This window comes from Erythrolamprus reginae, chromosome 1, assembly GCF_031021105.1.
Source record: "Erythrolamprus reginae isolate rEryReg1 chromosome 1, rEryReg1.hap1, whole genome shotgun sequence".
Lineage (NCBI taxonomy): Eukaryota > Metazoa > Chordata > Lepidosauria > Squamata > Dipsadidae > Erythrolamprus > Erythrolamprus reginae.
In genome coordinates this window covers 229783004-229927182 of record NC_091950.1, presented here as the reverse complement: position 1 = coordinate 229927182, position 144179 = coordinate 229783004, and the positions used below count along the sequence as shown (strand labels likewise).

Genomic DNA, 144179 nt, shown 5'->3' with positions numbered 1-144179 from the left:
CATCCAGTCCCACCTGGATTAACGTCTCGTCCTGGCTTACTACAACATTTTGTGAACTCTGGGAGCACCACAGTAGTCTGCATCAACACCTTTGTCACAGGAAGTGTAGGCATGTCATCTATTTTGCAGACTCAGTCCCATTGGGCAATAGACGGAGTTAACCCTTTCTTGGATACTGTCTCCACGGCTACAGAAAGGAGCTTATCAGGTAAAACCAATGCCCCTTTTCTGTGTTTATCATACCAGCATGAACCATGGGAGTTGTAGAAAGAAGCAGTGATATGAGCTGTGAATTAATTTGAAAAATGAAACTCTATCTGCATATCCATATGCAGTTTCCCATATTAGCAGGAAGCATAATGAAAATAGTCCAACATACATAAAAGACTAGAGGTTGGAAAAGCTTCTGTTGCTACCTTAGAAAGGAAAACTGTTGAAAATTGAAAATTGCTTTTATAGGTTGCCCTTGAGTAGCATTTTGACTTGGTAATGCAGGTTGTAGCAGCAATGTGATCTAGTGATGTTCCATTTTATTTTCTGTATCTGTTTAATCTCAGGTTCTGGGGAGGGATTATCCCCAATGAAATATGAATCAGGCCAGGCCAGACTCCTCCCCTCCAAGGTTTCTGCTCTAGAACATCATGTCTACCCAACCCCCCTCAATTTGAGACCTGTACCCACCCTTTTGACCTTCTGAAAGCTTGAAAACCTGGCTGTGCCAATTGGCCTGGGGCAAGGGTAGACAAAGTTGACTCTACTATGGGATGTGGACTTCAACTCCCAGAATTCCTGAACTAGCATGATTGGCTCAGGAATTCTGGGAGTTGAAGTCTACAAGTCATAGAAGAGCCAACTTTGCCTACCCCCTGGCCTGGGGCTCCAGTGGGGATATACTATCCTGGAAGGGCTGAGGTAAGACTCCACCCCGTGTACATCTTGCTCCCTTCCCATCTTTGATGATTTCTAGTTAATTTTAACATACTTTTTATTATTTTAATGTTTTAACTTGTTACTTGGTTGTAAGTCATTTCCTCTTGGAGGTGGGCAGCACACTAAATACATGCATATATAATACATACATGCATACATACATACAAAAATACACACACACACACACACACAAAAATCAGCCCTTTTATAGTATTGTATTATTCTTACCTTGTTGATTGTTTAAATTGTTTAAAGACGCCCTTCAAACCCCAAGGGTTGTGCCTCTCTGAAACAGCTTAGAGTAGAATAGACAGCTGCCTTTTTATAAATGAACTAGAATATACTGGATTCTCATTGCAGAGATTGTCAAACTCATACTGCTTTCATTATTATTGTTATTTTTCTCTGAGGGGGGGATTTGTTCCTGCTTCTGTTCCCTGCTCTTCAATATATTCAATCACTCTTGCTGAAGTTTGTATGGTTTCTCTCTGTCCTAGCAATTGTCCCAGCAATTCTGAACTGTTTTAGCTTGGCTTGCCATTTAGCACATGGTGTTCCTGATAGCTATCATTTATTACGGTTCATTGGATTGAAAATTTCTCACAGTTTGTGTTGTATATATATTTTGAAAGTTTAACTAATTCAGATTTGAGCCAGAAACTTCACTGTTTTGTTTGGTTGTGAACTTTCACAAGGGTTTTAAAGGATTTTAAAGCACCTTGGAAAATTCATTTGTTGAAGAAAATATTTCATTTCTTCCTCAACACCAGAAACCAAACCATTTCCATCTAGATCTTAATGCATGGGTAGGGATCAAGGTGGAGAACAGTTCAGAAATGAATGATATGTGATAAAACAAGATCTTAACTTATGAAGCCAAATATCTGAATTGATAATATTGCACTTGAACTAAAGGTTCATCTAATTAGTTCATCCAAGTGCCTTGTATGACAGCACACTCAGATTTTTTTATCAGATTCATACCATTTGTGATGATCACAATCACAAAATTGGCTGTTTCAGGCAATTTCCAGAGTAAATAAACCACCTTGGTTTACCTCAGTAAAGTTGCAATAGCCAGGGAGATTGGCAGACAACTAATGGGCTGCAGTACATTGCTGAAATTTTCAGTTGGGGTTAATGGAGTCAAACCATGTTACGTAAACCTGATGTACATGCAGAAATTTTCTGAGCTTATATTCAGATAAAACTTTTGTGCCCAATGAAACTATTGTGGAACCACTTAAGCTAAGAACAAGCCTGCATGGCATAAATTTGACAGTGTTCGTATCTTACCAATTAATAATTGTGTTGGGTTATTCATTGACGTGGTTAGGTCAGAGGTCCCCAACCACCGGAATACGGACTACTACTGGACCTGGAGCCGTTTGGAATCAGTCCATGGAGGTGGCAGGCAAATGTGAGCACATGCATCCCCACTTGGGCAAACACATGTGTCCCGTTTGCATGGGTGGTATGCATGCTTGTGCAAATGGAAATGCACATGTGCTTGCCCACTGCTCATGTAGAACCAACCCCATGTCCCCACGCTGTTCAACAAGGCCGGAAAGGTTGGGAAACTCTGGGTTAGGTATCACCAGTATGGTAATGATATTCAGCTATATACCACTGCCCTCAGCAATTCAGTACCTTCCCAGTTCTTTTCCAGGGCCTGTGGGTTTTGGAAATCTGGATGACGAACTGAACCCTTGCAAAACGGAGTGGTTCTGAGTTTTAGGCCTCCTACTAATTTTCTGACTGGGATAATTGTATTCCCCCCATAAACCTGGTAATAATATTGCTTTTTATTAAGGAGCAGGTGGCAGCTATGGCTATGTATAAATCTACCTTATATGCTAATTATGCCCAGTTCTGGATTGGGAGGTTCTGCTTGTGGTCAGTCCTACTTAGTCACTTCCTGGCTGGACTATTATACAGTAATGTGTTCTACATGGGGCTGCCTTTGAGTATTCAGAAGAAGCAGTTGGTCTAGAATTCAGTGGTGCAAGCAGGTTTAAGGTGCACCATATAATGTCATTACAGATTGTATTACAAGCTGCGCTGGCTTTCACTAGATTCTGGGTGCAATTTAAAATATTACCTCCGGAACTGCCTTCTACTGCACGAATCCCAGTGGTCGATAAGGTCCCACAGAGTTGGCCTTCTCCGGGTCCCGTCGACCAAACAATGTCGTTTGGTGGGCCCCAGGGGAAGAGCTTTCCCTGTGGCGACCCCGGCCCTCTGGAATCAACTCCCCCTGGAGATTAGAACAGCCCCCACCCTCCTTGTCTTTCGTAAGTTACTCAAGACCCACCTATATCGCCAAGCATGGGGGAATTAAGACATCTCCCCCAGACTTTCTTATATTTTATGTTTGGTATGTATGTGCTGTATGGTTTTTAAATTGTTGGGTTTTTTTAAATACAGTATAATTTTATTATTAGATTTGTTCCATTGTTATACTGTTTTTATTACTGTTGTGAGCCGCCCCGAGTCTTCGGAGAGGGGCGGCATACAAATCTAATAAATTGAATTGAATTGAATTGAATTACTTGTCGTCTATAAATCCCTGCACAGCACAAGGTCATCTCATTTATAGGACTTCTGTCTCTAATTCAGTGGTTCTTAATCTTTCTAATGCCGTGACCCCTTAAGGCAGTTCCTTATGTTGTGGTGACCCCCAACCATAAGTCTAGCGCCAATTCTCCCAATAGAGCTTTAAATTGATTGGCAGGAAGATCAGAGGGACACCCCCACTGTAAATGCCTCATTGGTCAGATTGTAAAAATATGTTCCAAAGCACCAAAATAGACACTTTAGTTCCTAACACCATGGGAAATTTGTCTTTTCCCATGGTCTTCTTAGGTGACTCCTTTGAAACGGTCATCTGACCCCCAAAGGGGTCTTGACCCCCAGGTTGAGAACCACTGATCTAATTGTTTCTGCCTGTCCCATCAGATCCAGTGGGAGGGGCATGACCCATTTCATTCTGTGAGACAATGTCATTTAGTGGGATCCTGAAGATGTTCCTTCTTTGTCACCAAACTACCTTAATCTTTTGAAGAGCTTCTCTTTTGAGATTCAGATGGCTTTCAGCCTGCTAACCTCTTAGAATTGAAGTCTTGGATTTGTCTTCACGATAGGACTATATACGAATCCCAGTAAGTTTTGGATTATGATGTTTTGCTTCAACTTAACATAGAATATTATGCAGAACCACAAGATGGATATCTGTGTAGGGAAAAGAGTGTATAACTCTTGTTCCATGTATAGCTCTCCCACCTCCTGTTTTGCAGGTTTTTAAATTCCATTGATGGAAAAGACAGAATAAAATAGACAAAATTTTCCAGGAGTTATCAGTGGAAAACTAAAGACAATTAGTTACAGTAAATATTATATACCTAACTTAGACTGACATCCCCAACTGTCTCACAATGGGAAAAAACCCAGAATTTCAGAACTCAAGTCTCCCCCTACTTTTTATGAAATGAATGAAATCACTGCCATACCTCTTGCAGCCTTTGACCATTGAAGATGACTAGGGTAAAAAAATACATTGTATAATTACAAAAAATTGTCCAGACTCTATGACCTTTTTTGGACACATGATAATCTTGTGGGGTGAGATCTAGGACCTTCTAGAACAGGGGTAGGCAAACTTGGTTCTTTTCTGACTTGTGGACTTCAACTCCTAGAATTCCTGAGCCAATCATGCTAGCTCAGGAATTCTGGGAGTTGAGGTCCACATGTCATAAAAGAACCAACTTTGCCTACCCCTGTCCTAGACAATTCCATATCTGTTGCTCTTTGTTTTATAGACCTTGCCATTGACATATCTTTGATCGGTGTAACACTTTTGAGCCAAACCTTTACTAATATCAGAATAATTTCCAGATGGAGAAATGCTTAAAATGTCAACGAGGGCTTTCCTAAACTTGAAATTGTTCTTTTTTTACGTGACATATTTATTAGTGTGGCATAAACAATACAAAAACTAGCATCTGGAAATCTGAGATGGAAGGAAAGCTTCCTCCACTGCATTTCCTTTTACAAACCCTGTATAAGAAACTGTAATGTATACTGGCAGGCAGGTGGCCATGTTACAGAGCTAAGTGAGGAGCCCAATTTTATAATAGCTGCCATGGGATAATCTGACAGCTTGTACCTGGCACAGAGCAGTATTTAATTGCATTCTCATTCTTAAGAGCACTTCAAAGCTAAGTTCTTTTTTTCCCCTCCATTTATCCTTCCACCACACCCTTCAGTATTGCCATAACCTGTACACAATTTACACTAAAGTTGGACTATTAACCTTACTACATTTGTTCCTCCTCCTAAGAGTTTAAATAAACAGGACTCCAGTGCTGCTTACACATTAGCCATTTATTATCCATTTTCTTCAGGAAGTATAGTACTACGGTTGGTGTCCTTTTTAAAAGAAAATGTCATGGGGAAATGCTTGCTGATTTTATGTGAGCTATAACTTTCCTATTTTATTTGCCCGTTTATTTTCATTGTGTTAAGTGTGTAACTGAATAATATCTAAGGGGGAACTGAGGGATGCTTAAATTATAGTGGAGAGATGATAAATGATGTGGGGTGTTTCCACACTAACTTCCTGGTTTCTGGGTGATTTGTTTTGCAGTGTGCAATCTATTACACTGGCCGTTCCTTTAAGAGAAATTGAATGGGATGGAGGGAGGGAGGAAACAGACAAAGCATCTAGATACAACATGGATATTATCACATTCCATTGCATTTTTCTGAGGTGGACTTATCTGTTGTGCAGGATTGGTCATTTAATCATTGTTTGTACAGTAAAGTGAGCCTGAGAAAGGACTTGTGCCAAATTCCTGGTCTTTTTCATTCTGGGTGGGATTGCGGTCATTAAGTATGGGGTGGATTTTTCTTTTTCATGAACTTTCCTTCAGCAAATTAACAAAGAATTTTTCTTCCAGGACAGCATACTGTAATGAATTGCTGATATGACTTAACAGTCTATCAAGGGCCTATTTAAACATTTAGCTTTTTTCCTGGTACCTGTTTAACTGTGATCCTTGAACAGGCAGTTATTCTCATGGCAATCCAGTTAAAATATGATTTTCAGACTGTATGTAAGGGAATGATTGGATGGTCTCCCAGAGAGGAAAATGTTTGCAAATAAAAAATGTTAATGTTATTGGAGAGAAAACTAATGAGATCTAAAATTGCCAACTGATCTTTGGGGTAGGGCAACATGAATGGCTGCATCCTGGGAACATTAACCTGTGATGAGCTGCATAAGGTTTTATGTTTGGTGCACAGTGCGTGTGCCCATCACCCGACTGATAATAACCATCACCACCACCACCAATTGCGTGGGATTCAAATATTTACTAGTTTATATATATATATATTTCCTTGGCTCTACTTTGCATTTATTATTATTGGAACAGTGATTGGAGTTTATTTTTCACCTTTACGTCACAGATTCTACTCAGCATATAACCTTTCACCTTATTCCATCGTGCCATCAGCTTCTCCAATTTATTTTCATCAAAGTTATTTAATCTTATTTCCATGATTTCAAAATGAATGTGATCCACCATGTACCAGTACCAGTTCTGTAGTGTCCATTTTATAGACTCTTTCTAACCCAATACCACTGCCGCTTGAGCACTTTCCAGTGCTGCAGTTTTTATTTCTTTAAAATCTCTTCGTTCTTTTTATTTAATTAATATTGCTTTTTCTTTTGTAATTATCCAATTAATATTTAACATTTTATTTATTTCATTCTGCACTTCCTTCCAAAATTTCTGAATTTCTACACATTCCCAGAACATATGCATGAAAATTCCTTTCTTTTGGCAACCATGCCAACATTTACCTTTCTCTTTCCCCTGGAAGTGTGCAAGTTGTGCTGGTGTACCATTTATGTAAAATTTTTCTTCTCATCTCTTTAACTCTTGTGTTCTTAATCTTATGTATATTTTCTACTATTTCTTTCATTTCACTTTCATCTATTTGTAAATCATTTTGCCAGAATCTTGTCAAACCTTTTATTACTTCCTCTTCTGCTTGCGATAACATTCTATGTATATTACTAGCTAGTGCTTTTGTATCATTGATCTTTTCTTTTAATATTTTCTCTAAGCAATTTTCTTCTCTCAAGAAAGTTTCTTTATTCTCACTTTTATTTAAATATTTACTTATTGCATTAATCTGCAGCCATTTCTGTTGACCCAGCCACCATTCCAGCCGAGTTCTGCTAACTCTCCCGTCCTTCTCATATAATTGTTCAATTCTCATTATCCTTTTACTATTTAACTCTTTTATAATTCTGCTTAAGTTAACATCACTACCTGTATTCAATAAACATCACTACCTGTATTCAACAACCAAAAAAAATGGTTTTATGTTTGGTTTTGGAGGCTGCATTACGATCCTGGCATTCTTCAGGACTGACTTTTGCCAGTAGAACTTTTAAATTGATTTTGTTTCTGTTATTTGATTTTAATTTGATTCATGCTTGCCCTATCATATTGGCTGTGTTCAGAATACAGAAATTATTCTTAAATGCAGTATATACTTGTGCCACAGAGCAAGTTTAAGATGGACAAGGAAAAATGATAGCATCCATTCAGACTAAGTTTAATTTTTCTATATCCTTGTTTTCTATTCTTTAATTTTATTTATTTATTTATTTATTAATTGGACTTTTATGCCGCCCCTCTCCGAGGAATTTATGATTCTCCCCATATTCCTTATTTTATAGCTCTCTTGAAGATTATGTCCTCTGCTCTAATTTTTCCACTGGTTCCCACTTTTGAAAAAAACCCCACACCCAACAATATGATCTTACTTGTGTTAAGATATTTCTAATTCCTCTTGTGGTCCAAGCTATGCACTCCAGGAGATGCATGAGAAAGAAATTAAAACAAATTCAGAGACCACATTACTAGCAAAAGCAACCTGCCTGGCCTGTTTTTTTAATGGAGCACAATACAGGACTTCTGAAAGAGATAATAAACTATTAGGAGATTCCTATGGAAAAAAAGTCAGTCATTCGAATAGGATGTTATACTGTATTTTTCAGAGTACAAGATGCACTGGAGTGTAAGAAGCACCTTAGTTTTGGGGGAGGAAAATAGGGAAAAAATAATCTGCCTACCAGGTATTCATCTGGCTAGTCCTTAGTCTGGTCAGCTTCAGCACATTCATTTGCTGGCTTTGAGCTCATGAGCTTGCTTTTTATCCCCTAGCTGGGAATTAAAAACAGTTTCTCCGTACTGAAGGAGTGGGTCCAGCAGTCACGTGGGTTGCTCCTGTCCAATCCGTTGGAACTGAGCCTAGTATTAAAAAAGACTGCTGGATCTGCCCTTTCCCCAGAATTCGCTCAGTTCGCATCCTCGGATGTGTGTGAATGCTCGTTCCTCTCGATAAAACACCTTCCCTTCGATCTCTCTCCTAAAAACAGTAAGAACCGGTTCATAAAATATAGGAAATTCAAAATGCATTCCTTATCTTCCATTTTAACAGCTCTACATCGGGGAGACTTTATGGTGTCCCTGGATCTCACGGAGGCCTACCTCCATATCCCCATTGCCAAGGTCCATAGGAAATTTCTGCGCTTTGCCTTTCAAGGCAGGCACTTTCAGTATAGGGCTATGCCATTTGGGCTCTCCTCAGCTCCCAGAGTTTTCACTAAACTCTTGGGATCCTTGGCGGCTCATATCCGGGCCTCTCCCATTCATATTTTATGTTATTTAGATGACATTTTAATTCATGGAAATTCCAGAACTGGTGTGGCTGCAGACCTCTCTTTTACCATGTCGGTTCTACAGAATCATGGTTTCTCCATAAATCTTAAAAAGAGCCACCTTGATCCATCCACTTCCATTCTGCATCTGGGAACTATCATTAATTCTGAGATATCCCAGGTTTTCCTCTCCACTGAGAGAAAACGCAGCATTTTGGATCTCATTGCTCGCATCCTGCCCCAGCAATCTGCCTCCATTGCCACCCTATCTTCCCTTTTGGGTAAAATGGTGTCATGTATTGGTATTGTCCCCTGGGCCCGTCTTCGCGCCAGGGAACTACAGTGGCTTCTATTACCATTCCAGAGATCGGGCCACAGCAACTCGAATCGTCGCATCACCATCCCACCGACGGTTCGCAGATCCCTCAAGTGGTGGACTTCTCCAGCCCTAGACAAGGGATCTCCCTTCCGGTGCCCCGACCAGTTTGTAGTCACCACAGATGCCAGCCTCTCGGGCTGGGGAGCCCACGCCCAAGGTCTTTTAGCTCAGGGCACATGGTCACCGGAGGAGGCTTCCAGGCCCATCAATTGGCTAGAATTAAGAGCCGTGTCTCTAGCTCTAAAACAATTCCAATCTCACATCTCCAACCAGCATGTGTTGATTCTCACCGACAATATAGCCACCAAAAGCCATATTTGCAGACAGGGAGGCACAAGATCCAAGGCTCTCATGAGGGAGGCCCTGAAGTTAGGCCTTTGGGCAGAGAAGAATCTCCAGTCGCTTCTAGCCGACCACATCTCGGGGAGCCTCAACGTCCAAGCGGACTGGCTCTCGCGAGCGACCATAGATCCAGGCGAGTGGAACCTCCATCAGTCACTGTTCCACCAAATCTGCCTCAGGTTCGGCCATCCAGTGTTGGATCTATTTGCGACCAAGGCCAATGCCCAGCTCCCTCGCTTCATCTCCAGGTTCCCGTCTCCGGGAGCAGAGGCAATCAATGCTCTCAGGAGTCCTTGGCCTCCAGGTCTATTGTATGCCTTCCCTCCAATTCCAATTCTGCCAGACGTGATCAACAAAATCCTCCTGGAGAAGGCCCGAGTAATTCTGATTGCCCCTCACTGGCCTCGCAGGCCCTGGTTCGCGGACCTCCAACAACTGTCCGTCCAGGACCCCTGGCGACTCCCCGTTTCGGAGGATATGTTGCGACAGGGGGCCTCCTTCCATCCGGATCCAGAGTGGTTCCACCTCACCGCCTGGCTATTATCCGGAGGGACTTAGACCTGCGAGGGTATGACCCGGACACAGTGGAAATCATCCTGAAGTCTAGAAGAGGGTCTACCAACTGGATCTACGACCATACTTGGTCCAAATTCCATCAGTGGTGCTCGCAGGAGGGCTTATCCCCCCTGTGTCTTCCCATCCACAGGATAATCACCTTCCTCATGAAAGGTTTCCACCAAGGCCTCTCTACCAGCACCATCCGCCGACACCTGGCCGCCATTTCTTCCGTCTTGGCGGGGCCTCGCAGGCAGCCCCTCCGCTCTTTTCCAGAAATCCAAGAATTTCTAAGAGGAGTGGCCAACCTCAGGCCTTCTAAAATCCACAGATATCCTACCTGGGACTTGCCACGGGTTCTCCACTCTCTTACTCAGGCACCTTACGAACCCCTGAACTCTGCGTCCCTCAGGTACCTATCCTTCAAGGTAGCATTCCTGGTGGCGATTACATCCGCCCGACACATATCTGAGTTGGCAGCCCTTTCTATCAGACAGGACCTCTGTCAGTTTCACCAGGACAAGGTGGTTCTGCGACTGGACCCCACCTTTCTACCAAAGGTCAGTTCCATGTTCCACAGATCTCAGGATATCATATTACCTTCCTTCTGCCTCCAACGAGAGCATCCCCTGGCAACTAGATGGCACACTCTGGATCTCACTAGAGCGCTAAAGGTTTATATCCAACGCACGAGATCCATCCGGAGGTCTGAAGCACTCTTCATAGCCTACCATCCCAGATCCTTGGGATCCAGAGTGTCTTCTACAGTAATAGGTCGTTGGATCAGAGGGACCATCTCTAAGGCCTACGAGACAGCTTCCCTATCCATTCCAAGGAATATTACAGCGCATTCCACCAGAAGTGCTGCCACATCTGCCGCTTGGGCGACTCAGGCTCCGTTGGAAGAAGTCTGCAAAGCAGCCACTTGGGCCTCGCCAAATTCCTTCATAAAGCACTACAAAATCGATTCGTACGCATCAGCGGACGCTGCCTTCGGCAGAAGAGTACTCCAATCCGTTATCTCTCACGATAGCAATGTACTCCCACCCTAGGGACCTATCTCTTGGGTATGTCCCACGTGACTGCTGGACCCACTCCTTCAGTATGGAGAATAGGCGTTGATTGCTTACCTGAACGCCTCTTCTCGTACGGTGAGTGGGTACAGCAGTCACTTCCCTCCCTTTGTGTGGTCTTCTTTACCTTCTATTCTATTTTCTTATAACACATGAGAGTTGAACATTAAAGAGCTTCACTACTGAGCCTAGTCTACGGATTCGCGAATTCTGGGGAAAGGGCGGATCCAGCAGTCTTTTTTAATACTAGGCTCAGTTCCAACGGATTGGACAGGAGCAACCCACGTGACTGCTGTACCCACTCACCGTACGAGAAGAGGCGTTCAGGTAAGCAATCAACGCCTATTCTAAAACACATCACTTCTCTCTTATCTCTCTCTGGTAAAAAGTGTATCAAAATACCTGGTTTTGTAGTAGATGCACTAATTGCATCTAAGAGCCGAGGTGGCGCAGCAGGTAGAGTGCAGTACTGCAGGTCACTAAAGCTGACTGTAGATCTGTAGGTCAGCAGTTCAAATCTCATCACCGGCTCGAAGTTGACTCAGCCTTCCATCCTTCTGAGGTGGGTAAAATGAGGACCTGGATTGTGGAGACAAGATGCTGGCTCTGTTAAAAAAGTGCTATTCCTAACATGTTGTAAGCCGCCCTGAGTCTAAGGAGAAGGGCGACATAAACATTGGATAGATAGATAGATAGATAGATAGATAGATAGATAGATAGATAGATAGATAGATAGGATTTTCCAAACATTCTTCAATGAGTGATTACATCACTTTATTTATTTAGTACACTTATAAACTTGCAGTGATCTAAGTAGAAGTAATTAAAGGATGGGCCATGACAAGTGCATCCATCAGTTCCAAGGAGAGATGGAGACGATATATCAACTGATGCCAAGTACCCATAAGCAGGCCAACCATCTGGCCATCCAGGATTTCTAATGCATCCAGCAACATGCCCAAGCTACAATCTGACCTCTGAAAGGTGAAAAATGATCCAAGGTACTAATTGTCCAGTCTTGGGAACACTCAACCAAATCAACTAGAACCAAGCAACATGTTGTTTTAAGATTTCATATTAGCCAAATATTCAAGAAGAAATTCATAATTAGGCTGGAATGTTCCTGAGAAGAAGGTCTACCTTTGTTACAGCCCAGGTATTTGTTAGATGTTACTAAAGATATTTGCATCTTCAGTAACTGCTTTCTTCTGGTTATGCTCTAACACAGGGATTTTCAACCTTGGCAATTTTAAGCCTGGAGGACTTCAGTTCCCAGAATTCCTCAGCTGGCTGGGGAATTCTCTGAATTGAAGTCCACCAGGCTTAAAGTTGTCAAGGCTGGAGACCCCAGCTCTATCAACAATGGGGGTTTTTTAGGACAGAGGGTCCTCGGATCCTCCCACAAATGGCTTAGAGGAAGGTTTTAAACATGCTTGTAAAGGTTTTGGTAATATGTAAATGGTTTCCAGGAGATCTGGCAAAACTGTGACAGGTCTGAATGTTTAATTGCTCATAAGATGTGCAATTCCTGACCAAACAAGATTTTGGTATTTTTAAAATTGTTTTGTTTGGCTTCATTGACATGAATAATTTTAGGCAGGGTTTACACAACTATATACTACGGGTTTTGTCCTTTGTAGAAAATGGCCAGTTCCATAACAAAGATAACATACTTCAAAGACAGGTTAAATGAGCTCAGTATATCACAGCTGTTTTAACTCTGGTTTAAACACAGACTAACTCTAGAAATCTGATAATTAACAAGGCCCTATCTGCTGTGTGTGCATTGCTTTCAAAACCTGAACATTTTTGGTGTGCAGGTTTTCAAAACCTGCATATTTTTACCATTATATTTTTCAGTCTCTGAATAGAGCCAGCTGTGATTACTCAGTGAAAAATAACAAACCAGCATGCTGGTTCTAGTTAGCAAACATCACATTCATCTTGCAAGTTCCTTTTGGATTTCCTTCCAATACTTCACCTGGGGGTGTTATTTCACAGGCTGACACCCTGTGAATTTGGGTTTGAAATATGAATTTATGGTCTCTGCAAAATTAATCAGTAGCTCTAAGGAGGATCTGGGCATGCAATGTAGAAAGGACTTTGAAGACTGAAACATGAGGGAAAAATATTCTTCTTTTTCGTACAGGGGACATTTGGAAGTTACTTATTTGGTTCATGATTGTATAAGATACCGTAAAGTACATGTATTCTATATTTTTTTTTAAATTTATCATTTTTTTCACTTACCAGATTTTTTAAATACAATTTTTCAGACAAAGAATGTATACAAAAGACTTACACTAAAGAACTTAATTTACTAATGTGTACAGTATATGTTAGAAGAAATATATATTGTGCACAATAATAAATTGTGCACATCCAATATGCCGCTGATGAAGGCTGCCTCAGTGAAAATGCTCTCAAATCACTGAGAGCATATGTACCAAAGACAAATCCCTTGTGTGTCTAATCCAGTGTTTCCCAACCTTGGCAACCTGAAGATATTTGGACTTCAACTCCCAAAATTCCCCAGCGCTGGCTGGGGAATTCTGGGAGTTGAAGTCCAAATATCTTCAAGTTGCCAAGGTTGGGAAACACTGGTCTAATCACACTTGGCAGTAAAGAATTCTGTTCTATTCTATTCTATTCTATTCTGTTCTATTCTATTCTATTCTATTTGAAGTAGGGTGCATATGGAAGTTTCCATGCAGACTGTATAGGAGAATGTTTGCTAATGAGATGGAAACAGGACAGAATGAATTTGAGAGAAAAAATAGAGACACTATAGAAAGACCAGGCGTATTCGTCCATTTATATTTAAGATATTTATTTCTAGCATAAAGTACTGAGTAGGGAAAACAAAGTACATAGTAAAAGTATGACATCAAATCAACTGAATTAATACTGTACAATTGGAAATAGAAAGTGCGTTCTGGTGGCAAAAAGAAATGGGAAATAAGCCCACAGGCAGCTTTGGGTTTTAAGTGATGCCAAAGTCTTAGATGCTGCAAACAGTTCTTTCTTTTCTAAAGGAGAACTGCGTTTCCTGTTCTTTCACTGAAAGTTCCAAAGCACCAAGTAGATTGTTGTCAGATCAAATTAAAAATATCTTAACTAATATCAAATCTCATCCCCACCACCACCACGTAGTTCTCTAATCTTATGTCTCTCATCAGTTCCACCTTCTCTTTGGCACCTAGAAGTCAGAAAAACAGGTGTGAACTTGTCTTGTTTCTAGGACAGTATTCTACATTCTGCTGACCTCCGTTTACATTCAGGCTACAAATTCCAGTATTCCCAGCCAGCTGGAGAGCATCCAGTTAGGGGGAACATCGATCTATAAGATAAGCAGGTGGTGAGAAAAATGGAGTGGCAAAAATGTGGAACAGCTGTTGAGAACATGATTTTTCCCCCCACTGTGCCTTTTTTGTATATCCATGGCTGTTCTTAGCATGATCGCTCTCCATCAGCTGCAGTGATTGTGATGAAACATTCAAAGTGCTGTTTTTGTGCTCTTGTGCGTCAAAGCTTTGAGCATTCTGTGCCATAAGAATTTTACTTTGCAAGCCTTTTGATCATGGAAATAAAGCATTTTTGAATTTTCCCCCTCTTTTTTTTTACAATAAAATGATGATGAGCCTTGCACCCTGAATACATCAAACTTTAGTCATCCTTGCAGTTTCAACAGTTCCATCATTTTTCCCACTTTGTACTATGGTACTTCTAGTCGTAAGAGCAAGACTCACTGTTATATTGTTTTTGTATTACTGTTGTGAGCTGCCCCGAGTCTTCGGAGAGGGGCGGCATACAAATCTAATAAATAATAATAATAATAATAATAATAATAATAATAATAATAATAATAATAATAATGACAAGTATACCTCTAGTACAGCAATGGCAAACCATTTGGGCTCAGCATGTCAATTCAGAAAATGCAATATTACAGGCTAACTCTGTTGACTTCCAGGATATTTGTTCTGTGGTGTGTTTGTTTGTTTGTTTGTTTGTTTGAGTGATTGATTGATTTCTATGCCACCCTTCTCCTGAGACTTGGCACCTCACAATATGTAGAAATATAAATAAAATTTACAGATTAAAATCCCCATGATTAAAAGTTAACAACAAATTCATCCATCATCCATCACACATTCATTCACTGGGTGGGGCAAGGTAATAAAATTTCAGTGGCCCCAGTCCTGTCTGCAGAGGTGGGTCTTTAAAAGTTTACGGAAGGCAGGGAGAGTGGGGGGCAGTACAGATCTCCAAGGGGAGCTCATTCCAGAGGGCAGGGTCTGCTATAGAGAAGGTCCCGTCAGACAACATTGTCTGGCTGATGGGACCGGGAGAAGGCCGACTGTGGGACCTGACCAGCCGCTGGGATGTATGAAGCAGAAGACAGTCCAGTCCATTCATTTATTCATTTATTTGATTTTTATGCTGCCCTTCTCCTTAGACTTAGGGCAGCTTACAACATGTTAGCAATAGCACTTTTTAACAGAGCCAGCATATTGCCCCCGCAATCTGGGTCCTCATTTTACCCACCTTGGAAGGATGAGTCAACCTTGAGCCGGTGATGAGATTTGAACCACTGACCTACAGATCTACAGTCAGTTTCAGTGGCCTGCACTACTGCACTCTACCCATTGCGCCACCTTTGCTCTTTTTTTCTCTTTACCAGGTAATTAGCAATACCCATGACATTCAGAACCCTCAAAATGCTAGAGGCCAAAAATGTTGGAGACCTTTACGTAGCTAAATATATGAATATTAATAGGTGGGACTGACAGATGTCAGTTATGATGAAGTGAGCTTCAGACAGAAGTGAGCCATTTCCTGGCAACCTAGAACTAAAAATTTCCTGACAATTGGACCAATTAATAAGTGGAACAACTTTCCTCCAGAAGTTGTAAATGCTCCAACACTGGAAGTTTTTAAGAAGAGATCTGACAACCATTTGTCTCAAATGGAATAGGATTTCCTGCCTGAGTAGTGGAGGGGACTAGAAGACCTTCAAGGTCCCTTCCAACTCTTATTCAGTAATTTAGCCTGAAGGATATGGACAATTGATTGGCTGGTTAGAATAGCAGTTTCTTATATTGTGATTAAAAGAGCTATTTAGCAGTGAAAGAGCGGGACCGCTTACTTTTCAAGCAAAGGTGGGAAGATCATTTATCTAGGATAGTTCAGGTGATCCTTGACTTAACAATAATTAGTTTAGTGACTGTTCAAAGTTACAACTGCATTGAAAACTGACTTATGACCACTTTTCACACTTATAACCTAAGGTAGTGACGGCGAACCCTTTTCCCTCAGGTGCTGAAAGTGTGTGTGTGTGTGCGTGCTATCACTCACCCATAATTTAATGCCTGGGAAGAGCAAAAACCACTTCTCTGACCCTGGAGACCCTCTGGAGGCCAGAAACGGTCTGTTTCCCAACTTCTGGTTGGACCAGTAGGCTCATTTTTCACCCTCCCCAGGTTTGAAAGGCTTCCCTGGAGGTGGGGGAGGGGAAAAACACCCTCTCCCCCCCCGGGGGGGGGGGGCTCTATGGAAGCCAAAAATGCCCTCCCAGAGCTTCAGTGTGAGCCAAAAATAAGCTGGCCAGTATACACATGCATTGGTGCCATAGGTTTGCCATCACTGACCTAAGGTATCTTAAGCTTTCTCCAACACTATAATTCCAGTCTAGTTTTTTTTTAAACAAAACAAAACACGACTTCTTCTCTTATACATAATAATCTTACATGGCTCTGAATAATATTCAGAGTTAATTAAACTGATCAAACCCAATGACAACATGCTAGACACAGTGCCCTAGTGTCCCACAAATTCTACGTTTATGCTTGGCATTTGCAGAGTTCAGATCTTTTCAATACCTTTACCAAAGATGTGTAGGGCAAGGGCCCTCTGAATTTCAGGGGAGAGGCTGTTCTATAGAATTGGAGCAGCCATAGGAAAAGGCAGCACTCTGAGGTCCTTCCAGATAGCAACAGTTAAGGAAAGGGATTTGGAGCATGCCTACCCTGTCTATAAACTGGTAGGACAGGTAGGCAGGTAGGTAGGTATCCTATGCCCATGGAGGCAAACCTATGGTTACGCATGCCAGAGGTGGGGTGCAGGCTCACATGCCGTTGCCACAGGTCAGCTCTCTGTGGTGTTTCTTTTGTGAGCTGTTTCCCTGCAAATGACAAAGCAGTTGCTCACGAAAGAAAAAGATCTTAGTTCTTGCTGTGCTACCGGTGTTGGGATGCCTCGCTTCCAGTAATGGGCTGCAGCCAGAAGGGTCAGGTACGCAATCCCGGTTGGAAAAATGGAGCTGTGTGTGTAGCTCCAGCTAACTGGCAGGTGCCTCCGCACGAGATTCAGCTTCTGCACGTGCACCGGAAGCCAAATCTCACGCAAAGGGGCTCACATGTGCGATATTTTGCCATTTTTAATGGGTTGTTTGCTTTCGCGCATGTGCGGAAGCAAAGAAATAGCCAAAAATTGGTGAAATGTCATGCGCGTGCACTTTATCACACAAGATTCAGCCAACGCGCCCACTTGCTGCCGGAAACATACTAGGAGTGCTGCCGATGGGCAGCCCTTCCTTGCCCGCCCAGCTGGTCTTTGGGCCTCTGCTGCGCATGTGTGCATGTCCTTTCAGTTTGGGTATGTGCATGCGCACAATTTAGGCACCATCACTGCCTTGCCCTATTTAAATCTTTAAAGGTGATAGAACAGTGAGAGAACATGGACAAAATGTGAGGTGCCCAAAACTGTACATGACCCCACAGGATAGACCCAGTTATAACTTCTGGGTTGTCTTCAAGGGCAGCCTGACATATCTTGCATTGCAGTAATTCAACTGGAAGGTGACTAAGTGATGGTGAGCAAAATCCCCTGGTTCAGGAAAGAACACAATTGGCCCGCCAACCCAACCTGTTCATAGGCCCCACCTTAACCACAACAAGTCCAGGATTCTCTAGCTTTCTTTTATGACCTCCATCTTTGACTTTAGTATCTAATCCTAATATTCTATTTATTACCCGCAACATGGTCGTTAAAGCAGTCACTAACTGAAACCACAGTTGTGCTTATGATCTTTCTTTAGCTTTTTGGGGGATCAGCGTCCGAGGTAATCACTAAATCTGGGATCGACAAACCCAGGCGCCTGGTCGCCAGTGGCGCCTAGAAAATGTTGTCTGGCGCCTAGAAAATGTTGCCTGGTGCTTGAGGAGTTGAGAAGAAAAAATATTACTCTCAATCCAATCCCACCTCCTGCACGGAGTCATCCAATCGGAGGAAGCAGGGACAGTATCGCTCAGGCCGCCTTCCCCACTTTGCTCCGCCCCCCTTATGCTCCGGGACTGGACAGGGAGAGTTGGGTTACGGGGGAAGGATCGCTGTGGCCGGGGGCCCGTTCTCATCTCCCGCTACCTGTGTAAGTACATACAAAGGCCGTGCTCCCCGGGGAGACGCCGTGTGTGAGGGGGTCTATATGTACATACAGTGTGTGCCCCACCATCCCCCTCCCCGGCCGCGTTCAATGAGGCCGCAGTACTGTTTTGGGGGGATCTACTGCACGGATTTTCCTAGGACTAGCGTGTTAGTGATGCATAGCGCATCACTAACACGCTACTGCACCCACTTTAACATGATTTTTGCAGGTGACAGGTTCCCTTTAAGCACTGTGTGGAACGGTCATGCGCGCCTAGCGCGCATGACCGCAGCTGTTCCCTGCCCCCTGCACTGACATCATCTTTCCAGAGCAGATAAGCGCCGGAAAGATTGCGACCGCAGCCTCTGCACCCTACTGCGCATGCGCGGCTTCTGTGAGCGCGCATCGCAGGCAGTTCATTCATTCACCTCCCGGAGCTGAACCAGGACGTGCAGGGAATCTTGCAAGACGTCGCTGGACATCGCAGCTCACCGCTGAGTAGGTGAGTATGTTGTTTCATTGATTTAGAAAAGTGTTGTTCCTACAAAAAAGGATTTGAAACTTCTTATGGTTAGAAAATAAAATACATGGATAATAAGGCAGATTGATTTTTAATCTTCTCTAGAAGTGCTGAGAGACCCTATCCTGCTGGACCACCACTGAATGGAGTTTCCTACATTGCTAAATCTTTTTGTAAGTAGGGTATAGCAGTATATACACAGTATATGCTGTAATTATATGGTTACTATATGGCAGTATATTCACAGTGTATCCCATTACCAGTACTATACGGCGGACTGCGGAGTGCTGCTGGAAGAACAAAGTCGGGTGCCGCCAGGAGAATGAAGCCGGAGTACTGCCTCGTCCACTCGGACAAAGAAGGGTAAAGAGTTCATGTGTAAGTTATAATTGGCATAGCAGAGCAAAGTGCACATTTTTTTTTCTTTTCTGGGTTCAGGAAAAAAATGAAGCGCAGAGCAACAGAGAGAATACCAGAAAATGAAAAGCAACTGAAAATGACACAGTTCTTTACAAAGACCTCTCTTGAAAGCGCAGTGCAACAGGTAGAAAGTGCCGGGCAACAGGTAACTGAAGAAACAAGAGAAGACCCACCAGCAGAGGAGTCCCCATCAACAAGCCGTTGTCAAACTGCTGGACCCAGGAGATTTAGGCAAGAGTGGTGTAAAGAACTCGCATGGCTTAAATTTGACCATACAACTGGTATAGCTATATGCGAGATTTGTGCTTCCTTCCCTGGCATTGCTGACCAAGCATCTAGGATCGTAAAAGGATTTTCAGGACCCTTTAAACTTGAAACCTTCAAAAAGCACGCAAAGTCTCTCCAGCATCTAAATTGTGTGGAGGCTATACATGCAGCGTTGGCTCCAGAAGCTACTCCATTGGCTGCTTGTATAAGGAAAATGGATGAAGACATGTTTAAACATATGACCATTCTATTTAATGTGGCCTATTATATTGCCAAAAACAACAGACCTTTCACAGATTTTGAAGGGTTGCTAGAGTTGACGGAGAAATTAGGGAGTGCTGTGCGACAGGAATATGCAAACGATAAAAGATGCAAAGAATTAATTTCCCATATTGCAGAAATAATCAGGAAAAACCTAATCAGTGAGCTCAAAGAGGCAAAATATGTCAGCTTGATGCTAGATGGCTCAACTGACAAAGCAGGGGTTGAACAACTGATTCTGTATGTCAGGTACATCAAGGACAACAGGGTCAAAGAAGTATTTCTTTCTGTTTCTCCTCTTGAAATGGCTACTGCAGATGGATATTTAGAAGCGCTCACAGAAGAACTTAGAACACTTGGTCTTGTAGGCTGGCTTTCTTCAAGTCACTTGATTGCCATTGGTACAGATGGTGCTGCCAGCATGATTGGGACCGAAAATGGCTTGGTGCAGAAAATACGCCAAAACATCAGTCATTTAATTGGCATTCACTGTGTTGCACACCGATTGAACTTAAGTGTATTAAGTTCAGTAAAACAAGCTAAATTAATTGATGACCTTGACTCTATTTTAAAGAAACTCTACCAATTTTATCAATACTCACCTAAGAGAATGCGACAGCTGAAGCAAGTAGCAGAAAACCTGCAGCTTACAATTCTGAAATTCCAATACTTGCATAATGTCAGATGGGTAGCAAGCAAAGTCGGTGCTCTGTCTGCACTTGTCAAAGACTGGAAATGCGTGACAATCCACCTAGAAAGTGTGGCTGCGGAAAAAGACAGTGCCTCTGCAGCTGCCCATGGTTTACTGAGAAAGCTCACAGATTTTAAATTTGTTCACATGCTCCATTTTCTACTGGACTATCTGGAAATTCTTAAAAACTTGTCACTTATATTTCAAAGGGAAGAGCTTTTTTTAAGCACAATTGAGTTGCATGTGAAAAGCACAATTTCAACAATCAATTCACTTAGAGATGCACCAAAACAACATGAGGCCAGATTTGTCTCAGGAACATCTCTTCAAGGACTGTTTCAAAATGTACAGCTACATGGACTGAGCAACACTGTAGCTGCATCAATTCAGCAGGAAAAAGCTAATTTAATTAATCATGCAGTTAAATACTTGACAGTGCGATTTCTAAGTGATATAAATATTGAAAGATCCACCGCAGTGTTTGACACCTTTGCCTGGCCAGCAGGAACAACATTGCAAGACTACGGTGTGGTTGAGATTACTGCATTGGCTCATCATTTTCGTAAACAGCTATCTCCACCTGAAAGTGATGACCAATGCATTCACTCACTCCTCAATGAGTGGTATGAGTTTAAGGTCCTTGGAAAAGGAAAGAAACTGTGTGAGCTTCTGGATTTGGCACTCTCCAACACCGAGAGATTTCCAGTTCTGGGAAACCTGTTGTCGATTGTAGCGGTGCTCCCTGTCTCAACCTCATGTTGTGAAAGAGGATTTAGTTTGATGAACATGGTCAAAAATAAATTCAGATCAAGGATGCAAGAAGAAAGTTTAAGTGACTTGTTTATGATCACCATGAATGGGCCATCTGTGAAGGCGTTTGATCCTGCCAAGGCTGTGGACCACTGGTACTTCAGCTCTAAAATCACAAGGCATGTTCATGGCCACAAAACGCAAAGTGAAAAACACTAGAATGTTGCCTAAAATCTAAAATATCAAAATATAATATTTATTATCTTTAAAAGTAAAATGTTGTTTATAACGTTTGTAATGTTTTTTTTGTTAAATTAAAAACCAAGTTTGCTTAAAAAAAATTCTGGCTCCTAAATTTTTTGGCTGGCTCCTAGATTCTGAACAACTTTGTCGACCCCTGCACTAAATGAGGACTATCTGTACTTCTCTACATTTTAGGAGATAATTTTTGGAAATGCTAACTGCAGAAAGTGTAGGGCTTCTGGAACATGCAATGAGATTGGGCAAAGGCAGTACAGTAGTACCTCTATCAAAGAACACCTCTATTTAAGAACTTTCCTAGATAAGAACCGGCTGTTGAAGATTTTTTTGCCTCTTCTCAAGAACCATTTTCTACTTAAGAACCTGAGCCCGGAAAAATTTCCTGGGAAATTTGAGAGCAGCACAAAGGCCCGGCCAGTTTCCTGCCATTCCCCCTTTAATCCTGGCCATCTCGAGCTTTTCTGGGTTGCCAGAGGAGCCTTTCGGTGGCGCTTAAGAAGGTTTTGGCAGTCCAGAGCGAACAAAGCATTTTCCTTTCTCTGGGTGCTTGGAGAGGGAATAAACCTCTGCCAGCACCCAGAGAAAAGAAACGCTCCCTTCGCTCTGGGCAGCAACTCCTCCTCCTCCTCTCTCCTCCTCCTCCTCTTCCCACCCAAATTCTGAGCTTTTATTTCTTTCCTAATGGGTTTGCACGCATTATTTGCTTTTACATTGATTCCTATGGGAAAAATTGCTTCTAGTTAAGAACGTTTCTACTTAAGAACCTGGTCACGGAACGAATTAAGTTCTTAAGTAGAGGTACCACTGTACTTCTTGCTTTCCTTTCCAGCTTCTTTTTGCTTTGGTTGCATGTCTAACTCACAAAGAGGTTGTGCACTTCCGGGTCTTCCTTTTGCCTTACAGGGTATATAAACAAGAACCCACACACAATTTCACAATAAGGAAGCAAAAACATTCCCTGTTTTTTGTTGTTTACAGTTTCTGAGATACTAAAGCAGGTTGCCTGGGCTTTTGTTTTTTTTTACGGTCTTCTTCGCATTGTTCTTTAGGAACATTGCCCAGATGAGAGTCAGCATGTCCAGATAGAGTTAGGATTCCAGTTTTGTTTTCAGATCTGGAATAAGCACAGTTAACTGGCCTGACTGCAAAAAGGATGGGTTGGGACTGCTGAAATAAAAATAAACAAATATTTGTCCAGATCTAATTTCTGGTTTTGAATGCCAGGCCCTGCCTGTTGTAATCCTTTAGGGTGCCAAGTGCACATAGAATTCCAGGCCAACTTAAAGGCGAGATAGGAATAAACTAACTTAATATTATATATTTTTGTTAGATTCAGCATTCTCCTTTCTTCTAGGAGTGCAAGACAGGGGATGGGGATATTTATTTATCTACAATAATTTGAACATTGCTTCCTCTCCAATGTTGCCCTTTGAAGAAGGTTGGATTAAGACAGGGGTCAACAAAGTTGTTCAGAATCTAGGAGCCAGCCAAAAAATTTAGGAGCCAGAAAAATATACTGTACAAAATATTAAAATATTATTTTTTTAAAAAAAATATTAAAAAATAAATTTTTTTTTATTCTGTTCCCTGAATGGAGACCGCCGGCCGCTCAATCGGGCCGGCAGGGAACAGAATGGAGCCTTCCGCGGCGGGGCTGGTAAGGGGGGGAGCCGAGGGGGGAGCCGAGCCCAGCCCCGTGGCATTCGCTTTCCTCCCGCCGGCAGCCGACTGATCGTGGGCTCCTTCGCAACCTCGGAGAGCTTCCTGGTTTTCGTGAGCTTTCATGCCCCGGAAGCTCTCCGAGGTTGCGAAGGAGCCCACAATCAGTCTCGGCTGCGGGTGGGAGGAAGGCGAATCCCCCGTGGGCTCCGTTACATTTTCCGCTGCCAGCCAGGCCATGCTGGCGGCAGCGGAACAATCGCTGGGTGGAAGGCGTGCTCGGCTCTGCCGCTCCAGCCGCTTTCGGCCGAGCCTCCCCGGCCAAGCAGCCAGGGAAGTCGAGCCAGGCGTGGCGGCGGCAGCGCTGCTTCTCCGGTCGCCCGGTCCTCTCCTGCCTCCTGCGCCGATGTTCCCCGCTGCGACGGAAGGCAGTCGCTTGGCTAGGGAGGCTCGGCCGAAAGCGGCTGGAGCGGCAGAGCCGAGCACGCCTTCCACCCAGGGAGTCCTGCCCTTTCATCCCCGCCGACCACAGGGGCGAGGGGTGGGGATGAAGGGGCAGGACTTCCCGGGCGGAAGGTGTGCTCGGCTCTGCCGCTCCAGCCGCTTTCGGCCGAGCCTCCCTAGCCAAGCGACTGCCTTCCGTCGCAGCGGGGAACATTGGCGCAGGAGGCAGGAGAGGACCGGGCGACCGGAGAAGCAGCGCTGCCGCCGCCACGCCTGGCTCGACTTCCCTGGCTGCTCGGCCGAAAGGGGCTGGAGCGGCAGAGCCGAGCATGCCTTCCGCCCGGGAAGTCCTGCCCCTTCATCCCCACCCCTCGCCCCTGTGGCCGGCTCATCCAGGGGGGCCTGTGTGGACTGGCAAGCGGCAAGACCAAGGGAAGGTTCCTTCAGCCGCCCAACACCTGATCCGCTCCGCAGCGCGGCAGCAGCGAGGAGCCGAAGATGGGGTTTCCCCTTTGCCTTTACCCCATCTTCGGCTCCTCGCTGCTTCCGCGCTGCGGAGCAGATCAGCTGTTGGGCGGCTGAAGGAATCTTCCCTTGGTCTTCCCCGCCGCCCACACGCAAACTCCACCATCTGCGCATGTGCGGCCATGAAAAAAATGGCGCACATGCGCAGATGGTGGTTTTACTTCCGCATCCAATATGACGCGGAAATCGGTTAGCGCGGGAGGTCTTGGAACGTAACCCCCGCGCTAACCGAGAGATCACTGTATACATACAGTACAGCAGGCAACATTTTCTAGGCGCCAGACAACATTTTCTAGGCGCCACTGGCGACCAGGCGCCTGGGTTTGTCGAACACTGAGATAGAGGGTGACCCAAAGTTAGCAATTTACTGTGCCCTCCATATTGATTTCTTGATTTCCACATCTCTATTCAAGCACTTTGACTGCTATTCAAGGCTACCTCTTTATAAAGGCTATGTTGATGGAGAATTATGAGATGTTCGTTATACTTGGAAGGCTCCATATTTACTAGAGGAGGCTGAACAAGTTAATGTTCAGAAACCTGACTGGGGTGAACTTTGGCGTGATTGTTTTTGCCTTTGGGCCAATCACACTGTCAGCCAAACCTTATTTCACAGGAGCTACTGGAAAATGGAAGGAGGAAGCTCCATGTATCCTGCTTTGAGGCTTTGAATGAAAGGAAACCATCTAAATAAAACTTCAAAAGCTGGACTTGATCCCAAAGTGTCTGCTTTATTATTATTATCATCATCATCATCATCATCATCATCATCATCATCATTTTATTATGAGTTCATTATAATCTTCATCAATTTAATGTCCTGCAAATGTTGTGGAACATACCCCTGTAATTCTGGCTGGGAATTAAGATACCTGTTATCCAAAGCCATTATCATATTTTTATTTATTTAAAACACTATTTATTTTTTTAAAATCATGTGAAATGTTAGTAACACTTTATAATGTCTTAATAAGACCACACTTGGAATATTGCATCCAGTTTTGGTTGCTACAGTATAAGAAAGATGTTGAAACTCTAGAAAGAGTGCAAAAAAGAGGAACAAGTCCTTGGAGAGGGGCAGCATATAAATCCAATCAATAAATACATGAAATAAACAAAGATGATTAGGGAACTGGAGGCTAAAACATGAAGAATGTTGCAGGAATTGGCTGTGTCTAGCGTAGTGTAAAGAAGAATTGGGGTGACTTGATAGCAATGTTCCAATATCTAAGGAGTTGCTCCAAAGAAAAGAGGAGTAACTCCAAAGCGTCTGAAGGCAGAACAAGAAGCAATGAAATTAATCAAGGAGAGAAACAACCTAGAACTAAGGAGAAATTTCCTGACAATTAGGACAATTAATCAGTGGGATGACTTGCCTCCAGAAGTGTGGGTGCTCCATCTCTAGAGGCTTTTAAGAAGAGATTGTACAACCATTCATCTGAAATGTTGCAGAATCTTCTGCTTGAGCAGGGAGTTGGAATAGAAGACCTCCAACATCCCTTACAACTCTGTTATTCTGTTAACATTTATATAGCTGCCTATCTTCTAACCAACTCTGAGTGGCTTCCAATCAACCATGAAGGGATGCTATCTGTTATAAGACTTGAGTTTCATGGATAAATTGTCTTACTTTGTACAAGAAAAATCCCTGTATTGTAGTAAGATTTTTTTTACACTTACCTCTTTTGTTGATATTTTGTTCAAATGCTACGTATTTTGATAGGCTCCGGGATTCCTCTCCTTGGTAGTTTTGAATTGAGGCTGTGTAGGATATGTCCGATATTAAGCATACTGTTTATGTCTTTATCAATGTGTCTTTAATCTTAGCTAGGATCAATGTGGTACCTTGCAGATACGTTGTAGATGAAAGGCCAGGCTGCTTGAAAACCACCAAGTTAAAGAAGCCACCTTGATTTACTTGACATTGTCATTTTCCGTGTCCTCCAGAGAATTTAGTCACATTGTTCCCTCTGCCACCTCCCTTACTGCATTTGTTCTCCTCCCCTGTAACTATGCTATGGTTCTTTTTATCAATTTAAAAAGTTCACTGTCTGCTAATTGCCTCTAACTTCATCCCTTCCCTATTTGCTTTTCAGAAATGCCCTTCAAAGGATTATATAAAACACTGCTGGTGCTGTGATGTCTGAAACTGCGCAGAGGGACTGCTTTCTGAAGGTAGTCCATAAATTTGTCCCCCAAAATGTGTCTGCGAGCAGTTCAAATTAATTTCTTATTGCTTTCTTGGGGTTGGAGAACAAAATCTGCCCTGGCCTGTACAGTGATTCCTCCAAAACTGGAAATGGGCTACATCATAATGTGATCCATTTCTTTGTTTAATTTCCCCCTCCACAAACTTTGCATCCATACATATACCATAATATCAAAACATGACATACTTATACATTTTATCATCAACAAATATCCTACATTTGCACCTTACACACTTTTATTTACATTCTGTTTCCTTCTATATTTCATATTAATCCCCTCCCTCTATCTCCCTCTCTTCCCTCCACCTTCTTTCTCCCTTTCTCTTATTTCCCTCCTGCCTCTGAGCAATCTAAAACTCTGACTTCATTCCAACATTGGTGCTATTCTTAAAATTACAGCTTCCCTTTATCCAGATTTAAATATATAATATATTATTCTAGGTATATCTCCTATTATCCAATGTTGCCTCCTTACCTTCTATTTTTGTAGCCTGGATCTACCACCTTTAATTTTCAATTTTCTTTCTAATTGCTTATCTTCCAAACTTATTTATTATAACTTGTATCACTTAAGTTTAGGATACACTCCTCCCTTTCCTCAATTTATATCTAACTTTTTTTAAAAAAAATAATTATGCCTTTTCTGAGTGCCCTAAATTTTTAATATCTTTCCCCATTTTGTATCTCCTTTCTAACTTTATTTTCTTTAAAGAAATTCTAGTCTTATCTCTACACTTCCATCCACTGGTTAATAAATTCCAGAATCTCCACAGCAAAAATTCCCATTTCTTATGATGTAAAAAGATCTAATGAATAAGCCATGGTTTGTTTTAGGGCAGTAAACACCACAATTTGCTGCACTTTTGTCTTAGCATGATGTGGAGAAGGAATGCAGGGTTTGACAAATATATGCAAGACAAATATAGTTTAGAAAGTAGAGAAGTCAAGGCATGGTCAAGCAAATGCTTATTATCTGTAAGACTATTAGAGCAGGAGTTACACTGGAATCACTTTTATGTGTGACAGGGTGCTATTAAGAGGGAGCGCATCTCATAATTGCGGGAGAAGTAGGAATTGCTAGGAAGGCCATATAGAACAGATAACAGAGTTGGGACCTTGTAGGTCACCTAGTCCAACCCTACCACCCCCACCCCCGGTTCAAGCAGGAGTCCGTACACCATTTCCGACAAATGGCAGTCCAGTTTTCTCTTGAAAGTCTCAATTGTTGGAATTCTCACAACCTCCGAAGGGAAGCTGTTCCACTGGTTCATTGCTCTCACTGTCAGAAATTTTCTCCTTATTTCTAGGTTGAATCTCTCCTTGGTCAGTGTCCATCCATTATTACTTGACTGACTTTCTGATCCATTATTCCTTCTATGACCTTGTCTGATATGCTTGGCAGTCAATAATACTGCTCTTCCAGAAAACCTGCAGCAAGTTTTAAGACAGCGGTCCCCAAACTATGGCCCGCGGGCCGGATGCGGCCCACTGAGGCGATTTATCCGGCCCGCAGGGAGCACACGAGATTTTATCAATAGATATAATAAGCTCTCGAATCTCCCATCCATTCACCGTGGAGGATGAGGTGAGGAGGAGACGGTGCAGAGGCAAGGGGTGGGGAGGAAAGCGGGCCTGCAATTGGCCCCTTGCAGGCCCGCTTTCCTCCTCGCCCCTTGCCTCTGCACCGTCTCCTCCTCACCTCATCCTCCGCGGTGAATGGACGGGAGATTCAGGAACCCCCCTGAATTTGCCCGAATGGAGGCAGCGGCGGCTTCAAGGGACCTGGTCCTTCTCGGCGGTGCGTTGCTGCAGCCTCCGAGCTCCGCTGTTGTCCCCGGGCACTGTTACCTCAGCTGCGCTGAGAGAGAAAGAGAGAGAGCGTGGAGGGCGGCTTGCCGGTCCACGGCCCCCTGGATGAGCGGCCCCGCATGGCCCCAGCACCGGAGTTCGCCGTCGCCTCTGCCCCCGTCTGGCTCTCCAGCAAAGAGTCCACCCCTTTGCCCTCCATGGCGCCCAGCGCCCGGCCCCAGGCCACCGCCACCTCCTCCTCCTGGTAGCGCGCCAACCTCTTCCTGCAGGAAAGGGTGGTGGGGTGGAAGTGATTGGACGTATGTACACGCGCGCCTGCTGATTGGGAAGAGGGGGGAAAATATCTGCGCCTCCAAAGAGGGGAGGGGAGGGGAAGAAAGAAAAAAAGAGTTCCAACTTGGCGGAAGGCGGAGGGGAGAACCGAGCGTGCTGCAGCAAGTTTGCGTGGCTTTCTGGGGCTTTTTTTCTCCCCTTCCACCACCCCTGTCTGAATGTCGTTTGCCGCTTAGGAGTGACTCTCTCTCGGGCTTGTTGTGGATGCGGCGCGGATGAGGGGGAAAGCCGTAAGTGCGAATTAGCAAAACCAGTTCAACCTCTTCTTCGCCTCCTTACCGACTACTGAAGAAAAAAGAAGCTTCGTTGGGATTTTGGCTCTCCACAGAGACTTTCCAAATGTGCTTTTCCGGGCAGTCGGGCTTTCCCCCTCATCCACGCCACATCCACAACAAGCCCGAGAGAGGGTCACTCCTAAGCGGCAAAGGACATTCAGACAGGGGTGGTGGAAGGGGAGAAAAAAAAAGCCCCAGAAAGCCAAGCAAACTAGCTGCAGCACGCTCGGTTCTCCCCTCCGTCTTCCGCCAAGTTGGAACTCTTTTTTTCTTTCTTCCCCCTCTCCCCTCTTTGGAGGCGCAGATTTTTTCCCCTCTCTTCCCAATCAGCAGGCGCGCGTGTAGATAAGTCCAACCACTTCCACCCCACCACCCGTTCCTGCAGGAAGAGCTTGGGCGCGCTACCCGGAGGCGGAGGCGGTGTGGGGCTGGGCACTGGGCACCGTGGAGGGCAAAGGGGTGGAAGTGATTGCTGCCTCTTAGCTGGAGAGCCGGGTGGGGGCGGAGGCGACGGTGAAGTCCGGTACTCTCCGCTCTCTCTCTCTCTCTCAGCGCAGCTTAGAAGTAACAATGCCCAAGGACAGCAGCGGAGTTTGGAGGCTTTAGCAACGCAGCACCATGAAGGACCGTATGTTGGTCCTTTGAAACCGCCACCGCCTCCGTTCGGGTGAATTCAGGGGGTTAGCTGGAGAGACGGACGGGGGCGGAGGCGACGGCGAAGTCCAGTGCTGGGGCCATGCAGAGCTGCTCATTCAGGGGGCCGTGGACTGGCAAGCTGCCCTCCGCTCTCTCTTTCTCTCTCTGTTGCCAGCGTGGTGTATGAGAGAGAGAGAGAAAGGAAGAGAGAGAAAGAGGGAGAGATAGAGAGTGAGAGAGAAAGAAGGATAGAAATATAGTGAGAAAGAAAGAGGGAGAGATAGAGAGGGAGAGAGAAAGAGGGAGAGATAGAAATAGAGTGAGAGAGAAAGAAAGAGGGAGAGAGGGAGAGATAGAAATAGAGTGAGAGAGAAAGAAAGCAAGAGAAAGGGCGAAAGAGGGAGAGAGAAAGGAAGAGGGAGAGATACAAAGAGAGAGAGAGAAAGAGTGAGTGAAAGAGACAGAGAAAGAAAGAAAGAGAAGAGAGAGAAAGAGAGAGGGACAGAGAGAGAAAGAGGGAGCGATAGAGAGGAAGACAGAAAGGGGGATAGATGGAAAGAGTGAGAGAGAGAGAAAAAGAGAAAGAGAGAAATGAGAAAACGAGGGAGAGGAAAATGAAACAAATGAGAGAGAAGGAAGAAAAGAGAGGGAAGAGAGAAGTAGAGAGGAAGGAGGGAGGGAAGGAAGGAAGGAGAAATGGAGGGAGTTTCTTGATTTAAGTTTAAATTTACTTGTTAATAAAAATGTATAAATTACTTTATTACTTAATTACTTCTTATTTTAAATATTGTATTTGTTCCCATTTTGTTTTTTACTTTAAATAAGATATGTGCAGTGTGCATAGGGATTTGTTCATAGGGTTTTTTTAATAGTCCGGCCCTCCAACAGTCTGAGGGACAGTAAACTGGCCCCCTGTGTAAAAAGTTTGGGGACCCCTGTTTTAAGAGATGGCTAAACACATCTCTAGCTGTCAAAATCAGCTACCAAATATAGCAGATATTTTCCGTGTGTATATATGTGTGTGTACATATGGTTCTCTTGATAAGGGCCATCACAGAAATGTATGAATAACTTGATTTAGGATAGTGCATGAACTGAGTAAGCATTTAGGATGGTGCATGAAGAGTAAGCGAGTGTTGTATTGCCTCTGTAAAAATCGATGTTGAGACCACACTTGGAGACCACACTTGTATAGTTCTGGTCACCGCACCTCAAGAAGGATATAATGGAACTGGAAAAGGTGCAAAAAAGGGCAACAAGAATGATCAAGGGAATGGAGCACCTCCCTTATGAAGCCAGGTTGCAATGCCTTGGTCTCTTCAGCCTTGAAAGAGGGCATTTAACAGGTGACTTGATTGAAGTGTATAAAATCATGCATGGGATAGAAAAGGTGAATAGAGAAAAAATCTTTTCTCTATCACACAATACTAGGACGAGGGGGCACTCCCTAAAGCTCATAGGTAAGAAAGCGAAGACTAATAAAGGGAAATATTTCTTCATGCAGAGGGCCGTTGGTTTATAGAATTCACTTCCAAAAGAGGTTGTGACAGCTGTCAGCCTGGATAGCTTCAAGGCAGGATTAGACAGATTCATGGATGCCAAGTGTATCGGTGGTTATTGAAACGGGATGTCCAAGTGCTGCCTCTATGTTGGTTGAGGCAGGCAGGATTCCCTTGAGTACCATTTGTTGGGGGTCAAGGGAAAGGGAGGGTTTTGCCTTCGCCTTCTGCTCAGGATCCCCATGGACAATTGGTGGGCCACTGTGTGACACAGAATGGTGGACTCAGTGGGCTTTGCCCCGATTCAGCATGGCTCTTCTTATCTTCTAAGCATTGCATTTTCTCCACTGTTATCCAGTTTTGGTATTAAAATAAAAAAATCTTATTTGTGGTTACATTTGCATTTGCTTAAAAAAATAATGAAGGAAAACCAGCAATTATTGAGGAAGTGGTGGCTCAGAGGTATTCTAAGCATTTTGCTAGAGATCTGAACAGGGTTACTGCTGTGAGAAATAAATGAAACAACTGAAGTCTCCTGAGAGACCAACGGTGTGCACATACATAGCAGGTATTCATCACATGTCTGCAGGATTTTCTTGCACTGACTTTCTCAACCTTTAATCAGTCTGCTAACTGTGAATGAATGAATGAATGAATCTCTGCTCCTCCAAATGCTCTTAGTGCAAAGGTTAGTTTCAATGCTTAGTTTCTCTGTAATTATGGTCTTAGTGGAACTTAGGAGAAACTGACCTCAAAGAGATTCATTTACTGGTTAAACAAAGGCTCCCTTTCTCTACCATTGCTTGTTCTCTGCTGATGTTGCCAGGTGATCAGAAGGAGATGTTTGAACTGTTCCATATTTTATGCAAGAAAGTTGCTCTGTAACTTGTTGGAATTAAGAGGTGTTGATGTCTTGAACACACCTGACAGCTATTAGTAAGCAGTGGCATTGATTATCCGTACAAGCAAGTTTATGTTAATTGCTTGGTTACTGGCTTTCGTGAACTTAGAATCTCATCTGGCATACCAAGGAGAGCATCTGTAAACCAGATGAAAGTTTAACGTTTTTGTCTCCTGGCGTGTTAACAAGTTGTTGTAGTTTATTTTTGGACCGCTGATGCGCCCCACAGATTATGGGTAGGCAGCTGGGGGAAGTAAATTGGCAAAGTTATTCTGAGTGTGAACAAGGGAGAAAGTAGTTGGGCACGTCTGCCCTAAATTCATGTATCATGTATTTCCTTACTCAAGAAAGATGAAATATGGAATGTATTAAAAAAGGGGTAGTGGATCTGTAGCTATCCAGATAGTGTTACACTGCAAATGCTACCATCTCTCACAGTTGTTGGGGCTGCTGATAGCTGTTGTGTAAAAGTCTCAGTAAGGCCATAGATTTCTCACCTGTTACAACTATGCAAGTGTCTGCCTCCAAACAACTATGCATTATTTGAGCTTTTCTCTTTATTGGTGACGAAAGCAAACCTGAAGCTGAGGTGCCACAGAGCAATCCCAGCCCGAGAAAAGATGATTCTTCTGCATCAGGAGTGAGGCTTTTTCATTGATTCCCATCACTAAAAAGCCCCATGGTTGTGTGCTGGAAATGGAGGTTGATTGTAAGGGAATAAAGCCAGGCTCTGTTTCTTTGCTGCATGGGTGCCTCAGACTCTCTTAGGGTCTTTTTATTTTGCTCAGTTTTCCAAGCTTCACAATACATTTTAGTAAATTATTCCATTCAGATTCCCAGTGTATCTATCCAAAGGATTGATTGATTAGGGATAAATAACTGGCGGCCGTAGCAGGGGGGAGGGGACTTTTTCAGAATAACAAAAATTAGCAAAATGTAGATTTAACTTATTTATTTATTAGATTTGTATGCCGCCCCTCTCCGTAGACTCGGGGTAACTTGGTGTAATAGAAATGGGCAGCCCAAAAGGTCCTTGCAGTACGAGTCTCATATTTGTGGCTTCTAAGCATATACATCCCCACAGTTTACAAAGTCAAAATTAGTGACAAAAATCATTTTATAGGCTAAAATAATGGGTAACAGAGCCATACCTTTATACCTTTGTGTATGTGTGTGTGTAGTTTTATTATTTTAATGTTATAAGCTGCCCTGAGTCCCCCTGGGGCAAGATGGGTGAAAAATACATTTAATAAACCAATAAAATCAATGAATAATAATAATAATAATAATATAATAGCTTTTTGAAGACCACAGGGAAAGGAGAGAATAAGCAGTGAATCATCACGCTTGATTATAAAACTGAGCGCTCAGCCATCTTTTTTTCTGCCCTCAAGGGGGAAAAAAACCCAATGCCACATTTTTATAGACAATGCATTGAGTCATCGGGGCCAACACTCCCCACCCAACCCCAAGAGCTGTGGGTCACATGTGGCTCTTAGGCTGCAGGTTGACGCTGTCTATAATGCAACTTTAAAAACTTGGGAGACACCCAGCCCAATGCCACATTATGTCCATGGATTTGTAAAGAGTAATTCTCCAATGCACTGCTGCGGAGAGTCCAACATGGGTGATACTTCAGCCTGATTGGTTAGGGACTGAGTTAGATTAGCATAATAATTAGCTCCGCCCTGTAGCCACCCCCCTATAGCTCAGTCTTAAAAACTCAGTCGTAGTGATAGGGACTAGAGTTTATTTCTCTGTTAAATTTGTATATATGTTTAATAAGTATTTTAAATGTATTAAATGTATTAAATGCATTAATTTCTCCTATTTGTTTTTCCCCCTCTTTTTTTCTTTCTTACAGAAACAGAAGAGGACAAGAGGATTCAGGTGTCTACCCTCCGTGGGTATAACCTGCAACTCATTACCTCCTCAGGGCTCGTACCCTCCGTGGGAGCAGCCCAGAGGTACGGCTCTCCCTGGGCTGGGTCCCTGACCTCCGTGGCCAAACCCCACCATCATGCCCAGTGGTTAATCCCAGAGTTGTCGCAATGGATTGAGGTCCCTAGCCTCCGAGGCCAAACCTCACCGAGCTCGGAGGGGCGAAGGTACAGCTGCCCCAGAGGCACCCCACCCCCCTCCCTTACTCTTTGGAGCTCACCGCTGGCGCCCTCCAAGCCGAAAAGGGGGACATTCCCGAGGCTTTTTTCTCACGTGCCAGCGAAGGAGCTGCCGATTTCGGCGGCAGATTCAAAAGACCGACTAACAGCTGTTTGTCGGCTTTTGGGAGCGGCGCCGCCCAGCGGCTTCGGCAGCGAGGGAAACGGCCGCGAAACGACACAGCGGAGGCTATTAAGGGCCGGCGAAGTCAGGACTGCCTTCGGAGAGGAGGCTAGGCATAGAGGCTGGCGGTCATCAAGACGTGCGTAGACATTAACGCCTGCCTCGGATCCCGCTTGGCCGCGCCCGCCATTCTCCGTACTGAAGGAGCGGGTCCAGCAGTCACATGGGTTGCTCATGTCCAATCCGGTGGAACTGAGCCTAGTATTAAAAAAGCTTGCCGGATCCGCCCCTTCCCCAGAATTCGCTCAGTTCGCATATCCTGCGGTTGTATTGTGATAGCTCGTTCAACATTCTAACACCTTCCCTTCGATCTTTCCTTCAAAAAGTAGTAAGATTTATTGTCTTTATTCATTTACTTGCACTAATTGCGCCAGCCGTTTAAAAGAAAAAATAAAAAAATAAAGCGGCTCGGCTTTTTTCCTTGGGAGAAGTTGCGGTTTCGTTTTCCCCCGGCGGTTTTTGCCGGTTACGATTCCTGCGGCCGCTTGTGGATTCTTCTAATCCTTTGGCCTGGAGGTCCTGGTGCAAGTATTTATATATTGAATTATTGATTATTTATTGTATACAAAATATTTAAGGGCTTAAGAAATACCTCCTGCGGAGTGAGACGCCTTCTAGTCTCCTGGACTTAGTCGATCGCTTCCCCTTTAAGTATTTACGGGGCGATTTTTTCGGCGCGAAGGCCTTCGCGCCCTTTTTAAATCTAGGCCTCTCGTGTTGGCCTCCTGCCAGCCCCGTAGGCCTCAGTCCACCGCGTGGATCCCGGAGCGGGCCTTGGGGGTCCCAGGCTAAATTCTCCACCGGCTAAGCCTCCAACCAGAGTGCCTTGGTTTACTTAATTACAAAGTTTAGGGAGGCTGGCCCCGCTGGATTTGGGGGCACGAACTCTGGGTTTGCCCAGATTGTCCTCAAGTTTCAGCAGCTTCGAGGCCTCGAAGCAGGATCCTTTCCTCTTGGGAAGTCCTTGAAATTCTTCTCCTTATTATTCAGTTATTGGCTCAGCCTTGTCTTCTGTTAATTGTCAGACTATGGCTACTTTTCCCAAGAGAGGCACAACTAAAGGTCCCAGAGAGGCCAGGCCTACAGGCGATGAAATTACTAGTATCCCCCAGGCCTCTTCCTCCTCTTCTCCAGGGGCCCGCCCCTCGACCAAGGTCACCAGGGCCGAGAAGAGAAGGGACCTAGCCCTACAAAAAATCCATGACAAATCAGCAAAACGTTTGAAAGTGCAGGCCCAAGTAATCAGTAGTCAAGACCCCCCAGAGGCTTCTAGTCTACCTCCTTCTGGGGTCCCTGTGTTATCTCTGGATGAGCCAAACCTAGACAGACCCCAACCTAACCTATGGGGCATAGGTCCAGAGGAACCAGATATTATTGAAGATTCCCCCCAGCCAGGATCATCCCAGGCCTTTAGGAATTCTTCTGCCATTTCTGCTGATATTTCCAGTTTACCTCCTGAGTTCCAGTCTATATTTGCTGTGCTGTCCAAAGCCATTGATGCCAAACTCTCCACCATCAATGAGCCTCCCTTACCTCTTCCTCCTTCTCGCTCCTCCCGCCCCTTGGGTTCTTCCCCAGCGGTCAGAGCTCCTATTCAGGATGATTCAGATTCCTCCCAGGATGAATATGAGGATATAGAGGATGATGAGGATGCTTTTCAGGGCTTATCAGATGATGAGGAATCCCAAATAAAGGTTCCTCCTCCAATTACTATTTTTCCCTCTCAATTATTCAAATCTCTCCTCCTCAAAGCTAGAATTTCTACGGGATTAGCGGCCCAGGAGAAACAATCCTCCACTTCCACTGATCCCCCAGAGGAGAATTTACCTTACTTCACAGAGGAACAGGAGGATAACGAGGTAATTCCTATGCCTAAATTGTTTAAAGATGCCTTACTCAAACAGTGGGAATTTCCAGCATCTGGCCTTAATCCCTCCACCAAGGATAGAAAGTTGTACAAACTTTCCTCTTCCTATGAAGAGCTTCTATCCTTTCCCAAACCAGATGAACCTGTCAAGATTCTTCACTCGGCAGCGGCTGTGCCAGGCGAGGCGGAGGAAGTCCTCCGCCCAGAGGACAAGCGCATTGAGCAAATGCTCAAAAGAGGATTCACCGCTGATTCCTGGGCCATTAAAAGTTCTGCAGCGGCTTCCTTTTTCTCCAGAGCCACGCTGCTGTGGCTTCGCCAACTTCAACAGCATATTCCTCCCGATGACTTGAGAGGTCAACAAGACTTCAACAAGGTCTTTGAAGCTGCTCAGTACGTGGCTGATGCCACCTTGCAATCTACTAGGTTTTCTGCTAAGTCTATTGCAGCTTCTACAACGGCAAGAAGACTCCTATGGATTCGCCCTTGGCAAGCGGGAGTTCGCCAAAAGTGGCAGTTATCCCAGGGCCCCTTAAAGCGCGACCTTCTCTTCGGTGATCTTCTGGATCCACTCCTCACGGAGACCACGGACAAGAAGAAAGTTTTGGGTCCAACCACAAAAAAGGCTACCAAAACGCAGTCCTTTCGTCGCCCAGGGCGCCAGCAAGATCAAGCGGCTTCCTATCAGAGATCTCCAGGTCAGTATTCCCCCCGCTTTTGTTCCCAAGGTAGGAACTCCAGGGGTAGAGGGTTTCGCTTCCAAAGGGGAGCTTCCTCTAACAGGGCTTCAAAAAAACCTAGAGGGTAATCTTACCTCCATTCCCATAGGGGGTCGCCTAGCTCATTTCGCCTCTAATTGGCGTCTCACCTCCAAGGACCCTTGGGTCATTGACACTGTTCAATCAGGCCTTCTTTTAGAATTTATTTCTCCTCCCCCTAAACGTTTTATTTCCTGCCCTTCTCCCAGGTCATCCTCAGATTGTAACCGTATGGAGGAGGCCATTTCTCATCTATTGTCCATCAGAGCCATTCAACCGGTCCCTTCCGATCAGAAGGGCCTAGGTTTTTACTCCATCCTATTTATGGTTCCAAAGTCCTCCGGAGGTTGGAGAGCTAGTTTGGATTTAAAGAAACTAAACCTATTCATCAAATATAGGAAGTTTAAGATGCACTCCTTGTCTTCTATTTTGGCCGCCATTCACTCGGGAGATTTCATGGTCTCCTTAGACCTCACTGAGGCCTACCTTCACATTCCTATAGCCAAATGCCACAGAAAATTTTTACGTTTTTCCTTTCAAGGCAGGCATTTCCAGTATAGGGCGATGCCTTTTGGCCTTTCCTCGGCCCCTCGAGTCTTTACAAAGCTCTTGGGGTCCCTGGCGGCCTATATCCGGGCGTCTCCCATCCACATTTTATGTTATCTTGATGATATTTTGATTCATGGGAACTCCCTAGAGAGAGTGAAAACAGACCTTTCGGTCACCATGTCAGTCCTTCAGGACCATGGATTTTCCATCAACTTTGATAAAAGTCACCTCCAACCTTCCACATCCATTTCTCACCTGGGATCCATTATTGATTCAGAATCCTCCCAGGTTTTTCTCTCTCCCGAGAGAAAACTCAGTATAGTGGAGTTAATTTCTAGCATTTTATCTAATGCTTCAGTATCCATAGTTACTCTATCTTCCCTTTTGGGGAAGATGGTGTCATGCATAGGCATCATTCCCTGGGCTCGCCTTCATGCTAGGGAACTCCAGTGGCTCCTGTTGCCTTTTCAGAGATCGGGGCACAGCAACTCAAATCGACGCATTGTCATCCCACTGAGTGTTCGCAGATCCTTCAAGTGGTGGAAGTCTCCGGCCATGGACAAAGGATCCCCGTTCAGGTGCCCGGATCAATTTGTCATCACCACAGATGCCAGTCTATCGGGATGGGGCGCCCACGCCCAGGGGATGATAGCCCAGGGCACGTGGTCCCCGGAGGAAGCTTCCAGGCCAATCAATTGGCTAGAGTTAAGAGCCGTTTCCCTGGCTCTGAAGCATTTCTCTCCTCGCATCCCCAACCGGCACGTTCTCATTCTCACCGACAACATTGCCACAAAAAGCCATATCTGCAGACAGGGAGGCACGAGATCCAAGGCTCTCATGAGGGAGGCCCTCAAGTTGGGCCTTTGGGCGGAAAAACATCTGCAGTCGCTCCTAGCCGATCACATCTCGGGGAGTCTCAACGTCCAGGCGGATTGGCTATCCCGAGCAACGATAGACCCAGGAGAGTGGAACCTCCATCAAGACCTGTTCCATCAAATCACCCTCAGATTCGGCCTACCAATCCTGGATCTCTTCGCGACCAATGCGAACGCCCAACTCCCTCGCTTCTATTCCAGATTTCCATCCCCGGGAGCGGAAGCAATCAATGCCCTCCGGAGTCCATGGCCTCCAGGCCTACTCTACGCATTTCCTCCAATTCCAATCCTCCCGGACGTGATTCACAAGGTCCTCACCGAGAGGGCCCGAGTAATCATAATCGCCCCTCATTGGCCCCGCCGGCCCTGGTTCGCGGATCTCCAACAGCTGTCCGTCCAGGACCCTTGGCGACTCCCCGTTTCGGGGGATATGCTGCGGCAGGGGGCCTCTTTCCATCCAGACCCGGAGTGGTTCCACCTCACCGCCTGGCTGTTATCAGGAGAGATCTAGAACTGCGTGGTCATGACCCCGATTCAGTGGAGGTCATTTTAAAGGCCAGAAGGGGTTCGACCAATCGAATCTACGACCACACGTGGTCCAAGTTTCACCAGTGGTGTCTACAGGAAGGTCTCTCCCCTCTGTGCATCCCCATACACAGAATTATTTCCTTCCTTATGCAAGGCTTCCATAAAGGACTTTCCACCAGCACCCTCCGGCGTCATCTGGCAGCCATTTCATCTGTCCTAGGGGGTCCCCGCAGACAGCCTCTCCGATCCTTCCCTGAAGTTCAGGAATTCCTCAAGGGCATAGCCAATCTCAGACCTTCCAAGGTCCACAGGTATCCTTCCTGGGATTTGCCACGGGTTCTCCATTCCCTCACGCAGGCACCATACGAACCCCTAAAATCGGCGTCCCTCAGGTACCTATCCTTTAAGGTAGCATTCCTGGTGGCTATTACCTCTGCCCGACGCATTTCGGAGCTGGCTGCCCTCTCAATCAGGCAGGACCTTTGTCAATTCCATCAGGACAAGGTAGTCTTGCGACTGGACCCCACCTTCTTACCCAAGGTCAGTTCCATGTTCCACAGATCTCAGGATATTGTCCTACCTTCCTTCTGCCTCCAACGAGACCATCCCTTGGCAATTAGATGGCACACCCTGGATCTAACCAGAGCGCTGAGAATATATATCCAACGCACAGGACCCTTTCGGAGGTCAGAAGCACTCTTTGTAGCCTATCATCCCAGAGTCATGGGGGCCAAAGTGTCTTCAACAGTAATAGGCCGTTGGATCAGAGGGACTATATCTAAGGCCTATGAGTCGGCCTCCCTCTCAGTTCCAAGGAACATCACAGCGCATTCCACCAGGAGCGCAGCCACCTCGGCCGCTTGGGCGTCTCAAGCCCCGTTGGAGGAGGTCTGCAAAGCAGCCACTTGGGCCTCGCCAAATTCCTTCATCAGGCACTACAAAATTGATTCTTACGCTTCAGCGGACGCTGCCTTCGGCAGAAGGGTACTCCAATCCGTTATCTCACACGATAGCAAGCTAATCCCACCCTAGGGACCATCTATTGGGTATGTCCCATGTGACTGCTGGACCCGCTCCTTCAGTACGGAGAATAGGCGTTGATTGCTTACCTGAACGCCTCTTCTCGTACGGTGAGCGGGTACAGCAGTCACTTCCCGCCCTTATATGTGTCTTCTTTACCTTTCTATATCTTTCTTCCTCTAACAATGAGAGTTGAACACTAAAGAGCTTCACAGCTGAGCCTAGTCTATGGATTCGCGAATTCTGGGGAAGGGGCGGATCCGGCAAGCTTTTTTAATACTAGGCTCAGTTCCACCGGATTGGACATGAGCAACCCATGTGACTGCTGTACCCGCTCACCGTACGAGAAGAGGCGTTCAGGTAAGCAATCAACGCCTATTTTGAGGGCTTGGCGTTGAAGCAACAATGCCCACCTCGAATTTCCCGCGCTTGGCTGCGCCCGCCATTTTGAATGCGGAACCACGCAGCTTATTTCAAGCCTTCCCAGCAGCCCTAGAAGGTGACCACACCCATTGCCGAGCTCCTTAGCGCCATTTTGTTGCGAATACGGAGCTCGGTCGGTCATCATTTCTTCTATCTCTGAACAAGTGAGAGAGTGTATATTTTTCATCTTGCTTACTGTGAGTAACGTTACAATTTGGGATGGCTGAACAAGCATCCAGCGCCACCAACGAGGCTGTAGCTGGGAGGGAGGAGGCCCCGAAGTCAAGCACCAAGGCCCATTCCTCTAGAGCCAAGACCAAAGCTTCCTCATCTTTAAAGGAAGCAGAGAAGAAGATTAAAGCCCTAAAGGCGCAGCTGGAGGCCGCTCAAAAGCAGGCCTCGCTGAACCCTTCGCCTCTTGCACTGTCCACTTGCCCAGCACAGACAACATTGCCACAATGGCTTCCTAGCTGCTCCCCAGGGGCACATAGAGATTCAGTGGCTTCAGTGCACAGCGCAGAATTATCCCCGGAGAGACAGGCCCCTCAACTGCTGTCTGAACCACAGAGGTCTGACTTTTTGATGCCTCAGACTCAATCATGGTATCAGCCTCCTCAACCACGTTATGCGCCCCCATCTGCAACATTCACCCCTTTAGCAGCGGGGCTCAGGGCTAATGAGACTTGGCAGTCTATGCCACCTGCCTTGCAAGAAATGTTAACCAATACATACACGCACGGCTTGTCCATTGGCTCCCAATAGGTGGCTGGATCGCAGAACAGGCCACCTAGAAGGGACCTTTGGTCTGTACCACATACCTCCGCATTTCCACAGGAGTCTGAAATGGAGGAGGAGGAGGAGGTGGACACAGATCACGAATGCGAGCTGTCGGAGGATGCAGCCCCTCCACCAGACCAGCCCGTTTCTGCGATGCTATTCAAACCAGCCCTTTACGATGTCCTCTTAAGAAAGGCAAAACTAGTAGCCACTGTGACAGACGCTTCCAAGCCTCCCGTGGCAGCAGCAGGATTACAACCAGCTGCAATGAACCACAAAAAGAGTCCCACCACATTCCATCTTCACAGATTTTTGTGGAAAGCGTCAAACGCCCATGGGAACACCCAGCGGCAGCACAGGGGCCTTCTATGATGGATCGTAGATTCTACACTTTCGATCCGGAAATTGAGGACTTACTATCCTTCCCGACCATTGATCAACCAGTTGCGAGTTTGGTCTCCAACGCGATGGTCCCGTCGGATCTGGCTGAAGGGTTGAAGCCGGAGGATAAAAGGGCAGAGACACTCATTCGCAAGACCCACCAGATGGCTTCATGGGCCTTGAGGGCGACTGCAGCCGCCTCATTCTTCAACAGAACCAGTATACTCTGGCTACAGGAAATGCAAGCCAGAGTGGGGCCAGAAGAGGGGCGGCTTAGACAGGACCTAAGCAAGCTGATCCTGGCATCCGAATTCTCAGCGGATGCCACCTTAAACGCAGCCAAATTCGCTTTTAGAGCAATGGCAGCAACTCTGTCATCTAGGAGATTGCTTTGGCTATGATCCTGGCAAGCCGACGCTAAGTCTAAATGGCGCCTGGCTTCGGCACCCTTCTCCGGGTCAGAGCTTTTTGGTCAGTCATTGGACAAGGTCCTTATCGAAGATAAGGACAAGAAAAAGGTGTTACCAAAATCAGCCAGGCGAGCGGACCGAGGTCAGACTCCCTTCTACCGCCGCCAGCCCTTTCGCCAGGAGCCTGCCACGGCGGGCACACAAAATCAGAGGCCTTACTCTAGTGGATACAACCAGAACACGTTCAGGAGTAACAGAAGTGGATACGGCAATAGAGGTAGGCAGTATAAGCAATCCAGGAAGCCCTTCGGAAACACTAACCAGAGGGGATTCCGTGGACAAAAATGACTGGGCTATGGAAATCCCTATTGGAGGCCGCCTCCAGGCATTTGCCACAGCATGGAGCGGTACAACTACAGATGCGTGGGCCCTCAATACAGTTTCCCAGGGCCTCAAACTCAAGTTTCTTTATCCACCACATCAACGATTTATCCAATGCCCCTGGACCAGCTGCTCCCACAAGAGGGCTCTCTTGCAGCAGGAGGTGCTTCACCTGTTGGACATTGGAGCAATAAAGCCGGTCCCCCCAGATCAACGGGGGACGGGGTACTATTCGATAGTTTTTGTAGTACCAAAGACCTCGGGGGGATGCAGGCTGATCTTGAACCTGAAGCAGCTCAACCTGTATATCAAGTATGTCAGGTTCAAAATGCATTCGCTCCACACTATTCTTGCCTGCATAAGGAGGGGCGAATGGATGACCTCCATAGATTTGAAGGAGGCATACCTCCACGTACCAGTGCATGCATACCACCGCAAATACCTCAGGTTCTGCATCAACGACAATCACTACCAGTCCAGGGCAATGCCATTCGGTCTGTCATCCGCACCGCGAACTTTCACGAAGCTCTTGGACATTTTAACGGCATCCCTCCAATCCAGTTCAGTGCGCCTGATGGCGTATCTGGACGATATCGTCATATTATCGAGGGATCCAGAGAGAGCACAGTCAGATCTACAGGTGACCACTCAAACCCTAAGGGACCATGGCTTCACAGTCAACTTCCGCAAAAGCCATCTGACTCCCACTACGTGTCTCCCTCACTTGGGGACAGTTATAGACTCCCAAATAGGCAAGGTCTTTCTATCACAAGAACGTCGACAGAAATTCTGGGAGATGGTGAATCTTCTTTGTCAACAAAAACAGGCATCCTTGGCCTTCCTATCGCAGGTGCTCGGGACCTTTGTTTCCTGCATCGAGATTGTTCCTTGGGCCCGACTCCACATCAGGCCCCTACAGTGGTTTCTTCTTCCTTACCAACGAAGTTGATCCAGCCATTCCCATCGTCTGGTGTCTATACCGAGAGCGGTCAGACGCTCCCTCCCATGGTGGCGCTCGTCGGCCCTACTTCAGGGTTCCACCTTCCTGAGGACAAAGGAAGTGGTCATCACCACAGACGCGAGCCTCACAGGCTGGGGGGCACACTCGGAGACACAAGTGGCACAGGGGCTGTGGACTACAGCGGATCTAGAAGACACCAACATCAATCTTCTAGAGCTGAGAGCGGTCTTCCTAGCTCTTCAGGCCTTCCACAACAAGTATCAGGACAGTCATATACTGATACTCATGGACAATATGGCCACCCGTTCCCACATAAATCATCAGGGGGGAACGAGGTCGAGCAGGCTAATGCAGGAGGCCAACGCCCTCATGTCCTGGGCAGAGTCAAACCTACTATCCCTCAGAGCGGAGCATATCTCGGGAGTGGACAATGTGCAGGCGGACTGGCTCAGCAGGTCCACCCTACACCCGGGAGAGTGGCGCCTGGGGGGGAAGGCATTCCAGGCCGTGGTAAGGAGATATGGAAAGCCACTAGTAGACCTGTTTGCCACGTCGGACAACACTCACCTGCAGCGCTTTTTCTCCCGCTTCCCGTCACCGAGAGCCGAGAGGGTCAACGCCCTCAGGAGCCCATGGCCGGAGGGCCTATTGTACGCCTTTCCACCAGTATGTCTTATCCATCGGACAATTGCCAAACTGATAGCGGAGAGAGCCGAGATAATATTAATCGCTCCTTACTGGCCATGCCGTCCATGGTTTGCGGACCTGATGGACCTGTCAATATCACCACCATGGCGGCTTCCGATCAGCCTTGTCTCTCTCAGCCTGGGGTCAGTCTCCCATCCAGACCCCCAGTGGTGGAAGCTTGCCGCGTGGCACTTGAGGGGAACAGGATGAAGGCAGCGTCACTCCCGGAAGACGTGATAGCTACAATTCAGGCAGCCTGGAGGCCTTCCACCACAAGGATATACCAGGCCACCTGGTCAGCCTTCTACCAATTTTGCATGGCTAGGGGAGTGGATCCACAATCAGCTTCAGTGGACCACGTTCTGTCTTTCTTACAAGCAGGCCTTGATAAAGGGCTTGCCCCTAATACCCTTCGCAGACAGGTGGCAGCCATCTCCACCATAGTCAAACTTACTGACTGGAGATCCATCTCCCATCATCCCTGGGTGAGAGATTTTCTCAAGGGAGCCTCCAATCTTCGGCCTCCAACAGTACACAGATTTCCATCATGGGACCTTTCCTTTGTCCTGGACACTTTAACAGCTCCCCCTTTCGAGCCGCTCCGTAATATCCCGCTTCGGCTATTGTCTTTCAAGACGGCCTTCTTAGTGGCCATCACATCGGCCAGAAGAGTATCCGAGCTTACGGCCCTTTCGGTCAGACTGGACTTATGTCGCTTCCACCCAAATAGGGTGGTTTTACTCCTTGACCCAACCTTCCTGACAAAGGTGAACACCTTGTTTCATAGGTCCAACGACATTGTTCTCCCTGACTTCTGCACACAGGGGAACCACCCGCTGGAACTACGCTGGCACAAGCTAGACATGCGTAGAGCGGTGAAGATCTACATTCGCCGGACGGCCACATTCCGAAGGACGGAGGCTCTTTTCGTGTCCTTTGCAGCATCTACGATGGGAGCCAAAATATCTCCTACTACGTTTAGTCGCTGGGTGACGTCCTGTATAACTACTGCTTATACTTCAAGATCAAGGACAGTACCGGAACATGTCACGGCACATTCCACTAGGAGTGCGGCAACTTCTGTGGCGTGGTCCACGCAGGCTCCCTTGGAAGACATCTGCCGAGCTGCAACTTGGACCACCCCAAACACTTTCATTGGACACTACAAAGTGGACTCATTTGGGTCCTCTGAGGCGGCATTTGGCCGGAGAGTGCTGCAGAGGGTGTGTGAATCGCATGCGCCCCTGGTCCAGCCTTCTCCCGCCCTGTTATCTTAATCTTGGGTATATTCCATGTTGGACTCTCCGCAGCAGTGCATTGGAGAAGGACCGTTGAACTTACCTGAACGGTCTTCTCGATGCACTGTGAGGAGAGTCCAAACCCATCCCGGCCATTTGGCCCAGGGGCTCAGTCTAGTTATCTTGTTGAGTTAATAAAGTTGTGTTGATTGCACTACTCCTTCGTTTTTTTTGACTGAGCTATAGGGGGGTGGCTACAGGGCGGAGCTAATTATTATGCTAATCTAACTCAGTCCCTAACCAATCAGGCTGAAGTATCACCCATGTTGGACTCTCCTCGCAGTGCATCGAGAAGACCATTCAGGTAAGTTCAACGGTCCTTCGTGGGTGTATGTGAGGGCTCTGTGTTGCTTTCAAGAAGAAAGTCTTGTATATTATATAATTGATGGTAGTCGGGTGCATTGCTTTCTCTGTTGAACTTCTCTGAGTTCTTCCAGGTGAGAGTGTTTTTAAAAGAGTGTTTTTAATAGGAAAGTGAACACAAGAACAAGGGGACACAATCTGAGGTTAGTTGGGGGAAAGATCAGAAGCAGCGTGAGAAAATATTATTTTACTGAAAGAGTAGTAGATGCTTGGAACAAACTTCCAGCAGACATGGTTGGTAAATCCACAATAACTGAATTTAAACATGCCTGGGATAAATAAAAGATAAAATACAGGAAATAGTATAAGGGCAGACTTGTTGGACCATGAGGTCTTTTTCTGCTGTCAATCTTCTACATTTCTATGATGTGAGTCCATTGGCATCCCAAGTTTCTTGCAGCCCTGGTCTGATACTTGTGGCTTCTAAGTACACCCCCCACCAGTTTCCAAAGTTAGAATTTAGTGGTAAAAATACTTATTTTGTGTTGATGCATATTTTTGCCCCCTTTGACAAAATAAGGGTTAGATGTCTATGGGGGTTCTCAATCATCCAGAGACATGGATTGTTCCAAAGGAAGCTTCTTAGGTGAGAAGCGAAACGTTTTCAAAGAAAAACAAAACCAAGGCTGTCCAGAAGAGATGTTTTAAACCAAAATCTTCCCTAAACAAACCCAAAAGAAAACTGAACCTTTCAGAGCTATCCACATCAGAGACGTCAGTTAGTAGAGATCCTCTGCGGCTCTTGGGCCTGAAAAAAGGCAGAGATCAATGGTTGACATGGTTATGAAACGATGCTTCTAAGTCAGTGATGGTGAATCTTTTTTTTTTTGCTCGGGTGCCAAAAGTGTGTACGCATGTGCGACATAATTCAATGTCCTCCCACGTACCCCACCCCCTGTGAATGTGCACATGACCACCTCACGTGCTGCCCTGCCCCCCCCCATTCACACCCCACGCATGGGTGCATGATCCTCTCCCCACCCCACTTTGGGTCTAGCAGGTCTCTCTAAAGCCTCCAGAGGCCAGAAGTGGACCCATTTTCCCACTTCTGGTGGGCCCGGTAGACTCATTTTTTTCCCAACCCAGGCTTCAGAGGCTTTCTTGGCACTTGAGCGGGCCTCCGTGGTGCAGCAGAGGCTGTTTTCACCCTCCTCAAGTTATTATTATTTATTATTATTTATTAAATTTGTATGCTGCCTCGAGTCTACGGAGAGGGATGGCATACAAATTTAATAAATAATAATAATAAATAATAATAATAATAACTTGAGGAGGGTGAAAACAGCCTCTGCTGCACCCTGGAGGCCCACCGGAGGCCAAAAACGCCCTCGCTGAGCCTCTGTGTGAGCCCTCTACTTACCGGGCATCCAAAACAGGCCTTATGAAGACTTCTGGGAGGGAAGGGATGTGTGAGCAGGGCCAGCTGAAAATTTGTCCAGCAAGGGTATGTGCGCTGTAGCTGAGCTAGAGCAGCGGCTCGCGAACCCTCAAATACAGCTCTGTGTGCCACCTGTGGCACCCATGCTATAGGTTCTCCATCACAGCTCTAAGTGTTGGACAAAGGCATTGGGGCTAGGACCGGCCTTTGGCCCATTCTGTTTGGTCCATATCCATGTCATGCAGGGTGCATAACAGAAATATAGCTAGTCCCAGGTTAAGAATGAATTCCATTCCTAACTCAATCTTTACTCAAATTTGTATACAAGTCAGAATTCATACTTGCGAATGGACAGCCTATTACCAAAAATGGGAGTTAACACTGTCCTCGAGCCGTTGAAGCACTGAAGCAGCAGAATGCTTCTAAGAATTGCTGAAAACAGGCTGTATATTAAAAACATGTGGCTTCAGCAGTTCCTGAAAAGATTGCATGGCTTCAGCGCTTTGTCAGCATAAGGAAGAACGTGCCATTTGCCATTTTTAGTAATGGGCAGCCTTTTTGTACTACAGATTGTCCATAAGTTGGATGTTCTTAACCCTGGGGAGTCCCTGTAGAGAAAACATAATCTATGTTCACTATTCCTATATATTCCTATATTCACTATAGCAGTATTTAAAGGATGGCTAATTCTGTATTCTGGAAAACAATCAGTCAACCTCTGCTGAATTGCATCTGCTATTTTGATACTGGACGGCAGCTGTAAATGGTCTGCACCCCCCCCCCAAGTCATGAGCTCCTCCTCCCATATAGGGGGACGCCATCCGGGTAGCAGAAAATTGCCTGTGCCTGTGCCTGTGCATGCGCGGAAGCAAAAATATCCACGAAAACAGCCAAAATCTTACACTCACAAGTTTTCATCAATTTTTGCCATTTTTTGCTTCTGCGCATGCATGGAAGCAAAAATACCCACAAAAATAGCCGAAATACTGGTTAAGGTGCTGACCCAGAAACCGAGAGACTGAATTCTAGCCCTCCTTTAAGTGCAAGGGTGAAATCCAGCAGGTTCTGACAGGTTCTGGAGAACCGGTAGCGTAAATTTTGAGTAGTTTGGAGAACCGGCAATTGCCACCAGTGGCTGGCCCCAGAATGGGGTGAGAATGGAGATTTTGGAATATCCTTCCCCTGCCATGCCCACCAAGTCATGCCCACAGAACCGGTAGGGGGAAAAAGTTGAACTTCACCTCTGCTTAGGCATGAAAGTCTGTTGGGTGATATCAAGCCAGTCACTGTTTCTCAGCCAACCTCACAGGGTTGTTGTGGGGAAAATAGGAGGAGGAAGGACTATTATGTATGTTTGTCATCTTGAGTTACTTATGAATTAATAAAGGGGTGATAGAAATCTAATAAAATTATTCCTTTTTTAAAAATATTTTTTTTATTAATTTTAAATGTTAAAACATACAAACTACATACATACAACATAAAAACAGTGTCCTGTGAAGGTGCACCCATCACCTGACAACATACATATATACCCCACCACCAATTGGAGGGTCTGTACTAACATCTTTAATATTCTTCTAAGCTGGAATCTGCGTTCTGTTTACATATCAAAGAGTGATTCTAATTTATTCTTTATGGCTAGATCACAAATTCTACTTGTCATATAACCTCTCACCATTTCCCATCTTTCCATCAGTTTTTTTCAATTTATTTTCATTATACATATTTATCTTTACCTCCGAGTCTTCGAAGAGGGGCGGCATACAAATCCAACTAACTAACTAACTAACTAACTAACTAACTAACTAACTAACTAACTAACTAACTACGGTAACTAACTAACTAACAAACAAACAAACAAACAAACAAATAAATAAATAAATAAATAAATTCAAAGCAAATGTGGTCCACCATGTACCGATACCAATTCTGCATCGTCCATTTTGCTGCTTCTTTCCAACCCAATACAATTACTGCTTGGGCGCTTTCCAATGCTGCTACTTTTATTTCTTTAAATTCTCTTAAGTCTCCTTTTTTTTGCCAGTACTGCCATTTCCTTTGTAATTGTCCAATTAATATTTAACATCCTGTTCATTTCATCTTGCACTACTGTCCAAAATTTCTGTACTACTGAGCACTCCCAGAACATATGCATAAAAACTCCTCTCTCTCCTTTTAAAAAAAATTATTAATTTTTTATACATACATAAACATTACAATGACAAACAAAACAAAAGAAAACATGAAACAAACATTTGGGAAATTGCTTTCCCTGCTCTTTTGGAATTTTCAGTCGGAGAATTTTCCATTTTCTTTCTTTCTTTCTTTTTAATTATTATATTAACGTACTGCTTTGCATTTTTACATTTTTAGATATTTTTCCTTGAGTTTTATTTATTTTATTTCTTTCCTCTAGCCAATAAATCTAATAAATTTTTCACTGTAGCAAAGAAAAAGTATTTGCATTTAACCACCTTTGCGATTAGAATATCCTTGTAATTTCAGTTTGCTTGCTTGGGACTAAAATATGACAGTGAACCAGCTACTTGGAGATTTGTCTTTCTTGTTGTACTTCCAGGGAAAGTACAACTCTCTTCCCATGGACCAGAAACCTTCAAAACTATGAATATGCTTAAAGAGATGTCCCAAACATCGGATATATCTCTGAACTAGATTAGAGCATATCAGGCTCCAGATCTGTTGCCTTCTGCAGCTGAAGTACCTCAGTGTGGACCTTTTCCAGTATTTTCCAGAAGGCTTTGCTTTGATGAGACCATTTGGTTGGCTCCCAGCGAAAATGCTTCCACCTCACATAACATCATTCTTGTAGCTTGGTGGTGCTGGACTTTTGACCAGACGATCTGGTCTCCTAGGTTTCAGGCTTAATTGTGGATTCTGTCTTATCAAACATTTTCATTCATAAGCATAAAGTCCACAAGCTATTTTCCAGATTCAAGATGTTTCTCAAAATGACAGATGTCACTCTGTCTACAATTCAGAAGCATTCAGGATTTCCCTCTCTGGGGTCAAAGACCAACATGTTATATGGAGTCTGAATCATTTTGAGTCAGGGCGCCATAAACAATTTTCTTTGACATACCCATACTTGGATTTTGATACTCGTTGCGACATTGAATCTGAATTGGTATCTGGTGAAAATATTGTGTAATAATAACTTCCTGTAATATGCCTGCTTTTCATTTGCAATACACTGTGGTGGCTGGCATATATTTTTGTCATTAATCTGGTAGGCCCAACACCTCAGAAAAATACTGGATTTGGGAAGACTTGCTAACCATCAAACATGTTGGATTGGGTGAGCCAACTGAAAGCAAAGGAAAATAAATGTTTAGGAAATATGGTAGAATTAATGCTCTAGAGCTCACGTGACAAATTGACTAAGATCTAGAGCAGTGTTTCACAACCTTGGCAACTTGAAGATATTTGGACTTCAACTCCATGCTGGCTGGGGAATTCTGGGAGCTGAAGTCCAAATATCTTCAAGTTGCCAAGGTTGGGAAATAGTGATCTAGAGGTTGTATATGTCATAACCACAAGGTTCCATGTATTGTCATAATAATAACATGACAACTCTCCGAAAACTCGGGGCGTCATCTTTGTGTCAAAGCAAGGCCTTATTTATTTACTTATTTCCCACCTTTATTATTTTTGCAAATAACTCAAGGCAGCGAACATATCCAGCATACCGTCTTCCTCCTATTTTCCCCACAACAATAACCCTATAAGATGATTGAGCTGAGAGAATAACCAGCCCAAAGTCACCCAGCTAAGGGTCATGGCTAAGGCAGAACTTGAACTCATAGTCTCTCAGTTCCTAGCTTGGTGCCTTAACCCAAACCAAATAGTGCTAGAAATGGTAAGTGGTTTGGACATTGGATTCATATTTTCTCTCATTCCAAAAGAGCAATTAAGGTGAATCTCTTTTACCAAATTTTAAATGGTTATGCTGGTATTTGTTTTGTATGTCTTGACTTTTTATTTTGTTTTGATGTTTTATTTTTTGTCTTTTTAACTACCTTGAGTACCTAATTGAATAGATAGATAGAAACAAATAATTTTATATATTTTTTCCTCTTAACACCATTTTCATCCATGGTTTAACAAGATATTAATTTGAATTAATTTGAATCTTTAGGCTATGAATTGAAATCCTTTAGTGGAAAGAATGGTGCATTTATGTATATTTGCCCTGGCAATAAATGCAAAAGACCAGCTACATTTTAAATTGGGATTCATTCTAGAATGGACTGATGAAGGATACATAATTTTATGCCGCTGTCTTTCCTTCCTTTATTTTCTATTCTCATCCAAAAAAATCTTCCTTGTTAACATTTTATCACTAGCACTCTCATGGCATCTAAATGTATTTGCTGTTTTTGCAAAGTCTGAGTTATATTAAATCTCTGGGCAATGCAAAGCAAATCTTAAAAATAGTTATTTAAAACCACAATTCCTTAAACCGCAGCGCTCAACCCTCCCTACCCTAACTTCTCTTCCCCCACTGGTATAAATCCCCAGTTGACGAGGACTGCTTGACAGCATCAACTCACGAATGTTCCTCCTCCAGTGTACAGTATTTGGTTTTGATGTAAAACAGGGATTGTGTGAAAACAGACCTTTTTTTGTTCAATATGGCATCCTTAAAATATTAGCTTTTCATTTGTGGTGGTGGGGGGAAATGAATAACCACCACTAACTTTCAGGGCTGTTAATATTTGTGTTACTTGTCAAGGAGGAACCTGGGTAACATTTCCAGAGCTTGGTGAAAAAAGTGAACACAAGAATAGGGGGGCACAATTTGAGGTTACTTGGGGGAAAGATTAGAAGTAACGTGAGAAAATATTATTTTACTGAAAGAATAGTAGATCCTTGGAACAAACTTCCAGCAGACGTGGTTGGTAAATCCACAGTAACTGAATTTAAACATGCCTGGGATAAGCATATATCCAACCTAAGATAAAATACAGGAAATAGTATAAGGGCAGACTAGATGGACCATGAGGTCTTTTTCTGCCACCAATCTCTCTATGTTTCTATGTTTGGTGCATTGAGGCTTTCTAAGCCTTAATTTTCTTTTCTAATTATAGTTTATAGCCTTTATTTAACTCCCCATCTTGGGAATGATGGTGCTCCTCAATCTAGCTGAACAAGCACCTGAAGCATCTGTTGTAAACTGACTCAGATAGCTTGACTAGCCATCTCAAGCCTATTGTTCCCACCCACAACAGCACTCGGCAAAATGTCAGTTTTGCAGTGCTGGTTAGTCAATGCTGGTGTGATTCTACCGTTTGATTGAGTAATGCATAGGATTTTTAGCTATAGTTTTAAAAAATGCATTAGATTTGTACTGTACGCTGTGTTTTTATATTTACTCTGAGCCGCCCCGAGTTTTCAGAGAAGGGTGGCATACAAATATAGTAGTAATAATAATAATAATAATAATAATAATAATAATAATAATAATAATGCTCCCGGTTGAACCTGGGAATTTCTGTATGCCCAGTATATTAACTGCTTTGCTGCTCATCTTAGGTCCTTGTTGTACATTTAAATTGCCGTATCCTCTACCCCACCACCCACCCCAACGTGGCTTTTCTTCAAGGACAGGTTTTTTTGCCTTAAGAGCGTAAGAGAGAAAATCTGGACCGTGTTGTGCGTTGGGAAAAAAGCAGGCTCCGCTGATTGATCCTGCAGCAGTTCTGTAACGCTGGGTTCTCAACGTCCTCCTCATTCCCATGGTAACGGACTGATGTCACAGCCTGAAGGACGTGATTTCAGTGCCTGGATGGTGCCTGGGTTTTGTTTCAGGTGAAGAGCAGGTGGACTGCTTGACAGGACTGAAACTCCAGGGATGTGATGGGAGTGGAGCGGGACAATTCGCCTCATGGGTGTCAGCCTGCTTGTATAAACAGAAGGGAAGTGTGATGAATGAATCGGCCGCTTCTTTTGCCTGCCTGCTGACCGACCTTGAAGGGGGAATGACCTGCTGCAGGCATTTCTAGTTTGGATGACTGTTTTGTTCTGGCATCACAGGGTAAAGGGAAGGCAGCGAGGTTTCAAACCTTGGCTTTAGCTTTCCCCAGCTTGGTGCTCTCCAGGTGGTGGAATCAATGCTCCCGTCATCCCAAGCCATGAGATGGAAGAAGGCTGTTCTAGCACGGTACATATCCCCCCCCCTTGCTTTGGTATTGTTTTCCAGTGTTGTGGCCTCATTTATATCCCCTCTGAATTGGATTTTTTGTGTTTACTGAGCCATGCTCTTCCCAGCTCCCCTCCTCCTTTCCCTCCCCCCATCCCCTTTTATTCATTGTGTGTGGGGGGGAACTCTGGTCATATTTTCCTATATCCTATGAGCAGATTCCAAGGTTGTGGAACGGCGTCTCCACCCATTTAATTTGGCTGCAACCTTTTGCTTGTGCTGATTGTTTGAAATCTCACGGCACATATGTGCTTTGGCATGCCCTGAAGGGGGAACCTATAATCACGCTGCCCATTTGCTGGCTTCAGAAGTGGCTGCAAATAAATAGGCTGTGCAGCCCTAAGGCCGCTGAAATAATAGTGAGGTACTATTTCCACCTCCCCCCCTTAAAAAACCCCTCTGAAATACAATTTCCCATAAGCCATCCCATTTAAGGGATTTATTTTTAACTGAGAAATATTAGAGCTTTAGTCTCCAGCTTGAAACACGTGTTTCCTTCCCTGTGAGGTTTTGCAATTTTGCTCCGTCCTTCATTTCTTTGCTCCTGTGTCCAGGAGAGTTCATGGGTGTTTCCCCGTCCTTTAATTTGCATGCTTTCAAAGAGCACCCAAATCTTAATTGTTTCATTGTTGTTTGCACTGATGGCTTCTTGTTGCAAACAAGCACATTCTAAGATTAAAATAGCTTAGTGGTGGTAGAACCTTTTAAAAAAAAAATATTGGAGTTCAGCCCAGAAGATCTCTGAGAATTTTGCCGCCATGTATCTCCTTGCTTTCTCTTAAGTGCTTGCTTGAATACCTGGCAGTTTTATCAAAACTGATATAAGGAAATGTTGTGCTCTTGCAGAGCCTACAAAAATGGCTGTTTTGGGTCCTCTTCCTTGAACAAACAAGCCTTGTTCTTAGTTGGACAGGTTTTTATGATTCTAGATACAAGGGTGTCCAATCTTGTCCATTTTTAAACTCATGGACTTCAACTCCCAGATTTCCTCCTGCCAGCATGTGCTGGCTGTGAGAATTCTGGGAGTTGAAGTCCACAAGCCTTAAAGTTGACAAGGTTGGGTCCCAGTTCTAGAAAACTAGAACAAAGGTAGCATTGAGCCCTGGTTGGGAGTAATTGCCTGTTTCACTGATCAGTCAATGAACTAGTACAGTAATTCAATAGGCTAATGTGTGGTGTTTTGGCAATTTTCTATTACCCAAGCTAAATACTGTATTTTCCCGAAAACAAGTCCTTCCCTGAAAATACCTTTTCCTCTGGTTAAGGTTAGGGAGACAGAGCTGGAAATCAGGTAAGACGGCAAGAGGAGCCCTGTTTTCTTCCATGCACCCCCAAATAATAAGACCTCTCTGAAAATAAGGCCAAGTGCTTATTTCGTGGTTCAAAAAAATATAAGTCAGGGTCTTGTTTTTAGAGAAACATAGGGATGGATTTTCTGAAGAAAGGCCTCTAGGTTTTTAACGCTTCAAAGTATTGAATGATTTGAGGAAAAAAGAGCAAGAGATTATGGGAGAAAATTATCAGAGAGCAAAGAAATAATATCGAACCAGGTATATTGTCATTTTGTTGTTAATTGTGAAGCCATGGCCAACCCATTGTGACCCCACCATGGGCAACGTTCCTCCAGACCTTCCTGTCCTCTACCAGCCCCTGGAGTCCATTTACTCTCACGCCGACTGCTTCAGTGACTCCATCCAGCCACCTCATTCCCTCACCTCAATCATTCCCAGCATTGGGCTCTTCTCCAGTGAGTCCTTCCTTGTCATTAAGTGGCCACGGTATTTGAGTTTCATCTTCAGGATCTGGCCTTCTAAAGAGGAGTCAGGGTTGGTCTCCTCTAGGACTGACCGGTTTGTAATAATCTTAGATATTACAAAGCATTTAGTGGTTGTACGTACAACACAGAGACAAACTAACCTGATGCTCTGGGTTTAAAATCCTGTCAGATTTGAGCAGCATGCCTCATGGCAAGTAATGTATGGCAACTCTATTTTAGAAAATGTGAATGGGAATTACAGGGTTGCCTGTCTGATTTTCTGTACAAGTAGTCCTGGACTTACAACAGTTCATTTACTAACCGTTCGAAGTTACAAGATTTGGAAAAAGTGATTTATAACCATTTTTCACATTTATGACCGTTGTAATATTCCACATGGTGACATGGTCAGATGCTGGGGAACCGATTCATATTTATGAGGAGTGCAATGTCTTGGGAACACGGGATCACCTTCTGTGACCTTCTAACAGGCAAAGCCAGTGGGGAAGGCAGATTCCATTAACAACCGTGTTACTATCTTAACAACTTCAGTGATTCACTTAACCATGGCAAGACAAGTCATAAAATGAGTCAAAACTCATTTAACAAATGTTTCACTTAAGAACCAAAATGTTGGGCTCAGTTAGAGAATTTTAGAAAAAATTGAGTGTTTGGCCTTCCTGTGTCTTCTTTCCACCATCAAGAAAAAAATAATGCCATATTTTAATTGGCAATATATCGAGTCATTGGGGTCACCAAAACAAAAAAAGAGCTGTGGACCAACAGCTTTACAAACTTGAAAGACATCCCGTCCAATGTCATACTACGTCCATAACAGGCGTGGGTTCCACTTACTTTTGCCACTGGTTCACATCTCAGTGTTTTGTTATGTTGTGTGTGCGCACATCCCCTTGTGCAATTTCAATTCCACACATGCTTGGAAAGTGGATTCAGCCCGAAACACAGCTGAGGAGCTCATCAGCTGTGCTTCGGGAGAAGAAATAAAGATGAATATTAACCTGGGGGCGGTCGAGAGGGTTTTTATATCAGAGAATGAGTAGAAGACATCCAAAAACATTGATTGATTTATTGATTGATTGATTGATTGATTGATTCAGATTCAGGTTTAGATTTAGAAGCTGCCCTTCTCCTGATGGACACAGGACGGCATATAACAATAAAACCAAATATAAAATTTAAAACCCCAATAGAGGAAAACACTAATCTATCATTCATACTACTAGCTGGAGCAAAGCGTTGTCGCTCAACGGCCCCAGACCTGCTGGCACAGCCATGTTTTTAGAGCCTTTCGGAAGGCCAGGAGGGTGGGGGTGGTATGAATCTCCGGGGGGACTTGATTCCAGAGGATCAGAGCTGCAACAGAGAAGGCCCTTCCCCATGGTCCTGCCAGTTGGCATTGCTTGGCTGACGGGACCTGGAGAAGGCCAACTCTGTGCGATCTAATCGGTCGCTGGGACATGTGAGGCAGAAGGCATGAAAATTCACTGAAAAATCAGGGAAAAAATGACAGAACAGGATCCGTGATGCCAACGTTACATCACCAGCGGATCACTAACGGTTCGGGCTATCTTGTAAAGAGGAATTCATGTGTGTATATGAGAGCTCTCTGTTGCTTTCAAGAAGAAGAAAATTTTGTGGTATAATTGATGGTAGTCTGGTCCATTGCTTTCTCTGTTGAACTTTGTTCTTCAGGGTGTGATGTGAGTCCAGTGACTTTCCAGATTCCTGACAGTATGAACTGGGAGGATCTGTTTTGAGTAGCAGTAATAAAAACAGCAGTTCCCAGCTGGAAGTTAGTCAAAACTCCAATATCAGCACTGTGGATGCCAAAATGGAAAAAAACAAGTTTCTTAGCCTTTGTTTTCTCTCCACCTCTTGGAGGAAAGACAGAGGATCACTTGCTTGACATCGTGCAGAATCTTAGTGAGGCAGTGAAAGTGTATGGCTTTTTATTTGTAGCCTCCATTGGCTGTAATAAAGCATAGTGGGAGATGTAGTTCAATATAGAAGTCTCTGTGCTGCAGATAAGACCTTGGAGAAGGCTGGATTTTCTTATTTAACAGCATGTGTAATAAATACATCCGTTAATTCGTTCACTGACTTCCTTGGTTAGTGGGGTTTATGTACCACTAAACTTTTGATAATTCTCTTTTTAACAGTGTTAAGGTTAAATACAATATAATAAAATAACAACACTAATCACTAATAATAACAAAAATTACTAAGAGAGAAACTAAGGCCTCCAAGAAGAAAGCCATCTAAAAACAGACGAGGGCGGGGATTCTAATTTATTCTCGATCCCCTCCAAGGACTTTCTTTATAGGCCATGGGTGATGATTCATTATATGATGTAATGAACTAATAATTGGCTTCAGCATTTTGTGCAAACTTCCACTATTGTGAAGATGAATTCTCCCTCTACTAGCCTATGGTCCTAATTCATTTCAGTATTCCCCAGATTTGCCGTACTTTTTGGAGTATAAGACACACCTTTCCCCTCCAAAGAGGGTGGAAATGTTGGTGGGTCTTATACACCAAATACAGCCATTTTTGGCCTTCAGAAGCCCTGGCTCAGAGTCCCATTTTTGTGAAAACTTTTTTTTTTGTGCACAAATGGGGGCGTTTTTGCTTCCCCCAGCCCCTAGGAGCACTCTGCAGGCCTCCCAAGCCCTCTGCCCACCTCATTTTTAAAAAAAGGTGAAAAATGGGCCATTTTTGCAAAAGTGGGAATGTTTTTGCCTTCCTCCAACTCACAGGAGCACTCTGCAGGCTTCCCAAACCCTCTGTGTGCCCCATTTTTTGCAAAAACAGGTGGGCCGACTGATTAACCGATGATTAGCTAATAATTAATATTAAGAACTGATTTTATACCATTTTTACCATTTTATATTATTTTATACTATTAATTATTAACCTTGTGAAATTTTCTATTTTTATTTATATGTATTTATACTATGTCATATTTTATCAGCATTTTTATCTATTATTAATTTAATCCTTTTTTAACATTGGGGGGGGGTCTCTAATTAATGGATGATTGGAGCAGATTCAATGTTGTGCATGGAATGAATGATTGGTATGAGTGTGATGGTTGGGGTGGGTGGGAGTATGGTATGGATGGGATGAGCGACAGTAGTATGAGTGATAGATTTGGCCCATCTGACGCTCGGGAGACAGGAGAGGAAGGGGCATTGATCTCTGGGGTGGCAGAGGGCCGGAATATCCCTGTGTTGCTGGGGAGAGGCAGATATGGCGGGGGTCACAGAGCTAGCCGTTCCAGGGGAACAAGAGACCGTTGCTTAATAACGGTCCCTTGTTCCAGCTCTGTGAGCCCAATCTTGGGTACTGGTGATGAGTGTAACTCTGGCCCTGGACTCAGGTTGCTGCTGCTTAATGCCAGGTCGGTGGTCAATAAAGCTCTCCTCATCCAGGATCTGATCCTGGATGAGAAGGCCGACCTGGCATGTATTACTGAAACCTGGCTGGGCCCAGAGGGAGGTGTTCCTCTCTCTGAAATTTGCCCAGCTGGGTTTCAGATATGGCACCAACCTCGACCCCAGGGAAGGGGGGGAGGAGTGGCTATTATAGCCAGGGAGAGCCTTTGCCTACGTGGACTCATTGCTCCGGAAATTGCGGGTTGCGAGTCACTCTTGATGAAGTTGGACTTAGGGGTTCAGGTGGGCTTATTTCTCACGTACCTGCCTCCCAGCTGCGTGTCAAAAGCCCTGCCTGTGCTACTCGAGGAGGTAGCCGGGTTGGCGGTGGAGTTCCCCAGACTTATTGTCTTGGGGGACTTCAACCTGCCGTCACTCGGCGAAACCTCTGGGTTGGCACAGGAGTTCATGGCCACCATGACAGCCATGGACCTGACTCAAGTAGTACGGGGTCCGACTCATGAGGGGGGGCACGCACCTGACATGGTATTCCTTTCCGAGCAATTGAGCAATGGTCTGAGACTAAGGGGCTTAGAAGCAGTGCCTGTGTCATGGTCAGACCATTTTCTACTACGGCTTGACTTCCTGGCTCCAATCCTTCCCCGCAGGGAGGCGGAACCAATGAAGATGTTCCGCCCCAGACGCCTGATGGACCCAGAGGGCTTTCAGACGGCGCTTGGGGTTATTCCAGAGGCACTCATCCACAGTTCGGCGGAGTCTCTTGCAGAGGCCTGGAATACGGCTGCTGCGAAGGCTCTCGACCGGATTGCGCCTTTGCGACCTCTCCGTGGCGCTAGACCCCGTAGAGCCCCATGGTTCAACGAGGAGCTCCGGGAGTTGAAACGCCAAAAGAGACGTCTAGAGAAGCGATGGAGGAAGAGCAGGTCTGAATCTGATCGAACACTTGTAAGAGCTTTTATTAAGACTTACAAAGTGGTGCTCAAGGCGGCAAGATGCGCGTACCATGCCGCCTTGATTGCACCAGCGGAATCCCGCCCGGCAGCTTCAGAAGAAATTGATTCATTGGAAAAAAATGGAACTTGAAAATTGGTAAAGCTACCAGGAAAAAAAAAAGCCATTTGGTTGCAAATGGGTGTTTAGATTAGATTAGATTAATTGGATTTATATGCAGCCCCTCTCCGCAAACTCAGGGCGGCTCACAACAATAATAAAAAACAGTACATAATAACAAATCCAATGCCCACCAATCTAATTACAATTTAAAATTAATAAATTCATAAAACAGTCCCAATATATATAAAAAACAGGCACACAGTCAATCAATCAAACGGCAAAACAACATGGGCAAGGGGGAGATGTTTTAGTTCCCCCATGCCTGACAGCAGAGGTGGGTCTTAAGGAGTTTACGAAAGGCAGGGAGGGTGGGGGCAATCCTAATCTCAGGGGGGAGCTGGTTCCAGAGGGTCGGGGCCCCCCACAGAGAAGGCTCTTCCCCTGGGTCCCGCCAGACGGCATTGTTTAGTCGACGAGACCCGAAGAAGGCCGACTCTGTGGGACCTAACCGGTCGCTGGGATTCGTGCGGCAGGAGGCGGTCCCGAAGATATTCTGGTCTGGTGCCATGAAGGGCTTTATAGGTCATAACCAACACTTTGAATTGTGACCGGAAACTGATCGGCAACCAATGCAGACTGCGGAGTGTTGGAGTAATATGGGCATACTTAGAGAAGCCCATAATTGCTCTCGCAGCTGCATTCTGCACAATCTGAAGTTTCCGAACACTTTTCAAAGGTAGCCCCATGTAGAGAGCGTTAGCTGATATATTTACAAAGTCATTACTAAATGAAAGCCATAGAAACTTGATGGATTTGCTAGCAGTAAAGAAAATGTAAATAAATAATGTTTTTTCCATGCAAATGAAATAAGAAATGAATTTATATTGTTTTAGTTTGAAAAAAACAAACAAATGTAAATTATTTCAGCAGGGGTATGTTAGCATAGAACATGAGAAAAAGAGAATGGAATGTTAAGAGAGAGGTAATTTGCATATTGATATGTAAATCAGTTTTTGGCAGTTGGAAGATAGAATTCTGGGGATTTATGTGCTGACTGTTGGAGAATCTGCATCATAGAGAGCAGATGTGTAGAGAAATATAGTTATACTGTTAAGTTGTTTATTTGTGTAAATATGAAACAAGTTCAATGAGAAAAGAAGAAATAAAAGCATAAGTTTTATATTAGAGTCATTGTATCGTGTACTCAAATATACATTGTAGCACGGTTCTGCTATGAATAGACTCTACTGGATGAGGTGAAGAGAATCACTTAAAACCATAAATCACATAGAAATCCAACAGGAATGTCTGTAATTTTTTGATTTACAGGAAAGCTTCACATGAAACTTCATATGCATTTCCCACACTAACTTTCTGACTCTACAAGGGAAAAACAACTGCTATAAACATTCTCTTCATTATAAAGGCAAAATTTTCAGTAGTGCAAATATATCTTTTAGTTTTGCACTTTCTCTTTAGGTATCCTTTTTTCTCATGGGGAGAATTGGAAAATGATGCGCCGCTTTACCTTATCTGCATTACGGGACTATGGAATGGGCAAGAGAACTATAGAGGATAAAATAATTGAATAGTGCAGGATCTTGATAAAAGCATTTGAATCTTATGAAGGTAAGTTGATGTTCTCTTCTGATGATTCACCTGGAGCTAAACATTCACAGATTTATTGCAGAAAAGTTAAGAATCCACCTCTACAGCTACCTCAAATACTTGAATCCTATTTAATATCCTTTTGCCCAATATCTCCATGTTCTCCAGCATTGGCTATCAGTTTCCTAGATGATTGTACTGGTCTAAGGTGGGAAGTCTTTGCTGAACAATCTTTTAAAGCTGATGTTCTTTCATAGCTGTAAATTAATTTTAATAACTTTGTTTAATTTTAATATATAGGACAACCATTTGAGAATACAGCAATTATGAATTCTGCTGTTGGCAATATCATAGTGTCTATTGTACTTGGCAAGCGGTATGAGTATGAAGACCCCACATTTCAAAGACTAATAAAGTTAGTCAATGAAAATGTCCGGCTTGCAGGAAGCCCTCCTGTCTTGGTAAATTATTTTTCAATTTTAAAAAGAGTTCATAGTGCGTTTATTGTGTTATCTTTAATGTACTGTGGGATTTTTAATAAATATGCCATGTTTTCCAAGGTTCACTATGACAGAAAAGCCCTGACGTCTTATATACTGTATGCAACCATTTCCCACTTGTAATATGAATAGGTTTAATAAAAATCTTCACATTGCGCACATGAAAATATTCTGGTTTCTTTGTGACTCTTTTTATCATTTTTGTGTTTTTCAGTTCTATAATATGTTCCCCCTGTTTGGTTTTCTTTTTGGTGCTCGTAACATAGTTCTGAATAACAGAAATGAATTGTATGGTTTCATAAAGACCACTTTCATAGAACACCTCAAAGCTCTGGATGAAAATGACCAGAGGAGCCTTATTGATTCATTTCTTGTCCGACAGGCAGAGGTAAGGAAGTGTTTTATTCCAGGAATTCCAAAGCTCAGTGATTTACCTTTGTAAGTTAGTCTTGGGATTTTCAGGAAAAATAAGGAAGAAAATGAAGATTCCTCCTTGGGGATTGTACTAGAAGACCTTCAAGGTCCTTTCCAACCCTATGATTTTATGAAAATATGAATTTATTGAAGACATTTTAAAGAATTTCATGCTCATTATTTCCATTTATATGAATGTCTTAATCACAAATTGTAGGGAACTCAGCACTTTATGGTGTTTAGAACTACAATTTCCACCATCCCTTTTAATGATTTAGAAAGCTGGAGACTGAAATCCAAAATTCTGGGAGATGTTTCTATTATTCAATGTTCTCCAGCTTTCTGCTATTTAGTTGTTGAGAGTATACTGAATGTGCTTAGATAGATTATTTATATATTGCAGGAGAAGAAAGACAAAACAGAAAGGTATTTTCATAATGAAAACCTAATTGCTGTTGTGAATAACCTATTTAATGCTGGGATGGACACGACTTCAACCACATTGCGCTGGACCATACTACTAATGATGAAATATCCTGATATTCAGAGTAAGCACTTTGACAATCATTAAGTGTTGTATCTCATGATTCTTGACAAATGTATATTTTCCCTTCAGCTGACTGAGAGCATATGCACCAAAGACAAATTCTTTGTGTGTCCTATTCTATTCTAGTCTAGTCTAGTCTAGTCTAGTCTAGTCTAGTCTTGTCTAGTCTATTTTCATTTGGTTGGATTTCAATATTCAAATATTTTGTAAAATTAAGGTATAATGCAACGAAACATGTCATCTACGAAAGTAAAATTTAATGGCTGAAATTGTTGTCAGACAAGGAGTAATGTGTTGAATGGTGTGAAATCCCCCCCCCCCCCAAGTTCCTTTGTTGTCTTTGTTACCTCCAACATTCATTTAGCTAGGCCCATGATGGCAAAGCTATGGCATGTGTGCCCCTAGCTCAGCTCCACTGTGCATCTGTGCTCTAGCCAGCTGATTTTTGGCTTGCACGGATGCTCTGGGAGGGTGTTTTCACCCTTTCCAAGTTCCCAAAAAAGCCTCTGGAGCCTAGGGAGGGCAAAAAACGGGCCCACCGGGCTTACTGGAAATCGTGAAACAGGCTCTGGGAGGATGGGGAGGCCGTTTTTGCCCTCCTCAGGTTCCAGGAAATGCTCATGTATGAGCATTGGGATGTGGCCCATGGGGGGCATTGAAATATGGGTGTGGGCACACGTGTGTGCATGACAGCATGCACATATGGGCTTTTAGCACCCAAAAGGTTTGCCATCACTGAGCAAGGCCATTGAAAAAGAACCTTTGATAATGCATGTCAAAAGTGATATGCCATGATGTTTTGGATGACATACCAACATTTAAACAAGAGCTGAGAACTATCCCTGAAAGCATGCCCCATTCTTACAAACATTTTACAGGCTGTGGAGATATGTGAGAATAAGGACCTGCTTTTGCATGGTCTCCAGAAATCATGTAAGAACAGGGTATGCTTTTGCGTGATTTTGGGAGTCTGCAGTTTTACTAATTTTTTTTACTGATTTACCTGCACCGACTTTGCTTATGTTTATGTTTTTATCAATACCTGCTATCTTGTGCATGTTTTTAACAAACAAACAAACAAACAAACAAACAAACAAACAAACAAACAAGAGCTACAAGAGAATAAAGAACTCATGGAAATCAAGCTGCTTTGGGTAGGCCACAGGAGCCTATCAACAGAAAATAAACCCCCACCATATGAAAGTAAATGCCACACAGCAAATCCTGAGATGCTACAAGGACAAGTGTGCCATTCTCCAGTCACCACGCACCATAGAACAGCAGGTAGCCTGCTCAAGCATCAACATTATTGTAGCACCATAAGGTACTCATACTAGCAAAAATAAATTTTGTCCAATGCTTGAAGAAAGAAACAATTCTGACAATTCTGACAAACATCTGGCTGGGAATTAAATTTGGAGAAGATACTTACCTTTCACAGTTAAATGTATCCAAGATTTAATGCAAAATTAAAACATTAACAAGCATCTTATAATTGTTTTATTTTCTTAGATAAAATATATGAAGAAATTTCAAGAATCATTGGATCTGCTCAGCCAAGGATTGAACATCGAGCAAAAATGCCTTATACTGATGCAGTTATCCATGAAGTTCAAAGATTTGCTGATATTGTTCCAGCAAATGTAGCACGAGCAACTACAGTGGATATAACTTTCAAAGGCTATTTCATTCCAAAGGTGATTAGTCTCATATAAGTGCTTTGTTCATTCAGTGATGGCTAGTGTATTTCTTCTTAATATGTCCAATCATATTATCCTCTTGATATGTTTGATATCTATGTCATAGATATTATTAGTGTTCAACATTTCTATATGTCTGAAATGTAAATGACAATCCGTTTTAGTATATTTTTTAACTTTTAAATAGGAAGGTAAAGCTGATACAAACTATTAAACAATGAGATTAAAAAGAAAAGAAAGGAAATAACAGAGGAAAAAAACAAAAAGTGCAAGAAGAGGGAAAATAATTAAAGAAATGGTTTTTAATATTCTTCATAGCAGTTATATGTACAGTAGTGCCTCTACTTAAGAACTTAATTTCTGTGACCAGGTTCTTAAGTAGAAACATTCTTAAGTAGAAGCAATTTTTCCTATAGGAATCAATGTAAAAGCAAATAATGTTTGCAAACTCATTAGGAACGAAATAAAAGCTCAGAATTTGGGTAGGAGGAGGAGGAGGAGGAGAGTCACTGCCAAAGGAAGAAGTTGAGATAAGGGGAATAAAAAGAATCCAAAACTTTAAGGCTTAAAAAAAAAAAGAGGGACTCTGAGGCGGTGAGGAGGAGCACACGCCTCCCATACACCCGGCCCGAGGCTACCTCCCATACACTGTCTGCTGCTGCTGTTACCTGTTGCCTCTTTCTTTCCATGCTGAAGGGCTCCCCTCTCCTCTCGCTCACTCGCTTTGTAGCCGCCACCTTTCCTTCACTGTGCTGACTCCTCGGCTGCCCAGAGCGAAGTGAGTGTTTCTTTTCTCTGAGCACTGGCAGAGGTTTATTCTCTCTCCAAGTGCCCAGAGAAAGGAAAATGGTTTGTTTGCTCTGGACTTCCAAAGCCTCCTTAAGCGCCACAGAAAGACTCCTCTGGCAGCCCAGAAAAGCCCGAGATGGCCTGGATTAAAGCGGGAAATGGCAGGAAATTGGCCAGGACTTCATGCCGCTGTCAAATTTCCTGGGAACTTTTCCTGGGCTCGGGTTCTTAAGAAATGGTTCTTAAGAAGAGGCAAAAAAGTCTTGAACACCCAGTTTTTATCTAGAAAAGTTCTTAAGTAGAGGTGTTCTTAAGAAGAGGTACCACTCTACAAATATATTTTAACCTCTCTCTAAAATTGAGTCATATTCTGCTTCTTTCTGTATTCTATCCTGCCTAATTATTGAAAACATAACTCACAAGTTCATTTTTTATTTTTATACAAAAGGTCCATAAGAGGTTTTCAGTCCTGAATAAATAAAAATATAAATTATTTAATCAAAAAGGTTAATTTACAATTTCAGCAAAATCTATCCAACTCATCAAACATTCCTCCATGAATGAAAAGAACCATTTTCATTATCAGTACATTTCATTTTACTCCATATTATAAGCCTTTATCCATATTATTTTTTTCTGAAAACTATAAGTAGGGCAACTATATCCTTCTGCTATTAATTGGTCTCTGATTTGATTTTAACATTCCTTTGATAATTTTCCAATAGATCTATAATTTTCTCATGCATCAACCTTATTATTTACTATGCATGTTTATGCACTTATTTATGTATTTATTTGCTGTCTATTTTTAGGTTCGGTAATCTGCCAAGTGTTTTCCTATCTGGGAGATAAACAGCATATAAATTTAATGAATAAATAAACCACCTTCAGTTGTGGGTATCCCCTTCCCAGTGGCCCCAAATCAACCAACAGAACCAAGTTTTAGTATCCTTCCTGGAGGTGGGGGCAGTTCTTATATCTGGTGGTAGAGTGTTTCACAGGGTTGTGGCCACAGCAGAAAAGTCTCTTCTCTTTGACTTCACCTGCTAGAATTTTTTAGTAGACATGGTCCGCAGCAGGCTTCTTCCACCGGAGTGAATGTAATGCGCTAGTTCCTTTGGGTTGAGACAATTCCTAAAATACCCTGGACACTTGACATATAGGGTTTTAAAAGTAATCAGCTTGAAGCTTCAATTGGACCTAGAAGCAAACTGGTAGCTAACGCAGATCCTGCAACAGTAGTGTTATATGTGCCATGTTGGGGGGAGGGGGCAGAGCTGTGAATGTTGCTCATCAGCTGTAACTTCCAAACATTTTTAATAAGTAGCCCTATTTAGAAGGCATTGCAGTAATCCAAACAAGAGATAAGTAGGGCATGAGTGATCATGCACAGGGCCTCACAATCCAGATTAAGGGGCAGCTGGTGCACAACATAAAATTGCACAAAGCCCTTCCTAGCCATAATTTCCACCCACTCTTTGAGAAGGAGTCACAAATGAAGGACAATTTCTTGATTCTGTACTAAATCTACCTGGGGTAATGCAACACACACGCACACACCAGATCTAAGGGTGATAAAGTACCAGATGTTGAGGTTCTCTGCACTATTCAATTTTCCCAGAGTTCAACTGAAGCCTTTTGTCCCCCATCCAGACCTCTGCAACCTCCAGGCACCTAGAAGGGGTAGCTGTGGCATCACTTGGATCACCCAGGATAGAGATTTTCTTAATTTTCTTTTTTCTTTTTGGTTATTCAGATTTTTTTTCAGTCCCAGCAAATCTTTCCTCCAATTCTTTTTTAAAACGTTCCAGTCATTTTTTAAATGCTTGAAAATAAATATCTTGAAATGCCCTTATCAGAAATTTGTTCTAGGCTCCTTCTCCAGGTTCGCAGTTTTTCTTGTGGTTGCTGTCATGAGAAAGTAGAAGTTTAACAGTTACTATGATGAGAACAAAGTAGACTTTTTTTCCTTTTGTATTTTTCTACCATTTTTAAAACTTTTTAGTCTCAGCTGGCTTTCCATAATCACAGGCAAGTACACAAGCTCATAGTATTCTTAACTCCTTGTTTTGTAAAATCCACCATCATTGTCCCCACTTATAAATAGCCAGCCTTCCCATGCTAGTCTAATTAAGTTTATTTAATGTCAAAGACTCTTTCATTAAAGAAAAATATCTGTTTTATAAAAATCACTATTCTTTACTGTTTGAGACCCTCTGATATCATAATCCGGTGAAGGTTTTTTGCCTTTAAATTAAAAGCCTATTATTATATATCCTTGTTTCCGAAGCTACTCAATTACCCCTGAGACATTAAATTAATCTCTATTGTAAAATTCATTTCATGCATGTGATTTGTCATCTCTGAGCCACCATTTCATGGTAAGAACTACAAAGTGCTATTGAAGAACCACTGAAACCAGTTTCCCCATCTTTGTTCATTGGTTTCAGGTCGAAGAATCTGCTTAGGTGAAACTCTTGCCAAAATGGAGCTCTTTTTGTTCTTTACCAGCCTCCTACAGAGATTCACTTTCCAGCCACCCCCTGGAATATCAAAAGAAGACCTGGACATGACACTGGCAATTGGGTTTACAGCTCCTCCTATGCCTTATAAGTTGTGTGCTCTGCCTCGTTCATAACATGAATCACAATTTTAGTTTCTAGATTCCTTCACTTCCATATGTGTTCTTGTGAATTTTTCAATATTCTCTTCTAACCTGTCACTGCTATGATTATTCATACATTTCCAAGCTTACATGCCATTTTGCAAAGCACAATAAAAGTGAAATTGAGATAAAAGTTAGTTTAAAAATGAATTTCAATTCTTGTGACATTCCCTGCATATAATAAGCAATAGCTAATAATAAGAGAATAACAGGAGTCAGTAAAAACATCAGAAACTTTGTGCAAAGATTGGTGAAAGAAGGAAAACACAGTAGCTGGTCAAAGGTGATAGATTGGAAGAGGTAGATGGATGTTTTTCAAGGAGATGATGACTGGTATTGTTTGTTATTGCACTGATTCCTCTGTCAACACCACTGAACGACTCAAACCATGGCTATTAAACATGAAAAAAATCTGCTAGAATATCCCACCTCCTTTACAAGGATGATCTGAAACGTTTACATCTCATTTGGCAACCAAGGACCCAAAGTTTTGAGGAAGAATGGAGGCACTGTCCTGGATATTAGTGTAACTCTTGCTCCATGGTGAAATGGCTGCAGCAAGGTGGCAACGGCAAGTAGGCCATGCCGAGTCCCTCATGGCAAGTTGCCATAGAACAGTGATGGCGAACCTTTTGTGGTTTGCGTGCCAAAAGGGTGTGTGTGCATGTATTAGCACACATGCATGTGCCAACACCCATTCCCTCCCCCCCCCACGCATGCACACATACCCTAAGCTGCAGCCTGGGACGGTGAAAAAACAGCCAAATCGGCAAACTGGAAGTTGGGAAAAACAGGCTTCTGGTTTGCCCATTGTGCCATTTCTCACACTCTGGGGCTTCAGAAAGCTTCTATGAAGCCTCCGGTGTGCAAAAAACAGCACAACGGGCAAACCAGAAGTCCATTTCTTTGACCTTTCTCTTTGCCCATTGGGAGGTTTTTCGCACTCTGGGTTTTCAGGGAAGCCTCTGGAGGGCGAAAGGGCCTTCCCCAAGGCCAGAAGCCAGCTGTCTAGCACATGCATGTATGCTGGAGTTGACATAGGGCACGTGTGCCTTTGGTTCACCATCACTGTCATAGACAGAGCTCAAGGATAGACTTAGAAATGAAACCTTTTCTTAACCTGCCTGAAGACTTGTTGTATTGAAAAAGATAATAAAATAACTTAGTAAATTTAGGAAAGACAACAAAGATAAAAACTGAAAACAAGTCTTGGTTAATATTTAAAAAGCTTTTACTTACTTGGCTTTGGCACACAAGCTTTTCTTCCTTTGCCCAGCTGAGAAGTAGCGTTGTCAACTTCTCCAAATTGCCTGCGCTTATTAAACTCCTTTTGTCTATTCTCTTTTTGAATTGTAGATTTTTGGAGAACAGGTTTTGTCCTCAATGTACTGGCTTTGGGTCGACTGGAAAACTTAGTAGCCATCTTAATCTAGATATAAAATAAAGGCAAGAAATCTTTTACATTACACATCTTCCGCTGAGCCATCTGAGAATTTTACTGATAAGGAACTTGTGTCTGTACATATTGGTAAATTCATGCAGATAACAAAAACCAGTATGTGCCACTGCCATACCCCAAGCAATATAATCCTTTTCCAGAATGGGTTTGATTTAAATCAAGTTGATTTAAATCATCAGTAAAAATCAACTGGATTTAAGTCATAATTTTTAAAGAGCAACTGTCATCTCTTTCCTGCAGCGCCTCCTCCTTGACTTCTATTCAGTTTAATGGGACGGCTGCTGATGTGGCAGTGACACAACAAAGTAAGGGACGTAGTAGGCAGCAGGTGAATGGATGCCCGCTAACAAGTACTGCCTGTTCGATCTGAAATGACAGGTGTTCTTTAATATTATATTTATTCATGATATCTCACCTTGCAGAGCTTAGATTCATTGAATGAGTTTATCAAAAATGTAAATATTATTATTATTATTATTATTATTATTATTATTATTATTATTTATTAGATTTGTATACTGCCCCTCTCCATAGACTCGGGGCGGCTCACAACAATAACTAAGACAATGTAAGAACAAATCTAATAATTTAAAAAACACTAAAACCCCCATTATTAAAAGCAAGAAATGGTGGCAATGTAAGGAAGCAAAAAAAATTTGGATCCAAATTCGGACATGGATGGAAGAAATACTGGGCTATAAACTCGAGATAAAACTGGAAATGTATTTATTAGGCATAATCAGAGGCAAACATAGTAAAGAAAATTACTACTTAATAAATCACTTTCTTACTGCTGCAAGATTAGCATATGCACAAGTATGGAAACAAGAAAAGACTCCAAACGAAGAAATGGTGATTAAAAAAATATTAGACTGCGCCAAATTTAGCAAATTAACATACGAGATACAAAACCAAAAAAATAAGGACTATTACAAAGTGTGGGGAAAAATATACAACTGGGTAGAAGTTAAGAAAAAGGTGTAGCAAATAGAATTGTAAAAAATAAATCTTGTAAATATATAAATTGTAAATGTTCAATGTTGTATTATATGATGTCTTAAATGTTTGTATGTTAAATAAAATAAAAATAAATTTATTTATTTTTTTAAAAAGCAAGAAATGCAGGTTTAATTATCCTGTAAGAATAGCTTTTCATAGTCCACAACTCTTCTAATCACACTATGGGAAAGCATCAGGTTGAGGAAGGTAGCTCAGAATATTTGCCTAATCAGAATGAAATGTTAATGAGAAGTATACTAAATATAACAATTTAAAAAACTAATAGAAAAATTATTGGCTAATGAATTAATATTCTACACAGCCCTCCTACTTAGTTTAATAAATTAGGAATTCTTGCCATAAGTCTATTTGGAGTTACTTTTTTCATATTTTTAGATTATATTTTTACCTTAAACTCAAGAATACAGTATATCTAGTTTGCTAAATAACTATTGACAAATAGAGGTTCCCTTTAAATTTCCTAGTGCTACAACAATTTTGTTTAAAATCCAATACAAAAAAATTAATCTATAACACCCCCCAAAAAACCCCCAATCTATGTTAGTAATTTAACATATAATCTCATATTGCTGTATGTTGCAGAACATACGGTCTCATGCTGTATAACTAAGCTGATTTAATTTTTTAAAAAACCATCAATTTAAATAAAATAATCCAATTTGTTTGATTTTTTTTAAAAAAAATCATCAATATTTATCCACTCTGCTTTTATCACAGGATAGTTGCTACATCTTTGATAATTATAGTTACTATTTTAGTTTATTTAGTAAATTCAGCCTTGAAAGATGGTGTTTAAGGGGTGACTTGATCGAAGTGTATAAAATCATGCATGGGATAGAAAAGGTGCATAGAGAAAAATTATTTGCTCTATCACACAATACTAGGACAAGGGGGCACTCCCTAAAGCTCATAGGTAAGAAAGTGAGGACAAATCAAGGGAAATATTTCTTCACCTAGAGGGTCATTGGTTTATGGAATTCACTTCCAGAAAAGGTCGTGACAGATTAGACAGATTCATGGATGCCAAGTGTATGGGTGGTTATTGAAACGGATGTCCATGTGCCGCCTCTATGTTGGTTGAGGCAGGCAAGATTCCCTTGAGTGCCATTTGTTGGGGGTCAAGGGAAAGGGAGGGTCTTGCCTTCTCTTTCTGCTCAAGATTCCCATGGACAATTGGTGGGCCACTGTGTGACACAGAATGCTGGACTCGATGGACTTTTGCCTGATTCAGCATGGCTCTTCTTATGTTCTTCTGATTGTTAATTTTAATCTGAGATGCGGTTCCACATCCAATAGTAAAGTGTTAAGGGAAGGCTTGTGATACTGTTCATAGTCAAAAATAATGTATTTACTTCCGAATCTCTACTTCGCGGAAATTCGACTTTCTCGGGTGGTCTCGTAACGTATCCCCCGCGAAAATCGAGGGAACACTATACTTTGGTGTCATACAGCCTACCTTGCAAAAGGTGTGCATATCATATGACTCTGTATGTGTGTATACTGTGTCATACAAAGAGGCTTCTACATGAGCTGAAATTTTGACAAATGCCAAGTTTCTATTTACATGGCTATCTCTTCATATATACTGTATCTATGAGCCCTTATATCTACAGAGGTTTGCATCACAAAATTTACCGCGGAGATAATGTATCCTTAAATCAGCTCCTTCTGGAGATTCGCACTGCCCCCACCTTCCTCGCCTTCCGTAAAAGCTTAAAGATCTATTTATGCCACCAGGCTTGGGGCCATTAAACCCTAGCCCCCTGGTCGACAAGTGTAGTATGCTTTGCTGTGTGAATGGTAATGAATGTTTTAAAATCTTATTAGAGTTTTTAGTATATTAATTAGATTTTTAGATATGTATATGATATATTGTTTTTGACATGTTGTCAGATGCCCCGAGTCCTTGAAGAGGGGCAGCATACAAATCAAATAAAATCAAATAAAAAAATTAATATGTTTATTTAATGATGCATTATCTCCAAAATGTAATTCTTTACAGTTTAACTAACATCTAATGGTGCTTCAACTGACTTCTAACAAACTTACCTGGGGTTCAAATACTTCATCATCGCAGGACGAGCCTGGAAAATAAAATCTCATTTTCAGAGAAGTATTTTTGAAATGTATTATTAAATAATACATCGATATTAATTATATTATCTGGAAGCTCCCAATTGAAATAAATGATACATGCAGACAACACAATGAGCAGACTGATTTAGTACTGCTTTCACCTTATATATCTCTAATACATTATTATTTAAAATTTAAAAGGTTTCTATATTGATTGCAGTGAGGGCATACTTATATAAAGGCATGCCCAAATTGCAGCCAGCAGCTTTTATCAGTAGCCTGAAGCAAAGTAACTTAGACATCTGTGACAAAACATGCAGACAGCTCTGAAAATTTGATTCCCAAATAATTCTTACATGATCTCAGATTATAAGATCAACCAAAGAATTTTTGGGGGGGATTTGGGCACTGTAGGCAGGAACCAAATCCTGCTGGAAAATTTAAGTCACCATCCCCATAAAGCTCGCATGTGGATGGAAGCATGGAGCGCTCCAAAATCTCCTGGTAGACAGCTCTGTTGACTCTGGACTTAATGAAGCACAGTGGACGAATACCAGCAGATGACATGGCTCCCCAAATCAATACAGACTGTGGAAACTTTTACATCTCATTTGGCAACAAAGGACCCAAAGTATGGAGGAAGAATGGAGGCACTGTCCTGGATATTAGTGTAACTCTTGCTCCATGGTGAAATGGCTGCAGCAAGGTGGCAACGGCAAGTAGGCCATGCCGAGTCCCTCATGGCAAGTTGCCATAGAACAGTGATAGCGAACCTTTTGTGGTTTGCGTGCCAAAAGGGTGTGTGTGCATGTATTAGCACACATGCACGTGCCAACACCCATTCCCTCCCCCCCCCACGCATGCACACATACCCTAAGCTGAAGCCTGGGACGGTGAAAAAACAGCCAAATCAGCAAACTGGAAGTTGGGAAAAACAGGCTTCTGGTTTGCCCATTGTGCCATTTCTCACACTCTGGGGCTTCAGAAAGCTTCTATGAAGCCTCCGGTGTGCAAAAAACAGCACAACGGGCAAACCGGAAGTCCATTTTTATGACCTTTCTCTTTGCCCATTGGGAGGTTTTTCGCACTCTGGGTTTTCAGGGAAGCCTCTGGTGGGTGAAAGTGCCTTCCCCAAGGCCAGAAACCAGCTGTCTAGCACATGCATGTATGCTGGAGTTGACATAGGGCACGTGTGCCTTTGGTTCACCATCAGTGTCATAGACAGAGCCCTCTTGCATGTCTCTCCATTTGCAGACACCGGCAATTCCCATCCCACTCAGGGTCTGTGCACACCTGTTTTCAGCAGTTCATAATAAGAGAAACATTTCACAAAGTAAAAGTTTAGGTACAAATTCAGCTCAAGGATAGACTTAGAAATGAAACCTTTTCTTAACCTGCCTGAAGACTTGTTGTATTGAAAAAGATAATAAAATAACTTAGTAAATTTAGGAAAGACAACAAAGATAAAAACTGAAACCAAGTCTTGGTTAATATTTAAAAAGCTTTTACTTACTTGGCTTTGGCACACAAGCTTTGCTTCCTTTGCCCAGCTGAGAAGTAGCGTTGTCAACTTCTCCAAATTGCCTGCCCTTATTAAACTCCTTTTGTCTATTCTCTTTTTGAATTGTAGATTTTTGGAGAACAGGTTTTGTCCTCAATGTATCGGCTTTGGGTCGACTGGAAAACTTAGTAGCCATCTTAATCTAGATATAAAATAAAGGCAAGAAATCTTTTACATTACACATCTTCCGCTGAGCCATCTGAGAATTTTACTGATAAGGAACTTGTGTCTGTACATATTGGTAAATTCATGCAGATAACAAAAACCAGTATGTGCCACTTCCATACCCCAAGCAATATAATCCTTTTCCAGAATGGGTTTGATTTAAATCAAGTTGATTTAAATCATCAGTAAAAATCAACTGGATTTAAGTCATAATTTTTAAAGAGCAACTGTCATCTCTTTCCTGCAGCGCCTCCTCCTTGACTTCCATTCAGTTTAATGGGACGGCTGCTGATGTGGCAGTGACACAACAAAGTAAGGGACGTAGTAGGCAGCAGGTGAATGGATGCCCTCTAACAGGTACTGCCTGTTCGATCTGAAATGACAGGTGTTCTTTAATATTATATTTATAAGCTGCTTAGAAGGTTTCACATTCATTTTTATTGTTTACCCTTTCTCTCACACTTAGAACCTGGTGGTACAAATACAATTATCTTCAAACTACATGGATTTGCAAAACAATGCAAATAAGGAATATTCATGGACATTGTTTTATGATTTATCTCATGGTTACTGTAAAATTGTGTGGATGCATCAATGCAGTTCATGATATCTCACCTTGCAGAGCTTAGATTCATTGAATGAGTTTATCAAAAATGTAAATATTATTATTATTATTATTATTATTATTATTATTATTATTATTATTATTATTATTTATTAGATTTGTATGCTGCCCCTCTCCATAGACTCGGGGCGGCTCACAACAATAACTAAGACAATGTAAGAACAAATCTAATAATTTAAAAAACACTAAAACCCCCATTATTAAAAGCAAGAAATGGTGGCAATGTAAGGAAGCAAAAAAAATTTGGATCCAAATTCGGACATGGATGGAAGAAATACTGGGCTATAAACTCGAGATAAAACTGGAAATGTATTTATTAGGCATAATCAGAGGCAAACATAGTAAAGAAAATTACTACTTAATAAATCACTTTCTTACTGCTGCAAGATTAGCATATGCACAAGTATGGAAACAAGAAAAGACTCCAAAAGAAGAAATGGTGATTAAAAAAATATTAGACTGCGCCAAATTTAGCAAATTAACATACGAGATACAAAACCAACAAAATAAGGACTATTACAAAGTGTGAGAAAAAATATACAACTGGATAGAAGTTAAGAAAAAGGTATAGCAAATAGAATTGTAAAAAATAAATCTTGTAAATATATAAATTGTAAATGTTCAATGTTGTATTATATGATGTCTTAAATGTTTGTATGTTAAATAAAATAAAAATAAATTTATTTTTTTAAAAAGCAATAAATGCAGGTTTAATTATCCTGTAAGAATAGCTTTTCATAGTCCACAACTCTTCTAATCACACTATGGGAAAGCATCAGGTTGAGGAAGGTAGCTCAGAATATTTGCCTAATCAGAATGAAATGTTAATGAGAAGTATACTAAATATAACAATTTAAAAAACTAATAGAAAAATTATTGGCTAATGAATTAATATTCTACACAGCCCTCCTACTTAGTGTAATAAATTAGGAATTCTTGCCATAAGTCTATTTGGAGTTACTTTTTTCATATTTTTAGATTATATTTTTACTTTAAACTCAAGAATATAGTACAGTCAAACCTCGTCTTACGAACCTAATTGGTTCCAGGGGGAGGTTCGTAAGACGAAAGGTTCGTAAGACGAAACATTGTTTCCCATAGGAAACAATGTAAAGTCAATCCGTGCAACCAAAAAAAAAAAAACCGCAAAAAAATTGGCAACATCCAGGAAGGCCAATGGAAATTCTCCCATCTGCAGCGTCATCGGTCTCCGGGCAGACTCTCCCTCGACTTGAAGTCACTTCAGCCTCCTGAACCCCGAACCCGGAAGTTCGGCAAAAGTTCGGCATTTGGAGGCTCCTGGGAAGCCGCCCGGATGTTTTAAAAGGTGACCGCCGGGCTGGGGGGCTTCCCAGCAACCTCCTGAAACCGAACTTTTGCTGAATTTCCGGGTTCAGGGTTCAGGAGGCTGAAGTTGCTTCATGGCTGAAGTCGAGGGAGAATCTGCCCGGAGACCGATGACGCTGCAGATGGGAGAATTTCCATGGGCCAATGGAAATTCTCCCATCTGCAGCGTCATCGGTCTCTGGGCAGACTCTCCCTCGACTTGAAGTCACTTCAGCCTCCTGAACCGTTCGTAACTCGAAAAAAGTTCGTAAGAAGAGGCAATTTTTTTCTGAACCCCAGGTTCGTATCACGAGTTGTTCGTAAGACGTGGGGTTCGTATCTTGAGGTACCACTGTATATCTAGTTTGCTAAATAACTATTGACAAATAGAGGTTCCCTTTAAATTTCCTAGTGCTACAACAATTTTGTTTAAAATCCAATACAAAAAAATTAATCTATAACACACACCCCAAAACCCCAATCTATGTTAGTAATTTAACATATAAACTCATATTGCTGTATGTTGAGGAACATACAGTCTCATGCTGTATAAGTAAGCTGATTTAATTTTTTTAAAAACCATCAATTTAAATAAAATAATCCAATTTGTTTTTTTATTTTTTTAAATCATCAATATTTATCCACTCTGCTTTTATCACAGGATAGTTGCTATATCTTTGATAATTATAGTTACTATTTTAGTTTATTTAGTAAATTCAGCCTTGAAAGATGGTGTTTAAGGGGTGACTTGATCGAAGTGTATAAAATCATGCATGGGATAGAAAAGGTGCATAGAGAAAAATTATTTGCTCTATCACACAATACTAGGACAAGGGGGCACTCCCTAAAGCTCATAGGTAAGAAAGTGAGGACAAATCAAGGGAAATATTTCTTCACCTAGAGGGTCATTGGTTTATGGAATTCACTTCCAGAAAAGGTCGTGACAGATTAGACAGATTCATGGATGCCAAGTGTATGGGTGGTTATTGAAACGGATGTCCATGTGCCGCCTCTATGTTGGTTGAGGCAGGCAAGATTCCCTTGAGTGCCATTTGTTGGGGGTCAAGGGAAAGGGAGGGTCTTGCCTTCTCTTTCTGCTCAAGATTCCCATGGACAATTGGTGGGCCACTGTGTGACACAGAATGCTGGACTCGATGGACTTTTGCCTGATTCAGCATGGCTCTTCTTATGTTCTTCTGATTGTTAATTTTAATCTGAGATGCGGTTCCACATCCAATAGTAAAGTGTTAAGGGAAGGCTTGTGATACTGTTCATAGTCAAAAATAATGTATTTACTTCCGAATCTCTACTTCGCGGAAATTCGACTTTCTCGGGTGGTCTCGTAACGTATCCCCCGCGAAAATCGAGGGAACACTATACTTTGGTGTCATACAGCCTACCTTGCAAAAGGTGTGCATATCATATGACTCTGTATGTGTGTATACTGTGTCATACAAAGAGGCTTCTACATGAGCTGAAATTTTGACAAATGCCAAGTTTCTATTTACATGGCTATCTCTTCATATATACTGTATCTATGAGCCCTTATATCTACAGAGGTTTGCATCACAAAATTTACCGCGGAGATAATGTATCCTTAAATCAGCTCCTTCTGGAGATTCGCACTGCCCCCACCTTCCTCGCCTTCCGTAAAAGCTTAAAGATCTATTTATGCCACCAGGCTTGGGGCCATTAAACCCTAGCCCCCTGGTCGACAAGTGTAGTATGCTTTGCTGTGTGAATGGTAATGAATGTTTTAAAATCTTATTAGAGTTTTTAGTATATTAATTAGATTTTTAGATATGTATATGATATATTGTTTTTGACATGTTGTCAGATGCCCCGAGTCCTTGAAGAGGGGCAGCATACAAATCAAATAAAATCAAATAAAAAAATTAATATGTTTATTTAAGTATGCATTATCTCCAAAATGTAATTCTTTACAGTTTAACTAACATCTAATGGTGCTTCAACTGACTTCTAACAAACTTACCTGGGGTTCAAATACTTCATCATCGCAGGACGAGCCTGGAAAATAAAATCTCATTTTCAGAGAAGTATTTTTGAAATGTATTATTAAATAATACATCGATATTAATTATATTATCTGGAAGCTCCCAATTGAAATAAATGATACATGCAGACAACACAATGAGCAGACTGATTTAGTACTGCTTTCACCTTATATATCTCTAATACATTATTATTTAAAATTTAAAAGGTTTCTATATTGATTGCAGTGAGGACATACTTATATAAAGGCATGCCCAAATTGCAGCCAGCAGCTTTTATCAGTAGCCTGAAGCAAAGTAACTTAGACATCTGTGACAAAACATGCAGACAGCTCTGAAAATTTGATTCCCAAATAATTCTTACATGATCTCAGATTATAAGATCAACCAAAGAATTTTTTGGGGGGATTTGGGCACTGTAGGCAGGAACCAAATCCTGCTGGAAAATTTAAGTCACCATCCCCATAAAGCTCGCATGTGGATGGAAGCATGGAGCGCTCCAAAATCTCCTGGTAGACAGCTCTGTTGACTCTGGACTTAATGAAGCACAGTGGACGAATACCAGCAGATGACATGGCTCCCCAAATCAACAGACTGTGGAAACTTTTACATCTCATTTGGCAACCAAGGACCCAAAGTTTTGAGGAAGAATGGAGGCACTGTCCTGGATATTAGTGTAACTCTTGCTCCATGGTGAAATGGCTGCAGCAAGGTGGCAACGGCAAGTAGGCCATGCCGAGTCCCTCATGGCAAGTTGCCATAGAACAGTGATAGCGAACTTTTTGTGGTTTGCGGTGCCAAAAGGGTGTGTGTGCATGCATTAGCACACATGCACGTGCCAACATCCATTCCCTCCCCCCCCCCACGCATGCACACATACCCTAAGCTGAAGCCTGGGACGGTGAAAAAACAGCCAAATCAGCAAACTGGAAGTTGGGAAAAACAGGCTTCTGGTTTGCCCATTGCGCCATTTCTCACACTCTGGGGCTTCAGAAAGCTTCTATGAAGCCTCCGGTGTGCAAAAAACAGCACAACGGGCAAACCGGAAGTCCATTTTTATGACCTTTCTCTTTGCCCATTGGGAGGTTTTTCGCACTCTGGGTTTTCAGGGAAGCCTCTGGTGGGTGAAAGTGCCTTCCCCAAGGCCAGAAACCAGCTGTCTAGCACATGCATGTATGCTGGAGTTGACATAGGGCACGTGTGCCTTTGGTTCACCATCACTGTCATAGACAGAGCCCTCTTGCATGTCTCTCCATTTGCAGACACCGGCAATTCCCATCCCACTCAGGGTCTGTGCACACCTGTTTTCAGCAGTTCATAATAAGAGAAACATTTCACAAAGTAAAAGTTTAGGTACAAATTCAGCTCAAGGATAGACTTAGAAATGAAACCTTTTCTTAACCTGCCTGAAGACTTGTTGTATTGAAAAAGATAATAAAATAACTTAGTAAATTTAGGAAAGACAACAAAGATAAAAACTGAAACCAAGTCTTGGTTAATATTTAAAAAGCTTTTACTTACTTGGCTTTGGCACACAAACTTTTCTTCCTTTGCCCAGCTGAGAAGTAGCGTTGTCTTTTGATGGTTGTATATTCACATCAACTTGTCCAAATTGCCTGCGCTTATTAAACTCCTTTTGTCTATTCTCTTTTTGAACTGTAGATTTTTGGAGAACAGGTTTTGTCCTCAATGTTTCGACTTTGTATTGACTGGAAAACGTAGTAGCCGGCTTAATCTAGATATAAAATAAAGGCAAGACATCTTTTACATTACACATCTTCCGCTGAGCCATCTGAGAATTTTACTGATAAGGAACTTGTGTCTGTACATATTGGTAAATTCATGCAGATAACAAAAACCAGAATGTGCCACTGCCATACCCCAAGCAATATAACCCTTTTCCAGAATGGGTTTGATTTAAATCAAGTTGATTTAAATCAGCAGTATAAATCAACTGGATTTAAGTCATAATTTTTAAAGAGCAACTGTCATCTCTATCCTGCAGCGCCTCCTCCTTGACTTCCATTCAGTTTAATGGGACGGCTGCTGATGTGGCAGTGACACAACAAAGTAAGGTACTGTCTGTTCGATCTGAAATGACAGGTGTTCTTTAATATTATATTTATAAGCTGCTTAGAAGGTTTCACATTCATTTTTATTGCTTACCCTTTCTCTCACACTTAGAACCTGGTGGTACAAATACAATTATCTTCAAACTACATGGATTTGCAAAACAATGCAAGTAAGGAATATTCATGGACATTGTTTTATGATTTATCTCATGGTTACTGTAAAATTGTGTGGATGCATCAATGCAGTTCATGATATCTCACCTTGCAGAGCTTAGATTCATTGAATGAGTTTATCAAAAATGTAAATATTATTATTATTATTATTATTATTATTATTATTATTATTATTATTACCGTATATACTCGAGTATAAGCCGACCCGAGTATAAGCCGAGGCACCAGTTTTGCCACAAAAAAACTGGGAAAACTTATTGACCCGAGTATAAGCCGAGGTTAGAAAATGCAGTGGCTACTGGTAACTTATAAAGATGGAAACGTCTGTAATATGGTAAATGATTTAGCTTTACTAGATAAATGGTCTAAGCAATGGAAACTGCAGTTTAATGTTTCCAAATGTAAAATAATGCACTTGGGGAAAAGGAATCCTCAATCTGAATATTGTATTGGCAGTTCAGTGTTGGCAAATACTTCAAAAGAAAAGGATTTAGGGGTAGTGATTTCTGACAGTCTCAAAATGGGTGAACAGTGCAGTCAGGCGGTAGGGAAAGCAAGTAGGATGCTTGGCTGCATAGCTAGAGGTATAACAAGCAGGAAGAGGGAGATTATGATCCCACTATATAGAATGCTGGTGAGACCACATTTGGAATACTGTGTTCAGTTCTGGAGACCTCACCTACAAAAAGATATTGACAAAATTGAACGGGTCCAAAGACGGGCTACAAGAATGGTGGAAGGTCTTAAGCATAAAATGTATCAGGAAAGACTTAATGAACTCAATCTGTATAGTCTGGAGGACAGAAGGAAAAGGGGGGACATGATCGAAACATTTAAATATATTAAAGGGTTAAATAAGGTCCAGGAGGGAAGTGTTTTTAATAGGAAAGTGAACACAAGAACAAGGGGACACAATCTGAAGTTAGTTGGGGGAAAGATCAAAAGCAACATGAGAAAATATTATTTTACTGAAAGAGTAGTAGATCCTTGGAACAAACTTCCAGCAGATGTGGTAGATAAATCCACAGTAACTGAATTTAAACATGCCTGGGATAAACATATATCCATCCTAAGATAAAATACAGAAAATAGTATAAGGGCAGACTAGATGGACCATGAGGTCTTTTTCTGCCGTCAGACTTCTATGTTTCTATGAAACCAATAAAATTACATTAATTGAAACATCAGAAGATCACATGTTTTAGAATATTTATTTTAAAGAAAACCAGTAAACTAGCTCTGTAAATTTAAAACAGGATTCCGTCTCATCATCTCATCATTAATTGGATTTACATTATTGTTCTGTTTTTATATATGCTGTGAGCCACCCTGAGTCCTTGGAGAGGGGCGGCATACAGATCCAGTTAATTAATTAATTAATTAATTAATTAATTAATAAAATAAATAAATAAATCTGTATATCCAAACAGAGCTTCAGCATTAGGTGCTGTGAGGTTATCAGCATAGAAAACCAGATAGGTAGGTAGGTAGGTAGGTAGATGATAGATAGATAGATAGATAGATAGATAGATAGGTAGATAGAAAGATAGACAGAAAGATAGACAGACAGACAGACAGACTAGTGAGACAAGCAAAACTTGCAAAACACAGACAGCTCTTGTGGTTTTGTATCCTAAATATGCAGGTCCTATTAAGAATCAAACTCATTTTTAAAATATGTAAAATGCTTCCCCTCATACTTGTTAATTGAAAGTTGCTCTCAAACCCACTTTATAAAAGGCAACTTTTAAAGATCCACAAACACACTTTAGGAATTCCTGTCTAGCTCTTGCCTTATTAGTTCCTATCCAAGCAAGGACAGCAACTACCACAAAATACCATTTTTTAAACAGTTTAAATCAGAGGTCCCCAACCTTTTTTGCACCAGGGACCGGCATTAAGCTAGACCAGTTTTCCATGGCCCGGTGGGGGGGGGGGGGGCGCGCTTTGGTCATATGGGGGTGGGGTTCATTTCCTTCATTTCCTCTTTCTCTCATTCCCTCTTTCTATCCTTTCTATCTCTCACTCTTTCCTTCTCTCCCTCCCTTTCTCTCTCTTTCCTTTCTCTCATTCCCTCTTTCTATCCTTTCTATCTCTCACTCTTTCCTTCTCTCCCTCCCTTTCTCTCTCTTTCCTTTCTCTCATTCCCTCTTTCTATCCTTTCTATCTCTCACTCTTTCCTTCTCTCTCTCCCTTTCTCTCTCTTTCCTTTCTCTCATTCCCTCTTTCTATCCTTTCTATCTCTCACTCTTTCCTTCTCTCCCTCCCTTCCTCTCTCTTTCCTTTCTCTCATTCCCTCTTTCTATCCTTTCTATCTCTCACTCTTTCCTTCTCTCCCTCCCTTTCTCTATCCTTTCTATCTCTCACTCTTTCCTTCTCTCTCTCCCTTTCTCTCTCTTTCCTTTCTCTCATTCCCTCTTACTCTCTATCCTTTCTATCTCTCACTCCTTTCTCTCCCTCCCTTTCTCTCTCTTTCCTTTCTCTCATTCACTCTTTGTCTCCTGGGGCTGCCTGCGCCTGCCCTGCACCCCCCACCGCGGAGGGAAAGCATTTGGTATCGGCACCGCCAACCCCCCCTCCACGAGCAGCAAAAGCCTAAGCGGCGGGGTGCGCCCTTTGCATTTCGGCATTGGCGCTCTCCCCTCCACGAGCAGCAAAAGCCTCAGCGATGGAGCAGAAAGGCAACGACGCGATCAGTCGCTGAGGCTTTTGCTGCTCCTGGAGGAGAGAGCGCCAATGCCGAAATGCAAAGGGCGCACCCCGCCGCTTAGGCTTTTGCTGCTCCTGGAGGGGGGGAGGATTTAATCCTCCCCGCCCCCCCCGGCAGCCAAACCTCGCTGAGGCTTTGGAGTTCGGGCGATCCGACGGATTTCCCGCTCCCACCAACGCTCTGCAGCCGCGCCAGAGCCACCGCCACGATAAAGCTTTCCAAGACCCATCAACGTCCCGCTGGAAGCTGCCCTCCCGCCAGCCGCGCCGCCCCGGAGCCCCGAAGGCTCGCAGCAGAGGGAGGCAAAGCGGCGCGCGGCAGCCACAACAAGCCCGCACTTGTTGCGCGATGGGAGCGCGAGGACGACCGCAGGCGCGACCCGGGCAGCCTTTCGACCGACTCGCTTTCGCCGCGCCCGGGAAGCGGCCGCTACGGGGCAAAAGGTGCGTGGGCCGGAGGGAGCGCCTTCTTCCGAGGGGCCACTCGCGCAGGCCCCGCACCTCCCGTCCAGCCATGCTCGAAGGAGGCGGCTGGTGAAGCATGGGGCGGGCCGAGCAGAGCCGCGGCGTCAGTGGCGGCCGAGCGCCCCGCCCCGTCATGGAAGGAGCCGGGAGGGAGCGGTATTTAACCCGGGGCCGGCCGGGTGCGACGGCAGAGACGGCTGACCAACCCCCACGAGAGGCTCGAATAGCGGCGGCGTCTCCTGGGGCTGCCTGCGCCTGCCCTGCACCCCCCACCGCGGAGGGAAAGCATTGCCGAAATGCAAAGGGCGCACCCCGCCGCTTAGGCTTTTGCTGCTCCTGGAGGGGGGGAGGATTTAATCCTCCCCGCCCCCCCCCGGCAGCCAAAGCTAGCTGTCAGCGGCGCCGCGGACCGGCTGAAAAACCCCAACGGCCCTGTCCTGGTCCGCGGACCGGCGGTTGGGGACCTCTGGTTTAAATCCTTTCAAAGGAGGGGGAGGAGAATCTGACAGCAGGGGGCCTTTTTAATCCAACTAAGGGCAATGCAGAGAGAGCAAGGAATAGTTACTGTAAACCTGTTGACAAATACACCTAGGGAGTTAAAAAAAAAAGCCTCCGGGTTTCAGCAAGAGGTAGCTGGCTTTTTTCATGGTGGGGGGGAGAGGGGGCATGCACACACACACACACACACACACACGACCTCACCGGCTTTCCATTGCTTTTTCCCCCTCTCGGTTGGAGGACATGGCTGGCTCCTTTGCTTGAGCCAGGGAGAGAAGGCACCAGCCCCACCCCTCCCACAGCTCCTACGTCGTGCGAGAGGGGACAAAAGCTGGTGCCTCCTTGCTCTGGCTCAAGCAATGGCGCCCTCTTGTGGTGACTTTGTCAATGACCCGAGTATAAGCTGAGGTTGTGTTTTTCAGCCCATTTTTGGGCTGAAAAACTCGGCTTATACTCGAGTATATACTGGTAATTAAATTTAAAATTACAATCTAAAAATCCAATATTTAAAAACCATCATACCAGTTCAATCATACAACATATTCTCATTTCGTTGGCCATGGGGCTAACACCTAATTGCCCCTGATTGGATTCAGGATGTTATATATTGTTATTTTATATGTTGTTAGCCGCCTCGAGTTTGAGAACTACTGCTCTAAATCCTTCCCTGAGTGGATAATTCTAGTTGCAATTAAAAAAAAATACTTCTATACTTCAATCCAACTTAATAAACAAATATCATCTACTAAATATACTGCTCAAAAAAATAAAATAAAGGGAACACTCAAATAACACATCCTAGATCTGAATGAATGAAATATTCTCATTGAATACTTATTCTGTATAAACTTGAATGTGCACAACAGCATGTGAAATTGTCAATCAGTGTTGCTTTCTAAGTGGACAGTTTGATTTTACAGAAGTTTCATTTACTTGGAGTTATATTCTGTTGTTTAAGTGTTCCCTTTATCTTTTTGAGCAATGTATAATCATTAATACTTCTCAATTTCATATCCATTACTCTTGGTATATACAGTGAGGCTGGTGTATTAAGTTCTCCCACTTAAAAAGATGAGAGAGGCCTGTAAGCCTCCTATTTTGGTTTTTGGAGGACAGAAGGGAAAGGGGTAGGGGGGAGACATTTAAATATGTTAAATGGTTAAATAAGGTTCAGGAGGGAAGTGTTTTAGTAGGAAAGTGAACACAAGAACAAGGGGACATAATCTGAAGTTAGTTGGGGGAAAGATCAGAAGCAACGTGAGAAAATATTATTTTACTGAAAGAGTAGTAGAGGCTTGGAAGAAACTTCCAGCAGACATGGTTGGTAAATCCACAGTAACTGAATTTTATTATTATTATTATTATTATTATTATTATTGTTGTTGTTGTTGTTGTTGTTGTTGTTGTTGTTGTTGTTGTTATTTATTAGATTTGTATGCTGCCCCTCTCCGAAGACTCATGCCTGGGATAAACACATCCTAAGATAAAATACAGGAAATAGTATAAGGGCAGACGAGATGGACCAGGAGGTCTTTTTCTGCTGTCAATCTTCTATGTGATACAGAATTGATTCAAGACATTTTCCTTTTCCGTTCTTGAAAATGCCTTCCCTCTCCCCAAAAGCTGGGGGTGGTGCAGTGGTTAGAGTGTAGCACTGCAGGCTACTTCAGCTAACTGCTAGCTGTAGTTCATCAGTTCAAATCTCACCACCGACTCAAAGTTGACTTAGCCTTCCATCCTTCCGAAATGGGTAAAGCGAGGACCCAGATTGTTTGGGGGCAATATGCTGATTTTGGAAACTGCTTACAGAGGGCTTTAAAAGCACTATGAAGCGGTATATCAGTCTAAATGCTAACGCTATTCATCTTGCTTAGATACAATGACCTGCATCTCTTTGAACTTCCTGGGCCCACCAGAGTCATCAAATGGACAGGAGACCAACGTGAGTGACCGTTCATTGCTTTTCAATGAGTTGGGGGCAGCTGCAGTAGGGAGGGTCTCCCGAGGAGGGGTTCCCCCCACAAAATTGGATCCAGCATGACTTCTGCTAAGCAAGGCATTGGTAAGTGAGTCACGCCTGATTTTATGATATTCAGTGTTCCCTCGCTTTTCGCGGGGAATGCGTTCCGAGACCGCCCGCGAAAGTCGAATTTCCGCTAAGTAGAGATGCGGAAGTAAATACACTATTTTTGGCTATGAACAGTATCACAAACCTTCCCTTAACACTTTAAACCCCTAAATTGCAATTTCCCATTCCCTTAGCAACCATTTAGATTATTACTCACCATGCTTATTTCCCTTTTTCTGTGGCATGGTGACTTCGTATGATTGCTCGATGGGTGGTTGTAAGTTGAGTTGTAAGTCTGGCGGTTTGCCTGTTTGCAACGCTGAGACTCATTGTGATTTGCTCCCTCGGCATTTGTGTGGCTGGATACGAGAAAGGGAGCAGGAACGAAATTCTGCAGCTGCTTCTGCCTCCGAGGCTGATCGCGAAACAGAATAAGGTAGAGCTTACCCTGGGCAGGGTGGTATGCAACTTGGTGGCTCTCTGGGGCAAAAGTGCCCTGTGGAACTCCCCTCCACTAGATGTAGGGACTGCTGTTAACTAAGCTGTTCACCTGGATGGCTTTCTCGAGAAATTGGATAAATTCACCCAGGATAGAGAACCCAATATCGGGATTTGCATTACAAGGCGGTTCCCAACTTACAACCGCAATGGAACCCCAAATTTCTGTGCTCGGCAAGGTATTTGTTAAGTGAGTCTTGCCCCTTTTTGTGATGTTTCTTGCCACTGTTGTTAAGTGAATCACTGCCATTAGTAACAAGATTGTTAAGTGAATCTGGCTTCCCCCTTGATTTTGGTTGTCCAAAGGTTGCAACAGGGGATCACATTTTTGTACAGTGGTACCTCGTGATACGAACCCCCCGTGATACGAACATTTCAAGATACGAAATTTTTTGCCTCTTCTTACGAACTTTTTTTGACTTACGAACCCACCGCAGATCACAAAATGGCGCTCTGCTGGGCGCCGCCACCCGGCTGTCACCTTTTGAAACAGCCAGGGGTTTCTCAGCATTCTCCCAAACCGGAACCCAAACTGAAACAGCTGGGCACTTCTCAGCGGCCTCCGAGAACCCCCCCCCCCCCCCGGCTGTTTCAGAAGGTGACAGGCGGGGGGCGGCGCTTCTCGGCGGCCTCCCAAATCCGAACCCGAAAAGTTCGGCAAAAGTTCGGGTTCGGGTGAACGCCGAGAAGCCCCCCGGCTGTTTTAAAAGGTGACAGCCGGGCGGTGGCGCCTAGCGGAGCGCCATTTTGCAATTCCCCCCCCCCTGCACGCATTAATCGCTTTTACATTTTTTCCTATGGGAAACATTGTTTTGTGTTACGAACTTTTCCCCTTACGAACCTCCTTCCAGAACCAATTAGGTTCGTAAGACGAGGTATTACTGTATTTAGTTTTGCATTTTGTATTTCAGATATACAGTGGTACCTCTACTTAAGAATTTAATTCGTTCCGTGACTAGTTTCTTAAGTAGAAAAGTTTGTAAATAGAAGCAATTTTTCTCATAGGAATCAATGTAAAATAATAATAATAATAATAATAATAATAATAATAATAATAATAATAATAATAGATTTGTATGCTGTCCCTCTCCGAGGACTCAAATAATGTGTGCAAACCCATTAGGAAAGAAATAAAAGCTCGGAATTTGGGTTAGAGGAGGAGGAGGAAGAAGAGGAGGACAGTCGCTGCCCAGAGCGAAGGGAGCATTTCTTTTTTCTGGGCGCTGGCAGAGGTTTATTCCCTCTCCAAGTGCCCAGAGAAAGGAAAATACTTTGTTCGCTCTGGACTGCCAAAGCCTCCTTAAGCACCATTGAAATATATAGAACCTCTAGTAATTACAGGATACGTTGATATTGGATTAAGTAATCTAATGTAGAAGTGAAAGTTTGAACTAAGATTGGCATAATAGAGAGTTTGATATTCTTTATACTGATGTAATGTAATTTTTTTTAGTGTAAGGTGGGAAAAAGATTGTTTTTTTCTTTTTTTGAGGTTTTCTCATTTGATAATATTATATACGTTCTATAGAATGCTTTTTTTAAGGGAAGAAAGATAAGCCCCCATTGAATGATTAATAGAAAAAAGAAAATTTTTATATATGTTTTATTTTAAGCATGGTTTTAGTGTTTGTACTTATGTACTGTTTTTTATTCTATGTTGGAGAAAAATAAAATTTGTATTTGGGGAAAAAAACATGACCTTGTTGACACATAGCAACGGACATAAGTATCAACCAGTTGCCAAGCATTTGAATTTTTATCACATGATCATGGAGCGGCTTATAAAGATTGTAAGTGTGAAAAAAATAGTTGTAAGTCACTTCCCCCCCCCCACTGCCATTGTAGGTTTGAACGGTCACTAAAGAAATTGTTGTAAGTCGAGGACTACTTTTATACAGGGGCTATCAGTGTGCTGCGTGCGCAGCTTTCATTTTCCTGCAGGCGCGTCCCAGTGTGTTTTTGCAGAAGGGAAATGCAAATTTCCCCTTTATTTTATTATATTTTGTTTTGTTTTTCGTTTGTTTTTTAAAAAGAGTTATAGCCAATGTTATCTTGCTGTTCTGGTCTGTTTTATTTTCTTTCAATATGACAAGTGGATTTCTTGGTCTGTTGTTTGTTTGTTTTTTAATGCTTTATTTATTTATTTATTTATTTATTTTGTTTTATTAGATTTGTATGCCGCCCCTCTCCGAAGACTCGGGGCAGCTCACAACAGTAATAAAAACAATATACAGTAATACCTCATGATACGAACTTAATTGGTGCAAGGAGGAGGTTCGTAAGGTGAAAAGTTCGTAAGACGAAACAATGTTTCCCATAGGAATCAATGGAAAAGCGATTAATGTGTGCAAGCCCAAAATTCACCCCTTTTGCCTCATTGTTGCCGGCATTCAGATCCTTGTTGGGGGGGGGGGAAGGGGGGAGACAGCAGAGGCTGCCTGGAGGGAGCCTCGTGGGTGCATTGACAGGTGAGGCTTGTCAACCGGCGGCGCTCCCACCCTCCTTGGAAGTTTTCTGTGATGAAGCGCTGGGGGAGGTGTCAATTCTCCAGGTCCGGATGCCCCCCCAAGCTTCGTACAAAGCCAAGCTTTCCAGCCAGCAGAAGCTGCTGTGGTGGCGAGGGGGGTGTCAGGAGTTTCTCCCCACGGTGTCCTTGCTCTCCCGATCGGTGGGGAAAAGCTCGGGGAGAAGCTCCTGATGCTGCGCCCCCCTCACCTCCACAGCAGCCGGCTGGGAGGTGAAGAGCTGGGGTGGGGGGTGTCCTGATATCCCCCCCAGCGCTTTACCTCCCCTCCCAGTCAAAAAGGCAAAGCCGGGCAGCTCCCCGCCGCCGAAGGAGGCTTAACCCCGCCTCTCTGTCCCACCCATCGCCCATATCCGGCAAAACTGCCTCCCGAGCAGTAGCTGCTGCGGCGAAGACATTTGGGGTTTTGGCTGGGGGGGGAGGCAAGAGATCCGGCCACCCCACCCCAGCGCTTCACCTTCCCCCCCAGCCAAAAACACAAAGATCCCCACTGCAGCAGCCGCTGCAGGAGACTTAGCCTCCCGATCCTCCCCGCCCCTCACCCGTGGCCTCCTGAGCGCTTTTGCCTGATGGGAGGCGAAGCGGTGGGGTGGGGGGTATCAGGACACCCCCAACACCCTGAAAGAATAAAAGGCAGCCACCCCTTATTCAAAACGTTCCAGGATCCCCTGCCTTTTATTCTTTCAGCCACCCCTTATTCAAAACGTTCCTGGATCCCTTGCCTTTTATTCTTTCAGCCACCCCTTATTCAAAACGTTCCTGGATCCCTTGCATTTTATTCTTTCAGCCACCCCTTATTCAAAACGTTCCTGGATCCCTTGCATTTTATTCTTTCAGCCACCCCTTATTCAAAACGTTCCAGGATCCCTTGCATTTTATTCTTTCAGCCACCCCTTATTCAAAACGTTCCAGGATCCCCTGCCTTTTATTCTTTCAGCCACCCCTTATTCAAAACGTTCCTGGATCCCTTGCCTTTTATTCTTTCAGCCACCCCTTATTCAAAACGTTCCTGGATCCCTTGCATTTTATTCTTTCAGCCACCCCTTATTCAAAACATTCCAGGATCCCTTGCATTTTATTCTTTCAGCCACCCCTTATTCAAAACGTTCCTGGATCCCTTGCCTTTTATTCTTTCAGCCACCCCTTATTCAAAACGTTCCAGGATCCCTTGCCTTTTATTCTTTCAGCCACCCCTTATTCAAAACGTTCCAGGATCCCTTGCCTTTTATTCTTTCAGCCACCCCTTATTCAAAACGTTCCAGGATCCCTTGCATTTTATTCTTTCAGCCACCCCTTATTCAAAACGTTCCTGGATCCCTTGCCTTTTATTCTTTCAGCCACCCCTTATTCAAAACGTTCCTGGATCCCTTGCCTTTTATTCTTTCAGCCACCCCTTATTCAAAACGTTCCAGGATCCCTTGCCTTTTATTCTTTCAGCCACCCCTTATTCAAAACGTTCCAGGATCCCTTGCCTTTTATTCTTTCAGCCACCCCTTATTCAAAACGTTCCAGGATCCCTTGCATTTTATTCTTTCAGCCACCCTTATTCAAAACGTTCCAGGATCCCTTGCCTTTTATTCTTTCAGCCACCCCTTATTCAAAACGTTCCTGGATCCCTTGCCTTTTATTCTTTCAGCCACCCCTTATTCAAAACGTTCCAGGATCCCTTGCCTTTTATTCTTTCAGCCACCCCTTATTCAAAACGTTCCAGGATCCCTTGCCTTTTATTCTTTCAGCCACCCCTTATTCAAAACGTTCCAGGATCCCTTGCCTTTTATTCTTTCAGCCACCCCTTATTCAAAACGTTCCAGGATCCCTTGCCTTTTATTCTTTCAGCCACCCCTTATTCAAAACGTTCCTGGATCCCTTGCCTTTTATTCTTTCAGCCACCCCTTATTCAAAACGTTCCAGGATCCCTTGCATTTTATTCTTTCAGCCACCCCTTATTCAAAACGTTCCAGGATCCCTTGCCTTTTATTCTTTCAGCCACCCCTTATTCAAAACGTTCCTGGATCCCTTGCCTTTTATTCTTTCAGCCACCCCTTATTCAAAACGTTCCTGGATCCCTTGCCTTTTATTCTTTCAGCCACCCCTTATTCAAAACGTTCCAGGATCCCTTGCCTTTTATTCTTTCAGCCACCCCTTATTCAAAACGTTCCAGGATCCCTTGCATTTTATTCTTTCAGCCACCCTTATTCAAAACGTTCCAGGATCCCTTGCCTTTTATTCTTTCAGCCACCCTTATTCAAATGTGCCCGGAGCTTTGACGCTTTGACGTTTTGACGTTCCTGGAGTTTTGAGGCTTTGGCCTCCAGGAAGGACGTCTTCATGACGTCAAAGCTCCGCCCATGGAATTCCCTATTGGGATTCCCCTCCTCTGTTTGAGCCTCCAGACCGGCCTAAAACGCTGCCGCCGATCGCAAAAACGGGCTGTGCCGCCGCCCGGCTGTTTCAGAAGGTTACAGCCAGGTGGCGCTGCAGCCCAGCGGAGCGCCTTTTTTGCGATGGGGGCAGGTTCGTAAGGCGAAAAACGTTCGTAAGAAGAGGCAAAAATTTCCGAACCCTGGGTTCGTATCTCGAAAAGTTCGTATCACGAGGGGTTCGTATCATGAGGTACCACTGTAGTAGTAGAACAAATCTAATATTAAAAAACATATAAAACCCTATCATTATTAAAAAAACCAAACAGCACATTCGTACCAAACATAAAACAAAGTATAAAAAAGCCTGGGGGAAAGGTGTCGCAACTCCCCCATGCCTGGCAGTATAAGTGAGTCTTGAGTAGTTTATGAAAGACAGGGAGGGTGGGAGTGGTTCTAATCTCCGGGGGGAGTTGGTTCCAGAGGGCCGGGGCCGCCACAAAGAAGGCTCTTCCCCCGGGGCCCACCAAACGACATTGTTTAGTCGACGAGACTCGGAGAAGGCCAACTCTGTGGGACCTTATCAGTCGCTGGGATTCGTGCGGTAGAAGGCGGTTCCGGAGGTACTCTGGTCCAATGCCATGTAGGGCTTTAAAGGTCATGACCAACACTTTGAATTGTGACCTGAAACTGATCGGCAGCCAATGCAAGCCATGGAGTGTTGAAGAAACGTGGGCGAATCTTGGAAGCCCCACAATGGCTCTCACGGCTGCGTTCTGCATGATCTGAAGTTTCCGAACACTTTTCAAAGGTAGCCCCATGTACAGAGGGTTGCAATAATCGAACCTCGAGGTGATGAGGGCATGAGCGACTGTAAGCAATGACTCCCTGTCCAAATAGGGCTGCAACTGGTGCACCAGGCGAACCTGGGCAAACGCTCTCTTCGCCACAGCCGAAAGAGGATGTTCCAATGTCAGCTGTGAATCGAGGAGGATGCCCAAGTTGCGAACCCTCTCTGAGGGGGTCAGTTGTTCCCCCCCAGGGTAATGGACAGACAGATGGAATTGTCTTTGGGAGGCAAGACCCACAGCCACTCTGTCTTGTCTGGGTTGAGTTTGAGTTTGTTGACACCCATCCAGGCCCCAACAGCCTCCAGGCACCGGCACATCACTTCCACTGCTTCGTTGACTGGACATGGGGTGGAGATGTATAACTGGGTATTGTTTTTAATACATTAAAAAGATATATATTTAAAGATTGTTTCCTGTTTTATATACATTTGTAATTAGTCTTTACTTCAGTGATAAAAAAAAGAGGAAAACTTACGTCAATCTAAAAGAGATATTAGAATAGCTAAAGTTGTAAATATATTCATATATTCGCAATGAACCAATTTAAAAAACGTTTTTCATAAGTACAAGTAACAATATTTTTAATATTTTCTAATTGCATTCTCTTTATCATAAATTTCAATACATCTGTAATCTGGTATTAGATATCATTCTATCTTATTTCTTTTTTGGAACCATTTGTGCCATTTTCCCCATAGTTTATTATTTTCGTTGTCTTTTGTTCCCTTAATATGCTTTGTCATCTCGTCCATTTCTGCACATCTTTCGATAATTCGACCTACTGAAGAGATATTTTGATTTTTCCAGTTCTGGGCATAAATTATTCTATTTGTGGTAATTATGTGCGTCACTAGATATAAGGTTTGTCTGGGATAATTTTATACTCTGGTTTCTCTTCAGATCGTATAAATCTTTCGCCTTTCTTGGTTTTTGTAGGGCTTATGTCCAGAGAGAGATTTCAAGGTTCAAATGGGTAGAATCTGTGATCGGCCCATCTACAGTCTCAAACATGTCCCAGGAACCAGGTAGGAGGTTAAGAGCCTTGTTTGGGATCCTATCTGTGTGACTTTAATGTAAATGTTGGTTTCAATTGTAGTTGAAGAAACATAGAAACATAGAAGACTGACGGCAGAGAAAGACCTCATGGTCCATCTAGTCTGCCCTTATACTATTTCCTGTATTTTATCTTACAGTGGATATATGTTTATCCCAGGCATGTTTAAATTCAGTTACTGTGGATTTACCAACCATGTCTGCTGGAAGTTTGTTCCAAGCATCTACTACTATTTCAGTGAAATAATATTTTCTCACGTTGCTTTTGATCTTTCCTCCAACTAACTTCAGATTATGTCCCCTTGTTCTTGTGTTCACTTTCCTATTAAAAACACTTCCCTCCTGAACCTTATTTAACCCTTTAACATATTTAAATGTTTCGATCATGTCCCCTCTTTTCCTTCTGTCCTCCAGACTATACAGATTGAGTTCATTAAGTCTTTCCTGATAGGTTTTATGCTTAAGACCTTCCACCATTTTTGTAGCCCGTCTTTGGACCCGTTCAATTTTGTCAATATCTTTTTGTAGGTGAGGTCTCCAGAACTGAACACAGTATTCCAAATGTGGTCTCACCAGCGCTCTATATAAGGGGATCACAATCTCCCTCTTCCTGCTTGTTATACCTCTAGCTATGCAGCCAAGCATCCTACTTGCTTTTCCTACTGCCCGACCACACTGCTCACCCATTTTGAGACTGTCAGAATTCACTACCCCTAAATCCTTCTCTTCTGGAGTTTTTGCTAACACAGAACTGCCAATATAATACTCAGATTGAGGATTCCTTTTCCCCAAGTGCATTATTTTACATTTGGAAACATTAAACTGTAAGTTGAGGACTATATGTGCTGATCAAGTCCTCGGCTGTTATTAATCTCAAGCAAGAGAGTTGCAAAGGTTACATTGCCCTGGAAGTTAGGATAAAGCATACAGAGAACGAAGGACTTCAAGGTTGCCTCATTAACCGCACATTCCTTCTATGTGTCTTATCTGTTTTTCTCATACTCATCCTGGTTCAAGGATACTGAACATGAATCTCAGGAGCCCTCAGTGAATTCAACAGACTCCACGTCAAGTCTTTCTGGAGCCTTTTCAGAAGGTCACCAAATTCTCATATTTCATGGGACAGAATTATAAAACAAAATATACTGCTCAAAAAAATAAAGGGAACACTCAAAGAACTCATCCTAGATCTGAATGAATGAAATATTCTCATTGAATACTTCGTTCTGTACAAAGTTGAGTGTGATGAAAACATGTGAAATTGATTGTGAATCAATGTTGCTTCCCAAATGGACAGATTGATTTCACATAAGTTTGATTTACTTGGAGTTATATTGTATTGTTTAAGTGTTCCCTTTATTTTTTTGAGCAGTGTATTTGGCTTTCCTGTCATTTTCTGAACATAAAGATCTGGATTAACCTGAAATTGTTGCCATGTTTTTGATTAATAGTGACTTTCTACCGCAGTGGTTTTCTCAACCTTTCTAATGCCAAGACCCCTTAATACAGTTCCTCGTGGTGACCCCCAACCATAAGTCTAGCGCCAGTTCTCCCAACAGAGCTTTAAGCTGATTGGCAGGAAAGTCAGAGGGACACCTCCATTGTCAAGCGCCTAATTGGTCAGATTGTAAAAATATGTTCCAAGGTGCCAGAATAGAAGCTTTAGTTCCTAACACCATGGGAAATTTGTCTTTTCATTTGGTCTTAGATGACCTCTGTGAAATGATGTTTCGACCCCCAAATCCCCAGGTTGAGAACCACTGCTCTACCACATCATTGCCTGTGGAACTCATTGTGACAAGATCTGAGGATAGTTCTGGCTTGGATGGCTTTGAGAGATATGCAACCAAGGAAAATCTATGCTGCATCTTAGTGGGATGATGGGACACCTTTTGCATTCAGGCTAGAATTGTGCCCACCAACATCCTGACCCACCAATTCAGTTTAGCCTCGTTTATAGCGGCTTTTCTCAACCTCACAAGCTTTAAGATAGATGGACATCAGCTTCCAGAATTCTGGGAGTTGTAGTACATCCATCTTAAAGTGGACCTTTTGTGTGATAGAGAAGGAATTACCGTATTTTTCAGACTGTAAGACACACCAGAGTGTAATGTAAGAGGCACCTTAGTTTTTGGGGAGGAAGAAGAAGAAAAAATTATGCCTCCCAGCATCCATCTGGATAGCATCTTTAGCAAACAGTTTGGAACAGGTATATTAACCTTGCAAAGCTGGTTTTTCAGCTTTGCAAGGCTCCATTTGAGAGGTTGTTTTTTCAGCTTTGCAAAGCTCCGTTTTAGAGGCTTTTTTTTCAGCTCTGCAAAGCTCTGTTTCAGAGCTTATTTTGAGCCTTGCAAACCTCCGTTTTAGAGGCTGTTTTTTCAGCCTTGCAAAGCTCCATTTCAGAAGCTGCTTTTTCAGCTCTGCAAGGCTCCGTTTCAGAGATTGTTTTCAGCCTTGCAAAGCTCCATTTTAGAGGCTGCTTTTTCAGCTCTGCAAAGCTCCATTTCAGAGGCTGCTTTTTCAGCTGTGCAAAGCTCCGTTTCAGAGGTTGTTTTCAGCCCTACAAAGCTCCATTTTAGAGGCTGTTTTTCAGCTTTGCAAAGCTCCTTTCATTTGCTGCTTTTTCAGCTTTGCAAAGCTCCGATTCAGAGGTTGTTTTACCCTGCAAAGCTCCGTTTTAGAGGCTGTTTTTTCAGCTTTGCAAAGCTCCATTTGAGATACTGCTTTTTCAGCTTTGTAGAGCTCCGTTTCAAAGGTTGTTTTCAGCTCTGCGAAACTCCATTTTAGAGGCTGTTTTTTCAGCTTTGCAAAGCTCCATTTCAGATGCTGCTTTTTCAGCTTTGCAAGGCTCCATTTGAGAGGTTCTTTTCAGCTTTGCAAAGCTCCCTCTGAGAGGCTATTTCAGCCTCTGAAAGCTCAGTTTGAGAGGCTGGGCAGGGTTACATTCAGTGTTTAAAAAGCACCCAAATTATCACTCTCTTTTAGTAGGGAAAAAAGTGCATCTTATACCGAAAAATACGGTATCTTCACTGCTCTGTTTCTAATTGATTTGTGCTTTCAGCTTGTTGGTAACCAGTGGGCCACCGGACAGTGTACTACAAGTTTGGCGAACTGAACCAGATGAAACAGGTGAGCCTCTAAGAAACAACAACACTTCTTAACTGGGTTTCAACTTTGGGAAGGCCAGACCCTACTCAAGAGTTTGCAGGGACAAGGATGAAAAGTTTTCTCGTTCCCACAATTTAATTAGTTGCTCTTCTAAAGAAGACACCCGTGTCCTTTTCCATAATGTAAATTCCTCACAACTGTTTGCACGAACCAGTGTTTGAAACTCAAAAACGCAGTGGACTTCAATTCCCAGAATTCCCCAGCTAGCTCTGAGACACACTGACATAAACAATGCTACAGGGTGCGTCCCAAAAGTAATGCAATTTTTTAAAAAGTAATTTATTGAACAGATTTGCACAAACACTTAAAATTCTTCAAAGTACTGTCCTTGGGCTTCTACACATTTTTGCCAGCGACTCTGCCATGACCGGTATGCGCCCTGGAAGGCGTCTTTGGGGACCTCTCACAAGGTCTTCATCACGGCTGATTGGATCTCTTCTATGGACGAAAAACGTGCCTTGCCACAACGCGCTACGAGTCCACGGGTTCCTGGCAAAACACCAGGTGCCAATGCTACCCCCACCCCCATAGTTCTGACGTCAGCCCAGCAGACTTCTTTCTGTTCCCATCCCTGAAAGGAACCCATTTTTTGTCCATAGAAGAGATCCAATCAGCTGTGACGAAGACCTTATGAGAGGTCCCTGAAGATGCTTTCCAGGGCACGTACCGGTCATGGCAGAGTCACTAGAAAAAATGTGTAGAGACCCAAGGACAGGACTTTGAAAATTTTTAAGTGTTTGCGCAAATCTGTTTAATAAATTACTTTTTTTAAAAGTGCATTACTTTTGGAATGCACCCTGTAATTCTATGAATTTTGAAGGGATATCTGAAATTTTGAAGGAATATCTGGACCGGGGTGGTGCAGTGGTTAGAGTGCAGCACTGCAGGCTACTTCAGCTAACTTCTAGCTGTAGTTCTGCAGTTCAAATCTCACCACCGGCTCAAGGTTGATTCAGCCTCCTATCCTTCTGAGGTGAGTAAAATGAAGACCCAGATTGTTGGGGGCAACTTGTTGATTCTGTAAACCGCTTAGAGAGGGCTTTAAAAGCACTATGAAGCAGTATACAAGTCTAAATGCTATTGCTATTGATGAAATTGAATGAAAGCCACTAAAAAAAAACCACTTTCCCCAAAGAAGTTTTAGATTACAGATTAATTGAGCTGGAAGGGATCTTGTAGATCATCTAGTCCAACCCCCCTTCTCATTTGATGATGTTTGTACATCTCTGACATGTTTGCCAGTCTACTCCTTGGAAAACACACACACCATAATTTTTTTTCCAAATCTGTTCCTAAACCGAGAACTACTTATAATGTAAAATGAGGTCTTGTGGAAATTTTTATTTCTTCCTGTCCTCCACCCTAGATATGATGAAGCTACTGAGGGTCATCTCCCCCACAAAGATAGAAGATACTTCCTGGTCCAAAATTGCAACCAGCTGTGCCAAACCGTCCTGCGTCCTCCACGGGCAAAGAATATGCAATCTACAAATGACGGAAATTGAATCAGAGAAAAGTCCTTGGGTCGCTGGTAGGCAGTTTGCTTGAAAACTCTCTCTAAAATACAGTGGTACCTCTGCCTACGAACGCTTCTACTTATGAACTTTTCTAGATAAGAGCAGGGTGTTCAAGATTTTTTTGCCTCTTCTCAAGCTGGCTTTCATGCTTAGAGGCTAGAACCTGTCGTCTTCTCATAATTGGCTCAACATTAAGTTTTTTTGGAGGAGGCATTATTTTTTGATTTGATTTGATTTGATTTGATTTGATTTGATTTGATTTCTATGCCGTCCCTCTCCGAAGACTCCGGGCGGCTTACAGCATATAAAAAACAGTAGGTTACAGTAAGATTAAATCCAATTAAATTAAAATTACATAACTATCTAAAATCCCTGGTTATATTAAAATCAATCACACCCATTCATACAGCAACCATACAAACATTTGTTGGCCAGGGGCTAAGGCCTTTTTAAGGCTTTTTACTAAATCTGCACTTCTATTTCTACTAGTTTTTTCTCATCATTCCTATCACCCTTTTCCTCCCACTTAGGACTGTATGACTGTAACTTGTATCCCAAGATTTTTATTAATATTGTTTCTTCGTTGCTTATTTGACCCCTATGACAATCATTAAGTGTTGTTCCACATGATTCTTGACAAATGTATCTTTTTCTTTTATGTACGCTGAGAGCATATGCACCAAGACAAATTCCTTGTGTGTCCAATCATACTTGGCCAATAATATTCTATTCTATTCTATTCTATTCTGCCCAAGCCTGGCATGAAAATGAGTCTTAAGACTCTTACGAAAGGTGAGGAAGGTGGGGGCAGTACAAATCTCCGGGGGTAGCTGATTACAGAAGGTCGGGGCCCCCACCGAGAAGGCTCTTCCCCTAGGTACCGCCAGGCAACATTGTCTAGTTGACAGGACCTGGAGAAGGCTGACTCTGTGGGACTTAACTGGTCATTGGGATTCATGCGGCAGGAGGTGGAGAAACTTGTTTCTCGGTGCCAGAATTCTCTCCCATTACCCAACTCAGGGGTAGGCAAAGTTGGCTCTTCTATGACTCGTGGACTTCAACTCCCAGAATTCCTGAGCACAGTCATGCTAGCTCAGGAATTCTGGGAGTTGAAGTCCACCTGTCATAGAAGAGCCAGCTTTGCCTACCCCTGAGTTCCAACTCAATTCTTCTTTTCTTCTTGCAGCCTCTGCCAGCCCTGACCAAATCGCCAGTCTGGATTTCCTGGATGAAGCTACCGCTGTGGTGTGCAGTGCCAAAGGGCAGCTGTTCCTTGTGGACTTCCGGCAACAGCAGGGGATTCTGGGAGTGCTTGAGAAGGCTCGGACTCCTTGGGCCCAGACAGAGGGGCGGAACTGGTGTTCAGGAGTGGGTTCTGGAGGGACCCACTGATTGCCCGTCTCTCCTCGGGCGGCTTCGTTGTGTTGATGGATATCAGACACCCTTCCAGCCCCTTAAAAATGGCCCAGTGCTGTGCACCCACCTCTAATCTTCATGGGGCAGAGTTCCTGTCCATCCCTAACCCCAACCCTAACCCTAATTTCTGCTCTCGAGATAAGAGGAGAAACGATGCACAAGTCGGTCAATGCTCTGGTCACTGAGTAGCACCAGAATTGTCTCTGAGATGAAAAATGGATTAACATATGTAGGTATACATATACGAGGGTTCTTCAAATATACAACGCAGGATTCCTTTTGCTTATCCAAATGGTAAAAGGCCCTCATTTCTGCTCTCGAGATAAGGGGAGAAACGATGCACAAGTCGGTCAATGCTCTGGTCACTGAGCAGCACCAGAATTGTCTCTGAGATGAAAAATTAATTAACAGTTATACGTAGGTATACATATACGAGGGTTCTTCAAATATACAACCCAGGATTCCTTTTGCTTATCAAAATGGTAAAAGGACCTCATTTCTGCTCTCGAGATAAGGGGAGAAACAATGCACAAGTCGGTCAATGCTCTGGTCACTGAGCAGCACCAGAATTGTCTCTGAGATGAAAAATGGATTAACAAAATGTGTGTATGCAAAGACAAGGCCAAGGAATAGAGCACAGCCAAGCAGGAACATCATCAGGATTTTGGCTGCTGTCCACAACCAATCCCGAACCTTTTTTCCCCTTTGACTCATCTCCCACCAGCCTGAGCTCCAGTTGTTCATGCGTCGAGATGCCTATTGGCGTCTGGTCCAGCTGTCCAGAGGAGGCCTGTTGGACACAGAGGTCCTGTTGCTTCTGCAGGTCTTTGATGCACTTCTTCCGGTCGTCTTGGACTGTCTGAAGATTTGTGGCTTTGTCCTTCAGTTGGCCGGAATGGATTCTCTCCACGTGGTAGTTGTGCTCCATCCTCGCCAGTTTGTCCTTCAGGTTATGCAGGTAGTTTTGAACCTCCGAAGGAAGGTTCCGCATCTGTTTGAGTTCATTCTCTTGGGCGGGCTGGTTCTCTTTGAAGACGGCCACCTGGCTGGTGACCTCCTGCATTTCCTGGTGGAGTTCTTCGTTGGCTTTCACCAAAGACTTGTTCTGCAGCACTAATTCCTGGATCACCGTGTTGGCCTGGTCCAACCTTTCTCGGATGTCCTCCACAGTTATCTGCAAGTGTTCTATGGCGGACTTCAGGTAACCCATTGTCTCCCTGAGAGACCTCTGCTGCTCTTTGATGCATTCCTTGTCTTTGAGGAACATCTTGTTCTCGGAGTCCAGGTAGGCTAAAGTCCCTTTCAGTTTTTGCTAACACAGAACTGCCAATGCAATACTCAGATTGAGGATTCCTTTTCCCCAAGTGCATTATTTTACATTTGGAAACTTCGGAGTTTCCGAGTCTTCGGAGAGGGGCGGCATACAAATCCAAATAATAAATAAACATTAAACTGCAGTTTCCATTGCTTTGACCATTTATCTAGTAAAGCTAAATCATTTACCATATTACAGACGCCTCCAGGAATATCAACCCTATTGCACACTTTAGAGTCATCGGCAAATAGGCAAACCTTCCCTACCAAACCTTCCCCTATGTCACTCACAAACATATTAAAAAGAATAGGACCCAGAACAGACCCTTGTGGCACACCGCTTGTAACCTGTCTCTGCTCAGAATACTCGCCATTAACAATGACTCTCTGATGTCTATGCTTCAGCCAGCTTGAAATCCACTGAACTATCCAGGGATTAAGTCCAATCTTCACTAATTTATCTATCAGCTTTTTATGTGGAACCGTATCAAAGGCTTTGCTGAAGTCCAGAAAGGCAATATCCACGGCACCACCTTGATCCAACACCTTTGTGACATAGTCAAAGAAATCAATGAGATTAGTCTGACATGAATTGCCTTCAGTAAAGCCATACTGATTTGGGTCCAATAAGTTATTGTTTTTTAGGTACTGATTTATCCTCTTTTTGAGTAGAGTCTCCATCATTTTAACTATAACTGAGGTCAAGCTAACTGGCCTGTAGTTACCAGCTTCTTCTCTACTGCCCTTCTTGTGGATAGGCACAACACTGGCCATTCTCCAATCCTCAGGAACATCTCCTGTTAACAGGGATTGGTTAAACAAATCAGTCAGGGGGGTAGCAATGACAGATCTGAGTTCTTTAAGAACTCTGGGGTGGATGCCATCTGGACCCATTGCCTTATTTATCTTTAATCGTTCAAGTTCTTCTAAGACATCGGCTTCTAAGATCACTGGAGCTGAATCCGTACAGTTGGAAGCAATGCTATATCCCTCTATAGTATTATTTTGTAAGGTGTCTTTTGAGAAAACTGAACAGAAGTAGCTATTGAAATGGTCAGCAATCTCCTTATTCCCATCAATGCATGTATTATTCCCGGTACTAAGCTTCGTGATGCTGCAGTTTTTCTTCTTCCTATCACTAATATATCTGAAGAAGGTTTTATCCCCCTTCTTTACAGATTTGGCAATTTCTTCCTCTTTTGAGGCTTTAGCAGTATGTATTATCTGTTTCGCCTCCTTCTGTCTCATTTTATACACCTCTCTATCAGCTATACTTCCAGACTCTTTATACCTCCTATAGGCAGCCTTTTTTTCATTGACTATAGCTTCTTACATCATTGCTAAACCATAGCGGTTTCTTCTTCCTTTTACCTTTAGTTATTTGCCTTACATACAGTCCTGTGGTTTTTAAGATGGCCTTTTTTAATACAGTCCACTGGGTGCTCGCTCCTGCCATTTTATCCCTCCCCTTTAATTCATTATTTAAATATTCCCCCATTGCATTAAAATTTGTTTTTCTGAAATCCAATACTTTGGTTGCAGTATAGGATTGCTCACAGTCAGTTTTTACATCAAACCACAAACATAGATGGTCACTGCAACCTAAATTTTCTCCCACCTTGACCTCTGAAACCCAATTCCCATTCGTAAAAACTAAATCTAGAATATTCTCCCCTCTAGTTGGTGTCTTAACCAACTGTGCCAGAGCTGCTCCTGTAAAGGCCTCTACTATATTCTTACTTTTGCATGTAAGGGCGCTGGGGATATTCCAGTCAACATCAGGCATGTTGAAATCACCCATAACCACAATATTTCCCTTTACTGCCATTTGGGTAATTTCATCCACCATCTTGTTGTCATATTCCTCAGATTGCCCTGGAGGCCTATAGATCACCCCAATTCTAATGACAGAACTGTCTTAATTTTGCATGCAAATCCAGAGAGTCTCCAGATCTTTACACGTATTGTGAATTAGTGTTGTTTTTAGACTTTCTTTAACATAAATGGCTGCTCCACCTCCCTTTCTCTCTATTCTATCCTTTCTATACAGTATATATCCTGGTATGGATATTTCCCATTCATTAGAATCCTTAAACCATGTCTCAGTTATGGCAACCAGATCCAAATTATCTCTAGATATTATGGCCATTAACTCACAGAGCTTGTTACTCAAGCTTCGAGCATTCGTGCACATTACCCGAAGAACATTATTTTCATTATTAGTTTGCCCCTTATCATCAACAACTACATCTTTTCTATTTACAGCTCCCTTTTCATAAGCTTCCAGAAACTGATTTATCCTCATTGGTTGGGGACAGAAATCATCCACATCAGTTACATCTCTGTCCCCTTTACCTAGTTTAAATGCCTGTCCAAAAAAGTTCTGAATTCCTCACCGAGCACCTGGGTACCTCTGTATGATGGATGCAAACCATCCCTCTTAAACAATTCCCTATTAGACCACCTACTGACATCATGACTTACATAGCCAAAACCTTCAGCTTTACACCACTGCCTTAACCACACATTAAACTCTGATACAAGTTGTTTTATCCTCCTGGCCACAAACTGGTAATACCTCTGAGAAAGTCACTGAATCAGTTATTTTACCCAGCTCCACACTTAGACATTGAAAATCTCTTTTTACTACATTAACATTTCTCTGGCACAAATCATTTGTGCCAAGATGCACCACCACATCCACATTATTACCTTTACTCACAGCCTTGACAATGTTTGTAATCCGCCTCCTCTCCCTGCTGGCAGTGGCCCCTGGGAGACACCTCATCACCTTCACCACATCCTTACTCAGTCCCAAATCAACACCTCTAACAGTCGAGTCACCCACAAGAAAATGTGTCCTCTTTTTATTTCTACTAACTGCACTTGATGGATTGGTGACACTATGCACCTCATTTACAACAACTTCTCCTTTGAATATCCCCTCATTCTCCGCCTGAGGGGCCTTGCTAATACCTACAACAGCCTTACTATTTAAATCTGCAAGAACATTATAGGAATTTGATACAGAGAGACGGAAATTGCTATGTTTTTGCTCGACTGCACGTAATCTTCCGTTACAGACAGTTGTCCACACAGCCCTCCTCCTCGGGGGGGGGGGGGGGGGTGCTGTGGAAGTGGAGGCTGCACACATGGCTGCATTACAGCACGTGGCTGGGACAAAATTTCCACTTCTGCCTGCAAGCTACAAACTAAGGACTGCAATCTAGAGATCTCGCCATAGAAACTAGATGTCCTTATGCAAAGAGGGCAGCACCCCAAGTTCCACAAGGTACTACGGAACACAACAGCCAAACAAGTGTTACACTGCACCAAGCCAGTCATCTTAACACTGAATTGAAATACAAGTACTTAGCAAGAAAATCAGCAACCCCTATTGCTACCAAACTTTGCTGATTTTGGTTTACAGTATATGAGTCGCGCGCCGTCAGTAAATTCAATAAAATTCAAAAAAATACAAAATGTAAGGAGTACTACCTTTATGTTCTCTCTCTGTGATCTGAAAGTCAAACAACATATAAAACATATTCAGTTTCAGTAGTGTTCTTTATATGCACATAGATATAGTTATTTGCTTATCATCAATTAATATTTTCTCTCACTACGTACATATATTTATTTGTTATGTTGAAGACATAATTTGTCAACCATACTATTGACTATGACTATCAAGTGACCTAATATTAAGTATTTGTAACTAGTAATTTCTACCTTTGGGGTCACCACGGCAATCAAACTGGGATATTTTGAGGTCAGTGTTTGGGCTCCTAATTTACAGATGTTTTTTAGTGCACATTATTGTTAGCTGGCTGACTCCCGACCCCTTATGGAGGTGTGTATCCAGTGATGGACTCCTGCGGGTATGGTCAGTTATGCAGAACAAGTAGAAAATTTTTAGTCAGGTAGGCAGAACTAGTAGAAAAATTTTGAATTTTTTTCTTTTTTTCCCTTCTGGGCTCCGGGTATGTTTTTCCTATTGCACTAAATGAGGTTGAATGTGTATAATTTTAGAAGAGATGTGTGTGTCTACCAGTGATGGGCCCCAGCCTAAACAGTAGGGAACGCTGTTCCGGTGGCGGCCATGTAGCGCATAGTGTAGCTCCAGTGGTGATGCTGGGCATGCATATATGTGCATGCGCCACCGGCATTTCCCCGGACCTACGCCTGCCCTGCCCCACCATGAGCACTGCCTTCCCCTGCCGTTTGTCCCTTGCTTGCCTCTCACGCCGGCTCACCATCCGCGTGGAAATGGGCAAACAAGTAAGTGCCCGCTCGGCACTGCCCGCCACCGTTTGTCCACCGGTAACCGCCTGCTTGCTGCCATTCACTCACTCGCCTCTCGCTCTTGGAGTGAATGGTGGCAGTGCTGGAAGTGGGGGGAGCCGGTGTGGGAGGCAAGCGAGTGGCGAGTGGCGGGGAAGGCAGTGCTTACGGCAGGGCAGGCGTAGGTCCGGGGAAGCGCCAGTGGCATGTGTACGCCCGGCATCGCCACCGGAGCTAGGTTACTGGAACGGCCCAGAAGCATGCCCCCTGCTTCCCTCTGGGTTACTGGAACGGGCCAGGAGTGCGCGCGAGCACAATTTTCAGAGGTTTTTTGGCTTCTGCGCATGCACAGAAATGAAAAAAACCAGAAATCGCACTTGCGCGCATGCATGCACACACAAGGGCGGAAGCAGGGACATGCTCCCAGCCCGTTCAAGTAGGGATGGGAATGGTAGCCCACTCCTGGTATGTACATACACATACAATTGATATAGTAGATAATGTATATTTTTGTGTGCCTGTGTGTAATAAGTATGCGCACATTTGGCATATATAAACAGAATTAAATAGTATAGTTTGGAAGTTTAGTAATAGTAAATATATAGGGAAATTGTATCTCTTTGAGGGAAGGAGAGACCAGGCACTCTAACCCAAACCCTTGAATTGAGTGACATCAAGTTGGCCACCTTTAAGCCAGTCACATGATCTTTAAGCCACCTCCCGGTCACATGATTGTCAAGCCAATCCCACCTGGTCACATGGCTGGCAAGCCACACCCACAAAATAAGCCACGGCCACAATGTGATAGTAATAATTTTGGTAGCCCTTCACTCTGTGTACCTTTTCCATGGTAGATGGTGCGATTAAGTCCAGGGTGTGGAGGTTTCTACTGAAGCAGGTATGACCACTTCTTTACTGTAGTGTTGAACCCCACTTTTCTAACCTCGCCCCCTATACAAGTAAATACTGTTCTGTCTGGGTTTTCCCAGACCTCAACACCAACTGAAAAAACAGCCAGACACTCTGGTAAAAGCCAAAAGTATTTTATAGCTGGAAAAAATAAGCACAAAGGAAAACCTGTCTTCACAACAGACAGGCTAGAATACGTTACAGCAGGGTCCTGATGTCCAGTCAATACCACAAGCTTCTTGCTGGCACCCCCCCCCCCCAAGGTTTCAATAGTCCAAGGCACAAACCAGGATTGTAAGCCACCAAAGTTCACAGACAGGTCTCACGAATCTCCAAGATAAAACTCCACAAGCCAGGAAGGGTGGGTCCGCCTTTTAACCATTCCCAAAAGCACCACACCCAAACCCAGCTGTGACCTCTAATGCTGGAAATACTTAGCCAATTGAGTCCGTCTCTGATTAGCTCTCCTTTGTCGCATATCTATGATGTCTTGAGCATTTTCCCCTAAGGAATCCAGGCTGCTTGCTGGGGAGAGCTCCCCCTGGTGGGACTCTGGCTGTCCTTCTTCTCCAGCCTGGGATTCCTCTTCCTCGTCAGTCTGCACCTCCTGTTCCTCAGCCTCTCCCTCTGAGCTGGAAACCGACAGAAGGTCAGCCATTCCCGGAGGGGTCCCAGACTGAACCACAACAAATACTAAATAAAACAATTTTACAGTCGCTTTTTCTTTCTTATCTGGATATTTTGAACCTGATCTTGCAAGTGCTGCCATCCAGAATAGTCAACAATGCTGGAAATGTTGACACTTGCCATGGTCCTCCAGCCAATGAGATTCAGAGGAGCAAGTGATGTCACAAAAAATGGATTGGATTTAGCTTGAACCTGAAATTTTGGGGAAAAACCAATCCTCTGGTTGCCTTTACATGAGAGGGCCTGGCCCATTTAATTTTAGTAGCAAACTAGTAAGACATTTTGGCAAGCAAGCCATGAATTAGCTTCAACCAGAGTTAGTCCATCTAAATCATTTTATATAAATGTTGGCTTAATAGAGCCATTCTTAAAATCAGCAAGCAGCTACTTTCATAGATACCCAAAGATGCTTCCTATACCCTACGTATACCCTACGTAGCTTCTTCCCCGGTAATATCCCTTCATGGCACCGGACCAGGGTATCTACGAGACCGCCTTCTGCCGCACGAATTCCAGCGACTGGTTAGGTCCCACAGAGTTGGTCTCCTCCGGGTCCCATCAACTAAACAATGTCATTTGGTGGGACCCAGGGGAAGAGCCTTCTCTGTGGCGGCTCCGACCCTCTGGAATCAGCTCCCTCCAGAGATTAGAACTGCCCCCACCCTCCTTGCCTTTCGTAAACTCCTTAAAACCCACCTCTGTCGTCAAGCGTGGGGGAACTGAAACATCTCCCCCTGCCTATGTAGTTCTTTGTGTATGTATGTTTTCATATATTGGGGTTTCTTGCTTTTTTTTTTTTAGACTTTTTAAATGTATTGTTATTTTAGATTCTAACTATTAGATTTGTCATTATATATTGTTTTTATTATTGCTGTAAGCCGCCCCGAGTCTATGGAGAGGGGCGGCATACAAATCTAATAAATAATAATAATAATAATAATAATAATAATAATAATAATAATAATAATAATAATAATAAATAATATCACTCTACTAACCAAAGCATACAAAACTTTCACCAGACCAATCCTTGAATACAAGCTCATCTGTCTGGAACCCACACTGTATTTGGGACATAAATACATTAGAAAGCATCCAGAGATATTTTACAAGAAGAGTCCTCCACTCCTCTACTTGCAACAGTATATCGCAACCAGACTTGAAATCCTAGGCTTAGAAAGCTAAGAACTATGTCACCTCAAACACGATCTAAGCATAGCCTATAAAATCATCTGCTACAACGTCCTTCCTGTCAACGACTACTTCAGTTTCAACCACAACAACACACGAGCACACAACAGATACTTAAAGTAAACTGCTCCGAACTCGACTGTAGGAAATATACTGCTCCAAAAAATAAAGGGAACACTCAAATAACACATCCTAGATCTGAATGAATATTCTCATTGAATATTTCATTTGCACAATCATTCCATTTGCACAACAGCATGTGAAATTCAGGGGTAGGCTGCTGCCCGGTTGGAGCTGGGAAACGCAGTGAGGTAGCGAAAATAAAGCTCCAGCCCAGAGCACTCAATTTGCACAGAAAGATGTTGAAAGAAAATGTAGGGCGTCCTGCATAACCCACGCCCACAGTATGGTAGTAAAAATTTTGGTAGCCCTTCACTGGTGAAATTGATTGTCAATCAGTGTTGCTTCCTAAGTAGAAAGTTTGATTTCACAGACGTTGGATTTACTTGGAGTTATATTGTGTTGTTTAAGTGTTCCCTTTGTTTTTTTGAGCAGTGTTATGTATATTAGGGGGTTGGACTAGAAGACATCTTAGGTCCCTTTCCAGCTCTATTCCTAATTAAATTAAATTAAATTGAATTGAATGAATTAAATTAATTGAATTGAATTAATTGAATCGAATGAAAGGTTGATCCACTGCATTCATTCACAAGACAGGAGGGAAGAAGTCCAGTCTTTCCTGCAAGGAGAGACAAACTGTACATTTTATTCCAGGAATACTTAAGATAGAGTTAACTTTAGGTGAGTGTTCCTGCGTGTATTGTGCCAAACCCAATGAGTCAGTCCCTTCTGCCCGCAGGCGTACAGAATCTTGGCTAACGCTGGCCCGGACCAGATCACAAACCCCATTGTCCACAGCCAATGCACAAAGCGACAACCTACTAATTCCCTCAACTCTGTCAACCTTTTTATTATGTCTGCACTTCTATTTCTACTAGTTTTTTCTCATTCCTATCATCCTTTTCCTCCCACTTAGGACCCTATGACTGTAACTTGCTGCTTGTATCCTAAGATTTTTATTAATATTGTTTCTTTATTGCTTATTTGACCCCTATGACAATCATTGTGTTGTATCTTAGGATTCTTGACAAATCTATATTTTCTTTTATGTACACTAAGAGCATCTGCACCAAAGACAAATTCCTTGTTTGTCCAATCACACTTGGCCAATAAAGAATTCTATTCTATCTATTCTACACCGCCGGACGAGCTCTCTCACACGCTCTCTGCTGCCACCTCCTGGCCTGATCTGGGAAAGACAGGAGGGGCGTCTTGGGGGGGGGGAGAGGAAGAGACTGAGAAGGGGCGGAGCTTGTATTCCTGCCCCCGGAAGAGATGACGTTACTCGTTTACCCGAAGGCTCACATGGCCGCAGCTGTGATGGAGAAAGAGGAGGAGGAGGAGGAAGCGTGGTTGATGGACTCCCTGAGGCTGTGAGTCGCCTTCCTTGGCCCGGGGAGGCAGGAGGGGAATGCAACCCATCCTCCCTAGCCAATTGCGCTCCCCACCCATGCTCCAGCGCGATGGGAGTTCCACCTCGTTGTCTGTGGAGCAGAGGTCTTCAAACTTGGCAACTTTAAGACTAGTGGACTTCAACTCCCAGAATTCTCTAGCCAGCTAAGCTGGCTGGAGAATTCTGGGAGTTGAAGTCCACCAGTCGCCAAGTTTGAGGACCCATGCCGGCTGGAGAGGCTTTTGCAACCCTTTGCATCTTTGCCTAGGAGGGAGGGGCTCTTGGTGGTGGTGGGGTGCTGAAGCCCCTCCCCAAGTCTGCCCCTCCCGCCTCCCCTCCTCTCCTCCCCCACCGGCTTTTTTTTTAAAAAAATGTTTTTTTAAATCTTTCTCCACATCAAAAACATACATAGAAACATAGAAGATTGACTGCAGAAAAAGACCTCCTGGTTCATCTAGTCTGCCCTTATACTATTTCCTGTATTTTATCTTAGGATGGATATATGTTTATCCTAGGCATGTTTAAGTTCAGTTACTGTGGATTTACCAACCACATCTGCTGGAAGTTTGTTCCAAGCATCTACTACTCTTTCAGTAAAAAAATATTTTCTCACCTTGCTTCTGATCTTTCCCCCAACTACCCTCAGATTGTGCCCCCTTGTTCTTGTGTTCACTTTTCTATTAAAAAAACACTTCCCTCCTGAACCTTATTTAACCCTTTAACGCAGAGGTCCCCAACCGCCGGTCCGCGGACCGGGACCGGGCCGTTGGGGTTTTCCAGCCGGTCCGCGGCGCCGCTGCCCTCCCGGCAGAGGACATTATACAGGACAGGGTGGGGCGTCGGGCAGGGCGGGGAGAATCAGGAGGCTCCTTTGGCGGCTGGGGACTGCCTGGCTTTGTGATTTTGGCTGGGGGGGGGGAGTTAGGAAGGTCCTACTTCTCCCCCCCCCAGCCAAAAACTCAAAGCCTATCTGCTGGATACGGGCGATGAGCGGGACGAGCGGCGCGGAAGCCGGTGGCTGTGGCAGCTGCTGCAAGAGGCTTCCGCACCGCTCTGTCCCACTCATCGCCCGTATCCAGCAGATAGGCTTTGAGTTTTTGGCTGGGGGGGGGAGAAGTAGGACCTTCCTAAGTCCCCCCCCAGCCAAAAACTCAAAGCCTATCTGCTGGATACGGGCGATGAGTGGGACAGAGCGGCGCGGAAGCCTCTTGCAGCAGCTGCCACAGCCACCGGCTTCGGCGCCGCTCGTCCCGCTCATTCCCCGTGTCTGGCAGAAGCTGCTGCCCGAGTGCTCTTGGCTGGCGGGATTCAAAGTGCTGGGGTGGGGGGTGTCCTGACAGCCCCCCCACCCCAGTGCTTCGCCTCCCGCTGGGACACCCCCCACCCCAGCACTTTGAATCCCGCCGGCCAAGAGCACTCGGGCAGCAACTTCTGCCAGACACGGACAATGAGCGGGACGAGCGGCGGCGAAGCCGGTGGCTGTGGCAGCTGCTGCACGAGGCTTCCGCGCCGCTCGTCCCACCCATTGCCCGTATCCAGCAGAAGCTGCTGCCCGAGTGCTCTTGGCCGGTGGGATTCAAAGTGCTGGGGTGGGGGGTGTCCCAGCGGGAGGCGAAGCACTGGGGTGGGGGGGCTGTCGGGACACCCCCCACCCCAGCACTTTGAATCCCGCCGGCCAAGAGCACTCAGACAGCAGCTTCTGCTGGATACGGGCGATGGGTGGGACGAGTGGCGCGGAAGCCGGTGGCTGTAGCAGCTGCTGCAAGAGGCTTCCGCGCCGCTCTGTCCCACTCATCGCCCGTATCCAGCAGATAGGCTTTGAATTTTTGGCTGGGGGGTGGAGAAGTAGGACCTTCCTAACTCCCCCCCCCCCCAGCCAAAATCACAAAGCCAGGCAGCCCCCAGCCGCCAAAGGAGCCTCCTGATTCTCCCCGCCGTGTGGAGAAGAGTGGAGGGCTGCGTCACTAAGCTCCACCCCTCCATAAACCCACCCCCATATGACCAATGCTCCCCCCCCCCCCCGGGCCGTGGAAAATTGGTCTAGCTTAAAGCCGGTCCCTGGTGCAAAAAAGGTTGGGGACCTCTGCTTTAACGTATTTAAATGATGTTTCAATCATGTCCCCTCTTTCCCTTCTGTCGTCCAGACTATACAGATTGAGTTCATTAAGTCTTTTCTGATAAGTTTTATGCTTAAGACCTTCCACCATTTGACATAAGATGACATTTGACATGACATAACATCAGGTACATACCTATCACCCATTTCCTCCTACTTATGACTGACTAACTTGAATTGAATGGGTATGAGTATTTTTATGGTCTTATTTTATTTTTATTTATCTGTTTGGTCAAGTGCGTATTGGGGGTACGTAAAGCTATAATAATATTCACATACATGATACTAGTAAAAAAATTAAAAGAAAAATTAGGACAGGGGACGGAGGGCACGCTGGTGCACTTATGCACGCCCCTTACTGACCTCTTAGGAATTGGGAGAGATCAACAGTGATTAGTCTAAGGGTAAAGTTTTGGGGGTTGGGTGATGATATTACAGAGTCAGGTAGTGAGTTCCATGCATCAACTACTCAGTTACTAAAGTTGTATTTCCTGCAGTCGAGTTTGGAGCGGTTTACATTAGGTTTATATCTGTTGCATGCTCGTGTGTGGTTGTGGTTGAAGCTGAAGTAGTCGTTGATAGGAAGGACATTGTAGTAGATGATTTTATGGGCTATGCATAGATCGTGTTTAAGGTGACGTAGTTCTAAGCTTTCTAAACCTTTTATTTATTTATTAGATTTGAATGCCGTCCTTCTCTGAGGACTCGGGGCGGCTGACAGCATATCATATAACAATACAGCAGAATGACAAATCTAATTAAATTTAAAATTACACTCTAAAAATCCAATATTTAAAAACCATCATACCAGTTCAATCACACAACATATTCTCATTTCGTTGGCCATGGGGCTAACACCTAATTGCCCCTGATTGGATTCAGGATGTTATATATTGTTATTTTATATGTTGTTAGCCGCCTCGAGTTTGAGAACTACTGCTCTAAATCCTTCCCTGAGTGGATAATTCTAGTTGCAATTTTTAAAAAAATTACTTCTATACTTCAATCCAACTTAATAAACAAATATCATCTACTAAATATACTGCTCAAAAAAATAAAATAAAGGGAACACTCAAATAACACATCCTAGATCTGAATGAATGAAATATTCTCATTGAATACTTATTCTGTATAAACTTGAATGTGCACAACAGCATGTGAAATTGTCAATCAGTGATGCTTCCTAAGTGGACAGTTTGATTTTACAGAAGTTTCATTTACTTGGAGTTATATTCTGTTGTTTAAGTGTTCCCTTTATCTTTTTGAGCAATGTATAATCATTAATACTTCTCAATTTCATATCCATTACTCTTGGTATATACAGTGAGGCTGGTGTATTAAGTTCTCCCACTTAAAAAGATGAGAGAGGCCTGTAAGCCTCCTATTTTGGTTTTTGGAGGACAGAAGGGAAAGGGGTAAGGGGGAGACATTTAAATATGTTAAATGGTTAAATAAGGTTCAGGAGGGAAGTGTTTTAGTAGGAAAGTGAACACAAGAACGAGGGGGCATAATCTGAAGTTAGTTGGGGGAAAGATCAGAAGCAACGTGAGAAAATATTATTTTACTGAAAGAGTAGTAGAGGCTTGGAAGAAACTTCCAGCAGACATGGTTGGTAAATCCACAGTAACTGAATTTTATTATTATTATTATTGTTATTTATTAGATTTGTATGCTGCCCCTCTCCGAAGACTCATGCCTGGGATAAACACATCCTAAGATAAAATACAGGAAATAGTATAAGGGCAGACGAGATGGACCAGGAGGTCTTTTTCTGCTGTCAATCTTCTATGTTTCTATGTAAGATGGAGCATTGCTGCCTTCATTGGGATACAGAATTGATTCAAGCCAGTGACATTTTCCTTTTCCGTTCTTGAAAATGCCTTCCCTCTCCCCAAAAGCTGGGGGTGGTGCAGTGGTTAGAGTGTAGCACTGCAGGCTACTTCAGCTAACTGCTAGCTGTAGTTCAGCAGTTCAAATCTCACCACCGACTCAAAGTTGACTTAGCCTTCCATCCTTCCGAAATGGGTAAAGCGAGGACCCAGATTGTTTGGGGGCAATATGCTGATTTTGTAAACTGCTTACAGAGGGCTTTAAAAGCACTATGAAGCGGTATATAAGTCTAAATGCTAACGCTATTCATCTTGCTTAGATACAATGACCTGCATCTCTTTGAACTTCCTGGGCCCACCAGAGTCATCGAATGGACAGGAGACCAATGTAAGTGACCGTTCATTGCTTTTCAATGAGTTGGGGGCAGCTGCGGTGGGGAGGGTCTCCCGAGGAGGGGTTCCCCCCACAAAATTGGATCCAGCATGACTTCTGCTAAGCAAGGCATTGGTAAGTGAGTCATGCTTGATTTTATGATATTCAGTGTTCCCTCGCTTTTCGCGGGGAATGCGTTCCGAGACCGCCCGCGAAAGTTGAATTTCCGCGAAGTAGAGATGCGGAAGTAAATACACTATTTTTGGCTATGAACAGTATCACAAACCTTCCCTTAACACTTTAAACCCATAAATTTCAATTTCCCATTCCCTTAGCAACCATTTAGATTATTACTCACCATGCTTATTTATTAAAGTTTATTGAAAAAATATTTACTAAAAGCAGACGAAAGTTTGGTGATGACGTATGACTTCACCAGGTGGGAAAAACCGTGGTATAGGAAAAAAACCCGCGAAGTATTTTTTTAACTAATGTTTTTGAAAAACCGTGGTATCGACGTTTCACGAAGTTCGAACCCACGAAAATCAAGGGAACACTGTATATTTTTTGCCACGGTTGTTAGGTGTATCACTGTAGTTATTCTGTGAAATATTCACTTGTTCAATGAATAATTCACTTGTTCAATGAATAATTCAAAGAGCCGGGGTGGTGCAGCAGGTAGAGTGCTGTACTGCAGGCCACTGAAGCTGACTGTAGATCTGAAGGTCAGCGATTCAAATCTCATCACCGGCTCAAGGTTGACTCAGCCTTCCATCCTTCCGAGGTGGGTAAAATGAAGACCCGGATTGTGGGGGCAGTAGCCTAGCTTTGTTAATAAGTGCTATTGCTAACATGTTGTAAGCCGCCCTGAGTCTAAGGAGAAGGGCGGCATAAAAATTGAATGAATGAATGAATGAATGAATGAATGAATGAATGAATGAATGAATGAATGAATGAATGAATGAATAAATAAATAAATAAATAAATAAATTTGGCTTCCCTTTTTCTGTGCCATGGTGACTTCGAATGATTGCTCGATGGGTGGTTGTAAGTTGAGTTGTAAGTCTGGCGGTTTGCCTGTTTGCAACGCTGAGACTCATTGTGATTTGCTCCCTAGGCATTTGTGTGGCTGGATACGAGAATGAAAGCAGGAACGAAATTCTGCAGCTGCTTCTGCCTCCGAGGCTGATCGCGAAACAGAATAAGGTAGAGATTACCCTGGGCAGGGTGGTATGCAACTTGGTGGCTCTCTGGGGCAAAAGTGCCCTGTGGAACTCCCCTCCATTAGATGTAGGGACTGCTGTTAACTAAGCTGTTCACCTGGATGGCTTTCTCGAGAAATTGGATAAATTCACCCAGGATAGAGAACCCAATATCGGGATTTGCATTACAAGGCGGTTCCCAACTTACAACCGCAATGGAACCCCAGATTTCTGTGCTCGGCAAGGTATTTGTTAAGTGAGTCTTGCCCCTTTTTGTGAGGTTTCTTGCCACTGTTGTTAAGTGAATCACTGCCATTAGTAACAAGATTGTTAAGTGAATCTGGCTTCCCCCTTGATTTTGGTTGTCCAAAGGTTGCAACAGGGGATCACATTTTTGTACAGTGGTACCTCGTGATACGAACCCCCCGTGATACGAACATTTCAAGATACGAAATTTTTTGCCTCTTCTTACGAACTTTTTTTGACTTACAAACCCACCGCATATTGCAAAATGGCGCTCTGCTGGGCGCCGCCGCCCGGCTGTCACCTTTTGAAACAGCCGGGGGCTTCTCAGCATTCTCCCAAACCGGAACCCAAACTTTTGCTGAACTTTTCGGGTTCGGGTGGCCTTCGTGAAGCGCCGCCCCCGCCTGTCACCTTCTGAAACAGCCAGGGGGCTTCTCGGCATTCTCCCGAATGCCAAACCTGCAAGTTCGGCAAAAGTTCGGGTTTGGGTTCCGGAGGCCGCCAAGAAGCGCCCAGCTGTTTCAGAAGGTTACAGCTGGGTGGCGGCGGCCGGCAAAGCGCCGTTTTTACAATCGGCGGTGGCATTTTCGGCCAATCTGGAGGCTGAAACGGAGGTGCCAATCTGGCTGTAAGGTTCTGAAACAGCTGGGCACTTCTCAGCGGCCTCCGGAACCCGAACCCGAACTTTTGCCAAATTTCCAGGTTCGGCATTCGGGAGAATGCCGAGAACCCCCCCGGCTGTTTCAGAAGGTGACAGGCGGGGGGCGGCGCTTCGCGGCGGCCTCCCGAACCCGAAAAGTTTGGCAAAAGTTCGGGTTCGGGTGAACGCCGAGAATCCCCCCGGCTGTTTTAAAAGGTGACAGCCGAGCGGCGGCGCCCAGCGGAGCGCCAGTTTGCAATTCCCCCCCCCCTTGCACACATTAATCGCTTTTACATTGTTTCCTATGAGAAACATTGTTTTGTGTTACGAACTTTTCCCCTTACGAACCTCCTTCCAGAACCAATTAGGTTCGTAAGACGAGGTATTACTGTATTTAGTTTTGCATTTTGTATTTCAGATATACAGTGGTACCTCTACTTAAGAATTTAATTCGTTCCGTGACTAGTTTCTTAAGTAGAAAAGTTTGTAAATAGAAGCAATTTTTCCCATAGGAATCAATGTAAAATAATAATAATAATAATAATAATAATAATAATAATAATAATAATAATAATAGATTTGTATGCTGCCCCTCTCCGAGGACTCAAATAATGTGTGCAAACCCATTAGGAAAGAAATAAAAGCTCGGAATTTGGGTTAGAGGAGGAGGAGGAAGAAGAGGAGGACAGTCGCTGCCCAGAGCGAAGGGAGCATTTCTTTTTTCTTGGCGCTGGCAAAGGTTTATTCCCTCTCCAAGTGCCCAGAGAAAGGAAAATGCTTTGTTCGCTCTGGACTGCCAAAGCCTTCTTAAGCACCATTGAAATATATAGAACCTCTAGTAATTACAGGATACATTGATATTGGATTAAGTAATCTAATGTAGAAGTGAAAGTTTGAACTAAGATTGGCATAATAGAGAGTTTGATATTCTTTATACCAGAGGTCCCCAACCGCCGGTCCGCGGACCGGGACCGGGCCGTTGGGGTTTTCCAGCCGGTCCGCGCGCCGCTGCCCTCCCGGCAGAGGACATTATACAGGACAGGGTGGGGCGTCGGGCAGGGCGGGGAGAATCAGGAGGCTCCTTTGGCGGTTGGGGGTTGCCTGGCTTTGTGATTTTGGCTGGGGGGGGAGTTAGGAAGGTCCTACTTCTCCCCCCCCCAGCCAAAAACTCAAAGCCTATCTGCTGGATACGGGCGATGAGCGGGACGAGCGGCGCGGAAGCCGGTGGCTGTGGCAGCTGCTGCAAGAGGCTTCCGCACCGCTCTGTCCCACTCATCGCCCGTATCCAGCAGATAGGCTTTGAGTTTTTGGCTGGGGGGGGAGAAGTAGGACCTTCCTAAGTCCCCCCCCAGCCAAAAACTCAAAGCCTATCTGCTGGATACGGGCGATGAGTGGGACAGAGCGGCGCGGAAGCCTCTTGCAGCAGCTGCCACAGCCACCGGCTTCGGCGCCGCTCGTCCCGCTCATTCCCCGTGTCTGGCAGAAGCTGCTGCCCGAGTGCTCTTGGCTGGCGGGATTCAAAGTGCTGGGGTGGGGGGTGTCCTGACAGCCCCCCCACCCCAGTGCTTCGCCTCCCGCTGGGACACCCCCCACCCCAGCACTTTGAATCCCGCCGGCCAAGAGCACTCGGGCAGCAGCTTCTGCCAGACACGGACAATGAGCGGGACGAGCGGCGCCGAAGCCGGTGGCTGTGGCAGCTGCTGCAAGAGGCTTCCGCGCCGCTCGTCCCACCCATTGCCCGTATCCAGCAGAAGCTGCTGCCCGAGTGCTCTTGGCCGGTGGGATTCAAAGTGCTGGGGTGGGGGGTGTCCCAGCGGGAGGCGAAGCACTGGGGTGGGGGGGCTGTCGGGACACCCCCCAACCCCAGCACTTTGAATCCCGCCGGCCAAGAGCACTCAGGCAGCAGCTTCTGCTGGATACGGGCGATGGGTGGGACGAGCGGCGCGGAAGCCGGTGGCTGTAGCAGCTGCTGCAAGAGGCTTCCGCGCCGCTCTGTCCCACTCATCGCCCGTATCCAGCAGATAGGCTTTGAATTTTTGGCTGGGGGGTGGAGAAGTAGGACCTTCCTAACTCCCCCCCCAGCCAAAATCACAAAGCCAGGCAGCCCCCAGCCGCCAAAGGAGCCTCCTGATTCTCCCCGCCGTGTGGAGAAGAGTGGAGGGCTGCGTCACTAAGCTCCACCCCTCCATAACCCCACCCCCATATGACCAATACTCCCCCCCGCCCCCCGGGCCGTGGAAAATTGGTCTAGCTTAAAGCCGGTCCCTGGTGCAAAAAAGGTTGGGGACCTCTGCTTTATACTGATGTAATGTAATTTTTTTTAGTGTAAGGTGGGAAAAAGATTGTTTTTTTCTTTTTTTGAGGTTTTCTCATTTGATAATATTATATACGTTCTATAGAATGCTTTTTTTAAGGGAAGAAAGATACCGTATATACTTGAGTATAAGTCGGCCCGAGTATAAGCCGAGACACCTACTTTTGCCACAAAAACTGGGAAAACCCATTGACTCGAATATAAGCCCAGGGTGGAAAATACAGTGGCTACTGGTAACTTATAAAAATTGAATATTCTTCTATTGTAGCTTCTTAAAATTGTTTTTGTAGAAGAATTAAAAAAACATATCAAGAACGGTTGCAAGAACTGGGTATATCTAGTTTAATGAAAAAAAAGGACCAGGGGAGACATGATAGCATTCTTCCAATATCTCAGGATTTGCCACAAAGAGAGTCAACCTATACTCTAAAGCACTGAGGGCAGAACAAGAAGCAATGGGTGGAAACTAAAAAAGGAGAGAAGCAACTTAGAACTAAGGAGAAAATTCCTGACAGTTGTAACAATGAATCTGTGGAACAGCCTGCCACCAGAAGTTGTGAATGCTCCAACACTGGAAGTTTCTAAGAAGATGTTGGATACCCATTTTTCTGAAGTAGTGTAGGGTTTCCTGCCTAGGCAAGGGGTTGGACTAGAAGACCTCCAAGGTCCCTTCCAACCCTGTTGTTATTATTATTATGTAACTTTTTTCCTTCCAAAATGCTTTTTATTTCTTGCATCTTTCTTCCTCCCCTTCCAAAATCTTTTTTTTTCTAAATTCCAAAACCCTCTTAAAATATCTTTAGGAATGTTATCTTAATCTTAAAACCTGTTATCTTAATCTTCAATACAATATCATTATAATTTTCTTACTAATTGGGATTTCATATATTCTTTCAAAGCAATTGCTTAAATCAAACTTCCATATAATAAATATTCAGATTTCCCATTTAAAACATCTTTCATAAGTTAAAATCATTACTATCTCAATAGATGAGTAAATAACAATTGGGGGTTACTCAATCATTAATTGTAAAATCTTTCTTCTATATGATATTTATCTTGCATAAGGAGAAACCATACTCTTAAAAAAGGTAAATCTATTCATATTAATTATGTAGAACAAATGATTAATGACAAAATTCATACTGTTAATAATATTATCCTAACCTTTGTATTGTTTTAAACAAGTCAGCATTAACAATCATTTTGGGTCTAAGTATAGTTGGAAGAAAAAGTTTAACTACACAGAATTATCCCCACTCGAAGCAACAACTTCTTACAAAATAATCTATCCTGTTAATCAAATATAAATGGGTAACTTACATTTTATTTACTTGTAAAATAGTGTTGTTGGCTTGATCAGAAGAGAAAGCCATGGTTCCTTCCTTCTGAAAGTCTCTTCAACCCTCCCGCCCCTTCCCCCAGTGCTTCCTGTAGAGGAGGAGCTGTGATTGTTACAGCCTGATGCCAATCAGATAGCTCTCTCAGTGCCTCCTTTCTGTATAGAGGAGGATGTGTGATTGGTTCAGCCTGCTGCTAATCAGGCAGCTGAGGGGTATTGCCAAGAGCAGAAAGAGAAAAAAAAACCTCCTGTTGCCAGCCATGAGATTTCTTTCCTTCCTGCCTTTCACATCAGAACTGTGGAGCTTTGGGAAATGCTGCAGGGCAGTTTTCAGGTCAGTGAAAGTCAGTGACTCTACTATAAGTCGAGGTTGGATTTTTCGGCACATTTTTGTGCAGAAAATCTCGACTTATACTCCAGTATATACAGTATTTAGATTTGTATGCTGCCCCTCTCCGAAGACTCGGGGTGGCATACAAGATTTGCTCCAAAGCCCCAGCTCCTTATGCAAGAATTATGTTCTGTACACTGAATGCTGAAGAAATATTTTGCTGTGAAAACCCCCATGATTTTTCACGCAACCCAAAAGCTATTATAGTGCTGTGAGGCTCCACTGGCTCTCCCCAAAAGGGTTGTTATTCCTGCACCGCCCAAAGCAAAGGGCCAGTTTAGTTGCATACCTTTGTTCAGATGTGGAGCCAATGTGATCAGTACTAGCAGGATCTGGAAATACTTTGGGATCTGGAAAAGATGGAACGGCTTTGGACATACTTGATGTGCCTTGCTTTAAAATACAGATCTCTCTACAATTCTGAAGCAAAGCCTTATTGGCAGATCTTGGAGTCGTATACTGGGAAATCTTGACAGTTGATTTAGGAGTCACACCTGTAGGCAATAGATGAATAAGCCATTGAAGAACTGAATGTTGTATAATATTAATATGTTATCTGTGACAAATTTTGGATTCTGAGCCCCACATCTACAGAAAATATGGGGGAGAAGGATGCCAAATGCTTGAAATATGAATGTGTGCATGAATTTGTGTACAGAGAGGATTAAGTCATCCTCAAAGGTTTTCCTCACATTGTATGCTCTATTGAGACACTGAAAAGTTTTAGCAGATTTGACCTATAGTACAGGTGAAACTTGAAAAATTAGAATATCATGCAAACGTTCATTTAGTTCAGTAATGCAACTTAAAAGGTGAAACTTAATATATGAGAGAGACTCATTACATGCAAAGCAAGGTAGTTCAAGCCATGATTTGTCATAATTGTGACGATTATGGTTTACAGCTCATGAAAACCCCAAATCCCCTATTCTCAGAAAATTAGAATATTACATACGATCAATAAAACAAGGATTGCGCATAGAATGGTATCAGACCTCCAAAAAGTATAAGCATGCATGTGTTTGGCACCTTTTGTAGCAAGTACTGCCTCAATGCGGCGTGGTATGGAAGCTATCATCCTGTGGCACTGCTGAGGTGTTATGGAAGACCAGGATGCTTCAATAGTAGCATTAAGCTCTTCTGCATTATTCAGACTCATGTCTCTCATCTTTCTCTTGGCAATGCCCCATAGATTCTCTTTGGGGTTCAGATCAGGCAAGTTTGCTGGCCAATCAAGGACAGTAATCCCATAATCATTGAACCTGGTTTTTGGGGATTTGGGCACTGTAAGCAGGAGCCAAATCCTGCTGGAAAATTTAAGTCACCATCCCCATAAAGCTCGCATGTGGATGGAAGCATGGAGCGCACCAAAATCTCCCGGTAGACAGCTCTGTTGACTCTGGACTTAATGAAGCAGATTGGACGAATACCAGCAGATGACATGGCTCCCCAAATCAACACAGACTGTGGAAACTTTTACATCTCATTTGGCAACCAAGGACCCAAAGTATGGAGGAAGAATGGAGGCACACTCTGCAAGATGCTTGAGGTCCAGTGTAACATTTCCACAGTATGTGCTGATTTGGGGAGCCATATCATCTGCTGGTATTCATCCACTATGCTTCATTAAGTCTATGATTCATGACATAGATTCACTATCATGGACCAGGGAGTGGGTGGGGTGGAATACTTCATCCATACCCAGGATCTCAAAGAGGGTAACCAAAACAATATAAAACAAAATATTAAAAAATAATATATGTATTAGGGAGGCGACAAATGATATACAGTGATCCCCCGCTCGTTGCGAGGGTTCCGTTCCAGGAGCCCCCGCAACGAGCGGGTTTTCGCGAAGTAGCGATGCGGAAGTAAAAACACCATCTGCGCATGTGCAGATGATGTTTTTACTCCCACAGCGCTAGCGAGGAGCCGAAGATTGGGGGCAGCGCGGCTGTTTGCCGCCGGCATGGGGGGCTTCCTAGCAGCCCCCCAAACCCGGGTTGGGGGTCCGGGGGGCGCTGTCTCTCGGCGCTTTCGTGCTGAGTCCGGGAGCGAACTCGCTCCCGGACTCAGCTCGAAAGCGCCGAGAGACAGCGTGGACAGGCCCGTTCCTTGGCGCTGTCTCTCGGCACTTTCGTGCTGAGTCCGGGAGCGAGTTCGCTCCCGGACTCAGCACGAAAGCGCCGAGAGACAGCGTGGACAGGCCCGTTCCTTGGCGCTGTCTCTCGGCGCTTTCGTGCTGAGTCCGGGAGCGAGTTCGCTCCCGGACTCAGCACGAAAGCGCCGAGAGACAGCGTGGACAGGCCCGTTCCTTGGCGCTGTCTCTCGGCGCTTTCGTGCTGAGTCCGGGAGCGAACTCGCTCCCGGACTCAGCTCGAAAGCGCCGAGAGACAGCGTGGACAGGCCCGTGCGGCGAGAATGAACGGCGTGGGCGGGCGAAGGGCGGGCGGCAGCGAGGAGTTTGCGTGGGCGGTGGGGAAACTCCTCGCTGACGCCAGCAAGAGGGGGAAGACCCAGGAAAGCCACCCAGCAGCTGATCTCCCGGTTGCCATCTACGCATGCGTGCCCATAGAAAAAACGCACGCATGCGTAGATGGTATTTTGACTTCCGGGTTGAAAAATCGCGAAGTACCCTGTTCGCAATGGTTGGGGACGCAATAAACGGGGGATCACTGTAAAATGTAGAAGGCTACATACTGTTGGATGCCATAATCATGCAACAATGTTGTTGTGGCATTGTGCTTGTTGTCAATTGGATTTTGAATCCAATCAGAATGTTATCTGTGAAGCGCCATTGTTTGGTCACCTAACTGCTTCCTCCAACTACAATCAATTTATCCAATATTTTATGTCCTAAGTAGAGGTGGCTAAGGATTGCCCACCCCACGTGGGTTTCAGGAAAGGTGGACTATGAGGTGATATTTCTTATGGAATATTTCTTTATGGCATAATTTGCTCTCAAAAAGTTGTTTGGCATCTTATTAATGTTCTTGAGGAAAACAGTGAAACAGAAAGCTTTTAATGTTTAATGCTGCAGAACCTGAACACTGAAATGAAATGAATAGTTTCATGGTGGTGTGGATATGTTGTTGTTGTGGTTAGCTCTGGCCCAGCTCCTGCCCCAAGGACTGTGGATGTGGGGGAGACATCCACATGCTGCAGGCCTGTTTTGCCCCCGGTGGAATCTGAAGATGAAGGCTCCTCTGACCAAGAAGACATGAGTGACAGTGAGGAGGAGAGTGTGGCAGACAGCTCAGAAGGAGATCAATTATCTAGCTCCTCCTTGGATTCAGAACAAGAGTTAATGATACAGCCACGCATGCGGAGAGCGATGCATGGGCAACAACAACTGAGAGATTATTATCAAAGAAAATGAGGCCACCTGTGGTTGGGTGGGGCTGTGGTAATTAGTGAGGCTGCTATAAATAGCAGCCTGTGGGTTTGGCCATTGTGGAGGATTATCTGATCATTGTGTTTCATGACTGCTTTACTGACTTTGACCTTTTGTGTGCTGATTTTCCCCCGCTTTGAAACTAAACTAGAGCAAAGTGTGTTTCACTTTGTGAAAGAAGGACTGCGAATTGCCTCACAGCTGCAAGCTAAGTTTCACAGAACTGATAAGGGACTTGTACAAACTACCAGTTTGTTTGGAGACCAGTGCTCTTTGCTATACCAAAAGAGGGCTTAGTTTAAGTGAATTTTCATTATAAAGAACATTGTTTTGAATTTTCAAACGTGTGTGTGTGTGTCTGAAATTTGTATCTGTGAATTTTTGGGAGGAGTGTACCAGAGAGCCCGACAGAATATGTTGTAAACTACCAGGAACTCATGCGGAGTCAGCAAGGTGTAGCTACTGCAATAATTGTCATAATACAGTACATATATTCTTGCGCAAAGGCCGTGGTCTGGAATCTGGACTGACCTGGAAAGGGTTTGGCAGGAGATTCAATTCTGAAAAACCCTCCATCAAATATCCGTTCTGCTCCTTTGCCTGAAGCCTGTGCTGCCAACCCTTCTTTTGCCTTGTTCTTCATGGCTGCTTTTACAGATGCAAGGCTTTTTCTGGCTGCTCTGCTTTCGGCAGACCCCCCTGCTGCTTTGGCTGTCCTCCGAAGGATGGGCTTTTTCTGGAAATCAAAAAATACCTTGACAAAGCTGATAATCCCCAGCCTTCAAAACCTCAGGGCACAGGGAAGGAATGCAACCAGACCTCTCTAGAGATCCTGCCTATATCATGATAGACCCAATGACATCCAATTTACATGCCTTGGCAGCACCCTCTCCAGTGTAGTGACAATTGATATTGAGGTCAACTGCAGAATCGCCAAGGCAAGCTCTGCATTTGGCAGACTAATGACCAACGTGTGGAACCGACGTGGAATCAGCCTAGCTACAAAGCTCAAAGTCTACCAAGCAATAGTTTGAAATTTCCCTTCCCCCTAGGCTTATAGAATTTATACATGGTATGCTTGTATGTATGAGTGGTTCTTTAAATTGGGGTTTTTTAGATTGTTTTTAATATTAGATTTGTTTACATTGTCTTTTTATATTGTTGTTAGCTGCCCCGAGTCTTCGGAGAGGGGCGGCATACAAATCAAATCAAATCAAATCAAATAAATAAATAGTGCTAACTACCCTGTTCTATGCCAGTGAGACTTGGACTGTATACAGGAGGCATGCTAGGCAATTGAACCACTTCCACATGACCTGCCTCTGTAGAATTCTGAGGATCTGGTGGCAGGATAAGGCGCCTGACACTGAGGTCCTTTCCAAAACAGGCCTGCCATCAATTCCCATCCTGCTGTTGAAAGCCCAGACACACTGGGCAATGTTGCTAGGATGCCAGACCATCGCATCCTTAAATAGCTCCTCTGTGGTGAGCTGCTCAAGGAAAGTGATCACATGTGGGACAAAGGAAGCAATACAAAGACCCGTTGAAAGCCTCCTTCAAGTCCCTCGATATCACCACCACCTCCTGTGAAACCCTGGCACAACATCGACCAACATGGCGCATGCTGATCCACCAAGGCTATCGGAGGCCAGAAGAACATTCAGAGCAGTAGAGAAGCGAGCACCCTGCAAAGCCAGGGCTGCAAATGCAAATGCTGTGACAATGGTGCCCATACATGCCTGCCCAACATGTGGCAGAAGTTTTGTGCCCGTATAGGCCTTACCAGCCACTTGTGGACACATCGTGTACAGCTCACAACCCACTAGATGTCAAGGTCCTCCTCAAACACGATGGATAAACATCACATCATCAAGACATTGGAGTACAATCTTCAGTAGTCTACAGAGTATGGGGCACAGTTTCCTGAACTGTGGAAACTTGAAGATGTGTGGACTTCAACTCCCAAAGTTCCTTACTCAGCCAAAATCTTCAAGTTGCCAGCATAACAAAACACTGGTATAGGGCATATGATCCAAAGAAAATAAAAACAAAACCCTATGCTCCTGATCCTATTATTATTACAATTGTACAACCACCCAACTCATTTAACCAACTCTGGACAACTCACAACAGGTTAAAAAAATAATCCAATAAAAGAAAGTTAAAAACATGTAAAAACCATTCACAATCAATTTAAAACCGAAAATCTTTGCCGACAGCTTTGTTAGGAAGTATGGCCTCCTGCTTAGATAGATGATAAAGTAGTAAAGAACAGCCAACAACAGTTTGATTTCTGGGAAAATCAGTTTTGTGAGTGGCACTTCATTCATTGCAGCCATTGAATTAATGTGTGACTCTGTCCCAATCCATAATTGGAGGCCCCAAATATATTTTCAAAATTTCAGACGTGCCTCCCAATCCAAACGGTTTGTCTCTGTCAAAGGATATCTAACCAGAGAAGACATGTTTCAGGTAGGAAATAAAAAAAGGTTACTTCTATTTGGGGTTGTCAGATGTTGAGGTTCTGACTCAGAACTGCACTATATGAAAGTTAAAATATACCTCCAACAGGACATATTCCTCTGCCAACACCTCTCCTGACTACTGAGGCAATACTGTAGAATAGTAGCAAATAGAACAAAAAAAAACAGGGTTTCCCCCCCCCAAATAAAAAATATATTACAATTCCAAAGTTGGAACTGCTTGCCATGGTATATTTACCAAACCCTACTTTCTGACGCACAAAGATGTCCAGTACTAAGCCCTCTAATGATAAACTATGATATAAGATGGCTTCACTTCTAGGAAACATTGAAAGGTCACCCATCTGACACTGACTATAATACTGATACATTCAGCACCGAATATTGAATTATTCAGTTCCCTATCAGATTTTACACAGTGTCAACCTATTCTTAGCAGCTAGCAAAAGTCAAGAATGTCAGGGCTAGCAACCTAAGGATCAGCTATGGGTCTATAAACACTTTAAAATTCACTGAAACTATAAAATGTCAGACGTCAGATATTAGAAGTTTAGAGCAAAATCCCAATGATCAATGTACCTATTTGTTTACAAGAAGAAAACTGTTGGTGCTTACAGGAAAATGGGTGAAGGGCGGGGGGCAATAGAATGCATTAAAAAGAAAGCCCAAAGTAGCCCAAAAGCCAGGAAGTGGCTACAAAAAAGAAAGTTGGAAAACAAAGGGATGCTTCACTACAGTTAAGGGTCAACTTAAATATGGGTGGCAATGCAATTAATTAGCCATCAAGATGTATAATGTTTTATAAAATACAGTAAGTTGCATCTCCACTCCAAATAATTCAATAGTGAAGAGGCAAAGGAGGCAGAAAAGCAATATTTGATTGTTTCAGGCATATATGCTCAGTAAGGCTAGGCATGGGTATGTTTATGGCACCTGAGGTCACCTCCTTAAAGAAGCTGTGCCTTTCAGAGTTCAAACAATGCTGACAGAATTCCAAGATAGTATCAATCTACATTAATGAGGCACCAGTACTTTAATGTCTGGGGCTCTACTGATACCATGCCAATTTAGGAAAAGGCAGTCATTCAAAAAACACCACCTGACAGATACAGCAAATATGCCCATGCCCTTACAAATCATATTTTCCAATTTTTTAAATCTGAATTGCTGTGCATCCTTGGTTCTCGGACTTGGTTACAGGAGTTACAGTTCTCAGAAGATGAACAGGTAGCTTAAGTTTAGTAAAATTCTGCTCCATGAGAAACTTTTGTACTTTTTTGTGCAATTGCCTAAATCACTCAATAAAGTTGCCTTTCAGAAATAGTCTCAGTAATTTATTTATTTATTGGATTTATATGCCGCCCCTCTCCGAGGACTTGGGGTGGCTTACAGCATATAAGTAACAATACAAAATATCCTAAATCCAATTTTTAAAACTAAACTAACCAATCTAAAACCCCAATTTATTAAAAAAAAAAAAAACCCAGTCACTCATTCTGACAAACAAACATACATTCCATTCATCGACAAGGGCTGATGTCTAATATCCACAGGCCAGTTGGCACAAGTGGATCTTCAAACTCTTGTGGAAGTCAAGGAGGCGGGGGGCGGTACAAATCTCTGGGGGGAACTGGTTCCAGAGGGCCGGAGCCCCCACAGAGAAGGCTCTTCCCCTAGGCCCCGCCAGGCAACATTGTCTAGTTGATGGGACCTGGAGAAGGCCGACTCTGTGAGACCTGACCGGTCGCTGGGACTCATGCGGCAGAAGGCGGTCCCATAAGGAATCTGGTCCAGGCAAAAAATCATCCCCTAAAAGCAGAGCCAGCAAAGAGTTTTTCATACCTTGGCAGGTTTGTGGGGCTGAACATCATCCACCATTTGCCAACCATTCGCTTCAAGTTTCTTCAAGTTCTCAAATTTTTTAGTTATGTCTTCTACCTATTTGAGGAAGAGAAAGGTTGAAGAACAAAACTAAAGGGGACCAGGTTACCTACCCTCACCCCTTTCTTACATTAAAAAAACAATAATTAAGTGTTAAAAAGCACAGCAAGCTTCCTTAGAAAACAGCTTCACCAAGAAATCAAAGAAAAAGACACATTTAGCCATTTCTTAGGAATATCTTGCAACATTGCCTTGTATCTTGCTGCTTTGGATGAGTGGGAATTTAATATGGATCGCTCAGTTTAGTACATTCCGGAGAACTCTAAACTTTATTATAAGATGCAAGTTTCAAGTTGACAAGATGGCCAAAACAAACTTGAGTTTTGTGTGTGGAAATCAGTATGCTCTCGGCAGCCAAGAGACATGCACGTTCAAGGTGAAAAGTGATACAGTGATCCCTCGCTTTTCGCGGGTTCAAACTTCGCGAAACGGCTATACCACGGTTTTTCAAAAAATATTAATTAAAAAAATGCTAAGAGACTAAGAAAACCCTTTTTGACCTGTTGATCTATCGAGGTCTGCTTCATCTCGCCTCCAATTTCTAAAGCTTCTTCTTTCAATTGAAAAGCATCCATGTCATTTGATGATGTGGTCCTGTCACAACTGGTTGCTTCTTCAACCTGGATTCAGAAGCAAAGATGAAAGTTCAAGGACCTTGAATGAAGATGGATCATTCTTTGTCTAGTTGATGGGACCTGGAGAAGGCCGACTCTCTGAGACCTGACCAGTCGCTGGGACTCATGCGGCAGAAGGCGGTCCCATAAGGAATCTGGTCCAAGCAAAAAATCATCCCCTAAAAGCAGAGCCAGCAAAGAGTTTTTCATACCTTGGCAGGTTTGTGGGGCTGAACATCATCCACCATTTGCCAACCATTCGCTTCAAGTTTCATCAAGTTCTCAAATTTTTTAGTTATGTCTTCTACCTATTTGAGGAAGAGAAAGGTTGAAGAACAAAACTAAAGGGGACCAGGTTACCTACCCTCACCCCTTTCTTACATTAAAAAAACAATAATTAAGTGTTAAAAAGCACAGCAAGCTTCCTTAGAAAATAGCTTCACCAAGAAATCAAAGAAAAAGACACATTTAGCCATTTCTTAGGAATATCTTGCAACATTGCCTTGTATCTTGCTTCTTTGGATGAGTGGGAATTTAATATGGATCGCTCAGTTTAGTGCATTCCGGAGAACTCTAAATTTTATTATAAGATGCAAGTTTCAAGTTGACAAGATGGCCAAAACAAACTTGAGTTTTTTGTGTGGAAATCAGTATGCTCTCAGCGGCCAAGAGACATGCACGTTCAAGGTGAAAAGTGATACAGTGATCCCTCGCTTTTCGCGGGTTCAAACTTCGCAAAACGGCTATACCACGGTTTTTCAAAAAATATTAATTAAAAAAATACTAAGAGACTAAGAAAACCCTTTTTGACCTATCGAGGTCTGCTTCTTCTCGCCTCCAATTTCTAAAGCTTCTTCTTTCAATTTGAAAGCATCCATGCCACTTGAGGATGTGCTCCTGTCACAACTGGTTGCTTCTTCAACCTGAATTCAGAAGCAAAGATGAAAGTTCAAGGACCTTGAATGAAGATGGATCATTCTTTAGATCAGAATTCCCCAACCTTTCCAGCTTTGCGGAGCAGCAGGGGGGTATGAGCAACAGGCAAGCACATGCACAACTCCATTTGCACAAGTGGGCACGTATTCTCCTTGCTTATACAAATGGGCCCACTTGCCCGCTACTTCTGCAGCCCGGTTCCAAACTGCTCAAGGCCTGTCAGTGGGCCAGAGTTTGTGGGTTGGGGACACCTGCTTTAGAATACAGAAAAATGAAGACAAAGTTTTTCTAAAATCACTGACTGGCATTCATGCATGGCATAAACTGACCCTTTTCATTTTCATTAAATGAATGAAACCGAGTGAGTGAATGAATGATTTCACCAAGATTTTCTTAGCAGAAAACCTAATTAGTCAAGCTTTCTAGGCGTATTTCAGAGATTTTTCTGAACGTGTACCCCCCACCAAACTCTTCCCTACCCCTACACCCGCCCCACCCTTCTTGCTCGTAGTCCGGCCTGGCTCTGCTCTGCCCACCGCAGCCTTCCCATTTCCCAGGACCACAGGAGCTCCATCCGGCTGCTCTTGCCCAATTTTGTCTCCGCAGCGTTTGGGAGCCGCCGCCTGCCTGCCCTCGTCCTCCTGGCGGAGGCTGCTCCAGAAAGGACCCCGCTGCTCTCACCTGGGGCCTCCAGCCTTGGCAAGACAGCAATGGAGAAGCCGGGAAATCGGCCGCCTGTGGGTGGTGGCGACCTTCCTTCCGCCCGCTCGCCCTCCAGCAATTTCCTTCGGTTGCAGCCGGGCCCCTCTGGCAGCCCCCTCCCCTTGGGAAGCCAGCAGCGCAGCCCTCCTGCCCGCCAGCCCCCCCTCACCTCCCGCTGTCTCCCCCCATCCCATCCAGACCTCCCTCCCTCCCCCCGCAAACGTCACCCATACCAGAGCCCCGTGTGGTGACCCAGAGGCCCCTTGGGAGGATTGCTTTACAGGAGGAGGGTCCTGTGTCCCGCGGTAAAGGCTGCCTGGCTGCCGCCTGTGGCACCTCAGGTCTCCGCGCATCTAGTCCCCGCACCCGCCTTTCCTGGGGGTGTCCGCCGCTCCATCCCTTCTCCGTCCCTCGGTGGGCCCAGACTGCTCTCTTTCTCCAGTGGAGCAGATGGTAGAGAGGGTCTCCCGGTTGCTAATTGAATTGTTCTGGGCGAAGGCGCCTCAGGGCACAATGACTGCTGCGGGCACCAGGGGCCGGCACACGGTGGCGGGCCAAAACCGCCCCCCCATTTTTCAATTTGGCCGGGCCTCTGACGCCAGTACCAGTAATACTGGCCTATCGGTGGCACCGTTCCCCGTAGGCTGCGCACCCACGTGCCCTTTTCCATGGGCGCGCAGTCCCCATCCCCCTGCCAGCCCGCGGGGGGGCGGGGAGGCGCCGGCAGTAGAAGGCGCTGCGCCCGCCCGATCCGCTCCCTCTCCTCTTTCGCCGAAAGAAACGCGCGGAAGCTGCCTGATTGAGCCCCGCGTTGCTCCACCCCGCTTCATCCTGCTTGTCATCCTCCATTGTGTTTTCGGGGGGGGAGCGGTGGGAAAGCCCTGTGCCGGCCAGGAAAGCCGGGTTTGCTTTCCGTGAAAGCAGCACGCCTTTTAGACACGCTGCTTTCCTGCACCTCTTTCCTGGGGGGGGGAGTGGCATCAGCACCACCCCTCTACGAGCAGCAAAAGCCTCAGTGACTGGGCACGCCGTTTGCCTTTCGGCTCCGTCGTTGAGGCTTTTGCTGCTCGTGGAGGGGAAGGTACCGATGCCGAAAGGCAAACGGTGCGCCCCACTGCGTAGGCTTTTTCTGCTTCTGGAGGGGTGAGCGCCGATGCCGAAAGCCTCAGCGACATTTGGCTGCCGGGGGGGGGCAGGGAGGAGAAAATCCTCCCCCCCTCCAGGAGCAGCAAAAGCCTAAGCGGCGGGGTGCGCCGTTTGCCTTTCAGCTCCGTCGCTTAGGCTTTTGCTGCTCGTGGAGGGGGGGTTGGCGGTGCCGATGCCAAATGCTTTCCCTCCGCGGTGGGGGGTGCAGGGCAGGCGCAGTCAGCCCCAGGAGACAAAGAGCGAATGAGAGAAAGGAAAGAGACAGAAAGGGAGGGAGAGAAAGAAAAAGTGAGAGATAGAAAGGATAGAGAGAAAGGGAATGAGAGAAAGGAAAGAGAAAGGGAGGGAGAGAAGAAAAGAGTGAGAGATTCTTTTATACCATCCGATTTTCATTTTGAGAGAGAAAAAGTTATTCCAATCTAGGCATATTGGTTTTTTGATTCTGGGCAAAATTCTGGTATTTCTCCTATGCACCAAAAAAGTTCCTAGACATGAAATTTGTCAAAACCCAAAATTGTTAAAAACAGCTAATACCATTTTTAGAAGTTTTTCAACATTAAGTTCTTCAAAACATGGAATTGTTCAAAACCATGTACAATACTATTTTCAGAAAAAGACTACAACCGAGAGAAAGAGGGAATGAGAGAAAGGAAAGAGACAGAGAGAGAGAGAAAATAAGAGAGAGAACGAGAGAGAGCAACAGAGAGAGAAAGAACAAGAGAGAGAAAGCATGAGAGAGAGAAAGAACAAGAGAGAGAGAGAGAGAGAAAGAAAATAAGAGAACGAGAGAGAGAGAAGGAAAGCAAGAGAGAAAAAAGATAGCAAGAGAGAGAGAGAAAGCAAGACAGATAGGGAGAGGAAAGGATAGTGAGAGATATGAGAACAAAAAGGGGAGAAAAAAAGAGAAATGAGAAAATGATTGAGGCAGAGAATGAGAGGAGAGAGAAACAAAAGAGAGAGGTGATTCTTGAAGCATATGGTAAAAAGCATCCAAATAATAAGAAAACCCCCCCCAGCCCACACCTGTTTTGGAAAAGAATAAAAGAGAAAAAAAACCCAGCCCTCAACTGGTTTTGGAAATGGTTACATACGCACACATAAGGGGGAGGAGAGAGACAGGGATGGAAAAAGAGGAGAAGTGAGAGGGAGAAGGAATGAGGGAAAAAGGGAGGAAGAGAGAGAAATGAGAAACATGAGAGAGAAAAGGGGGAAAGACAGGAGAAGTACCCAGAAATGAGACAGTGGTATAAATTTCAGGAGGGATGATTGATGATTGACTGTATTTATAAGGGGATGTTACATGAGATTGTATATATGAGGGGGTTATTTATTTATGTATGTATGTATGTATGTATGTATGTATGTATGTATGTATTTATTTATTTATTTATTTATTTATACCTCTATGCCGCCCAGTCCCAAAGGGACTGTCGCTCAGACACTATACTTTTCCACCCACACCGAAAAAAAATTAGAGGGAACATTGATCGGCTCCCCTGCCCCTGGGGCTATGTGTACCACACTTTGGGAAAGACTTAAAGACATGATCAGGTGCTGACTGTGGAACAAACCATAAACTACTTCAAATGCAAAACACATGACTCAAACATCAGAAGAATGCAATCGCTTGGAATTACAGTTTATCGAGCTGAGCCTCTTTCTTGCCTCTCAGAGCAAAGCAGAATGACAGACCCCACCAAAAAGTGATGTACAGCTATTTATGTTCAGTGATAAATTGTCTTTAATCCCGGAGTTTCCTTATAGTCTTCTCCTGCGCAGAGAATCGGACTTAGAAGACCACCACTCTGTCCTTCTCAAGAAAACATGGTCTTCCTCCGCCCCGACTCCAAAGCCCATCCCCACGTTCCCCGAACCACTTTTCCCCAACCCACATGCCCTTCTGAGTTGTCCCTGGGGGATGTCGCCATACCTCAAGGGCAACTGCCAACTCCGCTCTCCGTTAGATCCGAGTGCGAGCTGGAACGGCTAACCGATCAGGCAAGGCGTGGCCAGAGCTCCGGTTTTAAATTTTTTTGTTCCCGTCTCCGATTGGCCGTTGAGACCACAGTGTTTGCTTTTTCATTGGCTAGATTCTTAGTCTCCCTGACGTCAGTTCGTCTCCCGTCGGAGAGATGCGATTGGATGACGCTACGGGGCTTTTTATTGGCGTTCTAATTAAAAAGGTCCAGCCTCCCCAGTGCTCGGATTGGTTGGAAGATTTCATTATCTCGATTGTTTTGCTGCTTTTCGGGTTAGGATGTTATTTCTTGTTTTTTCCTGCGAGCAGTTGGCCGTAAAGAAAGTGAAGTCTGGAAACATTGCGATACTATGTTACTATGACAGTAACACTCGTAAACTACAAAAAGCAGAGGGAGGGATACAGTATCCCTTTTTTTACATTCTCTTACATACATACATATAGATATCTATATGTTATTATCTAATTTTTATTTCCATTTTCTAACCAGGCAACCTAGCTGAGCTTCGTCGTTTCCGTATATAGCGGAGGGAAGATTACACTCGCTACAATCAGCTTATTCGGGCTGTTCGGGAACTAGCACACCGGATCAGAGACCTGGGTGATGTACCTGAATCAGCAGGTTTCCGCGCTAGGAGCACTGCTGCTCTTCTGGACAAACTTTATGCCATGGGTGTGATACCCTCTAAGAGCTCTCTTGAGCTGTGTGGTCGAGTCTCAGCCTCTTCCTTCTGCCGTCACCGTTTACCTTGTCTGATCATAAAGCTCCGTATGGCGCAAAACTTGAAATCTGCTGTGACATTTGTGGAGCAGGGGCATATCTGGGTGGGACCAGAAGTTATAACAGACCCTGCATTCTTGGTCACCAGGGCCATGGAGGACTTTATTACCTGGACTGATTCCTCTCGTATCCGACAACGTGCTCAACTAGAATCAGGAACGGGATGATTTTGACTTCATTTGTTAAGAACAACTTTTCTTTTGTTAACCATTTGCGTGATTATACCTTAAATATTTAACTGAGTTAGCTTTAGTACATTTCAGTCTTTTATTTGTTTTGCTTGTTTAGTTGTGCAAACAGTATATAGTTGTATACAAGACTATCAGCCAAACCACACCCTTTTGTGATGGAATGCAATTTTTATAATTACATGGTTAGGATTTCTATCAGAAAGAAATGGAGGACAAGAATTTCCTATGGGCATCTTGTAAAACATCCTGTGTGTTCCTTTTTATTGATTTCATTTTGGATCACAGTAAAGATTAATAATTGGATTGCATCTAACTTCTTCCCAGAAGATGGTGTCTAATCTTGTTCCATATAGAATGTTTTAATTAAAACAGACTTTATTATTCCCTTTTGATCAAGATTTGGATGGCTGGCTACAACAAAATCTATGCAGTCATTATTTTAAGATTTATTTTTTTCTTGGCATCTCAACAACTTTATATTATTGTTTCTTTAGTAACATGTTCTCTATTAATGTACAAACTGTTATACCAATGTAAAATTGTTGGCTAGAACTTAAGGTTTTGAACTGGTTAATGAATGTACATTTATCTTATCCACAGCATTTACAATAATGGAAAGAATTTTGCTCTGATTATGATTATAATGTGTAAATACCTCAAAACATTCATTTTGAGTTCAGTTTTGGAGCATAAAGCTATTTAATCTTTGTGTTCTCTGTAAAATCTCTAAAATTTACTCCCAGCTGCAGTTTAAAACAAATGTGCTTCCCAAATCGTATTAATAAATTGCAGATTGTAACCAGTGGACTGATGCTTTAAGGCTAAGAATTTATATTAATCTTCTATTATTGCTAGCAAAATTAATTGATGAAATTTACACAGATTTAGACTTTGGTTGTTAAATGATTAATTAAAAAGTTGAATTCTGGCATATAGTAGTAAAGTAGTAGTAGAAAGCAGAAAAATGCATCTCTGATCTGTATTTTGAAATGATACAACAGAAACTCATTGCAGCAACTAGAAGTCAAATTTTGGCAAAGTGGTGACATGAACATTTAGTGATTAAACCACTTTCATTAAATTAAAAGGATAAATGACTAGAATATCAGAACTCAACTGTTTACTTTCAAGGCAGTTCTTCAGTTCCTTTAGAACAGGGGTCCCCAAACTTTTTACACAGGGGGCCAGTTCACTGTCCCTCAGACTGTTGGAGGGCCGGACTATTAAAAAAACGTGTGAACAAATCCCTATGCACACTGCACATACATTATTTAAAGTAAAAAACAAAATGGGAACAAATACAATATTTAATATTTATTCTTCCTCTTTCTCTCTCTCTCCCTTTCTCTCTGTCCTTCTGACTTTCTAGTTCTCTCTTTCTCTCTGTCCTCTCTCTTTCTTTCTTTCTTTCTTTCTCTCTCTTCTCTCTTTCTCTCACTCACTCTCTTTATATCTCTCCCTCTTTCTCTCTCCCTCTTTCTGTCTCCTCCTTTCTCTCTCTTTCCCTTTCTATCTCTCCTCTTCCTTTCTCCCTCCCTCTCTATCTTTCCCTCTTTCTCTCCCCCCTCTCTCTTTCTTTCTCTCTCTCTCTTTCTCTCACTCACTCTCTTTCTCTCTCCCTCTTTCTCTACCTTTCTTTCTCTTTCTCTACCTTTCTCTGTCCCTCTTTCTTTCTCTCTGTCCCTCTCTTTCTTTTTCTCTGTCCCTCTCTTTCTTTTTCTCTGTCCCTCTCTTTCTTTTTCTCTGTCCCTCTTTCTTTCTCTCTGTCCCTCTCTATCTTTCTCTCTGTCCCTCTTTCTTTCTCTCTGTCCCTCTCTTTCTTTCTCTCTGTCCCTCTCTTTCTCTCTGTCCCTCTCTTTCTTTCTCTCTGTCCCTCTTTCTTTCTCTCTGTCCCTCTCTTTCTTACTCTCTGTCCCTCTCTTTCTTACTCTCTGTCCCTCTCTTTCTTACTCTCTGTCCCTCTTTCTTTCTCTCTGTCTCTTTCTTTCTCTCTGTCCCTCTCTTTCTTTCTCTCTGTCCCTCTTTCTTTCTCTCTGTCCCTCTCTTTCTTTCTCTCTGTCCCTCTCTTTCTTTCTCTCTGTCCCTCTTTCTTTCTCTCTGTCCCTCTCTTTCTTTCTCTTATCTCTATGTGGGGGGGAGGCGGCTGCTTGAAAACCCCTGACCTCCATCGCCTCCCCCCCACGGCACAAGGCGAGCACACCTCGCCACTGACACAGGCGGCGGGGACTGCCCTGTCCCCCTGTCCCCCCTGCGCAAAACTACGCGGCCCAAGATCGCTCGCTTCTCCAGTCAGCAAAGCCGACTGCCCGGCTTTGCTGGCTGATGCAGGAAAGGAAAGCGTCACATTTAAAAAGCACGCCACTTTCTGGGACTGCGGGGCCGTGGTGGCCTTCAAGCGCGGCCCTTCGTGGCGCCCCACCACCCGTTCCTGCAGGAAGAGATCGGGCACTTTACCGGGAGGTGGAGGCGGCGTGGGGCCGGACGCTGGGTGCCGGGAAGGGCGAAGGAGTGGACGCGCCTCTCAGCTGCAGAGCGGAACGGGGTGGAGATCAGCAGCGGAGTCCGGCGTTGGGGGCCTGGGGCCATGCGGGAACGCTCATCCAGGCTTGCCGGTCCACGCGCGCCTGGATGAGCGGTCCCGCATGGCCCCAGCACCGGACTAAATTAAATTAAATTAAATAATATGTTCACTCTTCTTTGCGGCAACCCATTAGGTATTGGAACACTACTCTCATAGAACATAATTTTTATTGGCCAATTGTGATTGGACACACAAGGAATTTGTCTTGATGCATACGCTCTCAGTGTACATGGAAGAAAAGATATGTTTGTCAAGAATCATAAGGTACCACATTTAAGCAAATAAGTACAAATAAGCAATCAAATCATATTAAGAACCAGTCAGTATAAATCGTACAAGCAACAAAGTTACAGTCATACAGTCATTAGTGGAAGGAGATGGGTGATGGGAACGATGAGATTACTAGTACAGTGATCCCCCGGGTATTGCGATCCCGATCATTGCGAAACGGCTATATGGCGATTTTTCAACCCGGAAGTAAAAACACCATCTGCGCATGCGCGCCCTTTTTTCTATGGGCACGCATGCGTAGATGGCGCCGGGCAGATCAGCTGCTGAGCGGCTTCCCTGGGCCTTCCGCCTCTTGCTGGCAGGAGGGCGAGCGGCGGGCATCAGCGAGGAGTTTCCCCACCGCCCACGCAAACTCCTCGCTGCCGCTCGCCCGCCCTTCGTCCGCCCATGCCGTTCGCTCGCGCCGCTTCCCAGCTGAGTCCTGAAGTGAATTGGCTTCAGGACTCAGCTGGGAAGCGGCGCGAGCGAACGGCTTGTCCGCCGCCTGCCTGCCCACGCGCCCGTCGCGCGCCCGTCGCGCGCCCGCCCTTCGCCCGCCCACGCCCGCCCACGCCGTTCGCTCGCGCCGCTTCCCAGCTGAGTCCTGAAGCGAATTGGCTTCAGGACTCAGCTGGGAAGCGGCGCGAGAGAGCGGCGCGAGCGAACGGCTTGTCCGCCGCCTGCCCGCGCGCCCGCCGCTCGCCTGCCCTTCGCCCGCCCACGCCGTTCGCTCGCGCCGCTTCCAAGCTGAGTCCTGAAGCGAATTGGCTTCAGGACTCAGCTGGGAAGCGGCGCGAGCGAGCGGCGCGAGCGAACGTCTTGTCCGCCGCCTGCCTGCCCGCCGCTCACCCGCCCTTCGCCCGCCCACGCCGTTCGCTCGCGCCGCTTTCCAGCTGAGTCCTGAAGCGAATTGGCTTCAGGACTCAGCTGGGAATCGGCGCGAGCGAAGGGCGTGGGTGGGCGAAGGGCGGGCGTATGGCAGCGAGGAGTTTGCGTGGGCGGTGGGGAAACCCCAATCTTCGGCTCCTTGCTGCTGCTGCGGAAGTAAAAACACCATCTGCGCATGCGCAGATGGTGTTTTTACTTCTGCAGCGCTACTTCGCGAAAAACCGATCATTGCGAGGGGTCCTGGAACGGAACCCTCGCAATAATCGGGGGACCACTGTAGTGCAGATTTGGTAAATAGTTTGAGAGTGTTGAGGGAATTATTTGTTTAGCAGAGTGATGGCATCCAGGAAAAAATAGTTATGTTTAGCTCTGATGTGCACTGCTCCACAGTGTTGTCTTGTGGATAGGAATTTAAACAGTTTGGGTCCAAGATGCAAGGGTCCGTAAATATTTTCATAGGCATCTTTTTGACTTGGAAGGCAGGTCCTCAATGGAAAGCAGTTGTTTTTTCTGATTATCCTCTGAACTCTGTCTGTCTTGTTGGGTTGCAGAACCAAACCAGACAGTTATAGAGTTGCAGATGACAGACTCAACGATTCCTCTGTAGAACTATATCAGCAGCTCCTTGGGCAGTTTGTGTTTTCTGAATTGATGCAAAAAGAACATTATTGTGCTTTTTGATGATGTTTTTGATGGGAGGTGTCCATTGCATATCTTGCAATATGGTAGAACCTAGAAATTTAAAGGTTGTTGATAATTTAATTAAAACTGTTGATACTGTATTGTCTAGTATTGTAAGAGGTGGAAATATGGGGGGGGGGTTCTCCTAAGGTCTACCACCATTTCTATGGTTTTGAGTGTGTTCAGTTCCAGATTGTTGTGGTTGCACCACGAGATTAGTTTTTCAATCTCCCGTCTGTATGCGGATTCATCATTGTTTTGAATGAGACTGATCACTGTTGTGTCATCTGTGAACTTCAGTAATTTTAACAGTTAGATCATGTCACCCTTAGCCCTTTTCATTAGACATACTGAATTCCTTCAATGGTCTTTCTAGAGTCTTAACAACTTTATATCAAACTGGTTGCAGTATTGCAAGTGTGGTCTTATTATAAAGTAGTATTAATGCTTCATGTGATCTTGATTCTAGTGTTCTATTAATGCAGCCTAGGACTGTTGGCTCATTTTTAATATTTAGTTTGTAAAGATATTTGAAGAAAGACCTACTTGCTTTTCAATTTGTCATGATGAATAGGCTATTCTAGATAAGATTGATAAGAATAGCAAACATTCCAGAAGATAGAGTTAAGATGCAGAAGTATCTTCAAAGACTTGAACACTGATCCCTTTCAAAATGAAATTTAATGGTTGAAAAAAGGCTCTACCTTTAGGCAAGAAAAACCAAATGCACAGGTACAGTATAGGTGGCACCTGACTCAATAATAGTAACTGAGAGAGAGAGATCTTTGAGTCCTAGTACACAATCACTTAAATGAGCCAGCAATGTGATGCAGCTGCCAAAAAAGCAGGTTGCATTAACAGACATAGAATTAAGATCATGTGAAGTGTTAGTACCACTTTATAATGCCTTGGTAAGATCACACTTGAAATATTGCATCCAGTTTTGATTGCCACTTTATAAAAGAGAAATTGAAACACTAGAACGAGTGCAGAGAAGAGCAACAAAAATGGTTAGGGGACTGAGGCTAAAATATGAATGGTTGCATGAATTGGATAAGTCTAGTCTAGTGAAAAGAAGGGCTGGGGAGACATGATAGCAATGGTTCAATATCTAGTGGCCCCCCACAAAGAAGATGGAATCAACCTATTGAAAGCACTTGAAGGCAAGACAAGAAGCAATGGATTGAAACTAATCAAGGAGGAAAACCAACTAGAACTACCTGATGATGAAAATAATAAATCAATGGAACAGCTTACCTTTAGAAATTAGGGGTGCTCCATCATTGGAGGTTTTCAAAAAGATTGGACAGCCATTTGCCCAACATAGTATAGAGTCTCCTGCTTGAGAGGTTGGACTAGAAGACCTTTAGGGCCCCTTCCATCTCTTATTCTGGTAAACCATGAAGATGGCTGGTGTGCTCACATGGAGAAACTTGTAGGATTTAGTCAGAGAAACTTGAAAAATCAATAGCACTGCATAACTATTAAGGGCTATTAATAAAAAGGAATTTAACAAGACCCATCCGTGTAATTGGATCAAACTTAAACAACTTCTCAGATTTAATTGAAATGGGTTTCTTTCAATGTAATCTGTATACACAATGGGATATTGTATACATTGTGAAACATGAGACTTTACTTCCACTTAGGCACTTTCAAACAGTGTTTTGCAGAAACATCTGAGTGGATGATACAGCACCTGGACAATTTGCTTGGCTTGATACTAAAGTAGAGTTAGGTCAATTTAATACTTACGTAGCAACCACTAGGGAATCTTGGGCTGTAACAAGGAAGCTGAAAATGGCAGTGATAAATTTCTTTTATTAGTAAGAAACTACATGAATGTGAAACTGAGTTCAATCCACAGATGACTTCTGAGTCAGAAGCATTTACTTGCTTTAAGTCATCCAGAGATCATTATAGATCACAAAAGTATTTGTTTTTCCACCCATCTGGATTATTTGAAGATTTCTAAACGAGGGAGTAGGGTTTTTTTTTTAAGTGAGCACAAGCCAATTCTCCATGAAAGAAAGACAAGTCAGGGAGCCTCTCCTGCTGTCTGCAAATGGCTACCATGTTTCCCTGAAAATAAATCCTTTCCCCCTACCCATCCTGAAGAGTCCAGAGACAAAGGCTTAAGCAAAGACGGTTCCTTTATTCAGCTCTTAAAGGCAAGTGACAATCAGCGGGAACACGTCTGGCTTTACATGGAGAGCAGCCGCTCTTTTATACTTTTGTGGCTCCCGCCAAAAGAGAGCAGTCAGCGTCTGAGCCAATCAGGCGCGACTTCCGTTTTTGCACAGACAGCGTTTTTCATGGAACCAACTATTTACATAGGATTCAACACCCCTCCCTCCTTAGTCAAGAATACATCAATCAAGTAAGCCATGTGACGAAATCCTCCAATCTGCTCGGTCTACACAGGGTTCTCTCCGATCTGCGCAGATCATTTGAGTCATCGTTTCCAACGGTGGAGGTCGGTTCGCCTATACCTCCCCAGTGTGGCTGGGGCTGAGTTTGGGCTCCGGCCCGCTGAGTTGAGTGGGCAGGCACAACACCGGCCTCCGAGGACGAAGATGGCTCGGCGTCGCTGGAGGACCTTTCCTGGCTCGGTAAGTCCATTTGAATGTCCATTAAAGCAGGTTGCGCGTTAAAGTCTATTAGAGGGGAAGAGTCTGTATTAGCGGTTTGCACAGGGGAGGTTTCAATGCGCCTTCGTAAATGGTCAATGTGCCGCTTCCACATTCGACCATCTTCCAATTTTACAATATATGTTTTAGGAGCAGTTTGTTGTACAATTGTTCCCTTCATCCAATTCAAACCCCCATCAAAATTCTTTGCAAAAATACTTTGACCCAAGTACAATTGTTTTTCAGGATTTACATACATAGGATTATGAGTGCAATACCTTGGGTGTAATCTATCCAGTGGGGATCTAAGTTTCCTTCCCATTAGTATTTCAGCAGGACTTATGTGTGTGTGGGAATTTGGTGTAATATGTTGTGTGAACAAAAATTGGTCCAGATGCTGTTGTACATCTCCAGGGCCTGACCTGCGCAATGCTTCTTTTGCAACCCGAACGTACCGTTCTGCCAACCCGTTAGCCCAGGGCGAGTAAGGCAAGATGAGAGCATGTCTGATCCCCAAGTTATCTAAAAACAATTCAAATTGCCTGGCTGTCAATTGGGGCCCATTGTCTGACACTAAGATGTCAGGACAGCCATGGGTGGCAAACAAATGGCGCAGAACCTTAATTGTAGCACTAGTGGTTATATTATTCATTGCAATGATTTCAACCCACCTGGAAAATGCATCTATCACTATTAAGAAATATTGTGACCCCACTGGCCCTGCAAAATCAATATGGACCCTAGACCAAGGCCCTGCAGATTGCTCCCACTCAGCTGGAGTTGTTTTGGGGGGATTTGGCCGAGACTCTTGGCATGGATCACACTTGGCTACCCACTTTTCAATATCAGTATCCAGACCTGGCCACCATAAGTGCCCCCTAGCTAGACCCTTCATCCTGACAATACCAGGGTGGCCCACATGTAGCATGGTGAGTACTTTGGTCTTTAGACTTTCAGGAAAGATTACTCTATCACCCCACAACAGGCAACCTTTAACATATGACAATTCCAATCTTTTGGTTTTAAATTCACTTAAGTTTGTTTCTACAGAGTCATTTTGCCACCCCTTGAGTACACAGTTTACCACCTTTTTCAAAATTGGGTCTTGCTGCATGTGCACAGCCACCTCCCTTGCTGTTGTTAGTGGGTTATCTTCGAGTTCTATCATTAAAACATCAACAGATGGGGCAGGGTCCTCTACTAACTCTGCCATTGGGCACCTACTAAGACCATCTGCGTGGTTTATGGTTTTACCCCCTTTGTGAATGAGCTCGTACTGGTACCCTGAGAGAAACAAGGCCCACCTAATTAGTCTTGGAGACATAAATGGGGGAGTTGGTTTGTTAGGGGCTAGGAGGCCTAGTAAAGGCTTGTGGTTGGTAACCAATTCAAAACTCCTGCCAAAAAGATAGTTATGAAACTTCTTCACCCCAGCCACTAACGCTAGAGCCTCCTTATCTAGTTGGCTGTAATTTCTCTCAGTATTGGTCATTGTTCTGGAAAAGAAAGCAATTGGGGCCTCTGTATTATTCGGCAAAACATGTGCCAAGACCCCTCCCACGCCATATGGGGACGCATCGCACGTAAGCCTGACGGGTAGCAAAGTGCTATACTGGACTACTACACTTGTGGAAGTTAACAACTGCTTTATTTGTAAAAAGGCTTTGTGCTCAGTTCTCCCCCATGTCCAAAGGGTTCCTTTCTGAAGCAGCCGGTGTAGAGGCTCTGCTGCTGTTGCCTTCTGTTTTTAAAAAACAGAGTAAAAGTTTAGAAGGCCTAAAAATGCCTGCAATTCTGTTTTATTCTGTGGCTCTGGGGCTTCCCTGATGGCTTTTAATTTTTCAGTAGTGGGGTGGATGCCTTCCCCATCGATTCTATATCCTAAGAATTCTACACTGCTGGTTCCCCACACACATTTGTCAGGTTTGATCCTTAGCCCCTTATCTTGTAGCCTATGTAATACTTCTCTTATTCTTTTGTTGAGTTGAGATTGGTTTTCTCCTGAAATTAGAATGTCATCAAAATAAGGAATGGTCCCTTTAATTCCTGACAACAAACGTTCCATTATGCTTTGAAAAATCCCTGGGGCTATGCTTATTCCAAATTGTAATCTGGTACATTTAAATGCACCCCTGTGGGTGACAATGGTTTGTGCGAGTGCTGTCGGTTCATCGACAGGGAGTTGCTGGTAAGCTTGGGCTAAATCGATTTTTGCGAACACTTTCCCTTCCCCCAGGGAGTGAAGGAGCTGTTGTACCACTGGAATGGGGTAAGGGTGATGTTGGAGGGCTTTGTTGAGCGTTGACTTATAGTCAGCGCAAACCCTCAAAGAGCCATCAGGTTTAAGAGGCGTGACTATGGGTGTTTCCCAAGGCCCCTGCTCTACAGGAACTAAAATGCCCTGGCTTATGAGCTTATCTAGCTGTAGGTGAAGCTTGGGAAGGAGCGGGAGGGGTACCCTGCGTGGTTTGAGCCGGACAGGAGGAACCTTGGGGTCAATAGAAAAGGAGATAGGGAGCCCTTTATACGATCCCAAGGTGGGGCTAAACACCTCTGGGAATTCCTGTAAGAAATTTGGAATACTATCAGAGTTAACAGTACAAATACCAGAAATTTCAATTCCCAATGGTTCCATCCAAGCCAACCCCAAGAGAGAGTGTCTAGCCCCTGCAACAACAACCATAGGAAGGGTACATTTAACAGTTTTAAACATAATAGGTACATTCACTTGGCCCAGAACAGGTATTATCCCCCCTTGAAAATCTCTAATTACCAATGAAGTTTGTAAAAGGTCAGACTTTGAGAGGCTAGGCATGTACATTATAAGCTTTTCCCATGGCATAATGGAGTATTTAGACCCCGTGTCAAGTTCCATAGTGCATGGCTTGTTGTTTAGGAGCAGTGAGATTACAATCTTGCTCCCATTTTTTGTTGCCATGCTATTTACAGAAAATTGATTGTTACCTCTTGAGTAGTTGCGGTTAGCGGTTGAGTAGTTGTTGCGGCCGGAAAACCGAGGAAACCGGTTTTCGCGCGGTTGAGGTGTTTGGGTCTGGAACCGAGGAGGACGAGGTGTGGAAAAAGATTCCTCCAGCAAGGGTGCTCTGCAGGTTTCGGCGATGTGGCCACGTCGGTTGCAGCGGCGGCAAATGGCGTCCCGGAAAGGGCAGCGTTGGCGCGGATGGTTTCCTCGGCAGCCGGAGCAGGGGGCGACGGGGCGAGGGTATCTGGGTTGTCTCGGCTGGTCCTGTTGCAGCAGAAAACAGCTGTCCTCGTTGAGGGCAGGTGGACTGAGGTCGTCTGGGGCCTCTGCGCGGGAAACCGTGGAGTCGATCTTGGCGACAACTTCCCGCTTGTCATGCTCCTTCAGCTCTTTGGCAGCAGCGTCGGCGACCTCTGTGGTTTGTGCCAGCTTGATTACTGC

General features: G+C 43.9%; 1 protein-coding gene and 2 pseudogenes across 1 annotated transcript; all 3 read left to right on the top strand.

Moving 5' to 3' along the window:
- LOC139156620 (cytochrome P450 2K6-like) overlaps positions 1 to 67707 on the top strand; it is a 69132-nt pseudogene extending 1425 nt beyond the window's left edge.
- Positions 67708 to 80006: 12299 nt separating this feature from the next.
- LOC139156626 (WD repeat-containing protein 73-like) lies at positions 80007 to 134507 on the top strand. The gene is made up of 8 exons (XM_070732481.1): positions 80007 to 80060; positions 85611 to 85678; positions 92974 to 93062; positions 96152 to 96219; positions 97625 to 97789; positions 113355 to 113422; positions 114525 to 114613; positions 133224 to 134507. Exons 1-7 carry the CDS (start codon positions 80039 to 80041, stop codon positions 114594 to 114596), a joined length of 552 nt encoding a protein of 183 aa, XP_070588582.1. The 5' UTR covers positions 80007 to 80038; the 3' UTR covers positions 114597 to 114613; positions 133224 to 134507.
- Positions 129255 to 133700, top strand: LOC139171838 (U3 small nucleolar ribonucleoprotein protein IMP3-like; annotated as a pseudogene).
- Positions 134508 to 144179: the final 9672 nt, after the last annotated feature.

Coding starts and splice junctions, on each gene's coding strand:
- LOC139156626 (XM_070732481.1), top strand. CDS start 80,039: ATGGATTTGCAAAACAATGCAA. Junction 85,679..92,973: donor CAAATGGACAGGAGACCAAC/GTGAGTGACCGT, acceptor TGGTTTTTGTAG/GGCTTATGTCCAGAGAGAGA. Junction 96,220..97,624: donor AACTGAACCAGATGAAACAG/GTGAGCCTCTAA, acceptor CCTCCACCCTAG/ATATGATGAAGCTACTGAGG.